Below are 131,586 nucleotides of genomic sequence, written 5' to 3' on the forward strand. Positions count from 1 at the left end.
CATCAAGAAGAGACTTCTCTACTCCTGAGTTACTGATGTGCACCTGCAGCTCTATTCATGAAGATCTCTTGCATAGCCACTCTTGCCTTCTCACAGCCCTGCGTGCCCTAGCATCAAGAAGAGACTTCTCCTCTACTCCTGAGTCACTCATGTGCACCTCAGGAGATGCAGAAGACCCTGGTTGGCTTTCACCCTCTGACACCAAACCCTCTCCGACCTCCTTGCTATTGGACTTGGGTGCCAAATGCACATGCCAATGGTACCATGCCACAACCGCCTCTCAATTCTTGGGATCCATGACCACTTGCGTGGGATGTGGACGGGCCACGACAGCGACAGCCTCCTGGGACATCCAGGTAACCTGGTCATCCTTTTCCACCTGCCCTGGCCGTCCTTCCATTTTCCCCCCATTCTGAAAGCAGATAACCATCGGTTCCAGCAAAAATGAGCCTCTGCCCACATGGATGGACGTTTCCTGGTGTTGGGGGAGAATTTTGTGCATGCAGAAGGTAACCCCACCAACTAGCCACAGTTCACCTAATTGAAGTCCTCAATGAAAACTACTGCAGCACACTTTCTTGTAAAAATATATTTTACTTTTCTTCTTATCAAAATGTTTCTCTAAATAAACTATCACAATACTATCATACACTATTATTACATCCACCACTGCAACCACTTACAAACCACTAAGTACTAAACCACCAAATCACAAATCACTCAGCACAAACCACTAAAACACAAACCATTAACTGCAAACCACACCCATGCAAGGGTGTTACTCCTTATATATATATTACAGCCAATCAGGTTGCAGCACAGTTAGCAAACCCATGATTACATACTGATTATGGATTACATCAGCCTTTCCTATGGTTACAGACCATTTTCTTGCATTGTAATATTACCTCAAGAAATAAACTTATTTCTGACACCTGGCCCATCACTTCCACAGGTCCTCAGAAAGGCATCAGAATATCAGATGGCTTGTCACCGTTCCAAACAGCATCCAAGAAGTAAATCGGAGTCCGAGGCTTATCTTTCCTCAGAGTTTCCATTGATTAACAGAACCATGTTAGTGCATCTTGGAAAAGCCAGAATCTGAAGTCCCTTTTGTTTTTCCACCCAGTTTAAAGTCCATTCCCTTGTCCTCACACCCACAAGTTCATCACATGGTGCAGTCTGGTTCTGCCAAGGTGTCCGGTCCTCCCATCAACTTCCAGATAGGTGTTGAATGAGGGATGACCTTGAATATCTAGAAGGAATTTGTTATGGCTACTACTCTACCCTCCTCATGCAACCGCCCTTCCTAAATTCCCATAGTACTAATACATTCTATTATGTGACTGGCCATAGTCTCCAATTCAACCAATGGCTTCAGCCTGATACATCTCCTCGTTTTCTGTTCCACTAACATCCATGGGGGGGGGGGGTTTGTCACAAAAATTCAAGATGGCAGCTGCAACTACATGGTTGAAGAATTCATGCTGGGTTGAAGCTTCAACACACAGCTGCAGTTGACCCCTTGACTTCTCATGACACCCCCATCATGGATGCTCCGACCCCCTCCAGCTCTCTTCAAATGCTAGATTGCTGTTCCAGACAAGAATCCATAGGACACTTGCAGGTTCCTCCCAAACCTGCAAATTGGGGGAAGGGGAGACAAGACCATCCCTGCTTTGTCAACCCAAGAGCTGTCTTCATGCCTCGGTAGTCATTGCAAGGGGTCTCTGCCATTGACCCAGGCAGGGCCGCCATCAGAAATTTTGGGGCCCCATATAGCCTAAGTGTCTGCCCCCCCCCCCGCCATTTTAAAAGGCCGAGGGTGGCCGCCCGCGCACGCTTACCTGCTCCCAGCGCCAGCAGCAGGAAGTCGAGCGAGTAAGCCGGCGCCGGTCAAAAAGAAGCCATTGGCTCTGGGCGGTGTTCACGGGGGCCCCGAACCCCCGGCCCAGCACCTCTGGAGGCCGAAAGGCGTGGCTCTCTTGCCCTCGCAATCCTCGGGGGGACACAAGGCCGTCGGAGAAGCCGGCCGGGCTCAGCCCTCTCCCAGCTTCCCCAATTGCGCTTCCCCAGCAGCGCGGCTTGGCTTCCGGAGGGCCGAGGCTGAGCCACCCCCGCGGTGGCTCCTACTTCCGTGGCTGCCATTGGGGCTCCCTGCCTGTCTGCTTGCTTCCCTGCCTTCTTTCCTTGCGGGGGTGGGAAGGAAGGTGCGGGCCACGGTCGGCGAGGTGTCTCTGGTCCTTTCGCTCGCCTTGGCGCGCTTTTCCCCATCACAATCGGGATTGGAGAGTTTTTGGCGGGCGCTGGGCCCTCCCCATTTTTCAATTTGGTCGGGCCCCTGACACCACTACCGGTAGTACCGGCCTATCGGCGGCCCTGGACCCAGGACCACATTGGCTGGGACTGATGGTGCTGGTGTTTGGGGGGGAGGGGTTCCTGTATTTCCGTCCTTGCATTATACTTCTTTAATTCTTTGTCATTATTTGGGTGCATTTGTCATTACACTGATGTCTCATCTTTTGGTGGAGACTCAATGCAAAATTCAGTTTGGAAAAGGACAATGAAATTATGATTCCGGTTAACTTGAAAATAAACGTTTTCTAGAAAAGGGGTCTCCAACCTTGGCAACTTTAAGACTTGTGGACTTCAACTCCCAGGATTCCTTAGCCAGCAGAGCTGAAGGGACGGGAGGGGAGGGAGGGAGGGAGGGAGGGAGGGAGGAAGGAAGGAAGGAAGGAAGGAAGGAAGGAAGGAAGGAAGGAAGGAAGGAAGGAAGGAAGGAGAGAAATTGTTGAAATGGGGGGAAGGGAGGGAGAATGGGAGGAAGGGAGGGAGAAAGGAAGGAAGAGAGGGAGGGAGGAGAGAAAGAGTTAAAATGGGGGGAAGGGAGGGAGGAAAGAAGGAAGGAAGGAAGGGAAGGAAGGAAGGAAGAATGGAAATGGTTGAATTGGGGGGGAATGAGGGATGAAAGAAGGAAGAAAGGGAGGGGGAGGAAGGAAACAAGGTTGAATGTGTGGGTGAGAGAGAGGAAGGAAGGAAGGAAAAAGAGAAAAGGTTGAATGGGAGGGACGAAGGAAGGAGACAAGGAAGGACACATGAATGTGATTCATCATCTCCGTTTCACTTACCAAAATAGACTTTGCGTTCACTGGAGTTAGCGCACGCGCACACACATGCACACACACACACACACACGTATGTATGTATGTATGTATATATGTATATATGTATATATGGAGAGAGAGAGAGACCCACAGCCACACCTGCCTTGAGGAGCGTGCACCAAACTTTTTATTCACGTAGCATCGTCCCACACACGAAAAGACATTTAGGCCCCTGCAGAGTTCGTGTCAGGGCCTGGGCTTCCCTTATCCGTCTCGTCTTCCTTGTTGCCTCGGAACCTGGCCAGCACAGGTGTGTTGAAAACGGAAGTCGGGCTAGCAGGGCCAGAACTTTGGGAAGATGAGTTGGGGGAGCTGCTGGCAGGAACCCTGGAAGAAAACCACGTCTGCAGTCAAGACCCCCGGGCCCCTCCTCCTGAAGAAGGGTTGGACCCTCAGCCTCCCTTCCCAGGAAGGGCCAAGAGTTGACGTTCCCAGATGGGCCTGGCAGACGCTGTCAACAACCTTAAGGCCAACCGTGGGGAGACTCAGGGGTCTCAACCTACCAGCTCTTCTCTCTCCTGGCAGACGCTGTCAACAACCTTAAGGCCAACCGTGGGGAGACTCAGGGGTCTCAACCTACCAGCTCTTCTCTCTCCTGGTCAACCTCCTGCTTTAGAACAGGGTCTCCAAACTTGGCAACTGGCTGCTTAGGAAATTATAGCATTAGCCATAGCATTGAGACTTCTATACTGCTTCGTAGTGCTTTTCCAGCCCTCTCTAAGCGGTTTACAGAATCAGCCTCTTGCCCCCAACAATCTGGGTCCTCTGAATCAATTTGAGATAGATAGATAGATAGATAGATAGATAGATAGATAGATAGATAGATAGATAGATAGATAGATAGATAGATAGATAGATAGATGATAGATAGATAGATAGATAGATAGATATAGATAGATAGATAGATAGATAGATAGATAGATAGATAGATAGATAGATAGATAGATAGATAGATAGATAGATAGATAGATAGATAGATAGATGATAGATGGTAGATAGATGATACATAGATGGATAGATAGATAGATAGATAGATAGATAGATAGATAGATAGATAGATAGATAGATAGATAGATAGATAGAGAAAGAGAGGGAGGGACAGACAGACAGAATATAGGAAGGAAGGAAGGAAGGAAGGAAGGAAGGAAGGAAGAAGGAAGGAAGGAAGGAAGGGGAATAACAATAGCAATAGCAATAGACTTACAGGGGTTGGGGGGGAAATGGAAACACTTGACTTTTTGGCATCATAATGTTTGAACATGTTCAAATCAATTAAAACGACATATTTTAATGTTTTTTTTAATTCTGTTATTTGACATGTTTTTTAAACTACCTTTTTTTTTTTACAGAAATTTAAGGAAATTGGTTATAACCTTCTAGAAATGGCAGACCTCTCAGACTTTCAAAGAGGCCAAATCGTTGGTGCTCAAATGGCAGGCGCTAGTGTAACAGAAAGTGCCCGAATGTTTGGCCTTTCAAGAGGTCATGTCTCAAAAGTATTGACTGCTTTTGAAAGAGAAGGGAAAACGTCCTCAGCCAAGCCCAGGTCTGGTCGAAAGTCGAAGTTGTCTGAGAGAGACTGTCAGACTCTAAAGCGAATTGTTAGAGCGGATCGCAAGACCACAGCTCCTAAAATCACTGCAGAGCTCAATAGACACGTACAGAACCCAGTTTCCACAAAAACTGTTCGAAGAGAGCTTCACAAATCTGGATGCCAAATCTGGATTTTCAAGGTGTTTCCATTTGTTTGTCCACCCCCTGTATATACCGCTTCACAGTGCTTTCCATCCCTCTCTAAGTGGTTTACAGAGTCAGCCTCTTGCCCCCAACAATGTGGGTCCTCATTTTACCCCTGAGGTCAATCTTGATCTGGTCAGGATCGAGCTGCTGGCAGTGGGCAGAGTTAGCCTTCAATCCTCATTCTAAGCGCTGTGCATTATATATGCATTGATAGTGTTCTTTACGTAAAAACAAAGAACAAAAGCTTTTCCTTTCCCCCATTTCTGGTTCCCCCCCTGGATGGTTCCTGCTGCCCCAGTGCCCAGGTCCAGCCACCCCCAGATTCCTTACTCTGCGAGGGAGCCCCTCAGCCCACCGCATCTCTGCAGAAAGGCAGCCTGGCAAGCTGGCACGTTGACAAAGACAGCCCTGGCACCGCGGTTGAGAATCCTGACCTAGGCATTACAATGCAAACTCGCCTTGTTGGACCCACTGCCAGGTCTGCCCCTTTAAAAGAGGGGAGAAAAAAGGGTCCAAGGGAAACCAATGAATGTATGAACAAAGGCCCACGTACCTTGGGAATGTGTATTTCAGCCGGTGTGCAGAGTTGCTCGTGAGAAATGCAGGACGAAATCCGCCAGGATTCAGCATTAGAGGGCGTAGGTCAACCATGCTGTGAAGAACGGCAAAAAGGAGACAGAGACTATGTTCCGGAGCCGACGGGCACCTCTGCACCTGGGCTTCTCTTATTCCCCCCTGGTTGTTGCTCTTTTGAGGGTGATCTGATATTTTCTGCCCCCTTCCCATCACCACAAGGATCCGTGGCATCCAGTGGTGGGCTACGAGCCAGAACACTAAATTGCAACTGCTGCCGTGGCTCGTAGGTTCTTGCAGGGCCAGTGCGATTTTGCTGCTGCACCTGTGGAGGTAGCAAAATCACACACGGAGCCGCAGGTGCGCCCATGTTTTGGCATGCGCAAAAGCAACAAAAGTCACTGAAACACGGGCGAACCTTCAGTTCCATGTGCGATTTTGCTACCGCCACAGATGCAGAAGCGAAATCGCGCTGGCTCTGCAAGAAACATAGAAACATAGAAGTCTGACGGCAGAAAAAGACCTCATGGTCCATCTAGTCTGCCCTTAAACTATTTTCTGTATTTTATCTTAGGATGGATCTATGCTTATCCCAGGCATGTTTAAATTCAGTTACTGTGGATTTATCTACCACGTCTGCTGGAATTTTGTTCCAAGGATCTACTACTCTTTCAGTAAAATAATATTTTCTCATGTTGCTTTTGATCTTTCCCCCAACTAACTTCAGATTGTGTCCCCTTGTTCTTGTGTTCACTTTCCTATTAAAAACACTTCCCTCCTGGACCTTATTTAACCCTTTAATATATTTAAACGTTTCGATCATGTCCCCCCTTTTCCTTCTGTCCTCCAGACTATACAGATTGAGTTCATTAAGTCTTTCCTGATAGGTTTTATGCTTAAGACCTTCCACTATTCTTGTAGCCCGTCTTTGGACCCGTTCAATTTTGTCAATATGTTTTTGTAGGTGAGGTCTCCAGAACTCAACACAGTATTCTAAATGTGGTCTCACCAGCACTCTATATAGCGGGATCATAATCTCCCTCTTCCTGCTTGTTATACCTCTAGCTATGCAGAACTTACGAGCCGTGGCGGCGAGCCCAATTTAGCGTTCCAGCTTCTAGCCCACCGCTAGCCCACCCAGCAAATGCCAGATTCCCTCGGATCACCCTGCTCTGCACCTTATTCCCTCCCTATTTTCCTCCCCAAAAACTAAGGTGTGTCTTTTACTCCAGTGCATCTTATACTCCGAAAAATATGGTACTTCAACTCGGGCTCTGATTTAGTTTGAATGTTACCTGGAACCTTGACATCAGGTGTTCCTCCATTTCCAGGTACCACCAGGTATGCTAGCCCATTCCCTCCCACTTTGACGATCTTGCCTGGCATGCCAGCCAACCCAATGATGATTGAATTATCTCTTCGCTTTCTTGTAGCCCATTTATACCCAAAAACCAGCTGGGAGAAACTACGGCATGCAATATTCTTCCTTAGCTTTAGGTACTTTGCCCTGGTGGGATTTGGTTCAGTTGGCCCAACTGCTTGGATTCACATGACCTCCTGAAGCATAAGCTGATCCTGTGGGGTTGGTTTTCCAGAGCATGGGGTCTCTCCAACCTTGGCAACTTTAAGCCTGGTGGACTTTAACTCTCAGAATTCCCCGGCCAGCTTTGCGTTGAAATCCAAATATCTTACAATTTGCTGAGGTTGAGAAACACCCCAAGCTCACAGGTGGCTCAGGAAGTTCTGTGAAGGTGACAATTCTACCTCATTTCTATTACAGCTTCCTCCTCTCTGTCTGGCTTCTGACCTCTTTTGATTGACAGGTGACATGCCGGCCCAAAGCTGCTTCAAGTCTGTATTGTTTCTCTCCATCTGTCAGGATAGAGAGCGGCAGCTTATATTCAATATACAAGGAACGATTTTCCCGATGAATTATGGAGAAAGTTGCTAAGCCTGGAGGAAATCCTCTCTCTTTGACAAGTAAATAAAAAGCACAAGACTGCGATAGGCACAGAATTGGAGAATAGAAACAGCCCCTACAACTTCAAGCTTTATAATTAAGGTCCCTGAATGTGCAGAAATGACCAAAATGACTTTGGAATTACAGGAAAAAGATAAATCTGAATTCTACAAAATACGGGAAAATCCGTACAAATGGCTCCAACAGAAAAAAATAATTAAAATTTTAAAGGAAAAGCAAAACTAGACATTCCTTTCTTGCGTACCCAAATCAAATGAAAATATAGAAACATTGCACTGTAAATTAATGGAAAACAAAACTCCTAAAAATAAATCCGCATCTTCCTCACAAATATACCAGATGAATACAACATAATATACAGAACTAAATAAAACAAATCCACAATTCCACACACTAGATACAAATACCTAATATTAGGTCTCTTGATAGCAATAGTCAATAATATGGTTGACAAATTATGTCTTCCATATACAAATAAATATATGTACGTAGTGAAGGAAAATATTAATTGATGATAGGCAAATAACTATCTATGTGCATATAAAGAACACTACTGAAACTGAATACATTCTATATGTTGTTTAAGTTTTTATGTTCATTTGTCTGTTTATCTTTCTTTTTTCTTTGAAAGCTCTGTTTGTTTAAATTGTTTTTCTTTTCTTTCTATTTTTATATGTAGAAACCTAATAAAAATTATTTGAAAAGAAAGAAAAACACAATGTATTAACACACCCAACAAACCACTGGGATTGCTGAATACGTCAGAGTCAACCCTAGAAATTGTTATGCCGGGCTTCATGTTACGAGCCCTGATTAAGTTTGAAGTGTAGATTCAAACACACACACTGTTGCAAAGGAAACAAAGAGTCAGTTTATCAAAAAAAAATATTGTACACACGCACTTTAATCAGCCAAAGTGCTCTCCCACAAACCACAAGCCTGGAATGCCGTGAAAAGCAAAAACAAAAGCAGAGCAGATGAAGGCAGCTGTGAAGATGTCACAGCCACCTCCCTTCAAGAGTCCTCAAGCTGTACTTAACTTTAAAATAGAAACATACCCTGTTTCCCCAATAGTAAGACACCCCCGATTGTAAGACATATCGGGCGTTTCAGGGGGGTCGGCTAATATAAGCCGTACCCCAAAAGTAAGACATATGTCTTACTTTCGGGGAAACACGGGGGTATTGCTGGGGGGGAGCCCGATGACGTTGCTTCCAAGCTCCCCGCGCGCCCCTCGCCTTCGCCTCGGCGCGGCACCACCGCCTCTTCCCCGGCTTGGCAAAGCGAAGGATGGTGCTGGTCCGAAGCGAGCCGAGCGGGCGGCGGCTTGCAGCGAAGGCGCTCGTCCCAGCAACCGAGTCCTGCCGAGGCTTGGCTGCAAGCGGCCAGCGAGTCCGACCAGCTCCGAGGCGAGCAGGCGGAGCTGCGCCCTCCTTCGCCCGCCTCCTTTCCGGCAGGCAGGTGGGGCTGCCCAACTGCGCAGAGCGGCTCCTCCCCTCCAGACACACGCTTCCCCGACATGCGTCTGTGGCTCCACGCGTGCATGCCGCTTGGAGCCCTGAGGTTGAACTTGGAAAAGGGCTCACGAGGCTCCTGTCCCGTGGCTGCCCTTCTGGACTCTGGGGAGATGCCTTCGGGAACGCGACCCTTTCAATTTTTTTCCAATGTAAGACATACCCCGAAAGTAAAACGTAGTGGGGCTTTTGGGGGTAAAAAGAAAGTAAGACACTGTCTTACTTTCGGGGAAACATGGTAGAAGACTGACGGCAGAAAAAGACCTCATGGTCCATCTAATCTGCCCTTATACTATTTCCTGTATTTTATCTTACAATGGATATATGTTTATCCCAGGCATGTTTAAATTCAGTTACTGTGGATTTACCAACCACATCTGCTGGAAGTTTGTTCCAAGGATCTACTACTCTTTCAGTAAAATAATATTTTCTCATGTTGCTTTTGATCTTTCCCCAACTAACTTCAGATTGTGAAGTCAAAGAGTCAAATAGTCAAATAGTCAAAGAGTCCTGGTAAAATCCTGAAGCTGTCCAAAATCAAACAGCACTCATCTCTCACCAAACGGATAATCTCCCACACCGGAAGGCAGTGATGCTGGCAATTTATCAGCAGCCCCATTAGCCTAATTGCCCCAGCCACACGTGTTCTCCCTTATTTTCTATAATACTTGTGCAGTTGTTCCCTTCTCATCATAAACCTGCACCTGCGAGCATCTATGAATCCCTCTTCCTCCAAATCTAATGATGATTCACTAATGGGGTCATTAGCTAATGGGCTGCCTGTAACTACCTCATCATCCTATCCTGCTTCACTCCCAGAATCTGCCCTTGACACAGAATCCTCACTGTCCGAAGCTGTTGGCAGCAAAACCAGTCTCCCAAACTAAAACCCACAGACCTCGGAGCAGGAACTGGCCGAGAGCCAACCACAACAGAAATAAGAAGTTTGCTTGTGCTGTTGGATCTTTAATTACAAACAACATACACTCTCAAGGCAGGCATTAAACAAATCCACTCTCCCTGAGAAGGTGGCGATATTTGAAAGAGTGCAGAGAAGAGCAACTAGGATGGATAGAGGTCTGGAGGGTTAAACACATGAAGAACGGTTGCAGGAATTGGGTAGGGCTAATGGAAAGAAAAGAAGGACTAGGGGGGACATGATAGCAGCATTCCAGTATTTGAGGGACTAGCACAAAGAAGAGGGGGTCAACCTATTTTCTGATACTGACAACAATTAATCAGTGGAATGGTTTATCTACAGAAATGTACCGATTAACAGAGTTGAAAGGGACCATATAGGTCATCTAGTCCAGCCCCCGCCCAAGCAGGAGACCCTACCCACAACCTCCGAAGGCAACTTCTGTTTCTATCAAGGATTAGTTCAATCCTAGTTGATATTCCATTATGTTGCCATATAAAGTAAAAGAAGGTTGTAAGTTTGTTAAACAATAATGAATGCTGAGTCATAGGGAGTAAACTGCAATCTGATTGGGTCAGAGCATTATAAAATGTAAAGCACCTTTAAAATGGTGTGTGGTGTTTTGGATGGTTGTTAGTTGGCTGGCTGAAACAGTCTGAGTGTGAGTTAAGTATTGAGTTAGAGCTGTGGTGTTGATACGGAGAAACCTGGATTGATTTAGTATCTATGTATAAGTAAACTTTATTGCATATAGCTAAAGTTTGTTCCTGTAAATAGAAGACTAAGACAGAAGATATTTTGCTTGCAGTGAAGAATAAAACTGTTTACTAGTGTTTTTCTATTGAAGTGTCTTCGTTATTTATCTGACCTGGTTCCTGAATTGCTACACTATAAATTCTGTATCTAGACAAGTCCTATCCAGCTGCTGCATATCTCAATATATTTGGACAAATTCCATCGGTTGATTGCTTTCATTGTCAGAAAAATGTCTCCTTATTTCCAGGTTGAATCTCTCCTTGTTCAGTTTCCATCTGTTATTCCTTCTCTGGCCTTCAGGGGCTTTGGAGAATAGTCTGACCCCCTTCTCTCTGTAGCAGCCCCTCCAATATTGGAAGACTTCTATCATGTCTCCCCTGGTCCTTCTCTTCTCTAGACTAGCCAGGCCCAAGTTGTGAGTGTCCCATTACTAAAGGCTTTTAAGAGAAAATGGAGGAAGATAATCAATTAAAAATTAGAAGCAGGAGCAGTAAAACCAGCATCAAATTTCAGTAATTTAAAAAAGCCACAGAATATTTAATATAAATATAAAACTCTCCCCTGACTCTAAAAAGGCCATAATATTGATTGTTTCCTGATTGCTTATTTGACCCCTGTGACAATCATTGTTGAACCTCATGATTCTTAACAAATGTATCTTTTCTTTTATGTACACTGAGAGCATCTGCACCAAAGACAAATTCCCAATCACACTTGGCCAATAAAGAATTCTATTCTATTCTATTCTGGGGGCCACTGGGTCCCACCAACTCTGTGGGGGCTACCACCAGGAAAGTCCCCTTGCTTGTAACTAATGCTTCCCCTCTCCCCCTCCCAATGCAGAGGTGCAACATCTGGAAAGGCAAGAGGTTGCAGAGACGAGAAGCACATACCTGCTTTGGGAAAGAACCGAAGATTTTGGGCATGGCTGGAAGGCCCGAGTTCCAGAGCTTGGGCTCCGTCGGGCTGAACCCTCCCATCAGGATAGGCCTCCGGACCCTCCTCTCGGCTGGCCTCCAGGATGAGGTCTTGGCAGCTGAAAAGGAGCAAAGTTTCACTCTCTGCCACTTCTGCTTCCCACTGTGCCCACGTTTGGAAGGGTTAGGGGCATCAAACTTGGCAACTTCAAGACTTGTGGACTTCAGTTCTCAGCCTTCCCTTTCTGGGAATTGAAGTCCACAATGTTCTCCCCTTGTTTACGAACGTATCAAACAGACTGTTTCAACGAACTTAATTTCTTCAATGAACCACTGCTGATAACTGGCTTAGCAATGGAGGCACACACACAAATCAAAGGGCAATCCTTCCTTGCAAAAGGTCAGCTGCTAATTAATCTTCTGTTAGTACATGGTACTCACCAGTATTTGGGGTTGCCATGTATGTAAACTACTAATTGTAGTTTGTACCTTTATAAATGCAATATACCTTTAAGGACTTTGGCTAGTTTGCCATAAGAGGGCGCCAGAACTCTCTCTCGATGATGATGATGCTGGAGAGCTCATTCATTCTTTGCCTTTGCAAACAATGTCACTTGGCGGGCCCCAGGGGAAGAGCCTTCTCTGTGGCGACCCAGGCCCTCTGGAATCAACTACTCCTGGAGATTAGAACGGCCCCCACCCTCCTTGTCTTTCGCAAATTACTCAAGACCCACCTATATCGCCAGGCATGGGGGAACTAAGACATCTCCCCCAGGCTTTTATATTTTATGTTTGGTATGTATGTGCTGTATGGTTTTAATTGTTGGGGTTTTATATATCTCTTTTTAATATTCAATTTGTTCTATTGTTATATTGCCTTTTACTATTGTTGTGAGCCGCCCCGAGTCTTTGGAGAGGGGCGGCATACAAATCTAATAAATTATTATTATTATTATTATTATTATTATTATTATTATTATTATTATTATTATTGTGCGGGAAGTATATTCTGCTTCGTGCTGCTATGTGCGGTTTGTTGTTTATTTCTGCTTTGTGCTTGTAAATATGTATATATGTAAATAATACTTGTTTAGCATACTAAGTCTGTGTCATTACTGCCTTTATCACACATCCACACTCTTACCTTAAACGCTGCTCTGCATAAGTCGAAGGTCTCGCAGCCTAGCTGCACCGAGACATACTAACATCTTCATTAGCAGCTGGCATACGTTCAAACAGTCTTAACTCAAAGCAATGCAATTAGTCCTTGCTATCTCCAAAGCAAAGTGCCCAGGAGTCTTTCAGGATAAGAAATCCAAAGCAAAGAAACAGGGCTTCACAAGACACTCAAGACAGATAAACACATCAAAACTATTGTTTCCTGCAGCTTGTTAGCTGCCTCTGATGTCCTCAAGTAGACTAAGGAAGTGGCATGCATAACATTTGGTGGACCAATTCTCAAATATAATTCACTTCTCTGGAACCTGCACTGCATATCAGACATTAATACAATTGAGAGAGTCCAGAAATATTTCACAAGAAGAGTCCTCCACTCCTCCGCTTGCCAGACCTGAAATTTTGGGCTTAGATAGCCTAGAACATCACCTTCGATCTGACCTAAACGTAGTTTATAAAATCATGTACCACAATGTCCTACCTGTCAATGATTACTTCAGCTTCAACCGCAGCCGAATCCAACACAATGGATTCAAACTTAATGTAAACCACGGCAAACTCAACTGCAGAAAATTCAACTTCAGCAAAAGAGTGACCAATGCCTGGAATACACTACCTGGCTCTGGTTTCTTCTTCAGATCCCCAAAACTTTAATCTTAGATTGTCTACAGTCGGCCTTACCCCATTCCTAAGAGGTCTATAAGGGGTGTATATAAGTGCACCACCGTGTCTACCGTCCCTGTCCTATTGTCCTAATTTATCTGTACTTACTTTGCTTATGTTTATGTTTGTACCTGAATAGATGGTGTCTTGTACATGTTTTTGACAAAGAAATAAACAAATTAGATTATTATTAGAGTTGGAAGGGACCTTGTAGGTCATCTAGTCCAACCCCCTCCAGAAGTAGAAATCTCTCTTTCTCTCCTCCCTCCTTCCTCCCTTTGGCATGACCAATTGACCAAGATATACATAATTGTTAGTATTCCAAGCTGGGCTAACCAATGTTAGAATACAAAACTTCAAACAGAGTATATGTGGCAGCGGTGGTTGTTCAGCCAAGAACACAGACCAATATAGTAAAAGTTTTATTTATAATATATACAATAGATTAACCAGCATATACAGTCCGCTACATGCACATCCAATTATTAATATTACACACCGTTCCATACAATTCAATAATATAATACATGGACCATATTAAGCACACAGCAATATATCTTATATTATTAGCACACAGCAGTATGTTATACTGTATTATTCAGCAGTATCTTATATTATTACAGCAGTATTAGCACACAGCTCGTACATGTACCATTTAGCACATATTCTCTTATTAGCACACAGCAATATCTTATATTATTAAGCACACAACAGAATATATTCTATTATTAACACACAAGAGTATTAAGCACACATCAATACCTTAGCGCATAGCATAACTTAGCACACAGCAATATAGCAAGCATTATCAAGACTAACGCAATAGCCAGCAACAACCAACAATACAATGCAATACAACTCAATACAATAGAGCCCAATAGAGGGGAACACGTGTGTCTCCCTTTTATGGATAATCGCAGCCTAGCTCTTAAAGTGACATTATTGCAGCCTAGCCCATAAAGTAACACTATACTATTTCTTCCAAACATACATTACTGGTTAGTTCGTGTTCTGTCGAGCTCTCTGGTAGAATCCTCCCGAAAATGCACAGGTACAATTTCAGACACACACACGTTTGAAAATTCAAAACAATGTTCTTTGTACCAAAAATGCAAATAAACGGAGCACTCTTTTTGTATAGCAAAGAGCACTTGTCTCCAAAGTCTTTCAAACTGGGGGAAAATCAGCACACAAAGGTCAAAGGCAGCAAAGCAGGCACAAAACACAACGATCAGATAATCCTCCACAATGGCCAAACCCACAGGCTGCTATTTATAGCAGCCTCACTAATTACCACAGGCCCACCCAACCATAGGTGGCCTCATTTTCTTTGATAATAATCTCTCAGTTGTTGCTGTCTATGCATCGCTCTCTGCATGCGTGGCTGTATCATTAATCTGAATCCAAAGAGGAGCTAGATAATTGATCTCCTTCTGAGCTGTCTGCCACACTCTCCTCCACCCTGTCACTCATGTCTTCTTGGTCAGAGGAGCCTTCATCATCAGATTCCACCAGGAGCAAAACAGGCCTGCAGCATGGGGAAGTCTCCCCCACATCCACAGTCCTTGGGACAGGAGCTGGGCCAGAGCTAACCACAACAGTTCGTATATTGAAAAACCCAACCAGTGCAGTATGTAGTACTGACAAGAATTATGACAAAATACATTACCTGACTCTGTAGATTCTTCTACAAACCCCCGTAACTTTAACCTTAGACTGTCTACAGTCGACCTTACCCCATTCCTAAGAGGTCTCTAAGGGGCGTGCATAAGCGCACCATTGTGCTTACCATCCCTGTCCTACTGTCCTATTGCCTAACTTACCTGCACCTACTTTGCTAATGTTTATATTCATACCAACACCTACTATCTTGTACATATTAGCTGCCCCGAGTGTCCGGAGAAGGGCGGCATACAAATCTAATAAATAATAAGTCTAATAAATAAAATAAAATAAAATAAATGAAAGTTCTGCAGCCTGAAAAAGTCCAAATCCTCCTGTCATGTGTGAATGCAGCCAGGGATGTTGTGGGGATGGTCTCCGGTCAGCAATGTGGTTCCCTCAGGTTCCATAGCTATTAGAATTGTCTAAGGCAGTGCTTCTCCAATAGTGGGGTGGGGGCCCCTGAGGGGATGCAGAGCAATGCCGGGGGGTGGGGGTGTGATCCTGGGGAATGTGCTTTTTTTCTCCCAGGGAGTAGGGGGGGTTGCACCATAGCACAGAGCAAGAGATATGAAGTGCAGATAACAAACCCTTAAAAGACACCATGGAGAAATCTTTAACAGGGAGGAAAAGAAAGGAAGAGAGTGACGGAGATGAGACAAATGTAAGTCTCCCGAAAGCTAACACAAGGAAATATGACGAAGTGTATGAAGTGCTTGGCTTCACTGTGACTACGGTGGGAGATGAGGAAAGACCGGGATGTTTACTGTGTTTAAAAATGTTGGCAGTGACATCATGAAGCCAAATACATTAAGGCATCACTTAAACACGTTACACCCTGTTGTGGTTGGCTCTGGCCCAGCTCCTGCCCCAGGGAATGTGGAAGTGGATGCAGGGGAAACTTCAACATGTCATAGGCCTGTGTTATTGCTGACGGAGTCAGTTCAGAGTTTAGTTTCCTTGGACGAAGAAGAAGGTGGGAGTGACTTGGAAGAGTGGGGCTTGGCACACAGCCCAGGCAGTCAATCTCCATTATCTTCCATTGATTCGGATGAAGACAACTTGGACCCACACAAGCGCAGAATTATGCGTAGAAGAGACCAAGTAAGAACATATTACCGGAGATAAGAGAGGCCACCTGTGTTTGGGCTGCTGCTATAAATAGCAGCATTTGGGTTTGGCCGTTGTGGAAGAGTATCTGATCGCAGCTCTTCAGGAATTGTGCCTTGACTTTGTTTGTTGATTTTTCACGTGTTTGAAACCAACGCAGATCAAAGTGTCTGGGTGTTTCACTTTGTTGGAAGAAGAAGGGGTGTGAAGTTTTTTCACAGCTGCTAGCTAAGTACTTAAAGACTGATTAAGGGAAATTGTATAGAATATCCGGTTGTGCTCTTTGCAATACAAAAAGAGTGCTCAGTTTATTTTGAATTTTGTGATAAAGAATATTGTTTTGAATTTTCAAACGTGTGTGTGTCTGAAATTTGTATCCTTGAATTTTCGGGAGGCTCCTACCAGAGAGTCCGGCAGAACACACCCCAATCACGCTGATAAGGCGCTTGATTTTTTTCAGTGAGAACGTGCTGAATATTGCAAACAATCGTCCTGGCGGAGAATTGGGGAGGCATGAAATGTTTACTTCTTCCTGGGAGGGTGGGAGCACAACAGAAAATAACAACAGAAGCCCTGGTCTAAGGGGAGGGAGGGAATGACCTTTAAAGCCCTTCATGGCACTGGACCAGAATATCTCCGAGACCGCCTGCTGCCACACGAATCCCAGCGACCGATTAGGTCCCACAGAGTGGGCCTTCTCCGGGTCCCGTCAACTAAACAATGTCGGTTGGCGGGCCCCAGGGGAAGAGCCTTCTCTGTGGCATCCCCGACCCTCTGGAACCAACTCCCCCCGGAGATTAGAACTACCCCTACCTTCCTTGCCTTTCGTAAGCTCCTTAAGACCCACCTTTGTCATCAGGCATGGGGGAACTGAGACATCTCCCCCGGGCATATACAATTTATGAATGGTATGTTTGTATGTATGTGTGTTTAGAAAATGGGGTCTTTTAAATATTTTTAAATGGTAATTTAGATTTGTTATAAATTGTTTTCACTTTGTTGTGAGCCGCCCCGAGTCTGCGGAGAGGGGCGGCATACAAATCTAAATAATAAATAAATAAATAAATAAATAAAATAAATAAAACACCTGAACACAAACACACACAGGCACAAGCGAGAGGAAAGGAAAAGCAGAGTTACCGCGGGCATAATCGTTGGCCTTCTCCATCTCCCGCTTGAGTTGCTGGACCTTTTCCTCCATCTCCATTTCCCCCAGGCGGTTGTCGCAATTCATATCGCCCTGCAACAGGGCAAAGAACTTGGCCTAGAAGAGAGCAAAGCAGCAGCACTGAAATTTAGACTTTTATACCGCTTTGCAATGTCTTCACAGCCCTCTCCGAGAGTCAGTCTCCTGCCCCCCAACAATCTGCGTCCTCATTTTACCCACCTCGCAAGGAGGGAAAGCTGAGTCAACCTTGAGCTGGTCAGAATCGAACTCCTGGCAGTGGGCAGAGTTAGCCTGCAATACTGCATTCTAACTACCGCGCCCCAGGGCAGGCAGGAAAGAAGGGAAGGAAGAGGAAGAAGAAGAGGAAGGGAAGAGCAAAGCAATAGGAAAAGAACTTATACAGTATACCACTTCACAATGCAGCCCTTGCTAAGCGATTTACATACTCAGCCTCTCATCCCCAACAATCTGGCTCCTCATTTTATCCACCTTGGAAGGATGAGTCAACCTTGAGCTGGGTAAGATTGAACTGCTGCTAATGGGCAGAGTTAAGGAAGGAAGGAAGGAAGGAAGGAAGGAAGGAAGGAAGGAAGGAAAGCAATATATATCGCTCCTCAGTGCTTTACAACTCTCTCTAAGCGGTTTAAAAACTCAGCCTCTTTCCCCCAACAATCTGGGTCCTTTTTTTACCCACCTAGGATGGATGGAAGGCTAAGTCAAACTTGAACTGGTCAGGATCGAACTGCTGGCAGTGGGCAGAGAGAAGGAAGGAAGGAAGGAAGGGAAGGAGGGAGGGAAGGAAAGAAGGGAGGGAGGAAGGAACAAAGGAACAAAGGAACAAAGGAACAAAGGAAGGATAGCAATAGCAGACATATACCATTTCACAGTTTATTTGCAGCCTCCACCTGCCCATCCCAAGGTCCCTGGGCCAGCTGCAGCCTCCTCACCTTGAGATACTGGCCCAGGCTGCCCCTCTCATTCTCAGCCTGCTTCCTCTTGCGCGCCACCCGCTCGCCGAGGTTTGGTTTCCGCTCCATCTGGGTGAAGAGCTCCTGCAGGGACTTCTGGGTGTAGCTCAGGCCTTGGCCCTCGTAGTCCTGGGGGGAGATCCGCTCGCAGAAGGACAAGACGAGCGGGTACTCATTGTCGAATTCCTCCAGGCTTTCCATCCTGCACGGGGGAGGGGGAAGAGTCAGGCACAGAGGAATTTGTTAGTACGCTATACAAGACAGTTGGGTTTGCAAAACCTAAACAAGCTATCAATGAATGCTTGTCTGTATTGAAATACTATAGCTTTAAGAGATAGTGTTGCAAATTGCCATAAGAGGGAACCAGAGAGCATGATTCTCTCTCTCTCTGCTCGCTCTGTTCTTTCTGCTTATTCACTGTGACTGATGTCATAAGTTCTGAGTGCTCGATGATAGTTTGATATATTTGTAAGCTGTAATGTATGTTTGATATGTAAGACAAAGGCAGGCTTGTAATCTTATTATTGTATTTAGAGATATTGACTTATTTGAATGTGTATGATCGGACTGTTTAACGTGACTGTGCTATTTCTAAAGTAAACACTATTTTATACACTTTAATGTATCTGTCTTGTATGACTGAATAATTATTCATAGCTTTAAGAGGTAGTGTTGCAAATTGTCATAAGAGGGAGCCAGAGAGCATGATTCTTTCTCTGCTCTCTGTTCTTTCTGCTGATTCACTGTGACTGATGAAGTAAGCTCTGTGTATTTGAAGATATTTTGATGTATTTGTAAGCTGTAATGTAAGTTTGATATGTAAGACAAAGACAAGCTTATAATATTATTATTATATTGAGACATATTGATTTGAATACATATGATCAGACTATTTAACTTGACTGTGCTATCTCTAAAGTAAACACAGTAATTATTCTGTCTTGAATAATTACTGAATAATTACTCATATCTCCTGGATATCTGCTGGAATCCCACGTTTTCCTCTACGCATGTCCTTGATAACTCAAGGGTCGTTCTGCACACTCCTCAACAAATTGCATGTCCTTACAGTAGCATCTCTCAACCTTGGCCACTTTTAAGACAGGTGGACTTCAACTCCCAGAATTCAAAGCTGGCTGGGGAATTCTGGGAGTTGAAGTCTACCAGGCTTAAAGTTGCCAAGGTTGGAGACCTTGCCCTGATTACAAATGCTTATTGACATTTGACATTTGATAAAATTGACATGACAAAGTTATAAATGAATTTAATAAATTAAATCTAATAAATTAATAAAAGTTGTCAAGGTTGGAGACCCCCGCCCCCGATTACAAATGCTGATTAATACACTTGGGGAAAAGGAATCCCCAATCTGAGTATTGTATTGGCAGTTCTGTGTTAGCAAAAACTTCAGAAGAAAAGGATTTAGTTTATTTGTTTATTTGTTTGTGTATTTATTTATTTTTATTTTGTCCAAAACACAATGAAGGTTACAGATTTACATATAATAAATATTTAAAAGTAGATGTGTAATAGAGTTTGAGCACAGCAAGGATTGCTACACAAACGTCCAATGATTTTAAACTTCTTTGTTTTGTTTTATATGTTATATGCATATATGTATATAAATAAAACTTTATTTTTAAAAAAGAGAGAAGGATTTAGGGGTCGTGATTTCCGACAGTCTCAAAATGGGTGAAGACTGGCGTTAGGGAAAGCAAGTAGAATGCTTGACTGCATAGCTAGAGGTATAACAAGCAGGAAGATATTGTGATCCCGCTTTAGAGAGCGCTGGTGAGACCCCATTTGGAATACTGTGTCCAGTTTTGGAGACCTCACCTACAAAAAGATATGGATCAAATTGAACGTGTCCAAACACAGGCTACAAAAATGGTGGAAGGTCTTAAGCAAAAAACTTATCAGGAAAGACTTCATGAACTCAATCTGTCTAGTCTGGAGGACAGAATGGAAAGGGTGGACATGTTCGAAACATTTAAATATGTTAAAGGGTTAAATAAGGTTCAGGAGGGAAGTGTTTTTAATAGGAAAGTGAACACAAGAACAAGGGGGCACAATCTGAGGTTAGTTGGGGAAAAGATCAGAAGCAACATGAGAAAATATTATTTGACTGAAAGAGTAGTACGTAGATGCTTGGAACAAACTTCCAGCAGACATGGTTGGTCAATCCCCAGTCACCGAATGTTAACATGCCTGGGATAAACATAGATCCATCCTAAGATAAAATACAGGAAATAGCATAAGGGCAGACTAGATGGACCAGGAGGTCTTTTTATGCCTTCAATCTTCTATGTTTCTATAATTGATATTTGATGTGATAAATTTGACGTGATAAAGTTGTCCCAGATGACAAATACTGATTGACATTTGACATGATGAAGTTGCCCCCAAAATTGACATGATGAAGTGGCCCCAGATGACAAATGCTGATTGACATTTGACATGATACAATTGACATGATGAAGTTGCCAAGGTTGGAGAGCCCTGAATCTAAGCGGCTTCTTGGCCCCGGGGAATGCTGAGCCCCTCTCCTCCCCGGAGCCCCCCCCCCGCCAGGATCGTTCCCTCCCGCCCCCCCCCCAAGGACCCCCTCGGCTGGGGCTCCAAAACTCCGGGCGGGGCGCCTCTTGCCTGTCCCCCGAGAGCGGCTGTCACGGCTGGTGCCCGGCGGGTTCGGGGCGCTGCTGGGTCTCCTGCGGGCTCCGCTGCTTTACGCGCAGCCTTTCTCGCCCGTTCCCGTCGGGTGGGGGGGGGTACATTGTGACACGCCGCGGCGGGGGAAGGGAGGGGCTCTGCTCTCCCCGCGGTCCGCCTCCCCTCGCCCCGCGCAGCCTGGCAATGAGCAGAATCCCCTGCGCTCCGCGTCCCGGTCCCCCCCGCCCCCCCCCCCGGCCCAGTTGGCAGCTCCAAGCCCGTCTCCTCGCTTTTTAGGCGCTGGCCTCGCATCCTAAGACTTGCTCCCATCCTGACAGTAAGTGAGTCAGAGGGGATATTAAGCGAATCCGGCTCCCGCTGTTGACTGTCGCGTCAACCCTCGTCTTTCTCCTCGTTGGACTAAACATACCCCAGTTCCCACAACTCTTCTCCATCGGTTTTAGTCCCCTCAACCTCTTTGATTTATTATTACAGTTGGAAGGGATCTTGGAGATCATCTAGTCCAGCCCCTCCACCCAAGCAGGGGCCCCTACACCATCTCTTCTTGAAAGCTTCCAGGGATGAAGCTCCCACAACTTCTGAAGGCTACTTCTGTTTGTTCTCAGTGTCAGAAAATGTTTCCTTATTTCCAGGTTGAATCTCTCCTAGATCAGTTTCCATCCATTGTTTCTTGTCTGATTTTCAGGTGCTTTAGAACAGTGTTTCCCAACCTTGGTAAGTTGAAGATATTTGGACTTCAACTCCCAGAATTCCCCAGCCAGCAAGGTTGGGAAACACTGCTTTAGAAAATAGTTTGAGCCCCCCCTCCTCTCTGTGGCAGCAGCCCCTCCAATATTGGAAGGCTGCTCTCATGTCTCCTCTGGTCCTTCTCTTCACTAGACTAGCCAGGCCCAGTTCCTGCAACCGCTCTTATGTTTCAGCTTCCAGCCCCCTAATCTTCTTTGTTGCTCTTCTTCTCTATGCTCTTCTTCTCTTCTCCTTCTGCACTTTCTCTATCATCTATTATCTCTCTGTCATCTTTTTCTATCATCCATCTTGTCATCTTTTTTTTATCACCTATCAACTATCTTCCATCATCTTTTTCTATCATCTTGTCATCTTTTTCTATCTCTATCTTCTCTCACATCTTTTTCTATCATCTAGCTCATCTTTTTCTATATCCATCTATCTTATTATATGATCGTTAAGTGTTGTACTTCATGATTCTTGACAAGGGTATCTTTTGTTTTATGTCCACTGAGAGCATCTGCACCAAAGAAATTCCTTGTGTGTCCAATCACACTTGGCCAATAAAGAATCCTATTCTATTCTGTTATTCTATTTAATCTAATTCGACACATCCCGTAAAACTTTTGACTAACTTTTGCGTCAATGCAAGAAAACTTGCTTCATTTTCATTCCTTGCCTTCTTGCTGATGACTGGAGCCTTAGCTAATGAATGTGAGAATTAGCTTTCCAATAATGCCCACGCTTACCTCACACTTAGGCAAGCTCCTTTGTGCAAATGCTCATCCACCAGGGACTTAAATCCGATTGATTAGCATTTGAAGTGTTTCTGAGTCTCTGTAGCACCACATAAAGCACAGCAACTTATGCCAAGGTAGAGAAGTTAGAGAAGAGCTCCGTGTGGCTGCTCCACCCCCAAGGACACCTTGTAGGTCATCTAGTCCAACCCCTGCTCTTTTTCTGGATCCTTTATCTGAGGAAATCCTTGGTAGTGTCTGAACCTGTTTTTTTTTTTTCTTGCAGATGTTTTGTTACCCAAACTATGTAACATGATCTGAACAGGAAATCTCGTGAGTGACAGAGAAGAGGGGAGTTCGGCAGACAGCCCAGGAGATCAATCATCTGTATCATCCCTGGATTCTGAACAAGAATTAACGACACATCCACACATGCGTAGTGATGCATAGGAGACAACTGAAGGATTATTACAAGAGAAAATGAGGCCACCTGTGGTTGGGTGGGGCTGCTGTAATTAGTGCTACAGATAAAAGTGCAGCCTGGTGTGTTAGCTTCATGGCAGTTTATCTGATTCATTGTTTCGTCAAGATCGTGGTTTTTTGCTGTTCAGGATTGTGTGTGTGTGGACTCTCTGGACTTTAGAATTGGACTCAATTTCCTGGTTATTGGGTGAGCAATTGGATTGCATTTCACCTGTGCCTTGTGTGTACCAGAAAATCCCTTTGACATTTTAAAAAAGGAGCTGTTTCTGTTTTTCTGTTTATAAAAACTTTTGGGTTTTCCTTTTATCGTGTGGTGTGTGTCTTCCTGGACTAATTACCCTGTAATTACAGGCGGTTGAAACACGCTGGCAGAACATTAACTACCATATTTTTCAGAGTATAAGACACACCTTAATTTGGGGTGAGGAAAATAAGGTGAGGGAAATTGCTTAACTGGCTAGCGTTCTTAATCTGGTCAGCTTCAGAACATTATTTTATCCCCTGGTTAAGGGCTTAAAAAAAACTATTCAGAGAGAGTAACAATGAAAGAGCTTGCAAGCCAGTAAGAGCTGGGAACATCATTAGTTAGGGCTTGAAAAAAGCTTTGAAAAAAGTTATATTCAAGGTATAAGAGGCACTCAAATTTTCAGCCTCTTTTAGGGAGGAAAAATGTGTGTCTTATACTCTGAAAATACGGTTGTTTGGCTAAAGAAACACCTGCAAGAAAGATGAGACCCAAGGACCACCCATTGCAACTCAGGGCTGCTTGGATTCTCCTTTATTGGCTCCTTGAACTCAAAGAGTCCATGATCTCCACTGTCCGTTCTAATTCTTACAGATGACAGAGCCAGAGCTGTTTTCAAATAATTTATTAGGAATTTAAAACAGAAAATCTGGGGGGGGGGGGTTTACAGGTATGGCGAGAACAAACATCGACATATAATAAAACCGGCTTAATAAAAAACACAGCTTTATTTTCATTTAAAAAAGGAGGTTGGCATAGAATTAGCCCAGCATGTGTGCCAAGGAGGAGGTACGAGGGTGCCACTCCAGAGTCACGTCCCCTGGCCTCCCCCCCACCCCTCCACCCCCAGCCGAAGACTAGAATAAAAATAAACCCCTTCTATCAAGACTGTCCCCCAACCTGGAGGCCACCCCCCTCCCCTGCTGGCAGGGATGAAGGGCGCCAGTTTTGAGGGACCGTGATAGACTGTGGCTGCATTTTTTTAAAATTTCTTCTTTAGAAAAAAAACCAGACGAACACACTCATCTGAGTAACAAAAATTATTGCTTTGTGTTTCCAGTATTGATTAGCTGAGTTTTCCCTCTCTTCTTCTGCCACCAAGGAAAGTCTCCCAATATTTTTCATGTTGCTTAAGATGCAGATGTCTTCAAACTTGGCAACTTTAAGACTTGTGTACTTCAACTCCCAGAATTCCTGAGCCAGTCATGCTAACTCTGGAATTCTGGGAGTTGAAGTCCACATGTCATAGAAGAGCCCACTTTGCCTACCCCTGGACTAGACCAAACTGGCTCTAGTGGTTAAAACTAAATTAAGTAAATAAAACTAAGTTAAATAGAAACTGGGCTTTTTGCCCCAAAGAGATAGACTTGTACTTTGAATGCTACACTGAGAAAGAGGCCAAAAATTCAAAAGTCTCATGACAGTGAGACAGGCAGCAGACAAACAATAAAAAATTTGAACATGATTTAATTACAAACATCATTTGCATTTGGTGCCTAGCAATTATTCAAATTCTTTGATAATAATTTCTTTTGCTTTTTTGCATTGCTTCTACGAATCAAAAGTTAAGAAATCCTTGAATGGGACTGGAATGAATGAAATTCAATTATTGATTTGAGGGGAAGTGATAAGAAGCCAATTCATCAAAGCCAGCTCTTTGATGTAATGATGATCTGAGCCTGATTGTACAATAAAAAAAGAAGAAGAAACCAACATTCATCCTAATTTTATTGACAAGTCAGTCCTCAGGGGCTTACTATTTAATGTCAGAGCCAGACTTTGAAAGCATTCTGGGAGTTGAAGGCCACAAGTCTTAAAGTTGTCAAGTTTGAAGACATCTGCTTTAAGAGGGAGGGGGTGATTCTGCCCAGGGTCCCACCCGGAGGGAAAGGAAGGAGGTGAAGGATCGGCAAGAAAAAGCTAAATCCCAAAAGAAGCTTTTCCGAGGATTTAGGCACGAGGCAAAACCCAACGGGCTAAAAACTTGAATTGAAACTAACTTCCAACTAAAAGGGCAGTCGGGAATCTCAGATGAAAGGAAATAACCTGTTAACAGCTGGATCCCTGATGTCCCTTTTCTCCATGCAGGATGTTTTTCAGCCCCAGCTCCCGCAATCGGATGCTGGGGTGACACCCAAAAAGTTTGACACTGCTAAATGCAGACCCCCAAATCCCTCTTCCCATGACCCCCTCAATCCTGCCATTGGAAGCAATTCTTGGCTGTGGCCATGACATCCCCAACTACTACAGTGGTACCTCTACATAAGAACACCTCTACTTATGAACTTTTCTAGATAACAACCGGGTGTTCAATATTTTTTTGTCTCTTCTCAAGAACCATTTTCCACTTACAAACCCAACCCTCCAAAACTGTAACTGGAAAAGGCAGGGAGAAGCCTCCGTGGGGCCTCTCTAGGAATCTCCTGGGAGGAAACAGGGCCAGAAAAGGCAGGGAGAAGCCTCCGTGGGGCCTCTCTAGGAATCTCCTGGGAGGAAACAGGGCCTCCACCTTCCCTGTGGTGTCTCCCATCGCATGCATTATTTGCTTTTACATTGATTCCTATGGGAAAAATTGCTTATTTTTACAAACATTTCTACTTAAGAACCTGGCCACGGACTGAATTAAGTTCATAAGTAGAGGTACCACTGTATCACTACTAGTTTTTTTTCTCATCATTCCTATCACCCATTTCCTCCCACTTATGGCTGTATGACTAACTTGTTGCTTGTATTCTTAAGATTTTTATTTAATATTGCTTCTTCATTGCTTATTTGACCCCTATGACAATCATTAAGTGTTGTACCACATGATTCTTGACAAATCTATATTTTATTTTATGTACACTGAGAGCATATGCACCAAGACAAATTCCTTGTGTGTCCAATCACATTTGGCCAGTAAAATAATATAATTCTAACAGTTGCCAAAGGGAAATATTTGATCTGGATAATTTTCACTCTCGCCATCAATTGAAAGCTAGGCAGATGGAATGTTTTTTGCCTTTTGCCCTCCCTACACTGAATATAAACCACGTTGGTTATAAACAGCAGCACACTAACAAAAAAAGACATTGAAACTCTAGCGAAAGTGTAGAGGAGAGCAACCAGGATGATGAGGGGACTGGAGGCTAAAACATATGGTGAACGGTTGCAGGAACTGGACATTGGCTGGTCTAGTGAAGAGAAGGACCAGGAGAGACATGACAGCAGCCTTCCAATATTTGAGGGGCTGCCTCAGAGAGGAGGGGGTCAAGCTATTTTCCAAGGCACCCAAGAGCCAGACAAGGAATAACGGATGGAAACTGACCAAGGAGAGATTCAACCTGGAAATAAGGAGGAATTTCTGACAGTGAGAGCAATCAACCCATAGAACAAAAGTTAGCAATAGCAATAGCATTTAGACTTATATACCGATTCCTAGTGCTTTTACAGCCCTCTCCAAGCGCTTTACAGAATCAGCCTCTTGCCCCCAATAATCTGGGTCCTCATTTGACCCACCTCGGAAGGAGGGAAGGCTGAGTCAACCTTGAGCCGGCGGTGAGATCTGAACTGCTGAACTACAGCTAGCAATTAGCTGAAGTAGTCTGCAGTGTTGCGCTCTAACCACTGTGCCACCCTGGCTCTAGTTTGCCTGCAGAGGTTGTGAGAGCTCCAATGCTTGAGACTTTCAAAGGGAGATTGGACTGCCATCTGTCAGAAATGGTGTAGGGACACCTGCTTGAACTGGGGGGTTGGACTAGATGACCTACAAGGTCCCTGCCAACTCTAGTAATCTCATCTCATCTCAGCTGCCTTCCCCAGCCCTGTGCAATGGCGTGAGGGATAGACCTTGGCCAGAGAGAGGCTACCTGGGAAGCAACCGGAGAAGAGTGGGAGGAAGGGTCACCTGGTTGTGTTTCCGACACGGACTTCAGAAAAGAATCAGAACTGCAGAAAAAACCATGGCTGCCAACCTGCCTTCCATTGAGGACCTGTAGACTGCACGAGTCAAAAAGAGGGCGGGGAAAATATTGACTGACACCTCACATCCTGGACACAAACTGTTTCAACTCCTACCCTCAAAACGTCACTACAGAGCACTGCACACAAAGAGAACTAGATACAAGAAGAGTTTTTCTCCCGAAGGCCTCACTCTTCTAAGCAAATAATTCCCTCAACACTGTCAAACTATTTACTAAGCCTGCACTACTATTACTACTAGTTTTTTCTCATCATTCCTATTACTCATTTCCTCCCACTTAGGACTTGTATGACTGTAACCTGTTGCTTATATCCTTAAGATTTTTATTAATATTGTTTCCTTATTGCTTATTTGACCCTATGACAATGATTAAGTGTTGTACCTCATGATCCTTGACAAATGTATATTTTCTTTTATGTACACTGAGAGCATCTGCACCAAAGACAAATCCCCAATCACACTTGGCCAATAAATAATTCTGTTCTATTCTGTCCGTTTTTTACCCAGGCAGGGCTCCTACTCAGCCTTTGCGTGCCATGCCATGTGCCAAACTCCTTACTCACATATAGAAAGTCTCCAGGGGGTGGAATGAGCCTCCCTAAAGGCAGGTAACCAGAAGTGGCCCCCACCTGGACAGACCCTACCTGGGACAAAAGCCCAAAGGGATAGCAGTGGGATAGCTGATCCCTCTTGCGGCAAATCTTATTTGTCCGTTGAATTTTTGTTATCAGCGCAATTGTGGAGATTCTTGGCCGATGCAAAATGGACTCATTTTGTGTTCTAAATGGACCCCGAGGCTGTGTGGCAAAAGACCCCCCCCCCAAAGACAACCAAGGACAGCTAGTGTTCATCCCACCTGTTGTGGTTGGCTCTGGCCCAGCTTTTGCCCCAAGGAATGTGGAGGTGGGTGTGGGGGAAACATCCACATGCCACAGGCTTGTTTTGCTCCTGATAGAATCTCCCAACAAAGGCTCCTCTGACGAGGGAAGAGGGGAGTTTGGCAGACAGTTCAGGAGGAGATCAATCATCCTTATCATCCCTGGATTCTGAACAAGAACTTATGACGGACCCACGCATGCGTAGTGATGCATAGGAGAGAACAACTGAAGGATTATTACAAGAGATAAGCGAGGCCACCTGTGGTTGGGTGGGGCTGCTGTAATTAGTGCTACAAATAAAAAGAGCAGTGTGCTGGTTTAGCCTCGTGGAAGTTTATCTGATTCATAGTTTCATCAAGATCGTGGTTTTGCTGTTTCCCTGTTCAAGACTGTGTGTGGACATTCTGGACTTTTGGAATTGGACTCAATTTCCCAGTTACTGGGTGAGAATTTGGATTGCGTTTAACCTGTGCCTTGTGTGTTCCAGAAAATCCCTTTGACATTTAAAAAGGGAGTTTTTTCTGCTTTTCTGTTGATAAAGACTTTTTGCTTTCCTTCTATCATGGGGTGTGTGTCTTTTTGGACTAATTACCCTGTAATTACGGGCGGTTGGGACACGCTGGCAGAACACCACCCACTGCCAAAGGATGCACTGGGAATGCAGTGCAATGAAAGAGCAGCTTCTCAGGGTGGGGGTGGGGTAGAATAGGCTATAATGATATGGAGGGGGAGGAAGCAAGGGCTGCATGGGAAAGACAGAGGATGGGCTGGGGGGCAAATAAATATGGCTCTCTATTCTGGAGAGAGGACACCTCCCCAGGCACTAGAAACTCGATCTCTAGGATGCAGTAAAGCTCAAATAGGTGGTATTGTTGCTGCACCTCAGCTGCACATGGTTGCAAAGAGGGAGGAAATGCACACAAGTGGGGAAAATGTGCCTTCAGGATACAATAATAACACCAGAATTGGAAGGGACCTTGGAGGTCTTCTATCCAACCCCCTGCTTAGATAGGAAACCCTACACTACTTCAGACAGATGGTTATCCAACATCTTATTAAAAATTTCCAGTGTTGGAGCATTCACAATTTCTGGATTCCACTGATTAACTGTTCTGACTGTCAGGAAATTTCTCCTTAGTTCTAAGTTACTTCTCTCCTTGTTTAGTTTCCACCCATTGCTTCTTGTTCTACCCTCAGGTGCTTTGGAGAATAGGTTGACTCCTTCTTCTTTGTGGCAACCCCTGAGATATTAGAAGACTGCTATCATGTCTCCCGTGATCCTTCTTTTCATTAAACTAACAATCTCCAGTTCCTGCAACTGTTCTTCCTATGTTTTAGCCTCCAGTCCCCTAATCATCTTTGTTGCTCTTCTCTGCACTTTTTCTAGAGTCTCAACATCCTTTTTGCATCGTGGCAGCCAAAACTGAATGCAGTATTCCAAGTGTGACCTTACTAAGGCCTTGTAAAGTGGTATTAATACTTCATGTGATCTTGATTCTCTCCCTCTGTTAATGCAGCCTAGAATCTGTGTTGGCTTTTTTGGCAGCTGCTGCTCACTGCTGGCTCCTATTTAAATGGTTGTCCACTAGGACAGTGTTTCCCAACCTTGGCAACTTGAAGATATTTGGACTTCAACTCTCAGAATTCCCCAGCCAGCGAATGCTGACTGGGGAATTCTGGGAGTTGAAGTCCAAATATCTTCAAATTGCAAGGTTGGGAAACTGCACTAGGACAGTTGCTACATATGGGGCTGATGAGTTTTGCCTCTCCTTCCGAGACCCCTTGACTCCACTCCTTCGCACCCCCAGACCCTTGCAGGCCAAGACCGCCTTGGCAGAAAGTAGCAAATATTGAGAGAATTGTCCCTGGTCCCAAGCATCAACGGAGACCGGCCGTACCTGCTCAGCCAAACAGGCCCTGCTGGTTACATGGCTGCCACCCAGCCCTACCCCACCCTGTCTCTTGCCCGCCTCGCCTTCCTCCCCGGCCCTCCCCCTGCCCACCCCTTCCCCATCCCTGCCCCATCCCCACCCACCCCATCCATCTCATCAGAAGTCATAAAAGCTTACAGCAAAAGGTATAAAAAGAAAGGAGGTTTGTCGTGGTCCAAACAGAGAATATTGCTCACATTGGTGGCTTCAAAGCCCGAAAGAGGATAAAAGGAAGGAAGGAAGGAAAGAAGGAAGGAAGGAAGGAAGAAAGGAAGGAAGGAAGGAAGAAAGAAAGAAAGAAAGAAAGAAAGAAAGAAAGAAAGAAAGAAAGAAAGAAAGAAAGATAGATCCAAGGTTCCTCTGTTGTGAAGGCAAGGCCAAAGAGCCCTGCAACAATTTACATATGATACAGAAAGAGCAAAGGAAAAACAATACAGGAATAACAAACTCATAGTAGCCTAAAATCTAAAAACCAGGGAAGGGGGGGGGGGAATCAGAAATAAGGAATAGTGTTTTTTTTCTCACTTAGCAAAATATACAGTTTGTATTTGTTCCACAGCAACGCCCCAAGTGTTCACATCCTGTTAATTCTGTATGTCTCAAAAGCCTCACATTGATGGGGGGGAAAAACATTCCTTGTTTTTTTAAAAAAACAGAGAGACAGATAAAACTATTTAAATGCATCAGCCTCTCAGTTCTCTCTCCCCTTCGGAAATTGCTTTAAAAAGACTTTTGCAACCGAGCCCATTCTTTTCCCCATCTCAATATATATATATATATATTTGTTTGTTATATATAACAAACAAACAAACAAAAAAGATTTCAAAGCCAAAATAAAAATATTCCTTAATAAAAACTACCTACACACAGTCACCAAAATTAAAATCAACCGGTTCTTCGGCGGCTCCGAAAAAGAGCGAAAAGAACCACCGTAAAAACTGAGAGTGCTGATCTCGGTCGTGTTCCCCTACCCCTACCCCTCCCTCCCCACCCACCCACCCCCAAAAGAAAATTTAAAAACAAGAACCAACAGGCTAAGAAAATAAATAAAAGTAGAAGCAGTGGGTCAGAGGCTTGGGAGAAGTGTAAACGGTCTGTGGTTAGTAGCAGAGGAGGCGGAGGAGGCCTCCTCCCGGCCTCCCAATCCAGGGCTTTCTGGCCAGCGGGAGGGGAAGCCGGCCGGAGCCCAGCTAACAGCCACGAGTGTGCAGTTTTTGAACGAAAATGAAATCCTGGCTCATCCCTCCGGGTCTGTGGAATCCTCCTGGGGTGTTTGTCGGGGGATCTGCAGGAAGCAGACGGAGAGGAAATCAGAGCAGCCAAGGAGATCCCTGTCCCATTTGCCCTACCCCAGCTCTGCAGCCCCCCAGTAGTAAAACCGTAGTATCGGGTTCCTATCGGTATGTTCGAGGACGCGGCACCAGTAGTAAAACCGGAGCTCCGCATGCCAGTTTGTTTATCACATTTATATGCTGCTTATCTCCCTGTCCAGTATCGGGTTCCTACCGGTATATTCGAGGACGCGGCACCAGTAGTAAAACCAGAGCTCCGCATGCCAGTTTGTTTATCACATTTATATGCTGCTTATCTCCCTGTCCAGTATCGGGTTCCTATCGGTATGTTCGAGGACGTTGCACCAGTAGTGAAACCGGAGCTGTGCACGCCGGTTTGGATCTCTGGCGAGCGCATGTGTGCATCCCGGGGAGATTTTGCTTCGAGTCTCGGGCGTGCGCACACACACGATCTAGTGAGATTTTGCTTCAGGTCTCTGGCGCAATCCAGCGAGATTTTGCTTGGGGTCCACGCATGCATCCTGGTGAGATTTTGCAGGCGCAGGAAGCAACGCTTTGCGAGGGGATGCACATCTTATATTTCAGTGGGTTTTTTGCTTCTGCACATGCGTGGAAGCAAAAAAAAAAGCCACCAAAATCTCACACACGTGTGCGCCTCCTGGCAGCACATCTTTTCTGTTCAATTTTTTTTTTTGTATTTTTTGCTCCGCGTGAAGGCACACGTGACCTGGGCACACGTGTGAGATTTCACTGACTGTTTTGCTTCCGCACATGCCCAAGAGCAAAAACGTGCTGGGGACATGCGTGCATAGCGCATGCAACACAACCGAAGCTGCACAAGCAGCGCACCAGCAGTGGCAGTAATTGCAACCCACCCTGATCAGCAGCTTGCAATGTGTCGGAGTTGATGTGCTGGATCCTCCCCCAGGACAGCTCCGATCGAAGCCTCGGGGGCCATGCAGACCCTCTTTTGCCCCAGGTAAAGCCTCCCCGTGGAGAGAGAGAAAGCGTTCCAGGGCAGGCCCCAGTTTGTCCCCAACTGAAATCAAATGGAGGCTTTTCTCCTCTTCCTCCTCCTACCCTCGAGAGCCCACTTACCATCAGTTTTCTTGGTCCTCAGCTTCAATGATAACCATTAGTAAATGCCGTTGCAATCAAGGGCCCCTGCAAGAAATGGCATGCTGAAATTGCAGTCAGGGTGTCCAGGGGGAAAAACATTTTGAAATCCCCGACATTTCCCTGTAACTTGCGATCTACTTAAGGCGCAGCCGTAGATGACGTCATACCAAACGGCGAAATATCAGTACTGAGAAATATCAGTACTGAGAAAAGAAAATGGAGAAATATCAGTACTGAGAAAAGAAGTTGTCGCTACAGTTACACTCATTTTTGCTTGACTCTGCCAGGCAGCGCAATCCATTTTTGTTTTTATAACATGATTTCCCCTGACTTTTAAATATTTTAATGCAGTTTGTTTTTCATTTGCCCCCTGATTTATTCTGTTTTTTCCCATGAATCCCCTGATAATTCCTGAACTGCCAATTTCCCTGATAATTCCCTGATTTCCCTGTTTTCCAGTGGTTCGCAAAGGACGTGCAGCCTTAGATAAAGTTATGCTTCGGTCGGTAGACTGTCGTGAGGAGAGAAAAGAAGATGCTCGTATTAGCCCACCTGTTCTAAGCAAGCCCCCTCTGAAGTAAACTCAAAGATTATTTTATTTAGTAGTGCTAGCAGCCCTGGGAAAAAGTTTCTCTCTCACTGAAGGCTAACAAGTCTCTGTGGAAGATGAACAGTTTGTCTGCTGCACCTATTCATCTCTGCCCTCTGCCTTTTATCCTCTGAGTTAGGGTGGGGCTTTGCTTGCAGCGGTCCCAAGGACCGGCTCATAGATTTCCACTGCTCTCCTCTCCCCTGCCTTCTCTGCATCAGGCACAGGACCCAGTCATTTCTCCTCTTCCTCATCAGCCACCACCAAACCTTGGGGGCTGTTGAATTTCCATCTAAGAGGGTGGGGCTTTGCTAGCAGCGGTGGCTCTTCCGTCCCAAGGACCAGCCCATAGATTTCCACTGCTCTCCTCTCCTCTGCCTTCTCTGCATCAGGCACAGGACCCAGCCGTTCCTCCTCTTCCTCATCAGCCACCTCCAGACACGGGGGCTAATGGATGGTCCAGGCTCTGTCTCTCTCTCTGCCAGTTCCATTCCCTCTTCCCCCTCGGAGCTCTCAGGTGGCCTTGATGCTGACCACCAAGGCCTCCTCTTCCTCCTCTGATTCAACAGCCAACAAGCCACAACACCACCTCTGCCAACCGTTGCTTTGTTTTCTGCATATCTCTATGCTTGGCTGCCAATAGTAACGGGGAGGGGTTTTGGGGTGAGGGGGGGAAGAGAGCAAGAGGCCCTATGGAGAGAGATGGGTTTTCCCTGAAACCAGGTGACCTGAAGGAGACTGTTAGAAGTTACATTCCATAAATGTGACGTGGGGTGAAGATGGTCATGGGCGCTAGGGATTGGCCATTTTCCCAAAGGGGGGTCAAAAAGGGGTTTGATATACGCTTGTATCGCGCCTTTTTCTCCAGTCTTTGCGTTGACTAAGATGCTTCCAGTTCTGATTTGGATAAATTCACTTTTGAATCTTAAAAAAGGAGTTTTATTTATACTAAGTTCTGACTGTGGCAGCTGACATCCTCTCTGATTGACTTGGCTCTTCCTCTGGGAGTCTCTCCCACGGATATGTAGACCGGGCCACGCGAGGGTGGCCAGGTGAGGCTCAGGGGTATCTTACAGCCAAAGTCAGGAGACACACATGTGAGGGGGACCCCTTGTGCACCGAAGTGCTGGAGTTGCGACTCAACCGACACAACGTTAACGGCTCAGAAGAAACCCGTCTTCCTTCGGCTCACGAGAACCGACCCTACGCCCTCGGCAGAAGAATCTTTGCTTGCCATCCACAGCAGCTGCCCTGATCCAAGATCAGGAGATGCCTGGGACCCTCCTCCTCCCCCTCCCCCTCCCCAAAGCACTCACCCCTAGGCTGTGGCCAAAGCCGGTGCTGGGGGCGGGACTCGCCGCACTGATGTAACTGCTGACTCCTGAATCCTGATTGGCTGCTCCGTAAAGCTCGGCCATGGGCCCTGGGCTGGTGGTGCCCAGGAAGCCGCCGGTGCGGCTTGGGGTGGAACCTACCGGAGGAAGCAACACTAGCCAGTCGAGATGCTACAATGGCACCCTGCCCCCACCCCCACCCCCCCAGCCCTGCAGCAAAGGACCCCAGCGAGCTCTGGGAAGAGACGCGGCAGTTACCTGTCCCTCGCACCACGGCTGCTGCCGCCGCCGCCGCCGCCATTGGTCCATAAGCAGTGAGGGGTATGGCTGCGGGAGTAAGAGGCAGAGTCAGGGATCGGCCACCACCAGGCGGAGGTTGGCACTGCGGTGCACAGCTTTGCATCTCCGGCGTGCCCATACGCATACCTCCGAGTGAGGTTTTTTTAATAATAATAATAATAATAATAATAATAATAATAATAATAATAATATATTAGATTTGTATGCTGCCCCAATCCGAGAACTCGGGTTGACTCACAACAATAATAACAACGTACAAATCCAATATCTAAAAACACAATTAAAAACCCTTATTAATAAAATAATCACACAACCCAATCAAACCATACATAAAACAGTAGTCAGGGGAGATGTCAATTTCCCCATGACGGGCGGCAAATGTGAGTTTTCAACAACTTACGAAAGGCAAGGAGGGTGGGGGCAGTTCTGATCTGCAGGGGGAGTTGATTCCAGAAGGCCGAGGCCACCACAGAGAAGGCTCTTCCCCTGAGCCCCGCCAGACGACATTGCTTAGTCGACGGGACCCGGAGAAGGCCAACTCTGTGGGACCTAATCGGCCGCTGGGATTCGAGTGGCAGAAGATGGTTCTGAAGGTATTCTGGTCCAATGCCATGTAGGGCTTTATAGGTCATAACCAACACTTTGAATTGTGACCGGAAACTGATCGACAGCCAGTGCAGGCTGCGGAGTGTTGGTGTCACATGGGCACATCTGGGAAAGCCCATGATTGCTCTCACAGCTGCATTCTGCACGATCTGAAGTTTCCAAACGCTCTTCAAAGATAGCCCCATGTAGAGAGCCATCTAGCCATTTTTGGGCTTCCATGCATGCGCAGAAGCAAACAATCGCCAGAATCTCACGCATACATCCCCTGACAAGGTTTTGCTTTCTGCATATGTGCAGAAGCAAAATCTCACTCCAACCCTTGCACACAAACGGCAGGGACGTGAAGCTGGACGTGCAGCTCGATTTTTGCTACCGGTGCGGAATCCTGATCTGTACCGGCAACAACCCGCCACTGACTCCCCCCCACACCATCACCAGGCCGAGGGTGTCCTGCAAAACTAGCTGAGAAACCCTTGACCGACCCCCACCCAACCACAACCCTATTTCGCCAGGGCAGGCACACTGTCTGCTGCTCCATGAAGCCATGGAATGTGGGAGAGTGGGAGGGAGAGTGGGAGGGAGAGGATGATGGTGTGAAAGAGAGCAAAGGAGGGGTGAGACCACAGGGGGGCTGCTAAGGTGGGACAGTGACGTGTGCTCGCCCCCGCGGCTCTGAGTGCTAGCGGAGTCCAGCGCAATTCTGCTACGGCACCTGGGCAGGGAGCGAAATCACACACGGAGACCTCGAACCAAGAGCGGCTCAGAGCTTCTGCCTCTGTGAGGGGTTGCAAAAAGTCCCACCAAATTTCTAAAAGGAACATCACATTTTCCCAAGGGAACTTTCTCAAAGCAACCACGAGGCCCCGCTGAACATAAGAGCATAAGAGCATAAGAAGAACCCTGCTGAATCGGGCCAAAGCCCATCGATTCCATCATTCTGTGTCCCACAGTGGCCCACCCATTGTCCATGGGGATCTTGAGCAGAAAGAGAAGGCAAGACCCTCCCTTTCCCCTGACCCCCAACAAATGGTACTCAAGGGAATCCTGCCTGCCTCAACCCACATTGGACATCTGTTTCAATAACCACCTATGATACACTTGGCATCCATGAATCTGTCTAATCCTGCCTTGAAGCTATCAAGGCTGACAGCTGTCATGACCTCTTCTGCACATTCGCGGAAAGAAAAAAGGCAGAAATGTGCATCCTCGTGCGAGATTCAATCGTGCACCGTGCAATGCTCCCAGCCCAATTCTGGTGGTGCCGGGAATGGTGGCCCGTCTCACTGGTTCAGGTTATCTACTCAAGTGACAGAGGTTGTGGCAGTTGTGACACCAGTAAGAGCCTGGAGGACGGGCAATGTCCTCTGGATTCCAGCAACATAGATGCCCGCAATTCGTCAGGAATCAGCTGTGGAGTGGGGAACAAATGTCCCAGCGTTCATCCATCCCTCTCCATCAGCTGCACTCACCAGGAGAGAACTTAGACCAGCGATTCCCGGCCTCCAAAGCCTCAAGCCAAGGAAAGCACCTGTCCAGCCGGTGCAGAAGTTGGGGGGGGGAATTAACAGCTTGCCACACTATCAGTAGAAGGCCTGACGTTTATGGGAATTTTCACAAGGGAGCAGATGTAGCCACAAAGCATTATTTCGAGAGGTTCAAGGTCATGCTTTATCCACCACCTGGGCGGAAGCAGAAGGAGGGGTTGCCACGCTGGCACAACCTAAGTGGGCAACGTGACACATTTGGGAGTGGGGCAGAAAGGAATGTGAACTTTCAAATGGGTGGGAAAACTTTGGAAACATTCAGATTTGGGTTTCCAGATTAAATTAAAACTTTGAGGAATACTTTTGACTTGGATTCCGATTTCAGTTTGGATGCTATTTGGAACCGTGACATCACCTCCCACCCGTTCGCCTGCCCTCCTCTTCCAGCCGTTGCAAGGAGAGAACCGGTGGGACTGACCTGTGAGCTCAGGGAGGACGGGGGCACTCGGGAGGGGGGTCCGCTCTACCCGGAATTCTAAAAAGGAAAAGGAAGACAACTTAGGAGGCGCCTTTGCTCCGGTCCGCTCCGGGGCAGAGGAGCCAGCAGAGGCGAAGGGTGGAGGAGGAAGAGGAAGGAGCGCAAAGGCAGCACAAGGAATGGAAATCCATAACTGTAGATAAAAAGGGGGAGAACCATGAACCGAAGCTGAATTAATAAAATATCGATCAATGACGAACCGATGACATAAGAAAAATTAGGAACCAAGATGGATTTGTTAGAGAAACTCTGCTATTAAGTTGCTGTAACTGAGTGCCAACAACATGGTTGACAATTTAGTCTTTTATGCAAAGTTTAGATTGAAATTCTAGAAATTCTATTAAAAAAAGGGATAGAAACTAATTATATATGATTTATGCATAGGAAAATCTAACACAAAATAGTTTCAGGAAGACATAGAATAAGTTAGAAATGCAGTTTGTTTGTTTATTTATTTATTTTTGGTCTAATACAAGCAAACACTATATATTGAGTGTATTACTTAAATTTTCTCTATTGCCTTTAGTCAGGGTGTTCAGGGGGAAAAGCATTTTGAAATCCCCTGATATTTCCCTGACGTTTCCCTGTAACTTGCGATCTGGTTAAGGCATGGTCGTAGATGACGTCATACCAAACGGCTAAGCTGTGGAGCAATATCGGGAGCTGAGGAAGCAAGTTGTTGCCACAGTTATGCTCATTTTTGCTTGACTCTGCCAGGCAGCGCGATCCAGGGTTTTTTACATGATTTTCCCCGACTTTTAAACATTTTAATACAGTTTGGGGTTTTTCCCCCTGATTTATTCCATGTTTTTTCATGAATTCCCTGATAATTTCGATATTTCCCGAACCGCCGATTTCCCTGATAATTCCCTGAGTTTTCCAGGTTTGCTGGACACCCTGTTTAGTAAATCTTGCAGCAAGGTTGAATTTAAATCAGTGTTTCTCAACCTCAGCTAATTAACGCTGGGTGGACTTCAGCACCCAGAATTCCCTAGCCAGCATGGCTGGCCTGGGGAATTCTGGGAGTTGAAATCCACAGGTCCTAAAAGTTCATTAGCATGTCTAGCTGGGGAATTTTGGGAGTTGAAGTCAATGAATCTTAAAAGTGGCTGAAGTTGAGAAATCCTGAACCACCGTAGCTCTAGGATTCTTGAGAATTTAGCCAGAACTTGAGAAAAGAGAATCAAAATTCCTATTTCACCGCAGCTTCAGTGGGAAGAAAGATAATTTGCAAAAGAACCATTGAGATGTTTGACCAAGCAATGAGATTCCACCTTTGGGGCCACAAAATTAGTGGAAGAAGGACCTACCTGGAAACTGATAGGTATAGCCAGGTGCAATGCTGGTGTAGCTCCGGCTTGTGTAGGTGGCCGCCTGGAAACCTGGGTACCCTATTCTCAAAGAGAGAAGAAGATCAGAAGGTCTCTCCCCCCAAAAAACAATCTCCCTTCCCCAGTGAAGGGCTGCAAAAACTTTTACTACCACACGGTGGCTGTGGCTTATTTTGTGGGTGTGGCTTGCTGGCCATGTGACCAGGTGGGAGTGGCTTGAAGATCATGTCACTGGGGATGTCTTAAAGGTCATGTGACTGGCTTAAAGGTGGCCAACTTGACGTCACTCATGTCCAGAGTTTGAGTTAGGGTGCCTGGCCTCTCCTCACCTCAAAGAAATACAATTTACCGATCTATTTACTATTACTGGACATCCAAGATACACTATTTAATTCTATGTATACTGCTCAAAAAAATAAAGGGAACACTTAAACAATAGAATATAATTCCAAGTCAATCAAACTTCTGTGAAATCAAACTGTCCACTTAGGAAGCAACACTGATTGACAATAAATTCCACATGCTGTTGTGCACATTCAGCTTTGTACAGAACAAAGTATTCCATGAGAATATTTCATTCATTTAGATCTAGGATGTGTTCTTTGAGTGTTCCCTTTATTTTTTTCAGCAGTATATATATGCCATATGTGTACATACATATTACCCACAGGCACAAAAAAATGTACATTATCTACTACATAAACTGTATGTGTATGTACACACACACAAGCACAGTTCTTCTAAAATTATACATATTCAACCTCATTTACTGCGATAGGAAAAATAGACCCAGAGCCCAGAAGGGGCGGGGGGGATAATTTATTTTTTTTCCTATTGGTTCTGGATACCTGACCAAAATTTTTCTACCGGTTCTGTGTACCTGACTGTACCTGTAGGAGCCCATCACTGCCCTCCCCCCCACCCCAAATCTACATCCAATTTTAGTTTGGAAGCACAGAGGATGAGGTCTTTTCTCCACAACTCCATGCCTGCAATTCTCTGGTTCTTCCAGAAGAGGGTGCTGTGTGATTTCCCCATCCTTACCTAACATGCCGATGCCCAGCATGAAGGCGTCCATTCCGTAAGGCATCACTCGGGAGCGTCCCCTCGCGGAGCCGGTGGGCGACATCACTTCCTTTGGCTGAGCTTTTTTACATTCCACCTGGCACCAGACACAACAGGAAGTCAGACTAAAGACAATCCACAGGTCTTCAAACTGGGCAACTTTAAGATTGGTGGACTTCAACTCCCAGAATCCTACAACCAGTATTAAAGTTGCCAGGTTTGAAGAGCTCTGTGATAGGACAAGGTGAGCTTTTCAAATTGGCAACTGGAATTCTGGGAGTTGAAGTCCACCTTTTTTTTAACTTAAAAATAAACTTTATTTATAACACACAAAATACAAACAACAAAACACACAAACAAAAACCCCATTAAAATAAAAGTTGAACAATTTGTGATATGCCTGTAATACAATTCTAACAGTGCTTATTTTCTATTACACTGCTCAAAAAAATAAAGGGAAAACTTAAACAACACAATATAACTCCAGGTGAATCAAACTTCTGTGAAATCAAACTGTCCATTTAGGAGGCAACACTGATTGACAATCAATTTCATTTTGTTGTCAGCACATTCAACTTTGTACAGAACAAAGAATTCAATGAGAATATTTCATTCATTCAGATCCAGGATGTGTTATTTTTCCCTTTATTTCTTTGAGCAGTATATTTTTTGCAAAAGGCAACTGGACTTTCTGGTTTTTCTTCGAAGACATTTCGCTTCTCATCCAAGGGAAGCTTCTTCAACTCTGATTGGATGGTGGGGAAAGGAAGGATTTATATTCCTTGCAGACAGCTGGTTGTTTGCATCCTTTTAGTGAGTTGCTGAGGTCACCTGCAGTTTCCAAGAAGGCTCCACACCCATTTGCACCACTCAGGTGACCCTGAGGGCACAGATAAAACCTCCAGGTGACCTTAATGACCTGCTAAAATGATGCAAATGGCCAGCGGATATGCAAGGAGTAAAAATCAGGTTGCAACGCCTCGGTCTCTTCAGCCTTGAAGGACAGCTTTTAAGAGGTGACTTGATCGAAGGGTATAAAATCATGCATGGGATAGAAAAGATGGATAGAGAAAATTCTTTTCTCTATCACGCAATACTAGGATGAGGGGGCCCTTCCTAAAGCTCATAGGTAAGAAAGTGAGGACAAATAAAGGGAAATATTTCTCCACCCAGAGGGTCCTTGGTTGATGGAATTCTCTTCGAGAAGAGGTCATGATAGCTGTCAGCCTGGATAGCTTCAAGACAGGATTAGACAGATTCATGGATGCCAAGTGTATCATAGGTGGTTATTGAAACGGATGTCCAATTGCTGCCTCTATGTTGGTTGAGGCAGGCAGGGTTCCTTTGGGTCCCATTTGTTGGGGGTCAAGGGAAAGGGAGGGTCTTGCCTTCTCTTTCTGCTCAGGATCCCCATGGACAATTGGTGGGCCACTGTGGGACACAGAATGCTGGACTCGATGGGCTTTGGCCTGATTCAGCAGGGCTCTTCTTATGTTTTTATATTCTTAAATCCTTCCTTTGCCCACCATTCTGTAAGAACTGAAGAAGCTTCTAGGATGAGAAGCAAAATGTCTTTGGAGACAAACCAGATAAAGTCCATTTGCCTCTGGAAAAAAGAACCTTGGGGATTGCAAAGGTCACACATGGCTCCCTGACCTTCATGTCCAGTTGGAAGAAAGACTTATCAGCCAGTGGCACCATCCCATCAACTCAAACCCACCAGGACCCCCTCCAACTTTTTCTTTGCTCTAACCATTTTGTTGTTGATCTCATGAAAGTGGATCTCGCAGACTTTCTCCACGATATCTTCGCTTTCAAAGGTGACAAACCCAAACCCTGAAAGAGAAACACACACAAAAACAACACCTCGGTCAAGTCAAGAAGCTATCCAGGGCTTCAGCTCAAATGCAGAGCTTTATTTTAGCAGATATATTCTCATTCAGCTACCAGGTAGGGACATATATTCACAGAAAAATCTGCTTCTACTTGATAGATTGTCCCTTAATCATTCATTCATTCATTCATTCATTCATTTTGTATGCCACCCCTCTGTGTAGACTCGGGGCAGCTCACAACAGTAATAGAAAACAATATATAATACAAATCTAATAATTAAAACTAAAAACCCATAATTTAAAAAACATGCACACAACATACTATACATAAACAGTATAGGCCTGGAGAAGTTATCTCAGTTCCCCCATGCGTGACAGCAGAGGTGGGTTTTAAGGAGTTTATGAAAGGCAAGGAGGGTGGGGGCAGTTCTAATCTTAGGGGAGAGTTGGTTCCAGAGGATTGGGGCCACCACAGAGAAGGCTTTTCCCCTTGGACCCCGACAAACGACATTGTTTAGTCGACGGGACCCGGAGAAGGCCAACTCTGTGGGACCTAATCGGTCACTGGGATTCGTGCGGCAGAAGGCGGTCCCGGAGATATTCTGGCCCGATGTCATAAAAGGCTTTATAGGTCAAAACCAACACTTTGAATTGTGACTGGAAATTGATCGGCAACCAATGCAGACTGCGGAGTGTTGGTGTAACATGGGCATACCTGGGGAAGCCCATGATTGCTCTCGCAGCTGCATTCTGCACGATCATGAGATTAAAACAGCCAACTCGCTGGCTCACTTCAAAACCAGGCAGGCAAAAGGAATGTTACCCGATTCAGTGAGGAATCTCTCTATGTTTTTGACCTAGAAGGATGGCCAAGAGTGATTCAGGGTGGCATAGTGGTTAGAGTGCAGCACTGCAGGCTACTTCAGCTAACTGCTAGCTGTAGTTCAGCAGTTCAAATCTCACCACCGGCTCCAGGTTGACTCAGCCTTCCGTCCTTCCGAGGGGGTCAAATGGAGACCCAGATTGTTGGGGGCAAGAGGTTGAGTTTGTAAGCCGCTTAGGGAGGGCTGTAAAAGGACTATGAAGCGGCATATATGTCTAAATGCTATTGCTATATGCGTCGTGGTGGCGCAGTGGTTAGAGTGCAGCACTGCAAGCTGCTTCTGCTAACTGCTGGCTGTAGTTCACCAGTTCGAATCTCAACAGCAGCTCAAGGTTGATTCAGCCTTCCATCCTTCCGAAGTGGGGAAAATTGTTGGGGTCAAGAGGCTGATTCTGTAGAGGGGGCTGGAAAAGCTCTACGAAGCAGTAGATAAGTCTAAAGGCTAATGCTATGCTTTCCTCCCTCCCTTCCTTCCTAGGTGGATCAAATGAGGACCCAGATTGTTGGGGGCCAGGGTCTTCCGCCGCACGAATCCCAGCGGCCGATTATGTCCCACAGAGTTGGCCTTCTCCGGGTCCCGTCGACTAAACAATGTCGTCTGGCGGGCCCCAGGGGAAAAGCCTTTTCTGTGGCGGCCCCGGCCCTCTGGAATCAACTCCCCCCAGAGATTAGAACTGCCCCCACTCTTCTTGCCTTTCGTAAACTGCTTAAGACTCAACTATGTCGCCAGGCATGGGGGAATTGAGATACTCCCCCCAGGCTTATATAGTTTATGTATGGTATGCTTGGGTTGTATGGTTTTAATGATGGGTTTTAGATGTTTTTAAATATTAGATTTGTTATATTGTTATTATTGTTGTTGTGAGCCGCCCCAAGTCTGCAGAGAGGAGTGGCATACAAATCTAATAAATTATTATTACTATTGTTATTAAACTGCTTAGAGAGGGCTGTAAAAGCACAAGGAAGCAGCAGATATGTGTAAATGCTGTTGCTAAATGCCATTTCTACAAGATCTAGACAAGCTGTGACTGGAAAAGAGCTGGAGACCATGGACACCAGCAGTCCATCTCTCTCTCTCCTGCCCACCCTTCCAGGCTCTTCCTACCTACTCCTATCATTTCAGACTTGGCAAGTGGGAGGCATCAGCCGTTCTCTGCTCTGTTGGGGCACATCCCCTCCAACTGAGGCTTCATTTCTGCAGCTTCTCAGTGGGCAAGACGGAGCAAGTCCCGGTCAGCGTTTCACAGCAAGCCTCAGCTGCCCCCCCAGTTGCTATGGCAAAGTTAAGTTGCTTTTAAAAATCCTGGCTGCAAATACCAGCAGCGGCTCAGATTTCCTTAAGCCCCGGTGGACGGCAGCCAGGAAGGCAGGTACCAAAGAAAGGATGAGGGCCCAGGGAGAACAGAGCTCAGAAGAAGCCTGGAAAGTGGGCCACGGGGTCTTCCCCCTTCCCCTGGGGAGAAAAACCAGAGATGAATTGCTCTGGTTAAAACTGAGGGTGAACGGGAGAAGCTGGGCAGTGGAAAGGACGAGGCCGGCCTGCAATACAAACTGCCCTGTTCCAGTTACTTATTTATTTGTGCAATTTATACAACATATAGGACATTACATAATACCTATCGTAGTCGATGAGTGAGCAAAGGTGCAGGCATAAAAGCTAAGGGAACATCTGCAGGCAGAAATGCTATGGAAAGGAGAAAGCTGCACCTTTGTTAGGGCAGTGTTTCCCAACCTTGGCAACTTGAAGATATTTGGACTTCAACTCCCAGAATTCCCCAGCCAGCGAATGCTGGCTGGGGAATTCTGGGAGTTGAAGTCCAAATATCTTCAAGTTGCCAAGGTTGGGAAACACTGTGCTAGGGGAGCAAGATTTGGAAACATGGAGGAGACATTGGAGGTCTTCTAGTCTAGCCCCCTGCTCAAGCACGAGAACCTATTCCAGTTGTAGGCAAAGTTGGCTCTTCAATGATTTGTGGACTTCAACTGCCAGAATTCCTGAGCCAATCATGCTATCTCAGGAATTCTGGGAGTTGAAGTCCACATGTCATAGAAGAGCCAACTTTGCCCACCCTTGACCTATACCATTTCAGACAAGTGACTGTCCTCTTCTTAAAAACCTCCCATGATGGAGCACCCATGATTTCTAGTGGAAAGCTGTTCCACTGGTTAATTGTCCTCACTGTTAGGAAGTTTCTCCTTAATTCCAGGTTGCTTCTTTCCAACCAGTGCTTCTTGTCTCGCCCTCCAGTATCCTGGAGAATAATTTGGCCTGCCTCTTCTTTGTGGCAACCCTTCAAATACTGGAATACTGCTATCATGTCACCCCTAATCTTTCTTTTTTTAGACTACTCCAACCCAGATCCTGTGTGGAAACTATATAAGGAGAGAAGCAACTTAGAACTAAGGAGAAATTTCCTGACAGTTAGAACAATTAATCAGTGGAACTGCCTGCCTCCAGAAGTTGTGAATGTCCCAACACGGGAGGTTTTTAAGCAGATGTTGGATAAGCATCTGTCTGAAGTAGTGTAAGGTTTCCTGCCTAAGCAGGAGGTTGGACTAGAAGACCTCCAAGGTCCCTTCCAACTCTGTTGTTGTTGTTATCAGCTATTCAGCTTTTCAGCTAGGAGGTTTTCAGTCATCCAGGTCATGGTTGTCCCAAAGGTGCTTTCTCGCAAATGGCAATTGGGCTTTATGTTGATGATGTTTTGGAAAGAAAGCACCTGTGGAAGAGGCCACAGCCCTGCTGCAAGGACAATGGGATAATAATAAATAATAATAATAATTTATTAGATTTGTATGCCGCCCCTCTCCGAAGACTCGGGGCGGCTCACAATACAATGTACAAATCCAATATTAAAACAGATTAAAACCCTTATTATAAAAAAAAAATCACACAACCCAAACAAACCATGCATAAATCGTATTAGCTAAGGAGCATATCAACTTCCCCAAGCCTGGCGACATAGGTAGGTTTTTAGGAGCTTGCGAAAGGTAAAGAGGGTGAGGGCAGTTCTAATCTCCGGGGGGAGTCGATTCCAGAGGGCCAGGGGCCGCCACAGAGAAGGCTCTTCCCCTTGGTCCTGCCAGACGGCATTGCTTAGTCGACGGGACCTGGAGAAGGCCAACTCTGTGGGACATAATCGGCCGGTGGGATTCATTCAGCAGAATTGATAACAAGTGACGCAAGTGGGGGGTCCAACTTACGCTACTGGTATGCATGTACACACAGCTCTGGGAGATTGGCAGGTGTGTGGGCACCTCTGGTGGGCATGACGGAGCAAGATTTGGCTTATGGGCAAGGGTGATTTTTTTTTTGCTTCTGTGCATGCGTGGTGTTCTGTGCACAGCTCTCAGAGCGAAACCCCCAACTCAAAAACCCTTTATTTTATGAATAAATCAAACTCTTTATTGATGTAAGCACACATAACAAAAAGCAGATTTTAAACGTCCAGGGAAAAGGAGTTATTTCTCTTTGGAGCTAAGTGTAAGCAATGTCCGAGAAAGGTGCCAAAACTCAGCCTTACCAGCATTTCTTAGATAACAAAGTCCTTTTATCATTTAAACATATGAATTTGCTCACCAAAGTCCTGGGCAAAAATCATCCAGCAGGGAATGCCTTTTATTGAGGCATTGAAATCATGGTTTTAAAGCCTTGTTCAATCACACCATCTTCCATTGAACGATGTTGAAACCCCACACCCAATTTCCCAAAATCCTTTGCTTTTATACTGCCTGGAAGTGACATCACACCCCAAAGAGGCTAAGGCTGTACTCTAATACCTTTTACTATGCAACTCCTCTGGCCTTCTGAGCAATCTCCTATAGCAGGGATAGGCAAAGTTGGCTCTTCAATGACATGGGGACTTCAACTCCTAGAATTCCCGAGCTAGCATGATTGGCTCAGGGATTCTAGGAGTTGAAGTCCACAAGTCATAGAAGAACCAAATTCACCTACCCTTGTCCTATTGTGAGGGTCTATCCACTGACTTTCCACTCTCATGTCTTCCTCATCCTCTGACTAGGACCACTCCCCTATTGTCACATCAGCCCACTCTAGTGGTTCCTCAGGCTCACTCAGGTCACTTTCTCACTTTCACTCTCTGCATCAGCTGGCAATCTCCCTGGCCCAGGGTATCCAGAGGGGCCTGACTCATCCTCCACAGAATCTGACATGACCAGAGATGGACGAGGCACACTCACAACACACAAAAGCAAAAATATCACCAAAAAATCGCCAAAATCTCGCGCGCCTGCATGTGCTCTCATGAGATATTTCATCCCAATTTTTCACAGAAATTTCACACCGATGCGCCCACCTACCCGCCAATCAACCGAAGCTGCATGCGCAGCTCCATTTTCACTGACAGAATGCCGTCCCTTCCCTCATTTCCGGTAGCAACCCGATATACGAGTCTTCAGAAAGGAGTGGCATACAAATATTATTATTATCAATACAACACAGCAAACGAGAGCACTACGCTGGAATTCGTATTTCATCACCAGTTGGGCGCTTCCCAAGCACCTAAGACTGCGTGATGTAGCAGCGAATTATGTGTGCCAATCCCAGTAAAGCGGCCTTTTGTAATTGACAGATGGAGATTTTGTCAATTCCGATGGTTTTCAAATGTCCGCTGAGATCCTTTAGCACTGCGCCCAGCATGCCAAGTACCACTGGGACCACTTTCACTGGCTTATGCCAGAGTCGTTGTTTTTCATTATTATTATTATTATTATTATTATTATTATTATTATTATTATTATTATTATTCTGAAGTGACAGTAAGAAGGCAGACTCTCTTCCCTCGGCTGAAAGAAGGCACAGCCAGAGCTGACCGTGGTGGGGCGGTGATGGAAAGAGCTCAGGACAAGCAGAGGATAAAGAAGGCCTAACCACCGATTCTCAAAGCCAAATCTTAGTCCAGTGATGGCCAAGCTATGGCACGCATGCCACTGGTGGAACGTAGAACCGTATTGGACAGCATGCAAGGCATTGTCCTATATCACCTCCAGGATGTATGTGCGTGCTAGGCAGCTGATTTTCACCCTTGCGGAAGGCTGTTTCGCCCTCCGGAGGCTTCACAGAAGCTTCACGGAAGCCTCCAGAGTGTGAAAAACAGCACAATGGGCAAACCAGAAGTACGTTTTTCTGAACTGTCAGTTTCCCGTTTTTTCACCGTCCCAGGTGTCAGTGAGGCCTGTGCGCATGCGTGGGGATGGGGGTGTTGTTGTCCATGCACAGCGTGTGTGTGTGTGCATGCATGGAAGGGGAGGGAATTAGTGTGGGCACACAATCACGCACGCAAAGACCCTTTTGGTGCACGAATCACAAAAGGTTCACCATCACTGTCCTAGGGTATTGGAGAAATTAGCAGAGGCGAATCCCCACTGCAAGATGCAAAAACTCCTGCAACCAGGAAGGTTTCAAAAGATGAAGAGAGCATTGCTGTCCCTTCCTCCCAACCGTGAGAGGAGGAGGAAGAGGAAGAAGAGGAAGAGGAGGGGAGGAGGGGGGAGGAGGAAAAGGAGGGGAGGGGCAGGAAGAGGAAGGTGAGGAAGGGAGGAAGAGGAGGGGAGGAGGAAGAGGAGGAGAGGAAAGGAGGAGGAGGGGGAGGAAAAGGAGGGGGAAGAAAAGGAGGAGCAGGAGGAAGAGGAGGAGGGGGGAGGAGGAGCTTAATTGGGGAGGGGAAGTGCTGGAAGGGGCTAAGCTTTGAGTCTCTCTCTCTCACCTCTGTGCCGATTAGTTGTCTTGTCAAACATCAGCATGGCATCATCCACCTGCAAGAAACAAAATAATGTGTGAGATAGAACGAATGGCTTGTTGCGGGCAGACGGATGAAATAAAAACAAAATAATTGCTAGAAATAACTTCAATGTTAGGCTAAAATAATCTATGAGATAACCTATTTGGGGCATTAGTAGAAAAAGGAGACAGTGATCAGCTATTTGATTACCGATTACAGTTTTAAGCACAAGTGGAGGGAGGAGGAGACAGGAGGAGTTTTCCCTGCAATGCCAACAGCTCTTGAACATCTGGAGATGCTCCTAAGGGTAGCCAGCTCCGCACCCCCATCTGCAGAGATCCAGGAATCTCACTGGCCATCCATGTCCCCTAAATCCAGAGCTGGCAGCAGGACGCCCTGGATTTCAATTCATCCCTTGACAAGGAAAGCAGTCAAGAGCTACCAACCGTTTCATCTTCCAAGCCTAAGATTGTGTGTGTGTGTTTAGTCAATCGCAAATGCAAACTTTCCCCCGGGTAACTTACTCCGTCTCTAAAACCTTTGAAGAAAGGGGGAATTTTACTCACTATTCCATGCATGTGTGAAAAACCCAGCCGCAGCAGGAAAGGTGATAAAAAGATGAGCTGCTTTTGTCAGGCAGGAAGCAGCTGGAGGTAAATTATACCCAACGATTGCAAGATTGCTAGTAGGTTGGAGGCAGAACGAATTCTCTGGTGTGAGATCGCACAGCCCTGGGAATCAGGGACTCCAAAAGGAATAAAATGCCGGCTAAGTGCAGCATCGGCTCCTTGGAAGCTTCACCCACCTTGGTTGAAAAGGACCTAAAGCCACGTCATCAATGCAGAGAACTTTGGTTCTTGGTTGGGCAAATGGCAGGAGACTCCCCAAGATCAGGGGATCTCCAACCTTGGCAACTTTAAGCCTGGAGGACTTCAATTCCCAGAATTCAAAGCTGGCTAGGGAATTCTGGGAGTTGAAGTCTGCCAGGCTTAAAGTTGCCAATTGTATGACAATTGAAGATAACCACTTTGGCCTAAATGTAATAAAACCTAATAGATAAGTGAAAGCAAATAGATGAGATGTAATAGCAAATAGTATTGTAAGTTTGTATAATGATATTGAAAAAGTTTATATAAAAGTTTTCCAGGTGATAAAAATAAAGGAGGCAGCATATTGTTGGATGATAAATACCGAATATAAATGTGAATTCCTATTTTGTATTGAAGATTGTATATGATGTTGCACTGTTTAAAAGTAGAGAAAAATAGAAAAACTTTTACACACACCCCAGAAGCTAAAAAAAAATCCAACAATCAGGCCAGCTGTATCGATGTTCACACTTTACACAGCCCAACTCAGCTATTCTTCATGCCAAATTCCATTACCTGTGATGGCCTAAAGCAGTTAAGACTCGTAACTGAGCCATAATTTACTCAACTGACCTGGTTTTCTGAATTTGCACAATACGCTGACCCATAAATTAACCGTGCAAGCCACATGCACTACCAAAGGTGTAAAATCGCTGTCTGGCAGCCTGGGGGTCATTTAGAGATAGCTGGGGGACTCTTAGCTACAGCCAAAGGGGCAGCTCCTCAGGTAGTAGATGTAAGTGCTCCTTGTCCACCTCAGGTCATGCCTGATTCTGAAGAGGATGAGCCAGGCCCCTCTGGGCACCGTTCCCTGAAAGCTGCGCACACGCGCCCCAAAATAAACCCCGCTCAGCCTTTTTCACGGCCGCGCGCTCCCCATCCCCATACCAGCCGCGGGGGGGGGGGGGGAGGCGTCGGCAGCAGAAGGGAAGGGAGCCGCGGCCGGCCCTGCCTCCCCACAGTTCCTCCGGCCCCTCGGCCTTTCGGCGCTGCCCCCCGCCCGCCCCCTCTGCTCCTCCGCCGCCTCCTGCCTTTCGGCGCGGCTCCTCCTGCACCCGGAACACACACCCTGCCCGTCTCACCTTTGCCGAGAGCACTTTCGTCTCGGGCTCTCGGCAAGGGGATTGAGGGAGGCGGAGTAGGCATTCTCTCAGCGGAGGCCGGCGAAGGTGATATTCAATGTCGTGGGCGCGCGAGCGGTTGCGCGCGCTCCCTATCTCCCTGCTAGCCCGCTCGGAATATTCAAAATAAGAAAAGCCTTCGCCGGCGAAGGCTTTTCTTATTTTGAATGTTCCGGGGGGCTAGCAGGGGGATTTGGAGCGCGCGCAAACGCCCGCGCCCCCGCAACATTGAATATCACCTTCGCCGGCCTCTGCTGAGAAGAACGGAGAGAGAACGAGAGACAGTGAGAGCAACAGACAGCAAGATAGAAAGTGAGAAAGAGAGAGAGAGAGAGAAAGGGGGGAGAGAAAGAAATAGCAAGAGAGAGAGAACAAGAGAGAGAAAGAGTGTGGGAAAGAAAACAAGAGAGAAAGAGTGAGTGAGAGAGAAAGAAAACGAGAGGGAAAGAGAAAAAGAGAGAGAAAGAGGGGGGGAGAGACGGAAAGAGAGAGAGAGAAAGCAAGAGAGAGATGAGAGGAAGGAAGAGAGAGAGAGAAGAGTGGAAGGAAGAGATAGAGCGAAATGATAGAAAAAAGGGGAGAAAAGAGAAATGAAAAAATAATTGAGGCAGAGAATGACAGGAAAGAGAGAAAAACAGAGAGAGAAGTGACTCTTGATTTAAAGCATATGGTAAAAGCACTTAAATAATAACAGGAAAAAACCCCAGCCCTCACCTGTTTTTGGTTTTGCTGGTTGATTTAGTTTTAATAGTAATGGATTTTGGTTTTTTTAAATTATTAATTTCTTTTAATAAAAAAGAAGGGATTTTTTTCTTATTTATTTATTTATTTATTTATTTATTCTTCTATGCCGCCCAGTCCCAAAGGGACTGTCGCTCAGACACTATACTTTTCCGCCCACACCGAAAAAAAATTAGAGGGTACATTGCCTCTGGGTACCCTGGGCCAGAGAGTCTGCCAGAGGAGGCTGAGAGCAAAAGTAAGGCAGTGACTGGGGAGAGCCAGAGGGGGTTGACGTGACATTGGGAGATTGGTCTCAGTCAGATAGTGAGGAAGACATGTTAGTGGAAAACAATTGGATAAATCCTCGCTATAGAAGGATGGTCAGAAGGCAAGAGGAGATTCAGAGTAAAAGCTATTAATTCACAGCCTTAGTTCTTTGAGGTGTGATGTCACTTCCAGGTTATATAAAAGAAGGTTTTTGGGGAAAGGGGGCATGGTCTTTCAACGTTTGTTACATGGAAGAGCTGAGAAACTGTAGCAAGCCTGAAAAGAAATGCTAAAAATCATGGCCTCTGTCTCCCAAGACATGCGATGTTGTGTTCCTGTGTTAGCAAAAATTGGTGGTGAGTTTCTGCTTATGTTTTGATTTATGACAAGAGAATTATCTAGGAATGGGACAAGGATTGAACTTTGGCGTGCTTCCCAGATCCAGAGTCGAGGCTGGCTTCTTAATGAGATAGATTTGTTTGCTTCATTCTAAATTCTGCATTGCAATTTATGTACCTTGCTTGATTGAAAATAAAGAGTGAGTTTCATTACTAAGAAGTGATTTTCCGGGAATTGGAATTATTGGAGGCCTGAGAGCAGAACAGTAGGCGAGGCTGGAACCCACCCATGTCAGAACCTGCAAGCTGGTTGATGGGAGTGCCTTCCCAGAGCCCTGAATCTAAGCTGTTGAACTTATTTCAAAAGGAGGCAGCCCCATCGAACAATGAACGCAAGGCAGGAAGCTGCCTGGCCACCTTGATCCACGAGGGCACACTATCCATCCCAGCCTTATTCTATTCCACTATTAAGTCACAGAGCTCATGACTTTCGGCATAGTTCAACCATCTGGGTAACCATCAATCCTGCCCATGGGAGGAGACCCTAAAGATAAAACTGATAAGGGACTTGTACAAATTACCAGTTTGTTTGGAGACCAGTGCTCTTTGCTATACCAAAAGAGGGCTTGGTTTAAGTGAATTTTCCTTATAAAGAACATTGTTTTGAATTTTCAAACGTGTGTGTGTCTGAAATTTGTACCTGTGAATTTTTGGGAGGAGTCTACCAGAGAGCCCGACAGAACAGAAACCACCTATCGGTGCAGCCATGGAGGATGCAACTGCAACAAACCAACCAAATATTTGGGCCTAATTTCAGAAATCCCAACTGCCATGGTTAATGCAACTTGTGAGTACCAGCTGGAAAGTGAGAGACAAAGTAGGTGCTGTACCAAGTGAGTAAAACCCTTTCTTTTTTTGTCCTCCCTCCAATCCCACCTCTTAATCTTGGACTTAAGTAGGTCATATTCCTATTTCGGTAAATACACAATCCACTTAACATGGGTAGCCATTTAACCCAATTTGAGTTTGGCACAATATACTTAATCACAAACTAACTAAATGGGTTGAGTTTGTAACAATACTCTATTGCGGAAAAGAAGAAACAAGAAGAACTCCCAGTAACCAAATTGACCACATTGTATAAATGAGCTGTTAGATTTTTCAATTGACTGAGATCACTAGGATATTATGAGCGAGAGGGAGAATTTAAAGCAGAGGTCTTCAAACTTGGCAACTTTAAAGACTTGTGGACTTCAAATCCCAGAATTTTCCAGCTGGATTTAAAGTCTGGAGCCAGGTATCTACTGTGACCATTGAAAGGCTAGTAATTCTGGCTTCTTGTAAAGTGTCCGCTTTGTCATCTAGCCTTCCACAAAAGGCATTTTAAGAAGTTAAAAACCTTATCTCCTAGTGATATTAAAAGTTTAGTAAATTCTTTAAATATATATGTGTATGTATGTATGTATGTATGTATGTATGTATGTATGTATGCATGTATGTATATATATATTTGTATGAGTATTATAAATGAAATTTATTAATGAGATATACAATGACATACTGATAATGCCATCACTCTGCTAAACAAATAATTCTCTCAACACTGTCAAACTATTTACAGTGGTACCTCTACTTATGAACTTAATTCATCCCGTGACCAGGTTCTTAAGTAGAAACAATTCTTCTTGTAAGAAGAAGCAATTTCCCCCCATAGGAATCAATGTAAAAGCAAATAATGTGTGCGATTGGGGAAACCACAGGGAGGGTGGAGGCCGTTTCCTCCCAGGAGATTCCTTGAGAGGCCCCACAGAGGCTTCTCCCCGCCATTCTCAGCCCTGCTTCTGCCCAGGAGATTCCCAGGGAGGTCCATGGAGGCTTCTCCCTGCCTTTCCCAGCCCTGTTTTCTCCCAGGAGATTCCTAGAGAGGCCCCACGGAGGCTTCTCCCCGCCTTTTCCAGTTATAGTTTTGGAGGCTCAGGTTCGTAAATGGAAAATGGTTCTTGAGAAGGAGCAAAAAAACGTGAACACCCGATTCATATCTAGAAAAGTTCGTAAGTAGAGTGTTCTTAGGTAGATGTACCACTGTACTAAGTCTGCACTACTATTACTACTAGTTTTTTTATCATTCCTATCACCCATTTCCTCCCACCTATGACTGTAACTTGTTGCTTGTATCCTTAAGATTTTTATTAATATTGATTGTTTCTTCATTGCTTATGACAATCATTAAATGATGTAGTTCAGGATTCTTGACATATCTATTTTTTTAATGTACACTGAGAGCATATGCACCAAAGACAGATTCCTCGTGTGTCCAATCACACTTGGCCAATAAAAGAATTCTGTTCTGTTCTATTATATTCTTAAGTATTAATAATGGTTATAAGACATATTGATCATCAGGAGAAAAGGGAAAGATTTGAAATGTCTTTGTTTTTATTGGTTTTTAGTTTTAATGATAGATAGGTTATATAAAGGTTTTTAGTCTTTCAGAAAAATTTATAAGGAGGGGCAAAGGCACTATGGTGTAGTACAGTGATGTCGAACCTATGGCATGGGTGCCACAGGTGGCACATGGAGCCATATCTGCTGGTAGGTGAGCTGTTGCCCTAGCTCAACTCCAATGTGCATGTGTGTGCCGGCCAGCTGAATTTGGCTTGCACAGAGGCTGTGGGAGGGCGTTTTTGGCTTCCCGAGAGCTTCCAGGGGGGTGGAGGAGGGCGTTTCTAACCTCCCCCGGCTCCAGGGAAGCCTTTGGAGCCTGGGGAGGGTGAAACACGAGCCTACTGGCCCACCAGAAGTTGGGAAACAGGCCGTTTCCAGCTTCCAGAGGGCCTCTGTGGGGCGTGGGAAGTTGTTTTCGCCCTCCCAAGGCATTGAATTATGGATGTTGGCACTCACGCACACACGATAGCGTGTGGAGGAGGGGGGGAGGAGGAGGAAGGAGAAGAAGAGGAAGAAGAAGAGGAAGAAGAAGAAAAGAAAGAAGAAGAGGAGGAGGAGGACGGGGGAGGGGGAGGAGGAAGGAGAGGAGGAGGAGGAAGAAGAAGAAGAGGAGGAGGAGGAGGAGGAGGAGAAGGAGGAGGGAGAGGGAGAAGAAGATGATGATGATGATAAAAACCCGGGTCTTGTGTGGCAGTAGACGGGCGTGCAGATTCTTTAATCCTGCCCCTGCTTGACTCTCACCCGGAACATCCGAATGGCTCCCCTGAATGACGCAGGCCGGCCGGCTGGGGTGAAGGGAGGTAGCAGGCAGACAATGGACCTTCTGTTCAGATCAGACCGGGAGTCAACCGCCAGGCCAAGCCAAGCCCGGCTTGGAGGCTTCGAAGGCTTTCAGGCGCTGGGCACCGAACGACAGGCAAGCAGCAAAAGAAGATTATCTAGTTTACCAGCAGGCACATAACGGGGGGGGCGGGGGGCAAAAACCTCTGCTGGCAGGAGGGAATTTTTTTAATAGCTTGGGGCATCTAATGCCAGGCCTCGTGTGTAGCTGGGACTGGTGCTCCTCGGGCACCAAACTACTTTGTTGCAGACCCAGGAATGCAGGATTGGCAGTCTTTTCATGCAACGATGTCCTTGGAGAGTGGGGGGCAGCAAACCTTTCGGCTTCAGCTTTCCCACAAGCAACTCCAAATCTGTGGTCTCAGGAAGCTTTGAGAGAGTCCAGATTTTTCTGATTTTTCTGAAATGTTTCTAATTGTTCTGCAGCCCAACAAGACCGACACGGACTTCAGAGGAGAATCAGAACTGCAGAAAAAACTATTGCTGCCAACCTGCCTTCCATTGAGGACCTGTAGACTGTACGAGTCAAAAAGAGGGCTGTGAAAACATTGACTGACCCCTCGCATCCTGGACACAAACTGTTTCAACTCCTACCCTCAAAACGTCGCTACAGAGCACTGCACACCAAGACAACTAGACATAAGAACAGTTTTTTCCCCGAATGCCATCACTCTGCTAAACAAATAATTTCCTCAACACTGTCAACATTTTTACTAAGTCTACACTTCTATTACTACTCGTTTTTCTCATCATTCCTATCATACTTTTCCTCCCACTCAGGACTGTATGATTGTAACTTGTTGCTTGTATCCTAAGATTTTTATTAATATTGTTTCTTCATTGCTTATTTTACCCCTATGACAATCATTACGTGTTGCACCTCATGATCCTTGACAAATGTCTCTTTTCTTTTATGGACACTGATAGCATCTTCACCAAAGACAAATTCCTTGTGTGTCCAATCACACTAGGCCAATAAAGAATTCTACTTCTACTTTTAATCCTCCATATAACAACAGCAGTGAGAATAGCGCTCGCACAATATTGGAAAAACAAAAATATGCCTATGGAGGACGATATAATTGAAAAAAATAATGATGTATGCAGAAATGGATAGTTTAACTAAAGAAATAAAAAAATATAGCTGAGTAAGGGGGGCCAGAATACCTTCGGGACCGCCTTCTGCCGCACGAATCCCAGTGACCGATTAGGTCCCACAGAGTTGGCCTTCTCTGGGTCCCGTTGACTAAACAATGTTGTCTGGCGGGCCACAGGGGAAGAGCCTTCTCTGTGGTGGCCCCGGCCTTCTGGAATCAACTCCCCCCCAGAGATCAGGACTGCCCCCACCCTCCTTGCCTTTCATAAACTTTTGAAAACCCACCTATGTCGTCAGGCATGGGGAAATTAGCACACCCCTTAGCTATTGAGGTTTATGCATGGTTTGTTTGGCTTGTATGATTGCTTTTTTATAAGGGTTTTTAAACTGTTTTTAAGTATTGGATTAGTATTCATTGTATTGTTTTCCTTGCTGTGAGCCACTCCGAGTCCTCGGAGAGGGGTGGCATACAAATCTAATTAATAATAATAATAATAATAATAATAATAATAATAATAATAATAATAATAATTTAAAAATGCGTGAGATTTCAGCTTTTTTTTCTGGGCTTCTATGCATGTCTGGAAGCAAAACATTACCGAAATCTTACGTGCGTGTGTCCCCTTATGAGATTTCAGAGCATTTTTGCTTCGTGCGCAGAAGCAAAAACATGCTGGGGGTGTGCACGCATAGCACATGGGCACATGCAAGACAACTGATGCTGCGCATCAGTAATGGTGGTAATGGCAATCCGCCCCTGACCCGAAGAATAATGGATGGAAACTGACTAAGGAGAGATTCGACCGAGAAATAAGGAAGAACTTTCTGACAGTGAGAACAATCGACCGATGGAACAGACGCTGTCTTCAGAAGTTGTAGGGGCTTCACCACTGGAAGCTTTGAAGAAGAGGCTGGAATGCTATCTGTCACAAATGGGGTAGGATCTCTTTGCCTGGCTGAGGGGGTTGGACTAGATGATCTCCAAGGTCCCTTCCAACTCTGTTATTATTCTATTATTCAGAAGTGGTGGGAGTTTCATCACAGGAGGCTTGCAAGAAGAGACTGGACTGCCAACGGTCAGAAATGGTGCAGGGCAGTGATGGCGAACCTTTTCTTCCTCAGGTGCTGAAAGAGCGTGGGCGCATGTGCTATCGTGTGTGCGTGCGTGCCCACACCCATAATTCAATGCCCGGGGAGGGCGAAAACAGCTTCCCCCATCCCTTGGAGGCCCTCTGGAGGCTGGAAACAGCCTCAACATCTGGTGGGCCCAGTTGGCTCGTGCTTCGCCCTCCCCAGGCTCCAAAGGCTTCCCTGGTGGCAGGGGGGGTTAAAACCACCATCCCCCATCCCCCTGGAGGCTCTCTGGAAGCCAAAAACAACCTCCCAGTCCCTCTGGGAGAGCCAAAAATCAGCTGGCCGACATACACATGCAGGTTGAAGATGAGCTATGGCAACAGCTCGCGTGCCAGCAGATATGGCTCCGCATGCCACCTGTGACACCCGTGCCATAGGTTCGCCATCACTGGTGTAGGGTCTCCTGCATGGACAGGGGGTTGGACTAGATGACCTACAAGGTCCCTTCCAACTCTGTTAGTCTGTTAAGACTCCTGGTAACAAGTAAGGATTTCTGTGCATTTTTTGGAAACTCTTTGCCATTTCCTGGCAAAAATCGAATTATCATTTTCCATTTTCTCGCCTTAACCCATATCTCAAAGTAGCTGAGCTGAAAAACGTTGCAGCCCGAGTGCCAAAGGAAGGCCTTGAAGAGAAGAATGTGGTCCAATAGATGCAATTGCTTTTAAAATCCAAAGTGGAAAAAGAGAAGGCTTCATGGCACCGGACCAGATTATCTCCGGGACTGCCTTCTGCCACACGAATCCCAGTGACCAGTTAGGTCCCACAGAGTGGGTCTTCTCCGGGTCCCGTCAACTAAACAGTGTTGCTTGGCGGAACCCAGGGGAAGAGCCTTCTCTGTGGCGGGCCCGGTCCTCTGGAACCAACTCCCCCCAGAGATTAGAATTGCCCCCACCCTCCTTGCCTTTCGTAAGCTTCTTAAAACCCACCTCTGCCGCCAGGCATGGGGGAACTGAGATACTCTTTCCCCCTAGGCCTTTACAGTTTTATGCATGGTATGTCTGTATGTATGTTTGGTTTTACAATAAGGGTTTTTAACTGTTTTAATATTGGATTGTTATATGCTGTTTTTATTACTGTTGTTAGCCACCCCGAGTCTGCGGAGAGGGGCGGCATACAAATCAATCAATAAATGAATGAATGAATGAATGAATGAATGAATGAATGAATAAATAAATAAATAAATAAATAAATTCTGGCCTGTTGGGGTGACAGAGAAAGGCATTTCGGGAAAGGCAAAGGCTGGGATGTGACGGACGGCAGCCCAGCCCGGCCTTCTCCGAGGATAGCTGAGGCCTCTTCCTCTTCCAGCAAGCCTGCCTGTCCTAGCCGGCTCCCGTGTCCATGGAAACTCAGGCCGGGAGGAAGGATTAGCGTCCCCGCTGCCGAACTCAGGCGTCCGAGGGCTAAGCATGAGTGGCAGCCCCTGGTGGGGGGGTTATTGTGGCAGCTGCTCGCCAGGCCCCCCGCTAGCCCGGCCCCTCTCGGCGCCCTGCAGCTCCCAACTCATCCTCCTCCAGGGCCTTTCTTCTGCAGGGGTGGCGCTGCCAAGGCCCAAGAGAGGCCTAGACAAAAGAGTCTGCTGGGGACGGCTTCTGCTAGGCCTGGTTGCTGTGGCAACCCAGCCCTCCAATCCCAGCTGCTGGATCCGATTAGCGCCAGCTCCAATGCCCAAAGCGGCGCTGACGGGGCACAAAAGGAGCCTGCCGGGGGGAGCCATGACAGAGGGGTCTTTCCCCTTGCCAGAGGCCCTGGGTGGAAGGCCTCTGCAGCCTCCAACCTGACTTTCTGGGTCAGCTTCCCCGATGCAACTTGGGTCTTTGTACCTCCCCTCCCCTGCATGGCTCTCCTCCTTCAAGAAGGCCGCTTAGAGCAGTGTTTCCCAACCTTGGCAACTTGAAAATATCTGGACTTCAACTCCCAGAATTCCCCAGCCAGCATTCACTAGCTGGGGAATTCTGGGAGTTGAAGTCCAAATATCTTCAAGTTGCCAAAGTTGGAAAACACTGGCTTAGAGGGCCCAACCTGGCCCTGAAGGTCACATACTTTGCAAGGGGTGGGCACCTAGTGGCCCTTTCAGAACCAGCCAGAGGGGGGACGTGGTCCAATCAGAACAGCCAGGGTGGCTCAACCGCCCCAAATCGGCTCACCAGATTTCCAAATGGAGATCAGTGTCTGAGGACGGAGGCCATGCAACTACTCTAACAGCTTTTGTTTACGCTATAGCAGAAAGCAGAAAATCCAAGAAAAACACCAGTTAGGTCTGACAGACTTACTGATAACAACAACAGAGTTGGAAGGGACCTTGGAGGTCTTCTAGTCCAGCCCCCTGCCTAGGCAGGAAACCCTGCACTACTTCAGACAGATGGTTGTTCAACATTTTCTTAAAAACCTCTAGTGTTGGAGCATCCACAACTTTGGACACAAGCTGTTCTACTGATCAATTGTTCTAACTGTCAGGAAATTTCACCTTAGTTCTAAGTTGCTTCTCTCCTTGTTTAGTTTCCACCCATTGCTTCTTGTTCTACCTTCAGGTGCTTTGGAGAATAGATTGACTCCTTCTTCTTTGTGGCAACCACTGAGATATTGGAAGACTGCCCTCTGGAATCAGCTCCCCCCGGAGATTCGCACTGCCCCCACCCTCCTTGCCTTCCGAAAGAGTTTAAAAACTCATCTTTGCTGCCGGGCCTGGGGTTTTTAGATCTTCCCCCCTGGCCAATGAATGTTCTTAGTATTGTTGAATGAATGGTAATGATAGCTTTTTAAATTGGATTTTTTAAAGAATTGTTTTTAAATGTATTATTAATTGTATTGTTTACTATTGTTTTCTGTTTTTGTGTATATTGTGAGCTGGCCCAGATCCTCAGAGAGGGGCGGCATACAAATCTAGATAGATAGATAGATAGATAGATAGATAGATAGATAGATAGATAGATAGATAGATAGACAGACAGACAGACAGACAGACAGACAGACAGACAGACAGACAGACAGACAGACAGACAGACAGACAGACAGACAGACAGACAGAGATAGAGCAATCCTCAGTGGTTCAGTGGTTAGTACTGCAAGTTACTTCTGCTAATTACTGGCTGTCAGCAGTTTGGCAGATCGAATCTCAGTAGGCTCAAGGTTGACTCAGCCTTCCGTCCAGATTGTTGGGGGGCAATATGCTTACTCTCTGTAAACCTCTTAGAGAGGGCTGTAAAGCACTGTGAAGCGGTATATTAATCTAAATGCTATTACTATTAGTATTGAATCAATCAATCAATCAATTTTCGCTACCTCACTGCGTCCCCATCTCCCCCTCGTCCGGGTAGTAGCCCACCCCTGCCTGTGAGCAAGCGCAGGAATGGGGGGATTGTGCCCATGCATAGGGGCAGCGCAAAGGAGTATGCATGCACAGTGGGGAGGGAAGGAGTGTGGGCACATGTGTGCATGCTAGCACACACACACACACACACACACACACACACACACCCTTTTGGCACACGAACCAGAAAGGTTTCGCAATCACTGACCTAGGGTCTCCTGCCTGAGCCAGAGGATTGGACTAGAACAGTGTTTCCCAACCTTGGCAACTTGAAGATATCTGGACTTCAACTCCCAGAATTCCTCAGCCAGCATTTTAGATAGCTATGTAATTTTAATTTAATTTAATTAATGTTATTGTAATTTACTGTTTTTTATATGTCGTAAGTTGCCCCGAGACTTTGGAGAGGGGCGGCATAGAAATCCAATGACTAAATGGAAATGGTAATGGAACTGGAAAAGGTGCAAAAAAGGGCAACAAGTATGATCAAAGAAATGGAGCACCTCCCTTATGAAACCAGATTGCAACACCTTGGTCTCTTCAGCCTTGAAAGATGGTGTTTAAGGGGTGACTTGATTGAAGTGTATAAAATCATGCATAGGATAGAAAAGGTGGATAGAGAAATTTTTTTCTCTATCACACAATACTAGGACGAAGGGGCACTCCCTAAAGCTCATAGGTAAGAAAGTGAGGACAAATAAAGAGAAATATTTCTTCACCCAGACGGTCCTTGGTTGATGGAATTTACTTCCAGAAGAGGTCGTGACAGCTGTCAGCCTTGATAGCTTCAAGGCAGGATTAGACAGATTCATGGATGCCAAGTGTATCGGTGGTTATTAAAAGGGATCTCCAAGTGCCGCCTCTATGTTGGTTGAGACAGGCAGGATTCCCTTGAGTATCATTTGTTGGGGGTCAAGGGAAAGGGAGAGTTTTGCTTTCTCTTTCTGCTCAAGATCCCCATGGACAATTGGTGGGCCATTGTGTGACACAGAATGCTGGACTCGATGGGCTTTGGCCTGATTCAGCAGGGCTCTTCTTAGGTTCTTATGTTCTAAATACTGTAAATAAATAAATGAGAACCCCAGGACCCTCCATCCTCTGCCTGGCTGAGCTCACCTCGTCTTTTAACTGCTTGGCTTCCTCCCAGGCTTAGTTTACCCAAAGTGCCACCTGGAGCACATATGTGGCATGAGTCAGGGATGCCCAGCCAAGAAGGAGCTCATGTCCTCAGATAGCAGCCAGCCGGTCCAGAGAAGGCACCCCTCTGGAGAGGGTTAAACTGCCCAGCCTAGCCAGTTACTAGATGATGTAACTATCCCAGGGGGGGGGGGTTAGGAGTGGGAGGGGCCCTCCAGCAGGTTGTGATCTCTGACAATCTCAAAAGGGGTGAAGAGTGCGGTCAGGCTGTAGGGAAAGCGGTACAGGTATAACAAGCAGGAGGAGAGAGATGGTGATCCCGCTGTATAGAGCGCTGGTGAGACCCTATTTGGAATAATACTGTGTCCAGTTCTGGAGACCTCACCTACAAAAAGAGATGGATCAAATTGAATAGGTCCAAAGACGGGCTACAAAAATGGTGGAAGGTCTTAAGCATAAAACCTATCAGGAAAGACTTCATGAACTCAATCTGTATAGTCTGGAGGACAGAAGGGAAAGGGGGGCATGATCAAAACATTTAAATATGTGAAAGAGTTAAATAAGGTTCAGGAGGGGAGTGTTTTTAACAGGAAAGTGAACACAAGAACAAGGGGGAACAATTTGAGCTTAGTTGGGGGAAAGATTAAAAGTAACGTGAGAAAATATTATTTTACTGAAAGAGTAGTAGATGTTTGGAACAAACTTCAAGCAGACGTGTTTGGTAAATCCACAGTCACTGAATGTAAACATGCCTGGGATAAACATCTATCCTTCCTAAGATATTAATATTGATTGTTTATTTGACCCTTGCTTATTTGACCCTTATGACAATCATTAAGTGTTGTACTGCATGATTTTTGACAAATGTATGTTTTCTTTTATGGACAAGGTCTGGTGGAAGGTCTTAAGCATAAAACCTATCAGGAAAGACTTCATGAACTCAATCTGTATAGTCTGGAGGACAGAAGGGAAAGGGGGGACATGATCAAAACATTTAAATATGTTAAAGAGTTCAATAAGATTCAGGAGGGAAATGTTTTTAATAGGAAAGCAAACACAAGAACAAGGGGGCACAATCTGAGGTTAGTTGGGGGAAAGATTAGAAGTAAGGGGAGAAAATCTTCTGTGTTTCTATGTTTCTATCTCTTGGCGTCCTGCTGAAACTGAGCAGAAGATGCCCTTGAGCGTGTGGGACGGGCAGATCCAGAGTTTACAAGCAGGAGGTATAAATAGCCGCTTCCCTTGGCGCATTTCCGTTCTGCCTTCAGACATCCTCAGATGGGGTTTTATTTTTAAAGGGCGCAGAGGGAACTGGCAGCTGGCAGAGATAGCCTTGCCTATTGTCTGGGTTGGGGGGCCGAGAGACCAAGGCCACCTCTACGGAGCTTGGGGCTCCAAAGAAGGAGCCGTGTAGTTTTGCAGATCAGGTCTGCTGGCTGCGTACGATGGGGCCGCGCTGGTGAAAATGTGGCAGGCGGAGCCATATCAGCTCCAGCGTGCATGCGTGCACTGGCCAGCTGATTTTTGGCCTTGAGGAAGGCTGTTTCGCAAACTGCCCAACGGCCAAACCAGAAGTTTGGAAAAATGGGCTTCCGTTTTGCCCGTTGCGCTGTTTTTGTGCACTACGGAGACTTCAGCGAAGCTCCCTGAAAGCCTCAGAGTGCCAAAAAATTCCAGTTTGCCCTTTGGGCCATTTTTTCACGTGCCCTCCTGTGCACCTGCGCAGGGGTGGGATCTGCGCACATGCGCAGGAGGCAGCATGTGGGTGTATGCATGCACAGAGGGGAAGGGAATGGGTGTGGGCATGGGTGTGCATGCTAGTGCACCCACACACACTCTTTTGGCACGCAAACCAAAAAAGGCATCGAACCAGAATACTTCCGGGACCGCCTTCTGCCACACGAATCCCAGTGACCGATCAGGTCCCACAGAGTTGGCCTTCTCTGGGTCCCGTCGACAAAACAATGTCGTCTGGGGGCCCCAGGGGAAGAGCCTTCTCTGTGGCGGCCCTGACCCTCTGGAATCAGCTCTCCCCCGGAGATCAGGATTGCCTCCACCTTCCTTGCATTTCACAAATTACTGAAAACCCACCTTGCTGCCAGGCTTGGGGGACATAACTGACCCTTAGCTGTTTCATTTTATGTATGGTTTAATTGGATGGTATGACTGTTTTATAACTGTTTTTATAACTGTTTTTAATATTAGATTTGTGCTTTGTATTTTTGTTGTGAGAGGGGAGAGGGGCGGCATACAAGTCTAATAAATTATTATTATTATTATTATTATTATTATTATTATTATTATTATTATTATTATTATTATTATTACTATTACAGTTGGGGGGTTTCTAGGAGCTGCCCACAGACCAGCCGTCTGAGGGACACACCCGCTCCACACCCTCCTTGCCTTCCGCAAGATGTTGAAGACTCATTTATGTCGCCAGGCATGGGGGGACTAATCCCCCCACCTTCTGACTTGTAGCATTTGAGTGTGGGGATTGTGTAGCATTCATTGTTTTTAGTAATAATGGGTTTTAACTTGTTCTTTTTACTATTAGATTAGATTACATTGTATTGTTACTGTTGTTGTGAGCCACCCTGAGTCTTCGAAGAGGGGCGGCATACAAATCTAATAAATAATAATTATAATTATAATAATAATAATTATTATTATTTATTATTATCCCAAAAGAGGTATCACCACACCAGGGAACTGCAGGGGATGTCTTCAGAGGTGGGCTGCTATGGTGGGACAGTGACATGTGCTCGCCCCCATGGCTCTAAGGGCTAGCGGAGTCCAGCGCAACCCTGGAGAGGTAGTGAAATCGCACGCGGACACGCAGGGATGCCACAGAGGTGGTAGCAGACATGCAGATGCTAGCGGAGTCCAGTGTAATTATGCTACTGCACCTGGGCAGGTAGCAAAATGGTGCGCAGACACGCGGGGCGCCACGGAGGTGGTAGTGGACACACAGATGCTAGCAGAGTCCAGCGCAATTATGCTACTGCACCTGGGCAGGTGGCAAAATTGCACACAGACATGTAGGGGTGCCACGTTCCGTTACCAGGTTCTTAAGTAGAAAAATTCTTAAGTAGAAGCAATTTTTCCCACAGGAATCAATGTAAAAGCAAATAATGCGTGCAAACCCATTAGGAAAGAAATAAAAGCTTGGAATTTGGGTGGGAGGAGAAGGAAGAAAAAAGGAGGACTTTAAGGCTTTTTTAAAAAAAGAGGTACTCTGAGGCAGCGCCCAGAGAAAGGAAAATGCTCTGTTCGCTCTGGGCTGCCAAAGCCTCCTTAAGCGCCACCGAAAGGCTCCTCTGGCATCCCAGAAAAGCCCGAGATGGACAGGATTAAAGGGGGAATGGCAGGAAACTGGCTGATACTTCGTGACGCTCTCAAATTTCCTGGGAAATTTTTCTGGGCTCGGGTTCTTAAGTAGAAAATAGTTCTTGAGAAGAGGCAAAAAAATCTTGAACACCCAGTTCTTATCTAGAAAAGTTCTTAAGTAGAGGCATTCTTAAGTAGAGGTACCACTGTATTCCGAAAAATACAACATGTCTTTTACAGCTCTTCTGAGCCATAATCCCATCAGCCACCAACAGGTACACAAATTCCTCCACCACCGAAGACTCAGCCCTCACTAACCAATGGGTGAAGCAAAGTCTACTCGGTTGCACGACTGGATTGCCCATAAATATGTGTTTTCAAAATAGGTGCCTGTTATAAACACAAACAACAGCAGCTGGGTAAGAACTCCAGCCCAGCTCTCTCTCTCTCTCTCACTGGTTTGGTGGAGGTTTTTTTTTTTTAAAGATTGGCTGATCTGTAAAAGCTTTGCTCTGCCGACTCTGAAAGGAGACCACCAGGAAATTTGAGAACCAAAGTTACCTGGCAAAGCGAAAAAGACAAAAAAAAGGGAAAGGAAGAATCCCAGAAGAACCGGCCGTTGCAAAGGGCTTTGTCAGGGTTGCCAAGAAAACTCCATGGATATGTCCGGGCTGTCTGTCAAGAGTCGAGTTCGCCTCAAAGGAGATTTTACAATTGCAGCTTTTAAAAAAATAAATAAATAAAAATTCCCGCGAAGCGGAAGGTACGAGAGGGGATGTCCCACTGCCAGCAGAAAGGAACAAAAAGTCCGCACAATCGGCCAGAGTCCCTCTCCGAGCTTAATGAGCGCTTTTTTTGGAGGGGGGGCAACCGAGGGACTTTTCTTCTGGGAGGAGGGAGACCAGCAACAAAGGCCCTTTATAGGTCTGACCTTCACCGCAGACCGGGCTCCCCTCGTGGGACCAGCTGCCAAAGCAAGGCTCTCAGGTGGTCATCCTGAACTCAGCTGGCTCCGGATCTTGCCACCGGATGGACTGTATGGCCTGAATTGGTCAAACAACAGAGGGATCCCCTCCTTAGTTGACCAAGCAGCTCACTGGGGAGAGGGGGGTGCACCAACCCCTGAATGCCTGGCTGGACAGTTGGGAGGGCAAGGCGGAACCGTTCGGAGAGCTCCGAGCATGGGAGATGGGAAGGCACCTGCTCCGAGCCGCAGGTGCGTGGCACCAGTGGTAATTCTCACCTGCCAACCCACAATTGGGGGGGACAGAGCAGCTGTTGCTAAGCACGGAGCTAAGTGGATTGTGCGGTGGTTAACAAGGTGTCCAGGGGGAAAGCATTTGGAAATTCCCTGCAACTTGCAATCTAGCTAAGGCGCAGTCGTAGATGACATCATACCAAATGGCTAAGCCATGGAGAAATATTGGTAGCTGAGGAAGCAGGTTGTGGCCACAGTTACGCTCATTTTTGCTGGACTCTGCCAGGCAGCGTGATCCGTTTTATTTTGTTTTTTACATGATTTCCCCCTGACTTTTAAACATTTTAATACAGTTTGTTTTTTCCCCTGATTTATTCCGGGTTTTTTTCATGAATTCCCTGATATTTCCCAAACCACCGATTTCCCTGATAATTCCCTGATTTCCCAGTTTTCCAGATTTGCTGGACACCCAGGGTGAAGCAGTTTCCCCCACTGACTGCTGGCCAGAAGCCGGCTGGAGAAAGTCACAAATGGGGATGGCGTGAGGGCTGGGATGCTGTTGCAGACATCGGAAATGCCCGCCAGTTGCTGAGGGCCTCAATTCAGATCACGTGGCCTGCAGATCCTGCCAGGGTTTTTTAAGGGCAAGGATTAGTTTATAAGCTACTTTTTTTCAGTGCTGTTGTAACTGTAACTCTGAACAGTCCCTAGTTGTTGAGTTGCTACCTGTGCTTTGCTTAGAAAGATGACAGCTGTGCACTTTTTTAGCTTCACTCCTTAAGGACATCGGTTAATGTTTTAGCCTCTCCCAACCTCCAGGGCCAGCCCCACCTCAGTGGGGGTCTTCATGAAACACGTCTTCGCTGTGTGATATTGAAGGGACTTAGACTCGGGATAACTGCAGGGCCTGTGGTTGTCACAACCAAAGGAACTCCTAGGTACTAAGAACATAAGAAGAGCCCTGTTGAATCAGGCCAAAGCCCATCGAGTCCAGCATTCTGTGTCCCACAGTGGCCCCCCAATTGTCCATGGGGATCTTGAGCAGAAGGAGAAGGCAAAACCCTCCCTTTCCCTGGACCCCCAACAAGTGGGACCCAAGGGAACCCTGCCTGCCTCAACCAACATAGAGGCGGCACATGGACATCCATTTCAATAACCACCAAGTACTCTTGACCTAATAATAATAATAATAATAATAATAATAATAATAATAATAACAGAGTTGGAAGGGTCCCTGGAGGTCTTCTAGTCCAACCCCCTGCTTAGGCAGGAAACCCTGCACTACTTCAGACAGATGGTTATCCAACATCTGCTTAGAAACTTCCATTGCTGGGGCATTCACAACTTCTGGAGGGAAGCTGTTCCACTGAATAATTCTTCTGACTGTCAGGAAATTTCGCCTCCTTAGTTCTAAGTTGCTTCTCTCCTTGTCTAGTTTTCACCCATTGCTTCTTGTTCTACCCCCCAGGTGCTCTGGAGAATAGGTTGACTCCCTCTTCTTTGTGGAAATCCCTGAGAAATCAGAAGACTGCTATCCTGTCTCCCTGGTCCTTCTTTTCATTAAACTAGCCATGCCCAGTTCCTGCAACTGTTCTTCACGTTTTAGTCTCTAGTCCCCTAATTAGCTTTATCACTCTTCCTCCCAGAGAAAGGGTGAGAGGAAAATGCAATAAACAGCAACAGCGCCTTGGTCTCTTCAGCCTTGAAAGACGGCGTTTAAGGGGTAACTTGATCGAAGTGTATAAAATCATGCATGGGATAGAAAAGGTGGATAGAGAAAAATTCTTTTCTCTATCACACAATACTGGGACGAGGGGGCTCTCCCTAAAGCTCATAGGGAAGAAAGTGAGGAGAAATAAAGGGAAATATTTCTTCATCCAGGGGGTCTTTGAGGGTTTATGGAATTCCCTTCCAGAAGAGGCCATGACAGCTGTCAGCCTGGATAGCTTCAAGGCAGGATTAGACAGATTCATGGATGCCAAGTGTATCATAGGTGGTTATTGAAACGGATTTCCATGTGCCGCCTCTATGTTAGTTGAGGCAGGCAGGATTCCCTTGATTACCATTTGTTGCGGATCAAGGGAAAGGGAGAGTTTTGCCCTCTCTTTCTGCTCAGGATTCCCATGGACAATTGGTGGGCCACTGTGAGACACAGAATGCTGGACTCGATGGGCTTTGGGCCGATTCAGCATGGCTCTTCTTAGGTTCTTAGGTTCTTTCACTATCAGTACATAACCCAATACTGTTGTGCTGTCTTCATGGCCGGCTCTCTGATGTTTGATAGCCACAAGCAAACCAGGAGCATTTAACCCCTGCTCTGTTGGTACGTACTTTAAGAGGTGGAAGACTGAAAAAAATCCAGATGGCAGCAAAGAGACCTGTTGCCTCTGAAGCTCTGCAGCATTAGGACCAGACAGCTCCGAACTCTGAGCTAAATTGCCAGTCAGGATTCACTGAGTCCTAGTTTCTCATCTCCAACTCTTATGAACCAAGGAAGAGTAGCTGAGTTTACCTTTATGAAGGTTTTTTGTGACAAGCTGGTAGAGTAGCGGGAATGTGGGGAGTGGGAGGTGAAAACCTCAAGGCCAAAGGGGACAAATACAGTGGTACATATGCCTACAAACGCCTCTACAGTAGAACCCCGACTTACGAGACTAATTGGTTCCGGAAGGAGGCTCGTAAGTCGGAACGCTCGTATGACAAAACATTGTTTCCCATAGGAAACAATGTAAAGTCAATTAATCCGTGCAACAACAAAAAAACCCGCTGCCGCCGAACGCGGAAGTTAGCGTTCAGAGACAGCTGCGAAGCAGCGCGCGTGTTTTAAAACGTGGCAGCCGGCCTGGGGGGCTCGGGGGGAAGCCCCCGAGCCCCCCAGGCCGGCTGCAACCTTTTAAAACACGCGCGCCGCTTCGCAGCTCTCTGCTGAATCCGGAACGCTAACTTCCGCGTTCGGATTCAGCAGACAGCTGCGAAGCAGCGCGCGCGTTTTAAAAGGTTGCAGCCGGCCTGGGGGGCTCGGGGGGAAGCCCCCGAGCCACCCAGGCCGGCTGCAACCTTTTAAAACACGCGCGCTGCTTCGCAGCTCTCTGCTGAATCCGGAACGCTAACTTCCACGTTCGGATTCAGCAGACAGCTGCGAAGCAGCGCACATGTTTTAAAAGGTTGCAGCCGGCCTGGGGGGCTCGGGGGGAAGCCCCCGAGCCCCCCAGGCTGGCTGTGACGTTTTAAAACACGCGCGCTGCTTCGCAGCTCTCTGCTGAATCCGGAACGCTAACTTCCGCGTTCGGATTCAGCAGAGAGCTGCGAAGCAGCGCGCGTGTTTTAAAAGGTTGCAGCCGGCCTGGGGGGCTCGGGGGCTTCCCCCCGAGCCCCCCAGGCCGGCTGCCACATTTTAAAACACACGCGCTGCTTCGCAGCTGTCTCTGAACGCTAACTTCCGCGTTCGGCGGCAGCGGTTTTTTTTTGTTGTTGCACGGATTAATTGACTTTACATTGTTTCCTATGGGAAACAATGTTTCGTCATACGAGCGTTCCGACTTACGAGCCTCCTTCCGGAACCAATTAGTCTCGTAAGTCGGGGTTCTACTGTAGAGGCGTTTGTAGGCATATGTACCACTGTATTTGTCCCCTTTGGCCTTGAGGTTTTCACCTCCCCCCGAGCCCCCCAGGCCGGCTGCCACGTTTTAAAACACGCGCACTGCTTCGCAGCTGTCTGCTGAATCCGAACGTGGAAGTTAGCGTTCCGGATTCAGCAGAGAGCTGCGAAGCGGCGCACGTGTTTTAAAAGGTTGCAGCCAGCCTGGGGGGCTCGGGGGCTTCCCCCCGAGCCCCCCAGGCCGGCTGCCACGTTTTAAAACACGCGCGCTGCTTCGCAGCTGTCTGCTGAATCCGAACGCGGAAGTTAGCATTCCGGATTCAGCAGAGAGCTGCGAAGCGGCGCGCGTGTTTTAAAAGGTTGCAGCCAGCCTGGGGGGCTTGCCAGCACCCCCCCGAGCCCCCCAGGCCAGCTGCAACCTTTTAAAACACGCGGGATACGAGCGCCAAGGAGCTGTCTCCTGAAGCCGAAAGCGGAAGTTAGTGTTCGGCTTCAGGAGACAGCTCCTTGGCGCTCGTATCCCGAATGTGAGCTCGGGAGGCGAACAAAAATGTCGCTCCCCTCCCAGCTCTTATCTCGAGTAGCTCGTAAGTAGAGCTGCTCGTATGTCGAGGTTCCACTGTACTTACAAACTTTTCTAGATAAGAACCGGGTGTTCAAGATTTTTTTGCCTTCTCTCAAGAGCCATTTCCCACTTACAAACCCGAGCCTCCGAAACTGTAACCAGAAAAGTCAGGGAGAAGCCTCCGTGGGGCCTCTCTAGGAATTTCCTGGGAGGAAACAGGGCCAGAAAAGGCAGGGAGAAGCTTCCGTGGGGCCTCTCTAGGAATCTCCTGGAAGGAAACAGGGCCGGAAAAGGCAGGGAGAGGCCTCTGTGCGGCCTCTCTAGGAATCTCCCAGGAGGAAACATGGCCGGAAAAGGCAGGGAGAAGCCTCTGTGCGGCCTCTCTAGGAATCTCCCGGGAGGAAACATGGCCGGAAAAGGCAGGGAGAAGCCTCCGTGGGGCCTCTCTATGAATCTCCTGGGAGGAAATAGGGCCGGAAAAGGTGGGGAGAAGCTTCTGTGGGACCTCTCTAGGAATCTCCTGGGAGGAAACAGGGCCGGAAAAGGCAGGTAGAAGCCTCTGTGTGGCCTCTCTAGGAATCTCCCGGGAGGAAACATGGCCGGAAAAGGCAGGGAGAAGCCTCCGTGGGGCCTCTCTATGAATCTCCTGGGAGGAAACATGGCCAGAAAAGGTGGGGAGAAGCCTCCATGGGGCCTCTCTAGGAATCTCCTGGGAGGAAATAGGGCCGGAAAAAGTGGGGAGAAGCTTCTGTGGGGCCTCTCTAGGAATCTCCTGGGAGGAAACAGGGCCTCCACCCTCCCTGTGGTTTCCCCAATCGCACACATTATTTTCTTTTAAATTGATTCCTATGGGGAAAATTGCTTCTTCTTACAAACTTTTCTACTTAAGAACCTGCTCACGGAACGAATTAAGTTCGTAAGTAGAGGTACCACTGCATCTAAAGGCGGTCAGAAGACCCATCTTGAGGTTGGATTTGTGGCTTCCTAACATCTTGTGCATCACCCAGGACTAGAAACAATTGGATGAACAGGTTCTTAAGATTCCCGAACTTTCTGGCAGCAACAAAGCTGGAATCCTCTGGACGGGAGGAGAAACATATGCAGGCTGCTTTATATTTATACATTCATTCAACACGACTGTTATAATTTGCAAGTATGCAGAGAGACAGCTGCTAAATATGGGTACTGCAATCTACATTGTGTTTTTTTCAAAGCTACAAACAAAAAAATTAGCACAACAGTGGAGGGGAAGGATGGGAAAAAAACAAACAAACTGAGATGTATTTTTTAAAAAAAATCTAAGTCTAACTATACACAGAATGAGAACTGATCTACAAAAGTATTTGGGCGCGCTACGTGAAGAGACTAAAAGAGGGGATGAGGCTGGTTTTGTGATTCCTGAGTTGGAAGACAGAAGGGGGAGGGGGAGCTACACACTGTATTTGTACCTTTGATCTATGGGGCGCCGGGACACAAAAGTGCCCCTTCAGTGCCAACTACTGACCATAGGGCATCCACGGCCACAGAAGGAGGAGCTCTGTGGAAGCAATGTCACAGAAGAGAATTTAGCCCCTGAAGTCTTGGCGTCCTGCACTGCAAGGGAGCAACTGCTTTGCCCGCGAAGGAGGCTCGGGCGCCAGCAGCGTTCAAGAGCTGAGGTCTCCAACCTTGGCAGCTTTCAGACTTGTGGACTTCAACTCCCAGAATTCCTCACGACACCCATGATGGGGAACCTATGGCAGGCGTGCCACAGGTGGCGCATGCAGCCATATTGGAGGCTTGGTCATGCTTCAGCTCCAGCGCGCATGTGCGTGTTAGCCAGCTGATATTCAGGCCGTTCTGCCTTCCAGATGCTTCCCTGAAGCCCCAGAGGCAAAAAAAAATCCCCAATGGACAAACCGGAAGTTTGGAAAAATGCACTTCCTGTTTGCCGCTATGCTGGTTTTTTGCACTCTGGAGGGTTCAGGGAAGCTCCATGAAGCCCCAGAGTGCAAAAAACAGCACAGCAAGCAAACCGGAATTGTATTTTCCAAACTTCCAGTTTGCCCACTGTGCTGTTTTTTGCACTCTAGAGCTTCAGGAGGCTTCCCTGAACTCCCCAGAGTTGAAAAAACAGCACAATGGCAAACAGGAAGTAAACTTCCCAAATTTCCGGTTTGTCCATTGGGGCTTTTTTTTTCACCTACCAGGCTTCAGAAAGGCTTGGGGGGCAGCATGGAGGGGGGCTGCACATGCCTGGAGGGGAGGGAAGAGGTGTGGGCATGTTGACGCATGCTTGCACACCCCCACACACCCTTTTGGCACACAAACCAAAACAAGGTTTTAATTGGATTTATATTATTGTTCTGTTTTTGTATATGCTGTGAGCCGCCCCGACTCCTCGGAGAGGGCGGCATACAAATCCAATTAAATAAAATAAATCCCTGCCCTGCACCATTTCAGACCAATACCCGTCCAGTCTCCTCTTGAAAGTCTCAAGTGTTGGAGGTAGTCAGAGCAGATCAGAGCTGATGGACCTTCTTGGATGAGTTTTCAAAGAGAAACCCGAAAGTCCAGTTGCCTCCTGAGAAAAGCACCTTTGGGATGGGGCAGCTGAAGTTGGACATAATATCAACTGGACATAATTGCCTTGAAGCCAGGAAACCACACACCTGACCTGCCAAAATCTGGAGCGCCAAAAGCCCAGGATTGACAGGAGGCCTTTCAAAGCATCTCCCAAAGATTGGAGCCACCAAATGTTCAGGGGGCAACAAACACCAGTTAAGACTTTTAGAACAATCTGTGGTTGTCACCACAATAATTACAGGCTGCAGGAGTTAATATTCCTTCCCCTCCTGAGTTATTATTCCTGTCAAACTCTGCCCCCCACCCCAAAAGCAGGGAAGCAACCAGGATGGTGGGGAAGGAATGCTGGTTAATTCGTAGCCCAACGTTTGATCAGCTCAACTCCTAATTATATTTTGCAATGAATTGCACCAGGGGCTGAAATTCTAATCCAGGAAGTAGCGGGTTCCTCCTGGTACGGTTGACCGTCGATGCCATTGCAGCGGTATTGAAAACTGAGCTGCGCTCTCAGCTCTGCATCTCTGGCGTGCACACACATGCACAGGAAGCACAATAACATGAAGGGACATGTGCATGCGCAGGATTTCAGTGTTTTTTGCTTCTGCGCATGGGCGGAAGCAAAAGAAATCATTGAAATCTCGTGTGTGCGTCCCTTCACAAGATTTTATTTCCTGCACATGTATGGGAGCAAAATCTCGCTTGGACACGTGTGCACGTGGAGATGCAGAGCTGCCTGCGCAGCGCACCAGGAACAACGCGAGTGGCAACCCCCGCCTGAATCCAGGGTATTGTGAGAGGACAGGGTCGAATCAAACAGAGGCTGCCATCTTTGGGCAAACACACTAGCACTAACACACTCCAGATAGAATGTCTAAGGAGATTCTAAGTCAGTGATGGCGAACCTTTTTTCCCTCGGTGCTGAAAGAGCGAGCATGTGCACTATGGCATTTGTGCGAGTACCCACACCCAGAATTCAATGCCCAGGCAGGGCGAAAACAGCTTCCCCCAACTTCTGGTTGGCCCAGTAGGCTCGTATTTCGCCCTCCCCAAGCTCCAAAGGCTTCCCTGGAGCCAGGGAGGGTAAAAACGCCCTCCCCCATCCCCCCGGAGGCTCTCTGGAAGCCAAAACTGCCCTCCTGGAGCCTCTGTGCGAGCCAAAAATCAGCTGGCTGGCATACACATGCATGTTGGAGCTGAGCTAGGGCAACGGCTCGTGTGCCAGCAGATATGGTTCCACGTGCCACCTGTGACACCCGTGCCGTAGGTTTGCCATCGCTGTTCTAAGTCATCCAGGTCCCAATGGTTGTGCTTTTTTCAAAAGGCAACTGGAGCTTCTTAAGTTTTATCTTGAGGACGTTTCACTTCTCATCCAAAGAAGCTTCCTCAGCTCTTGACTGGGATGGTGGGGGACGGAAAGATCCCTTCGTTGAAATCCTTCCACTCCCCACCATCCAGTCAGAGATGAGGAAGCCTCTTTGGATGAGAAGTGAAACGTCCTCAAAGAAAAAACAGAGATTCCAGTTTGCCTCTTGAAAAAAAGCACCTTTGCGACAAAGTGGCTCGAATGGTGACTTTATATTAGCTTCTGCGAGTATATAATGAAGTAGGTCGATTTCTAGTCGATGATGTTTTAGAATTTAGGGCTTGTAGGATTAGTGGTTTTCTTTTGGGCCTCCTTGGCCCAGAGACCGGAGAATTGCTGTCGGACAGAATGCTGAGCCATTGCAGGCGCTCCCAAACTCTGACGAACCCCTGGAGGCAACGGGGCCAGTCTTGAAACACGGACGGATAGGAGAGTTCATTTCCCCGCTCTGAGCCGAAAGCGCTTACCTTCCCAAACTGCTCGAAGTATTGCTTGACATCCTCCACGGTGGTGTTCACCGACAGGCCGCCTACAAATATTTTCTTAGTTCGTGTTACCATCTAGAAAACAGAAGGAGAAAAGAGGCTGCAGCACAAGGTTTGGAGTCGTTAATGATTAAAAGAAAAAAAAGATTTTGCAAGAGAAGGTCCAACGACCGCAGGCTGAGCTGGGGACACATTTAACAGATGAACAGAGTTGGAAGGGACCTTGTAGGTCATCTAGTCCAACCCCACGCTCAAGCATGAGACCCTACACCAGGGGTCGGCAGCCTTAAAAACTCAAAAGAGCCATTTGGACCCGTTTCCCAGAGAAAACAAAACACCCAGAGTCACAAAACCTGGCTGGGCGTGGCCAACCTGATGTCACTCCCACCGAGTCACATGACAAGCAGTTTGATCCTGACCGGCTCAAGGTTGACTCAGCCTTCCATCCTTCCAAGGTGGGTAAAATGAGGTCCCAGATTGTTGGGGGAAAGAGGCTGACTTTGTAAACCGCTTGGAGAAGGTGGTAAAGCACTGTGGAGTGGCTATTGCTATCCTTCCTTTCTTCCCTTCCCCCTTCCTTCCTTCCTTCCCTTCCATTCCACATTCCTTCCTTTCTTTCTTTCCTTCCTCCTTTTTATCCCTTCCTTCACTTCCATTTTCCTTCCTTTCCTTTCCTTCCCCCTTTCTTCCTTCCTTCCTTCACTTCCATCTTCCTTCCTTCCTTCCCTTCCTTTCCACCTTCCTTCCTTCACTTCCCCCTTCCTTCACTTCCATTTTCCTTCCTTCCCTTCCCCCTTCCTTCCTTCCCTTCCCTCTTCCTTCCCTCCCCTTCCTTTTAACCTTCCTTCCTTCCCTTCCCCCTTCCTTCCTTCCTTCCCTTCCCTCTTCCTTCCTTCCCTTCCCCCTTCCTTCCTTCCTTCCTTCCTTCACTTCCATTTGCCTTCCTTCCCTTCCCCCTTCCTTCCCTTCCCCCTTCCTTCCTTCACTTCTATCTTCCTTCCCTCCCCCCTTCCTTCCTTCCTTCCCTAACTCTGCCACTCCCAGCAGTTCGATCCTGACTGGCTCAAGGTTGACTCAGACTTCCATGAGGTGAATGAGAATCCAGATTGTTGGGGGTGGCATATAAATCCAAATAAGTAAGTAAGTAAGTAAGTAAGTAAGTAAGTAAGTAAGTAAGTAAGTAAGTAAGTAAGTAAGTAAGTAAGTAAGTAAGTAAGTAAATAAATAAACAAACAAACAAACAAACAAACAAACTTGTGATGCAACCTAAGTGCTCCCACACTGGGCTGCTCGGCTTCAAGCAGCCTAGTTTGCAATCACAAATCCAGCTGCAGCTCCTTCTGCGCCTCAAGGAGATCGGCAACATTTTGTGAAACACACAAACTAGCGCTATCTCAGATGCCGGGGCCTGGATCTCCCACAAGCAAGGTCATTTCTGACGTTGGGTTTTTGAGGGACAGCCCCCCCCCCCTCCATTCTGCTCTCCTTCCACAGGGTGTTTGTCTTCATTCAACATGCCAGGAGGCTTCTTAGGGAGAGACCGACAGGGACCAAGTGTATGGAAACGCTTGTGAGCCAGGATGGTGCAGAATGAAGTACTGCGCGCTACTTCTGCTGACTGCCAGCTGACTGCAATTTGGCAGTTCAAATCTCACCAGGCTCAGGGTTGGCTCAGCCCTCCATCTTTCCAAGGGGGCTAAAATGAGGACCCAGATTGTTTGGGGAAAGAGGCTGACTTTGTAAACCACTTAGAGGGTTGTAAAGCACTGTGGAGCGGTATATACGTTTGCTATTGCTATCCTTCCTACCTTCCTTCCTTCCATAACTCTGCCCACTACCAGCAGTTCGATCCTGACTGGCTCTAGGTTTACTAAGCCTTCCATCCTTCCAAGGTGGGTAAAATGAAAACCCAGATAGTTGGGGGAAAGAGGCTGACTTTGTAAACCACTTAGAGAAGGTTGTAAAGCACTGTGGAGCAGTATATAAGTCTGCTATTGCTATGCTATGCTATGCTATGCTATGCTATGCTATGCTATGCTATGCTATGCTATGCATCCTTCCTTCCTTCCTTCCTTCCTTCCTTCATTCATTCATTCATTCGATCCATCCATAACTCTGCCCACTACCAGCAGTTCAATCCTGACTGGCTCTAGGTTGACTCAGACTTCCACCCTTCCGAGCTGAATGAAGACCCAGATGTTGGGGGAAAGAGGCTGACTTTGTAAACCGCTTAGAGAGGGTTGTAAAGCATTGTGGAGCAGTATATAAGTCTGCTACTGCTATGCTATGCTATCCTATAGGGAGGGAGGGAGGGAGGGAGGGGAAGGGACGGAGGGAGGGACGGAAGGAAGAAGGGAGGGAGGGAGGGAGGGCTGTGGTTGTGAAGTGATTAGAATACAATATTGTAGGCAATTCTGTCAATTGTCAGGAGTTCAATTCCAGCCAGGCTCAAGGTTGACTTAGACTTTCACCCTTCCAAGGTGAATGAGGACCCAGATAGTTGGGGACAAGAGGCTGACTTTGTAAACCACTTAGAGAGGGTTGTAAAGCACTGTAAAGCAATATTTAAGTCTAAGAGCTATTGCTCTTATGGGCATGCTATGCTAGAGGAGGTCTTCCCATTTGATAAACAGTACAAAGTTGTGGGATTCGGGTGCTTTTCAGCATTGCCAGCAAGCAGAAAGTTTGGGGCCAAGCATCCCCTGCCAACACATTCTGCCCATTTCTGTTTTCATGGCTGTGGCTCTCTCTTTTGATGCTTTTGCTGTTTTTAATGTGGATCAATGGATCAATTTGGCACTGCCTTACAGCCTGTATTACTCTGACTTTTGGATGATGTATACCAGTGTTTCCCAACCTTGGCAACTTGAAGATATCTGGACTTCAACTCCCAGAATTCCCCAGCCAGCATTCGCTGGCTGGGGAATTCTAGGAGTTGAAGTCCAAATATCTTCAAGTTGCCAAGGTTGGGAAACACTGGTGTATACTTTGACAAAACTGGATTTATTTCATAATGGCTGACTTCCATTTTAATGGAAAGCAAACCGAACATGGGAGGAGATGGGAGAAAGAGAGAGAGTTAATCCACTGCAATTCTCAGTCTTGAAAGCCCCTCCGTTCCTCCCCTCTCATTCCATGCCCCCCTCAAGCAAAATACCTTCTGTCACTAAACTGCTTAATGGAATTAACCCAGTTCCAGCCCTGAGCCGCAGAGCTGTTCCTTGGGCTACCTGATCAGCTCAGCCACCTGCCCACAGCACCCCTGGCACAAGGACCCTAGCAGCCTCTCGGGCATGTCATAGAAACAGAGAAGATTGACAGCAGAAAAAGACCTCATGATCCATCTAGTCTGCCCTTATACTATTTCCTGTATTTTATCTTAGGATGGATATATGTTTATCCCAGGCATGTTTCAATTCAGTTACTGTGGATTTACCAACCATGTCTGCTGGAAGTTTGTTCCAACCATCTACTACTCTTTCAATAAAATCATATTTTCTCACGTTGGTTCTGATCTTTCCCCCAACTAACCTCAGATTGTGCCCCCTTGTTCTTGGGTTCACTTTCCTATTAAAAACACTTCCCTCCTGAACCTTATTTAACCCTTGAACGTATTTAAATGTTTCGATCCTCTCTACTCTTTCCCTTCTGTCCTCCAGACTAGACAGATTGAGTTAATGAAGTCTTTCCTGATACGTTTTATGCTTAAGACCTTCCACTATTTTTGTAGCCCATCTTTGGACTGCCTTTTCAATTTCATCCATATCTTTTTGTAGGTGAGGTCTCCAGAACTGAACACAGTATTATTCCAAACGTGGTCTCACCAGCGCTCTATACAGAGGGATCACAATCTCCCTCTTCCTGCTTGTGATACCTCTAGCTATGCAGCCAAACATTCTACTTGCTTTCCCTACCACCTGACTGCACTGTTCACCCATTTTGAGACTGTCAGAAATCACTACCCCTAAATCCTTCTCTTCTGAAGTTTTTGCTAACACAGATCTACCAGTACAATACTCAGACTGAGGATTCCTTTTCCCCAAGTGCATTATTGTCCAAATTCATTGCTTCCCAGGTGAACATCGGCAGTTTTATTTATTTGATTTTTTAAATTTATTTATTTATTCGATTTTTATGCCGCCCTTCTCCTTAGACTCAGGGTGGCTTACAACCTGTTAGCAATAGCACTTTTTAACAGAGCCAGCCTTTTGCCCCCACAATCCAGGTCCTCATTTGACCCACCTTGGAAGGATGGAAGGCTGAGTCAACCTTGAGCCGGTGATGAGATTTGAACCGCTGACCTTCAGATCTACAGTCAGCTTTGGTGGCCTGCAGTACAGCACTCTACCTGCTGCGCCACCCTGGCTCTTTCCTTTCTCAACGTTAGATAGTCATGTTCCAGGACAAGGGCATATTCCACCTGGCGGAGGAATTTGGCCTTCGGGGCTAGAAACATTTGAGTCCCTGTGGGTATCTTTCTGGTGTCACCAGGTTGCTTGGTCTCATCCAGCATTTTTTTGCCTTTTCAACAATTATTCTTAATCTTGTGGTGCACCTTGGGAAGCCCGCAAGCATGTATCTCACATATGGCGCAGTGGTTAGAGTGCAGTACTGCAGGCGACTTCTGCTGACAGCCAACTGACTGCAATTTGGCAGTTCAAATCTCAGCAGGCTCTAGGTTGACTCAGCCTTCCGTCCTTCCGAGGTGGGTAAAATGAGCACCCACATTGTTGGAGGCTGACTGACTAAACTGCATAAAGAGGGCTGGAAAACACTGTGAAGTGGTATATAAGTCTAAGGGCTTTTGCTATTCCATCCTTCCAACGTGGGTCAAATGAGGACCCAGATTGTTGGGGGCAAGAGTCTGACTCTGTAAACTGCTTAGAGCGGACTAGAAAGCACTGTGAAGCAGTATACAGTGTTCCCTCAATTTTTGCGGGTTCAAACTTCGCGAAAAGTCTATACCATGGTTTTTCAAAAATATTAATTAAAAAACACTTCACGGGTTTTTTCCCTATACCACGGTCTTTCCCGCCTGATGACGTCTTATGTCATCGTCAAACTTTCATCTGCCTTTAATAAATATTTTTTTTAATAAACTTTAATAAATAAACACGGTGAGTAATAATCTAACTGGTTGCTAAGGGAATGGAAAATTGCAATTTAGGGGTTTAAAGTGTTAAGGGAAGGCTTGTGATACTGTTAATAGCCAAAAATACTGTATTTACTTCCGCATCTCTACTTCGTGGAAATTCGACTTTCGCGGGCGATCACAGAAGGCATCCCCTTCCACGAAAATCGAGGGAACACTGTATAAGTCTAAGGGCTTTTGCTATTCCATCCTTCCAACGTGGGTCAAATGAGGATCCAGATTGTTGGGGGAAAGAGGCTGACTCTGTAAACTGCTTAGAGTGGGCTAGAAAGCACTGTGAAACGGTATATAAGTCTAAGGGCTTTTGCTTACTACAGTTTCCTTTCCTCTCGCTCTTTCCCTCCCTCCCTCCCTTCCTTCCTTGGTGCACAATAGTTAGAATGAGTATTACAGGCAAACTCCGTCCACCACCAACAGTTCTGATCATATCAATGTTGACTCAGCCTTCCATCCTTCCAACGTGGGTCAGTTGGGGACCCAGATTGTTGGGGGCAAGAATCTGACTCTGTAAACTGCTTAGAGAGGGCTAGAAAGCACTGTGAAGCAGTATACTGTATAAGTCTAAGGGCTTTTGCTATTGCTCTTCCTGTTTCCTTTCCCCTTCCTTCCTTCTTTCTTTGGTGCACAGTGGTTAGAATGAGTATTGAAGGGAAACTCTGTCCACCACCAACAGTTCAATTCTGATCAGCTCAATGTTGACTCAGCCTTCGGTCCTTCCAAGGTGGGCAAGATGAGGACCCAGATGGTTGGGGGCAAGAGGCTGACTCTGTAAATCACTTAGAGAGGGCTGTAAAGGACTGTGAAGCAGTATATAAGCCTAAGGGCTACTGCTTTCTAACAGAGCTGACAGTCAAATTACAGGTACGGTAATCCTCAACCTACAACCACAACTGAACCCAAAATTTCTCTTGCTAAGTGAGAAATATGTTAAATGAGTTTTGCCCCAATTTACGACTTTTCCCATCACATTTGTTGAGTGAATCACTCAACAAATGTGGCTACTAAACTAGTCACACCATCGTTAAGCGAGTCTGGCTTTCTCATCCAGTCGTGACCATTGGACATTGCAACTTTCACGGATATTATTATTATTATTATTATTATTATTATTATTATTATCATCATCATCATCATCATCATCATCATCATCATGTACATTTATTGTAACGGTCACTAAACAAACTGTTATAAGTCAAGGACTACCTGAATTCTCTGCAATAGCATTGTGGCCTCCTGGCTAATGTAACAATACATGATGATGATGATGATGATAATAATAATAATAATAATAATAATAATAATAATAATAATAATATGTGCAGCAGCTGCCAAAAAGCCAACACAGTTCTAGGCTGCATTAACAGAGGGATAGAATCAAGATCACGTGAAGGGTTAATACCACTTTATAAGGCCACACTTGGAATACTGCGTTCAGTTTTGGTCACCATGATGCAAAAAGGATGTTGAGACTCTGGAAAAAGTGCAGAGAAGAGCAACAACGAGGATCAGGGGACTGGAGGCTAAAACATACAAAGCATGGTTGCAGGAACTGGACATGGCTAGTTTAATGAAAAGAAGGAACAGGGGAGACATGATAGCAGTCTTCCAATATCTCAGGGGTTGCCACAAAGAAGGATTCGGGCTATTCTCCAAAGCACCTGAGGGTAGGACAAGCTGAACAAAGAGAGAAGCAACTTAGAACTAAGGAGAAATTTCCTGACAGTCAGAACAATTAATCAATGGAACAGCTTGCCTCCAGAAGTTTTGAATGCCCCAACACTGGAAGTTTTAAAGCAAATATTGGATAACCATCTGTCTGTCTGAAGTGGTGTAGGATTTCCTGCCTAAGCAGGGGGTTGGAGTAGAAGACCTCCAAGGTCCCTGTCAACTCTGTTGTTGTTGTTGTTATAATAATAAAACAACAACAACAACAACAACAATAATAATAATAATAATAATAATAACAACAACAACAACAACAATTTTAATTTGAAACAAGAGAAAGTTGACAGGTTGCACACAAGACAAATCCAGCTGCTTGAATTGGGGAGTTGAATTCCCAGAACAAAGTTGCTCCCTTTTTGTGAAGGGCAACTTGGTGTAGTGGTTATAGTGCTGGACTAGCACAGAAGCCAGTGTCTGGCTCAGTCCAACCCACTGGTAGGTTGGTTGTTGAGGGGCAAACAGGGGGCTGGAGCATTAATTACTGCACCTTGAGTCCTATGAAATAAAAGCAGGGTATAAATCTAATAAGGACGAAATAAAATCCTACGCTCGTACGTGGGAATGACCTTGAGAGACACAGGAAGAGCAGCAGACTAAACAATCCTGCAAAAGTTCTCCCGTTTCAGGGAAGGAAAAGGGGCGTGGGAAGCGTTTCAGAAGGGACCCTCCCTAGGTTCCTAGGGAGTAAAAGGAAAAGAGGGGATCAAGAGAGTTTTTCAGGCTTGTAAGATTCTGTTCATTTAATCTTACAATAAAGAGAGAGCTAGAATTTCTTGTGCTTTTTCTCTGGACCAACCTTGAAGGACTAAATGTTAACACAACCTCCCACCCAAAAAGGAGGTGAAAAAAATTGGACCTGCCCCCGTTTGTGATGTCCCAAGATTCCTGGAAAGATCCCTCAAATTGCTGGAATGATGAGAGATTGAACTGCAGCCTCTGGGCTGCCCAAAATGTGCTGGTTCCAAATGCGGTCATAACATTGGTTACCTATATAAGAGCACCATTTTAAATAATAATAATAATAATAATAATAATAATAATAACAACAACAACAACAACAACAACAACAACAACAGAGTTGGAAGGGACCTTGGAGGTCTTCTAGTCGAACCCACTGCTTCGGCAGGAAACCCTACACTATTTCAGACAGATGGTTTTCCAACATCTGTTTTAAAAATTCCCATGTTGGAGCATTCACAACTTCTGGAGGGAAGCTGTTCCATGGAAATTGTTCTGACTGTCAGGAAATTTCTCCTATTTAGTTCTAAGTTGCTTCTCTCCTTGTTTGATTCCCACCCATTGCTTCTTGTTCTACCCTCAGATGCTTTGGAGAATAGGTTGACTCCCTCTTCTTTGTGGCAATCCCTGAGATATTGGAAGACTGTTATCATGTCTCCCCTGGTCCTTCTTTTCATTAAATTAGCCACGCCCAGTTCCTGCAACCGTTCTTCATATGTTTTAGTCTCTAGTCACCTAACCATCTTTGTCACTCTTCTCTGCACTCTTTGTAGAGTCTCAACATCCTTTTTGCATCGTGGCGACCAAAATTGAGGGAGGGAGGGAGGGAGGGAGGGAGGGAGGGAGGGAGGGAGGGAGGGAGGGAGGGAGGGAGGGAGGGAGGGAGGGAGGGAAGGAAGGAAGGAAGGAAGGAAGGAAGGAAGGAAGGAAGGAAGGAAGGAAGGAAGGAAGGAAGGGCTGTGTTGGTGAAGTGATTAGAATGCAATATTGCAGGCTAATTCTGCCAATTGTCAGGAGTTCAATTCCGGCCAAGCTCAAGGTTGACTCAGCCTTCCATCCTTCCGAGGTGAGTTACAATGAGGACCCAGATTATTGGAGGCAAGAGGCTGACTCTGTAAACTGCTTAAGAGAGGGCTATAAAAGCACTGTGAAACGGTTTATAAGTCTAAGTGCTAGTGCCATTTCTATAATCTCCAACGAGTATCGCCACAGCTTAAAATAGGGTGGTATAGCTCCTTGACACTCCTGTGGTTCAAATCAAACAGATCTAGACTAATGAAGTGTCCTTGTCATTTTTCTCCTGGAGAGAGCTGGCAACACTACTGATTGGTTCGACTTTTAACTCTGCTGGCCCTTCAAACAGGGGTCTCCAACCTTGGCAACTTATGGACTTCAACTCCCAGAATTCCTCAACCAGCTAAGGTTGGAGACGTCTGTCTTAAAGCACTCCAGGATGGCTTTCCATGGAACACAAGAAGCCCATGCTTAATAAATCAGGTTTAAGCTTTGGTTTTATTTGAGTTTATTAGATCCCTCCTTTATTACTCTGTAGGACATTTAAGGTGGCGTTTCAACACAAAACGCACAACCCGAGTAAGCTGTGGCTTGCAAAGCTTTGCTGATGGTTTTTTGAGACATAACCCTCCGTTGACAGAGGAACAAAGATCAAAATATAGACACAGGCTACCAGACCATGACTGGACATGATGCCCAAAAGTTCAGGTAGAGCTGCAGCTGTATATGGCAGTGATAGTGAACCTTTTTTCCCTCAGGTGCCGAAAGCTTGTGTGCACCACTATCATAATTCAAAGCCTGGTGATGGCGAAAATTGCCTCCCCCACACCCCCGGAGGCCTTCTGGAGGCCAGAAACAGCCCATTTCCCAACTTCTGATGGGTCCAGTAGGCCCATTTTTCACCCTCCCCAGGCTCCAGAGGCGTCCCTGTAGCCTGGGGAGGCAAAAACGCCGTCCCCCATCCCCCTGGAGGCTTTCTGGAAGCCAAAACCGCCCTCCCAGGGCCTCTGTGTGAGCCAAAAATCAGCTGGCTAGCACACACATGCATGTTGGAGCTCAGCTAGGGCAACAGCTCGCGTGCCAGCAGATATGGCTCCGAGTGCCACCTGTGGTACCCATGCCATAGGTTCTCCATCACTGGTCTATGGCTTCTCTGTAATGCAGCCACCAGCCTGAGATTCCTTCAAATTTTGTCATTTTCATTCCTCCTGCCTAAAAACTCTTGTAGCTTACATTTTCCATTTTGGTGCTCTGTTTTACATTTCCTTTTTCTTTTCTTTTTTCTTTTTAAATAAAATATCATCTTTGTTGAAGATAAATAGGGGAGGGGATACAAAAAGCAAATGGACTATGTGAATATTAGTACAAATGTATATGAATTTAGAGTATACAATTATAAAACAGAATACACACTTAAAATAAGGGAAGAAAAATAAAGAGGAAAAGCTAAAGAGAGAGAAAGAAAAAGGGGGAGGAAGAGAGAAGAGGAAAAATTAAAAATAAAAGAAGAAGAAGAAAGAAGAAATAAGTTCATTTATGAGTTTATCAAATGTTGTAAATAGTGTCAACTTATCTGTTGACCCGATTACTCTACATTTCCTTTTCCTATCTTGCTTTTGGCCACTGTTTTGTTTTGCTTTTGTTCTGAAGACCAAGATACGAGGTTTTCAAGATAAAAATATAACAATTACATGAATAAAGTGTACCTACTTTAGGCTGTGCTCTGCGAGGGAAGGCAACCTTTGGGTCAATCTGAAAGAGAAACATTATATATATATTTTCAATCAGGTTGAGGTATCTAGAGTTTTTACTGGGAACCAAATATTTCCCAGCCTCATATACAGAAAAACAACACAGCAGCATAAAAGAACACACAAGACAAAGTATGTGACAACTTGCTGGGTGTAAAGATTAAAAACTGGGGTGCTATCCAGAGTTTCCCCTTCACGAAAGTAGAACTTGGCAGGATTTCCTGGTAGATGTTTGGTTTTTTTTAATAAAAATAATTTTCATTCATTTCTTAACTTTACAAAATACATAAAGGAAAAAACAGACAAGACATTATACAATACAAACAAAAAACAAAAATGAGAAGTTATACACAGTACATACATTTTTACCTTTAAAGCTATTTTACGGTACATATGTCGACTAATATTTTGCACTTATTTAATATTTTTAGCTATTTCTCCTATCTATAATCAATATATCTCTTAAGGATCTTAATTATAACACCATTTTTATATATATGTAGATTGTTCTGAGTTGGGGTTTTAACCCGAGTAATATTTTGAGTGTCTATGCGACGTTTTGGTGAAATCACATTCACCATCATCAGGCTGAAGTTGTTAGCTTCGGGCTGCTTTGAATATATTCAAAGCAGCACAAAGCTAACGTCAATCTACGAAAACAAATATATATATATTTGTTATATATATAGATATATATTTGTTTGTTTTCGCAGATTTTCACAGGTATATGTATATAGATTGTTCTGAGTTCAGGTTTTACCCCCTGTAATATTTTGAGTGTCTATGCGACGTTTCGCTGAAATCACATTTACTGACCCATCACATCCTGGACATAAACTGTTTCATCTCCCACCCTCAAAACGTCGCTACAGAGCCCTGCACAACAAGACAACTAGACACAAGGACAGTTTTTCCCCGAATGCCATCACTCTGCTAAAGAAATAATTCCCTCAACACTATCAAACTACTAAGTCTGCACTACTATTAATCTTCTCATTGTTCCCACCACCCATCTCCTACCACAAACGACTGTAACTTTGTTGTTTGTATCCTTACAATGTATATTGCCTGGTTCCTAATATGATTTGATTGCTTATTTGTACCTGGACTATCATTAAGTGTTGAACCTTATGATTCTCGACAAACGTTTATGTACACCAATTATTTTCTGTTACACCCCATCCAAGGAAAAAGTAAACATTTCATGCACACACACACCCCAACTCTCCACCAGGACAATTGTTTGCAATATTCAGCATGTTTTCACTGAAAAAACTCAAGAGGCTTATCAGGGTGATTTATTTAAATGACGCCTTCTCTTCTTTTGAAAAACATTTCAAATGCAAATTTGGAAAGTTTGAAAACACAGGAGTCAGGACCAGAAGACCCCCAAGGCCCCTTGTTATTCTATGTCCTGTGTTCTCTTTGAACGAGACTGGTGGAGGCCCATTCATTCATGCCATAGAAGCCCTGGTGAAGAAATCGCTTCCGGTGTCCTGAGTTTGTTCAGAGGGCATCACATCAAGCAGCAGATCCCTCTCTTCATTGACTTCCTATCCTAAGAAAGATGAAGCGATCCTCTGCAGGGCAGAGAACCAGCAAAGTCCAGGCTTTTGAAGGCCTTCCCAGCTGAATGTATGGGTTCCTTGCTTTCTGAGCTGAAGGGCCTATCCTGCCTGTTTATTTCCCCCATTCTCCTCCCTTTCACTGATGGGTTGGCCTCCTCCGTTCTTTCTGGGTTTGTGTTTTGCCTCCCTCTCCTCACTGTGGAACTATCACTGGCTCTCTCGCAACTGACTTTGGCGTGGCCCGGTTCCAATGGCCTGAAGGCAAGACTCATAATATCTTTTATTGGAATGTGTGTGGGGGGTTTTTTTCCCCTTCCTAATTCCAAGCTTTATTGGAATGCCTTTGGAGATCGGCATACCTGCAAATAAAACCCCTCCATAGCAATGCCAGACACCTGCTGGTCCTGTTTACATTTTAAGGGGAATATAATAAGAGAGGATAAAATGATTCGCGTCCCCTTTTTAGCATGCCCCAATGAGCTCTATTATATATGCATGGTTGCTTCCGACAGATAATCACCTTTCTCTTTTTTTTTTAAAGCTAATTATAACTTCAGCGCTACCCAATCTGAGCAATCTTTGTATCTACTTATTATGCCACTAATTAATTTTCTGGGAGAAAAATTATATATATATATATATATATATATATATATATATATATATATATATATATATATATATAAAATTGCCATTAATATATATATATATATATATAATATATATATATATTAATGGCAATTTTTTTTCCCATGGAAAAATACAAGAATGAAGGATTTTCTGCCCCACTTCATGGGGATTCCCTCAGGCCCCCAGAGAGTTTCTGTCCGAGAAATTCAGAATTTCTGAATCCTAGCTTTTGAATTCAGGACTAAACCCTCACGCATATTGTTCTATTATTTTGCTCTCTCCCTTGGGGCCTGTTGGCCCCCAGGGGATAAAAAGGGGCCCAAGTTGACAGCTTTACCACCTTGAGCAGAGGCTAGGAAAAGTCAAAGAAGCAAATGGGCTTTAATGCATTTCAGAAATAGGCACATCGGCTTGTGGCTGCTCTGCAGGATTTCTCAACCGTGGCCACTTGAAGACATGTGGACTTCGACTCCCAGAATTCCCCAGCCAGCAAAGAATTCTGGGGACCGGAAGTCCACACATCTTTAAGTAGCCAAGGTTCTTTTAAATCATTAAGTCAGCCAAACATTCACCAGCTTCTATACTTCTCCCTCCCTCTCCAGCACTTGCACTTCAATCTTGTTACCCAGATAGAAACATAGAAACATAGAAAATTGATGGCAGAAAAAGATCTCCTGGTCCATCTAGTCTGTCCTTAAGACTATTTCCTGTATTTTATCTTAGGATGGATCTATGTTTATCCCAGGCATGTTTAAATTCAGTTCCTGTAGATTTACCAACCACGTCTGTTGGGAGTTTGTTCCAAGCATCTACTACTCTTTCACTCAAATATTTTCTCACGCTGCTTCTGATCTTTCCCCCAACTCACCTCAGATTGTGCCCCCTTGTTCTTGTGTTCACTTTCCTATTAAAAATACTTCCCTCCTGGACCTTATTTAACCCTTTCACATATTTAAATGTTTTGATCATGTCCCCCCTTTCCCTTCGGTCCTCCAGACTAGACAGATCAAGTTCATTAAGTCTTTCCTGATACGTTTTATGCCACCATCTTTGGACCCGTTCAATTTGATCAATATCTTTTTATAGGTGAGGTCTTCAGAACTGAAGCACAGTATTCCAAATGTGCTCTCACCAGCGCTTTATACAGCGGGATCACAATCTCCCTCTTCCTGCTTGTGATACCTCTAGCTATGCAGCCAAGCATCCTACTAACTCGCACTCTCTTCAAAGCCATCCGTTCATTTGTGACCGCCACAGCTAATGACAACAATAGTCGTGCTCTGCAGACACAGTCCACCGACAGGTGCCTCTCTTTATCCCCACCCCTCCAGGGCGGTTCTGACCCGGTACTGACTTGTACGGGTCTTCAAGAGGCTGGGATTCAGGTTTCCCCTTGCCGAGCGTGGGGAACTCTGTGCCACTGCGGTGTTGTCCATGCTCCCAGTTGCCAAAGTTGGAAAATACTGGTCTAAAGGACCGATTTCAGGATGGTTTTGCTCCTATGCCCAAGGACCCTGAGCACAAGATAAAAAAACGAGAGGCTGGGAATCCAACCTACTCTTTGCTGACATCCTAGCTTTCCAGAGGCAGAGATTATATCTGAATTGGTAGCAGTACACCCAAAATTCTGCAAATTCTCACCTGAAATCTGACAAAAAAACCCATAAGAGCCTCGGTGGTTAGAGTGCAGTACCGCAAGCTCCTTCTGCTGATCCCCGGCTGCCAGAGTGTTTGGCAGATCGAATCTCAGTAGGCTCCAGACTGACTCAGCCTTCTATCCTTCCGAGGTGGATAAATGAGGACCCAGATTGTTGTGGGCAAGAGGTTGACTCTCTGTAAAGCGCTTAGAGAGGGCTGATTTTTGGCTCGCAGAGGCTCTTGGAAGGCGTTTTTAGCTTCCAGAGAGCCACCAGGGGGATGGAGGAGGGTGTTTCTACCCTCCCTCGGCTCCAGGGAAGCCTTTCGAGCCTGGGGAGGGCGAAACATGAGCCTACTGGGCCCACCAGAAGTTGGGAAACAGGCCATTTCCAGCCTCCAGAGGGCCTCCAGGGGGTTGGAGAAGCTGTTTTTGCCCTCCCCATGAATTGAATTACCACCACTGCTCTATCTCCTACTACTTTTCTACTTTCCTCTCCTTCTTTCTTTACCTTTCCCTGAGTGAACTGTCTGTAATTTTAAAAATCATTTATTAGGACAGACTGGCAGTTTCTTTCTATTATCATTTTGCCAAAGCTTTTGTTATTGTACCATTATTTTAATGTGCGCTGGGATTATCTTGGATGTATAGCTTTTATCAGTGCTGCCTCCCCACTCCCTACTATTCCTGGATTTTAAAAAGTACTTCTAATCTCCCCCATTTCTTTTTCTTATTTACTCAATCTTTCATCCTACTTAAGTTTCTTATCCAACCATACATAAAATTTCATCCACATTTTATAATATTCATCAGTCCAAAGATTTTGCTCCAACTCTTCGCCACAACGCTACAGCCCACTGACCTCACACCGAATGGATCCAAATATTGCCATCCCAGAAACGCACAAGTCACAACAGTTGTCTGGCAACTCTTGGATTTTTTTCCAGAATGCCATCACTCTGCTAAACAAATAATATCTCCGGGACCGCCTTCTGCCGCACAAATCCCAGCGACCAGTTAGATCCCACAGAGTTGGCCTTCTCCGGGTCCCGTTGACTAAACAATGCCGTTTGGTGGGACCCAGGGGAAGAGCCTTCTCTGTGGTGGCCCCAACTCTCTGGAACCAACTCCCCCCAGAGATCAGAATTGCCCCCACCCTCCTCGCCTTTCGTAAGCTGTTAAAACCCACCTCTGTCGTTAGGCATGGGGAAACTGAGATAACTTCCCCAGGCCTATATTGTTTATGTATGGTATGTTGTGTGCATGTTTTTTAAATTATGGGTTTTTAGTTTTAATTATTAGATTTGTATTGTATATTGTTTTTCTATTACTGCTGTTAGCCGCCCCGAGTCTACGGAGAGGGGCGGCATACAAATTTAATAAATAAAATAAATAATAAAAATAAATTCCCTCAACACTGTCAAACTATTTACTAAGTCCGCAGTATTATTACTGCTAGATTTTTTTCTCATCATTCCTATCACACATTTCCTCCCACTTATGACTGTGACTGTAACTTGTTGCTTGTATCCTTAAGATTTTTATTAATATTGATTGTTTCTTCATTGCTTATTTGACCCCTATGACAATCATTAAGTGTTGTCCCTCATAATTCTTGACAAATGTACGAGGGCCACCCAGAAAGTAATGCACCACGTTTTTTCTCTTCAACAATTCTTTATTGAACACAATGAAACTTATACACAAGAAAGAATGACGTTTCTTCTACACTCCCTATTTTCCCATGTATTGTCCATCCCATTCTATGGCCTTCCTCCAGCGAGACACAAGGGCGTGTATGCCCGGTAGGTACCACTCCTTGTTCTGGTCACGAAGCCATTTCTGCACCTCTAATGGCCTCCCCCTCTGTACCCAGTGACTAACCGTACTTCTGTCTAATGCAGATCCTCCACAAACTGTACACAAACATTTGTGAATGTTCCCAACAGTTTCTTTCTCTGCAGTGAGAAATTCAATAACGACACACTGCTGGTAACATACATCACTTACATATGCCATTTCGAAACACTCCTGCAGCTACGCTATCTGTCTGAAGAAACGCAAAATTTACACACACACTCCTGACAATCCAAATAATGTATATCTAAAGTTTCGCATTCGTACCATTACTGTAGGCTGAGAAAAAAAATGTGGTGCATTACTTTCTGGGCGACCCTCGTATCTTTTTCTTTTATGTACACCGAGAGCATCTGCACCGAAGACAAATTCCTTGGGTGCCCAATCATACTTGGCCAATAAAGAAGTCTATTCTATTCAGTATATCCAATGGGCTTTGGAGTAGAGAATGTGGAGCCCTCTCCCCAGACTAGTGATGGTGAACTTTTTTTTCCTTGGGTGCCGAAAGAGCATGCAAACGCACTATTGTGCATGCGTGAGTGACCACACCGATAATTCAATGCCTGGGGAGGACAAAAACAGCTCCCCCCACCCCTCTAGAGGCTAGAAAAGGCCCATTTCGCAACTTCTGGTGGGTCCAATAGGCTCATAGTTTGCCCTCCCCGGGCTCCAAAGGCTTCCCTGGAGCTGATCCCCCCCAGAGGCTCTCCGGAAGCCAAAAACACCCTCCCAGAGCCTCTGTGAAAGCCAAAAACCAGCTGGCCGGCACACACAGACAGTTTGGAACTGAGCTAGATTTGGTTCTGCATGCCACCTGTGGCACCTGTGCCATAGGCTCACCATCGCTGCCCCAGACCAACACTGTACAGTGGTACCTCTACTTAAGAACTTAATTCATTCCGTTTGTAAGTAGAAGCAATTTTCCCCATAGGAATCAATGTAAAAGCAATTAATGCGTGCTAACCCATTAGGAAAGAAATAAAAGCTTGGAATTTGGGTGGGAGGTGGAGGAGGAAGAGGAGGAATACAGTTGCTGCCGAAGGAAGAAGGTGAGGTGAGGGGAACCAAAAAAATCCAAAACTTTAAGGCTTAAAAAAAAAAGAGGGACTCTGAGGCGTCGAGGCTTCCTCCCATACACTGTGCCAGAGAGGGAAACCCAGGGGGAATGGCAAGAAACTGGCCTGGTCTTTGTGCCGCTCTCAAACTTCCTGGGAAATTTTTCCAGGCTCGGGTTCTTAAGTAGAAAATGGTACTTAAATAGAGGCAAAAAAAATCTTGAACACCCGGTTCTTATCTAGAAAAGTTCTTAAGTAGAGGCGTTCTTAAGTAGAGGTACCACTGTATATAACACTGGACACGCAGGCAGATTCCTGCCGAAGCGAAGAGCCAAATTGCACCATCCTGAAACTGAAGTGCCCACTCGCCCCCCACCACCACCACACCTTTCCCACCCCACCCCAGCTTGGGAAGAAAAAACAAACACCTCCGACTCAGACGATCTCCCCAGCCTTTGAAATGTTCCAGTCCAGCCAAGGTATCTATTAAAACTCCCATTTCCATAAACAAAAGTGCAGCCTTTAAACTTTAAAATAGCTTTAAACGAAGAGAGTTCTCAAACACAGCCCGTCCGTGGGCGGAGGCAGGACGTCTTTCGCTCTCTCTCCCGGGGAGGGATTCGCCCGGCCCTGCCATTTGTCACCCCATCAAGGGAAGCAAGCCGATGGACACATGTCTGAATGCAATGGAACCAGTAGAGCAGGGGGTACTCTGGCCTCGGTACACAAAATTCCCACCCAGGTTCAACGCCTGTGTTCGGCTCGGCATTACAGCTAGAGAAACGCTGCAACGTGTGAACCAGCCAACGTTGGCTAATAAAAGGATGTTTCAGTTGCTCCCCTCAAAGGTTGAGCACCAAAGTGATAATAGAAACGTCTCCCCTAAAAACGAATCCGCATCTTCGTCACAAATATACAAAATGAATACAACATAATATACAGAACTAAGGAAAACAAACCCACAATTCCACACATTAGATACAAATACCTAATACAGTGGTACCTCTATTTACGAACTTAATTTGTTCCGTGACCAGGTTCTTAAGTAGAAAAGTTTGTAAGGAGAATTTTTTCCCATAGGAATCAATGTAAAAGCAAATAATGTGTGCGATTGGGGAAACCACAGGGAGGGTGGAGGCCCTGTTTCTTTCCAGGAGATTCCTAGAGAGGCCCCTCGGAGGCTGCTCCCTGCCTTTTCCGGCCCTGTTTCCTCCCAGGAGATTCCTAGGGAGGCCCCTTGGAGGCTGCTCCCCACCTTTTCCAGCCCTATTTCCTCCCAGGAGATTCCTAGAGAGGCCCCAGGGAGGTTTCTCCCTGAGTTTTCTGGCCCTGTTTCCTCCCAGGAGATTCCTAGAGAGGCCACACAGAGGCTTCTCCCTGCCTTTTTTGGTTACAGTTTTGAAGGCTCGGGTTTGTAAGTGGGAAATGGTTTTTGAGAAGAGGCAAAAAAATGTTGAACACTCAGTTCTTATCTTGAAAAGTTCATAAGTAGGGCGTGCATAGGTACAGGTACCACTGTATTAGGTTGCTTGATTGTGATAGTCAACAATATGGTTGACAAATTATGTCTTCTATATAACAAATAAATATATGTACATAGTGAAAAAAATATTGATGATAAGCAAATGACTATGTGTGCGTATAAAGAACACTCCTGAAATTGGATATGTTCTATATGTTGTTTAAGTTTATATGTTCATTTGTCTGTTTATCTTGGGTTCTTTCTTTTTTTCTTTCAATGTTCCGTTTGTTTAAATTTTTTCTTTTCTTTCTATTTTTATATGTAGAAACTTAATAAAGATTTTTAAAAAAGAAAAAGAAATGTTTCCTGGGGAAAACTTTACAAGACCAGCACAGGACAGTGTGTAGCCCTTCCGACCCCCACGGAGGCAAAACAGTCCATCAAGGTCAGGGGTCTCCAACCTTGGCAACTTTAAGACTTGTGGACTTCAACTCCCAGAATTCCTCAGCCAGCAAACCTTTAAAACTTGTGGACTTCAACTCCCAGAATTCCTCAGCCAGCAAAGCCAGCAAACCTTTAAAACGTGTGGACTTCAACTCCTAGGATTCCTCAGCTAGCAAAGTGAGCAAACCTTTAAAAGCTGGCTGAGGAATTCTGGGAGTTGAAGTCCACAACTCTTAAAGTTGCCCAAGGTTGGAGATCTCCTGACCCAGTTACTCTGCCAGCAAAACAGCACTTGAAACATATCTTCCGGGGCCCCTTTTGCAAGTTTAGCACAAATAATAACCCATGGAAAGAACGAAGCTCTGTAGAATAGAAAGCCAAGGAAAATCACTCCATTTTATGCGACCTGGAAAGTCCAAGTGGATGTTCCTGCCCCAGCTACGGAAACAGAAACCAACAACAACAACAGCAGCAGAAGTCAGAAGGTCCAATTCTTCTTTGGTGGCTCTAATCCCATAAACCTGCCTAAATCCTCAAACAAGCCCTTCTTTGGGGCCGTCCCCAAAGATGAAACTTTACCTACACCAGTGATGGCGAAAGACTGTGCACGCATGCTATTGCGCATGCAGAAGTGCCCACACCCAAACTTCAATGCCTGGGAAGGGTGAAAACAGCTTCCCCTGACTCCTGGAGACACTCTGGAGGCTGGAAACGGCCTGTTTCCCAACTTCTGTTGGGCCCAGCAGGCTCGTGTTTTTCCTTCCCCAGGCTTCAAACGTTTCCCTGGAGCCGGGGAAAGGTATAAACACTCTCCGCCATCACCCCAGAGGCTCTCCGGAAGCCAAAAACGCCCTCCCAGAGCCTTTGCGCGAGCCAAAAATCAGCTGGACGGCACACACATGTACATTGGAGCTTGAGCTATGGCAACAGCTTGCGTGCCAGCAGAGATGGCTCCATGTGCTACCTGTGGTACCCGTGCCATAGATTCGTCATCATTGGCCTAGACTAGGGAAAGGCAAAGTTGGCTCTTCTATGACTTGTGGACTTCAACTCCCAGAATTCCTGAGCCAATCATGCTAGCTCAGGAATTCTGGGAGTTGAAGTCCAAGTGTCATAAAAGAGCCTACTTTGCCTACCCCTGGCCTAGACAATGGAAGGCAGGGTCCTTCGGTCCAGGGGACCACAGCACCTCACAAACTGTGTCACCAGGCTGTGCGGAGTAACACAACCGCACTTATCTGTCAGGCCTTGAAACGTTGCTTCTCCTGGCACTACATTTATTTTATTTTATTTTTTATTTGTTTGTTTTTTCAAGTACCTATTGGCGGTATAGAAAGATATAATAATATTTATATACTGTACATGATACTAGTAAGAGAGAAACATTAGGACAGGGGACGAAAGGCACGCTGGTGCACTTATGCACGCCCCTTACTGACCTCTTAGGAATCGGGAGAGGTCAACAGTGAAGAGTCTAAGGGTAAAGTTTTGGGGGTTTGGTGATGATACTACAGAGTCTGGTAGTGAGTTCCATGCATAAACTACTTGGTTACTAAAGTCGTATTTCCTGCAGTCGAGTTTGGAGCGGTTTACTTTAGGCTTGTATCTGTTGTGTGCTCGTGTGTTGTTGTGCTTTAAGCTGAAGTAGTTGTGGACAGGAAGGATGTTGTAGCAGATTATTTTATGGGCTATTGCATTCCCCACACTGAGGTCCCCCTCCTCTTCCAATTGGCAGGTAAATAAATAAAGCAGGAAGGATCCCAAATGGCTTTTCTAGAAAGGGGAAGGTCTGAGATGCCATTAATTAACCTTTGCACAGGTTTGCCTGGTGCACCAATTGAAACTCTACCTGGACCAGGAGGCTATTCACACGGTCACTCATGCCCTTATTACTTCACGGCTCTGCAATGCGCTCTACAGGGATCTACCCTTGAAAAGCATTTGGGGACTTCAAATGTTACAGAACTAAGCCACATGAGCTATTGTGGATATACCTAGGTTAGCCAAAAGAGCATGCATGTTCACTATTACATATGCACGAGTGCCTGCACCCATAATCCAATGCCTGGGCAGGGTAAAAACAGCTTTCCCACTCCCCAGAGGCCTTCTGGAGGCTGGAAATGCCCTCCCCCATCCCTCCAGAGGCTCTCTGGAAGCCAAAAATGTCCTCCCAGAGCCTCTATGTGAGCCAAAAATCAGCTGGCCAGCACACACATGCATGCTGGAGCTGAGCTAGGGGAATGTCTCACGTGCCAGTAGATATGGCTCCGCATGCCACCTGTGGCACCCATGCCTTAGGTTCACCATCACTGACCTAGATACACCCACATCACACCAACTCTTCATGAGCTGCACTGGCTCCCAATCAGTCTCCGAACACAATTCAAGGTGTTGGTCATCACCTACAAAGCCCTACATGGCTTAGAGCCAGATATTCTTTGGAACCGCCCCTACCGTATTTATTTATTTTATTGGATTTGTATGCCACCCCTCTCCGTACCTCCCTGTGATCAATAAAGGCCTACGGGACTGTCCTTTTCCGGGTCCCCGTCAACTAAACAATGCCAACTGGTGGGGTCGTCTGTGTGGTGGCTCCGGCTCTCTGGAACCAGCTGCCCCTGGAGATCTGTACCCTCCCCACCCTCTTGGCCTTGCGCAAAGCTGTAAAGGCCTGCCTTTTCTGGCAGGCCAGGGACCATTGACCGAATGAGATACCATCTAGATCCGGCCCTGCGAGATATTGAGGGATATGTATGGCTTTGACTAGAGTTTTGTAATTACTTTTTAAAATTGTTCCTTTAAATATCGTTTTTAATTGTTGTAAGCTGCCCAGAGTCTTTGAGGAGTTGGGTGGCATATAAATTAGATAGATAGGCAGGTGGGTGGGTGGATGATAGATAGATAGATAGATAGATAGATAGATAGATAGATAGATAGATGATAGATAGATAGATAGATAGATAGATAGATAGATAGATAGATAGATAGGTAGGTAGTGATTTCTGACAGTCTCAAAATGGGTGAACAGTGAGGTCAGGCGGTAGGAAAAGCAAGCTTGGCTGCATAGCTAGAGGTATAACAAGCAGGAAGAGGGAGATTGTGATCCCACTGCATAGAGCGCTGGTGAGACCCCATTTGGAATACTGTGTTCAGTTTTGGAGACCTCACCTACAAAAAGATATGGATAAAATTGAACAGATCCAAAGACGGGCTACAAAAATGGTGGAAGGTCTTAGGCATAAAACTTATCAGCAAAGACTTCATGAACTCAATCTGCATAGTCTAGAGGACCGAAAGGAAAGGGGCGACATGATCGAAACATTTAAACATGTTAAAGGATTAAATATGGTTCAAGAGGGAAGTGTTTTTAATAGGAAAGTGAACACAAGAACAAAGGGACACAATCTGATGCTACCTGGGGGAAAGATCAGAAACAACCTGAGAAAATATTATTTGACTGAAAGACTAGTAGATGCTTGGAACAAACTTCCAGCAGATGGGGTTGGTAAATCCACAGTAACTGAATTTAAACATGCCTGGGATAAATCCACCCTAAGATAAAATACAGGAAATAGTATAAGGGCAGACGAGATGGACCAAGAGGTCTTTTTCTGCCGTCAATCTTCTATGTTTCTATGTTTCTAGATCGATAGATGTGGCAAAGGGACGCAGGGTCTGCTTCTGCCAACACTCAAGCCAAAGAGGGTGCTTTTTCCTGGCACTCTAGGGAGATCATGCCCCATAAGAAACAAGCATTGGAAAGGCAGGCAGCGGGGAGATGCCATTTAAACCTTCTGCATCAGCCCCCCCCAAAAAAAAAATATCCGGAGAAAGCAGGAACTTGTTTTAAGAACAAAGAGAAATGAATCCTTCTGTGCTCATCCCACCCAGCAACGCATCATCGGGGACCGCCATGGCAAGCCTACTCCCATCGCCTTCTGTCTCGCCCGAGGACCCCTTCTGTTCTCCTGGGGTCCGCTCGGCCCCTCCCCCCACCTGCCCCGCCTTCCGAGGAGGCCCCCAGCCCTCTTTTCAAAGGCGGGGAGGAGAGAGCAGCCGGGAAGAATAGGGATCAGCGGACATCCATCCAAGGGGGTCCACGCGATGAGGCCAGCTGCAGAAGGCCACCCCTCTCAATGCCACCAACTTTCCTTTGCCCCATAGCAAAGTCCAGAGGAAGAGAATGCCCACCCCCCCTTTGCTGGAAAGTCCTCAGAGAGGGGCGGCAAACAAGCAAGGAAAACGAGACAAACAAATAAATCTAGAGATTGCTTTGCTGACGGGTTTCCCAGCCTGAGACGTTGTAAAGAAACTCAACCAAGAAGCTGGATTTAAATCAAAGAAAGTGCCTAACTTTTAAGGATAAAGTTTTTCTCGCACTCAACACGAGGGTGCTGGATTCATACCGATCAAGACAGTTGGAGAGGACGATCCACTTTTGTTGCCGTTTGCTCAAGAAAACACTATTTCCTTGTACTTTAGACAAGGAATTGGATATGAGCAGAAAAGGGCAGGGGAGGGAATTGTAACTGGGCATCAGCCCCTCCAAAAGAGGGGGAGCAACCTAGCTCTCCTTTTTTATGAGAATCATGCAAGATAATTTTTGTTCCTTAATACCCATTCGCTGGAGAGAAAATGTGTTAAAAACAAACATTGTTCCCTTTACTGGCCCAAGCCTTGAGCCTAAAGATTTCAGCCAGAACAAAGTGTCCAAAAGTATTCGCAAGAAATGCCTGCTCACTCCATACAACACACTGACAAAGTATTACACCGAGGATTAGTACACAGGCCATGCAACTAAGCCACTGAGATTTGCAAACCATGCTTAATGTTTGATTAACTTGAGGCTTGCTCAAAAATTGCCGTTCACACAAATCTAGTTTAATGGAATCATGATCCCAGCTATACACCTGAGTTACACAGAAGAATAACAAACATACCAATGATTGTTTAACACAAATTAATTAAGGAAGGACTACATCTATTGACCACTTTGGAGATACGGGTTGAAATCCCTACTCAGCCATCTTAGTGCTAGTAGTTATTTTTTATTTACTAAGCATAGTACCAGGAATGAAACAACAGTTGATACAATAAAATACTGAAATCATTTTATACTCCTAATCTCACACCCAAAGCCTCTAAAATAAAAGATTGTGTGATGTAACCACTAAACTTTACACAGGGGTTAGATCGGAGCTCTTCAAACTTGGCAACTTTTAAGACTTGTGGAATTCCAAATTTCAGAATTCTCCGTATGATTCCAAATAAAATTTGGCATGAATGGAGCTAATTATTCAGGAACTTTGGATCTCAGAAGCCTCAGAAGGGCTGAAATTGGGCCCTGTGATGAATGCCCGGGAGATGGGTCCTGCTCCTTGCCCTCCCCCACAGCCCCCACTGCTGCTTGGGCAGATTAAGCTTAGCTGCCTTTCTCACCTCCTCCCAATAAGGATCCTCTCTGCTAAACCTGTAAATAGGCTTGAGAGGAGAATGGAGAGATTTGGAGGACACAGAAGAAGAAAAAACTCTTAAGGGGACAGTTTGTTACCTTTAGAGGGATGGAAACCCGGCAGGTTTTCACGTTCCTCCCTCCCGCTTTCCTCTCTCCTGACCCAAAGTGGTGCCAAAGAATGCCAGCTGGAAACCCCAGACCACCCCATGGCCAATTTGGAGAGGATGATGGGTGGGATGATACCTCCATGTCTGGCCTTTCCAGGTGGGGGCGCAAAATGGGGACATGAAATGCCGAATGAGCAGCTTTATTGGGACGTCGAGAGGCGGCCTAACCAGTCAGCCAAGCTGCCCCCCTCCCCGAAACATCTGGTGCTTCCCCGCCCCTGCAACATTGGCAACAGAAACCGAGAACTCCATTGGCCCAACAGGCAGGCAGCCCTGGATCTGAGCCCAGGTTGAGACCACCACTCTCTGCGGGAGTCCCTTCCCCTCTCTTTTGGGTTACGTGGGGGGAGAGGAGGCACTGGAAGTCCTTCAGCCCAAGGGGAAGGCCTAGAGGTCACACGTGGTGGCTGCGGTGGCCTGCCAAAGGGACAGGATCCCCCTTCCCATGGCATCGGGCCAGAATACCTATGGGACTGCCTCCTACTGCATGAGTCCCAGTGACCGGTCAGTTCCCACAGTTGGCCTTCTCCAGGTCCTGCCAACTAGACAATGTCACTTGGCAGGGCCTAGGGGAAGAGCCTTCTCTGTGAGGGCCCCGGCCATCTGGAATCAGCAACCTCCAGAGATTCGCACTGCCTCCACCCTCCCTGCCTTTCGTAAGAGTCTTAAGACTCATTTATGCCACCGGGCTTGGAGCCACTAGACTCTGCCCCCCCCCCTCGGCTGATGAATGTGTTGACCAAATGGGAATGACTGTCTTTTCATGGGGGTTTTTTTTGGGGGGGGTAGATTTTAAATTTAATTAATTGGATTTAAGATGTCATCTATTGTTCTGTTATATGTTGCAAGCTGTCCCAAGTCCTTGGAGAGGGGCAGCATAAAAGTCCAATCAATCAATCAATAAAAGTGATCCCAGACCGGATGCCACTCCTGTCGCCCAGGCATTTCTACCCATCCTCACACTGGTTGCAGGGCCTCTAAGTCTCCTTCTAGACAGGCCGGCCTCGGGCCCCATAACCATGAAGGTCCCCCATCCTTTGACATCAGCCCAGTCAACTGCGGGGCATCCAATTTGGCATCCCGAAAGCAGCGGAAGACGACAACTCCCAGGATCCCTAGTTTAGGATGGGAAACTGCAAGGCGGCTTCTGCCAACCAGGCCAGGCTCAAAAAAAAAAAAAAGACATGTTCAACTTTTTGCTCAGGCAAACAAGAGAAAAGTTTTGCCTCTCGCACACATCAGCAGGCCCCGGTCCAACCGACCAATAACCGGTACCCAGAGGTGGGTTGTTAAGGTGTGGAACGGTGAGGTGTGCTCACTCCCATGGCTCTGAGTGCTAGCGGAGTCCGGCGCAGTTCTGCTACTGCACCTGGACAGGTAGCAAAGTTGCGTGCAGAGACGCAGAGGTGCCACGAAGGTGCTAGAGGACACACAGGTGCTAGCGGAGTCCAGTGTGATTCTGCTACTGCACCTGGCAGGTAGTGTGTCCACGCACGATTTCGCCACCTGCCCAGGTGCAGTAGCAGAACTGCTTCGGACTGTGCTAGCACTCAGAGCCATGGGGGGCAAGCCCATGTCACCATCCCACCTTAGCAGCCCATCTTCCTCTTCACGGGTCACTACAGCCCAACTGCAGATTCTAGGACCAGATCTGAGTTCAGGGGAGGCCGCTTCGGCCACCCAAAGCGCTTCCCCCACCCTCGGTCCACGCTAAGCCACTCACCGTTTTGGAGTCCAGCTCGTGCCTGGATTGGGCCAGCACCTTGTCCACCCCGGCCTGGTCCATGAATGTGACGAAGCCGAAGCCCCTGCACAGGATGGAGGAGAGATGGACAACAGAGGGCCGCCGGAAGGGAGCGATGGAAGCCGGCCAAGAGAGAGAGGGAGAGAAAGTCGATTAAGAAGGAAGGGGGGGGAGAGAAGCAGCAGGCCGCCTCCTTCCCTCCCGGCCTCCCTCCCTCCCCCGGGGAGAGGGGGGGCGCCTGCCTGGAGCCTCACCTGGATCGCTTGGTCAGCGGGTCCCTCATGACCAGGCACTCCTTCACCTCGCCGAACTGGCTGAAGTACTCCCGCAAGCCTTCTGCAAAAGCACGACACGAGGCCACCCTTGTGGGCTCCCGGGCGGGAAAAGGCGACGGCGGGCTGAGGGGGCCCAGGAGGCGCCGACCCCCTCACAGCCTCCGGCCTGCCCAGCCGAGGCCGAGGGGGGGAGAGAACGAGCCCTCCTGGCCCGCGGGGAGCCTCGCCCGAGGAGCGCTCCCACCCACCCACCGGCTCGGCCGCGCCATCTCCGCCTCAGCCCGGGTTCCCCTCACGCCAAAGCCAGCCAAGGCCCGGGCCGGCCCGCAGGGAGGGAGGGAGGCTCCGAAGGAGGAGCCGGGAAGTTTTCGGGGGGCCGGCAGGTGCCGCCGGGCGAGACCCGAAGCCGGGACACCACCACCCCCTTCCCCGCCCGCGCCGCTCACCTTGCGTCGTTTGCCAGCTCAGTCCCCCGATGAACATCTTGCTAGCGAGGAAAGAAAGAGAGGCGAGTCAGGCGGGCAAGGCCGGGGGGGGGAGGAGGGCGCCGCCGTCGCGCAGGGAGCCCAGCAACTCCGACCGAAGGGGGTGCGGGAGGAAGCGGCTCCGGAGCGCCGGGAGGCAGCCGGGAGCGTCCCGAGATGCGGGTTTAGAGGCGCTGCCGGCGAGGAGCGCGGCGCGGGCATCGGCCATGTTTGGCGGGCCGGCTTGCCGGCCGGGCGCTTCCTCAGCCACGAGCTCCCGGCATCGCGGGAGGCGGGGACGCCGGCGGGCTCCCCGAGCGGAGGGAGGCGGGCGAGGGAGCGCGCGGCGGCGGCGGAGTTGGAAGCCGGGCGGGCGGGCCGTGGTACCAGGGATCGTGAGGCGAGTCCGGCGAGGCGAGGCCGGGCTGGCTGGCTTCGGTCTCCATTCGGGCTACTTCTGCCGGCGAGGACCAGCGCCGCACTCCCGGGGCAGCTGAGCGCTGGAAAAGGGGCCGGACGGCCAGGCCATGCTGCCCCCTCCCCCGACCCCTCGCAGCCGGGCGGGGAGGGGAAGGGAGGGACGGGCCCAGCGGGGACAACCTGCCCGGCTCCTCCCACCCCCGGCAGGCGGGTGGCCGGCGTGAGCATAAAAGCCGGGCCGCCGGCGACCGCGCAGAAGGTGGCTGGGGAGCGGGCGGCGGGCGGAGCGGCCCATGCGCGCGGCGGTCGACACTGGCCGGCTCCCTTTGCCACCCGCCGGCGCCCTCGCTCGCTCGCCCCCCCGCCCCTTCCCGGTCAGCTACGCGGGAGACGCGCCGGTCCTCGGGGGCGCCGGGAGACAAAGGCTCCCGCCGCCACCACCTCTCGTGGGGGGCCGGTCCGGGCGCCAATTCGGGCCGCGGAGGCTTGCGATGCCGGCCGCCTCCCCGCTTTGTTCTCTACCTGCGGGCCGAGGCCTCCATGGTCAAGGGCGCCGGGAGGGGGGGCTCCCTGCTCTTCCCGGGCCCGCCCGGCCCTTCATTACTGTTGCTCGCCTGGAACTGGGAAAGAGGAGGAGCCCGGGCCGCCAAGAGTTAAAGCCCATCCAGCCGGCAACAAGGACCGGCATGTGACTGGGCGAGCGCGGGCTGGAAGGGCTCCGGCGACGACGGGGAGGACAAGGGCAGCAGCCAGCCCCGGCCGCCTCCCCGCTGATGCCCGCCGAAGGCCGCTCCCTCCACGCTCACACGTCCCCATCTCGAGGCCTGTGCATTCGCGCACCGGCCCCCAAAGCCGGCCTCAGGAGGCCCCGGGTGAAGGTTCCCGGGCAGTGGGGGGGAGTGGGCCGGAGACCTCCGACGTGGCCTGGTCCGCCTTGAGGCCCAGAAGGCCGCCTGGGCTGGGAGATGCGGAGTTGGGGCTTCTGCTCATGAGATGTAGGCCTCTCCAGCCACTGAGGTCGGAGGCCCAAAGCCTGGCCTGGCCTACTTTGTCCTCCTTTCCCCTTTTCCCACATGGGTCAATCTGGGAAGGCAGAAGAGAGAGACCGACAGGCCCTTTGGTTTTCCGGCCTCAGATTTTAAACGTGGCCCATTAGCAATAGCATTTAGACTTATATGCCGCTTCATAGTGCTTTGACGGCCCCCTCTAAGCGGTTTACAGAATCAGCCTCTTGCCCCCAACATTCTGGCTCCTCATTTGACCCCCCTCGGAAGGATGGAAGGCTGAGTCAACCTTGAGCCGGTGGTGAGATTTGAACTGCTGAACTACAGCTAGCAGTTAGTCGAAGTAGCCTGCAGGGCTGCACTCTTAATCACTGTGCCTCCCCGCTGCCACCCTTGTGGAATAGCAATATCAATAGCATTTAGACTTATACTGTACCTGTGCGTTTTGTTTTTCTTGCCTAAATGTAGAACCTTACTTTTTTCACCCTTGAATTTCATTGTTAGATGGCGCCCATTGTTCATGTTTATCAAGATCCTTCTGTTATTTTGCACCTATCTTCTGGAGTGATACCATTGCTGTATTCACACATTGCTCTTAAAGCCCAAATCACCAAGACTGACTTCACAGGCTGTATTTTATCTTAAGATTGATATATGTTTATCCCAGGCATGTTTAAATTCAGTGACGTGGTTTTACCAACCATGTCTGGTGGGAGTTTGTTTCAAGCATCTATGACTCTTTCAGTCAAATAATATTTTCTCACGTTGCTTCCGATCGTTCCCCCAACTAACCTCAGATTGGGCCCCCTTGTTCTTGTGTTCACTTTCCTATTAAAAGCACTTCCCTCTTGAACCTTATTAAACCCTTTAACATATTTAAATGTTTCGATCAGGTCCCCGCTTTCCCTTCTGTCCTCCAGACTATACAGATTGAGTTCATGAAGTCTGTCCTGATAGGTTTTATGCTTAAGACCTTCCACCATTCTTGTAGCCCATCTTTGGACCCGTTCAATTTTATCAATTTTATTTTATCAATTTTATCATTGATTTACAGGCCTCAGAATACCATGGTTTTATAATACATGTGATTTTAGTTATGTTTTTAATTGATTTTTTACTTATATTGTATTTATACCTGTTGTTAGCTGCTTAGAGTCCATTTTATTTATTTATTTATTTTGTCCAATACATAATACACATTGAAGAGAATAGATATGTAGTAATATAAATAAAGAAAAGGAGAGAAGAAAAGATATAAAAGTATAGGAGAACATATATGAAAGGAAGAAAGGATAAATGAGATAAGGAGAGACAATTGGACAGGGGATGGAAGGCACACTGGTGCACTTACGCATGCCCCTTGGAGTGAGTGACATATAAATGCAATAAATAAATAATTAAAATAAATAAATGTTGGAATTGCAAGCTAAAATTGTCCACAAGCACAAAACCCACCCACAGCCTTGATCCACATGCCTTGGGCAATACAGGAAAATTCACAGTTCTGATGGCTTGTCCCTTATAAGCTAGGAATGGTAATGGTTTCTGTCACTGGGAACCTCAGACTGGGTCCAGGGGTGTATGTGTGGGTGTGTGGTTTGTATCACTTCCCTCACACTTTGACGTGCTGGGGAGTCCACTTCTTTCAGCGAAAGAGCCTCCTTGACCACGCCTGGCTCAAACTTGGGCCACCCAAAATTCTGCAATTTGGTGTTCTCATTACCAGTTCGGATTATGCAGAAAGACTTCGCTAAAGAGCTTTCGCTGCAAGGAATGACCAGCTTAGCAATAACAAACATTTTCCAGAAAGTTGTGCGAAGAAGGATTGGAATAGCTTATAAGATTTCAAAATCTATGCAAGGTTGCTTCTCGATGGCAGAGTTATATCTGGACACCAACAGGTAGAGGTGGGTTGCTCAAGTGGAAGGGTGAGGTGTGCTCGCCCCTGTGGCTCTGAGTGTTGGTGGAGTCCAGCGCAATTATGCTACTGTACCTGGGCAGGTAGTGAAATCGTGCACGGACATGCAGGTGCACCTGTGGTCCAGGTGCAGTAGCATAATTGCACTGGATTCTGCTAGTACCTGCATGTCCAATAGCACCTCCGTGGTGCCCCTGCGTGTCCGTGCGCGATTTCACTACCTGCCCAGGTACAGTAGCATAATTGCGCTGGACTCTGCTAGCACTCAGAGCCACGGGGACAAGCACAGGCCACCGTTCCACCTTAGCAGCCCACCTCTGCCAACAGGCCTTACAATCATCAGATGGGACAGGAGACTTGGGGCCCAAAAGCTTTGGAGACCTGCCAACAGCACAGTAAGTAGAACTGAGGAATTAAACCAAAGATCCCCAAACTTGGCAACTTTGTGGACTTCAACTCTCAGAATTCTCCAGCCAGCTGGAGCGTTGAAGTCCACAAGTCTTAAAAGTTGCCTCTCAATTAAACTCTGAATTGGGATGTAACATAGGAGAAATTTAGTATCCAAACATTTCAAGTGACCAAAGAGAAAGGATTTGAGTCTCTCATCTCTAGAGCCATGCCTGTGTTTTGTCTAAAATCTTGAGGTACTTAAGTTCAAACATCTGAGGAATGTTGAGAGAGGTTTTGGGAAGGTTAGGAGACTTTCTCTGGACTTACAGACATTCCTCATTGGGATGCGAAATTTCAAGATGTTCTTCGCCCTCTTCTGAAATACAAGAAAAGGCCCTGTGTGCAAAGGATACCCCAGTCTCAAAAACTTTCAAGAAGGGTTTCACAACCCGCAGATTGTTGCTCTTGGAGCAGGGCAACCTTGAGCAAAGGTTGCCTTTGTGTGGGTGTGGGGGTGTCTGCCTTCAACTTCAAAAATCCCCAGTTGGTATAGGGCAGTGTTTCTCAATTATTTTCTGCTACGCTCCCTCCCCCAGGAAGAAGTAAACATTTTGCGCCCCCACCCCAACTGGTTGCAATATTCAGCACGTTTTCGCTGAAAAAACTCGTAAGAGTGATTGGGGTCTAATGTGTTTAAGTGACACCTTAATTTATTTGGCTTCATGCTGTCCGCTGCCAACATTTTTGGACACAATAAACGTACCGGTCTTTCCTCGTCTCCCACCGTAGTCACAGTGAAGCCAAGCGCTACATACACTTCATCCTATTTCCTTGTCTTACCTTTCAGGAGACCGAGATTTGTCTCATGATCTCCGTCTCTCTCCTCCTTTCTTTTCATCCCTGTTAAATATTTTTCCATGGTGTCTCTTAAAAGTTTATCTGCACTTCATATCTTCTACTCTGTGCTGTGTTCAGTGCGGAGAAAACATTACTCCCTGTGGCAAAAAAGTGGGGGCCCCCCTGGCATTCACTATTTGAGAAACACTGGTATAGGGTTAGCTGTTGAAAGCCAAGATGGAGCCAATTGCCCTGAAGCAATAAACACACTCAGCAGGCATGATAGAAACAACTTCAAATAGAGGCAGTATTTCCACATAATGGACAAAGGGAGAGATATTTCACAGATACTCAAGTTGAACAAAGCAGTTGGGTAGGTAGATTGAATCGCAACTAAAAGGATTCTTCTTCCAGCATAGGCTGGCCAAGCCCACCCCTTTTTTGGTATGGATTGGCAGGGGTGACAGAATAAGCATCCCCTCCTCTCCCAGAGTCAACATTGATGGTCCCAAAGTAGTTACTCTAACTCTTATTAAGGAGAGAAGCGACCTGGACTTGAGGAAAAACTTCCTAACAGTGAGGACAATGAACTAGTGGAACAGAAGTTGCCTCCAGAAGTTGCAGATGCTTCATCACCGGAGGCTTTTAAGAAAAGACTGGACGGTCACTTGTCTGAAATTTTATTTATTTATTTATTTATTTATTTATTTATTTATTTTGTCCAATACATAATACACATTGAAGAGAATAGATATGTAATAATATGAATAAAGAAAAGAATGGAAGAAAAGATTTTAAAGTATAGGTGATAATATTTGAAAGGAAGAAAAGATAAATGAGATAAGGAGAGACAATTGGACAGGGAACGGAAGGCACACTGGTGTACTTATGCATGCCCCTTACTGACCTCTAAGGAACCTGGAGAGTCAATCGTGGATAATCTAAGGGAAAAATGTTGGGGGTTAGTGGTTGGCACTACTGAGTCAGGTAATGAGTTCCATGCTTCAACAACTCGGTTGCTGAAGCCATATTTTTTACAGTCAAGTTTGGAGCGGTTAATATTAAGTTTGAATCTGTTGCGTGCTCTTGTGTTGTGATTGGGATAGAATAGAATTCTTTATTGGTCAAGTGTGATTGCACACACAAGGAATTTGTCTTTGGTGCAGATACATTCAGTGTTCATAAAAGAAAAAGATACATTTGTCAAGAATCACGAGATGTAACAATGATTGTCATAGGGCTCAAATGAGCAATGAGGAAACAATGAAAATCTTAAGGATACAAGCAACAAGTTACAGTCATGCAGTCATAAATGTTAGGAAATGGGTGATAGAAAATGATGAGAAAAAACTAGTACTAATAGTAGTGCAGACTTAGTAAATAATTTGACAGTGTTGAGGGAATTATTTGTTTTGCAGAGTGATGGCATTTGAGGGAAAACTGTCCTTGTGTCTAGGTGTCTTGGTGTGCAAGGCTCTGTAGCGATGTTTTGAGGGTAGGAGTTGAAACAATTTATGTCCAGGATGCGAGGGGTCAGTCAATATTTTCCCCGCCCTCTTTTTGATTTGTGTAGTATACAGGTCTTCAATGGAAGGCAGGTTGGAAGCAATTGCAGTTCTGATTCTCCTCTGAAGTCTGTGTCAATCTTGTTGGGTTGCAGAACCAAAACAGACAGTTATAGAGGTGCAGATGACAGGCTATATATATAAATCTAGAATTATAATTCTAGAAGAGACACTGACGATTTAAAGTTTTGCAAGAGTATGTTATGTCTGTCAATATAAGTTGAACTAGGGTAAAAATCACTCAGGGAGAGGCAAAGGTATAAAGAGAAAGTAAGAAGGTGTTGGGAGAAGAGGAGGAGAGGGAAGTAGGAACAGGAAAAGAAGGGAAAAATTTAAAAAATGTTACAAAAAAGAGATCTTCAAAGGAACCCTTCTCTCTGAACTGCTTTAGCAGATCCTACCCAGGTTCATAGTGGGACTCTCAACCTCCGTGGGTCAGTTACCAGAAATTCAGTCTTTTCCCCCCCAAAGCTTTGAAAAAAGACTCGATTTTGTTTTTTAAAACTACATTTTATTTTCATTTGGAAAAAAAAAGAATTGGATCCCAAAGAATTCATAGGGATTGGTGTATATTAATCATATCCAATTTCACAACCATCCAGCATACCGTTTACAGTACTGGAATTTTTCTACAAGTTACATGTTAATTTTAATAAAGACAAAAAAATTGTGTTGCTACTTGATTCCACGTTCATTAGTCCTATGTATTCACCCAACATGACTCACTGGAAGATTTCACAGGTTGCCAAAGCCAAGATTTTTTAAAAGGAAAAAAAACCTCCACACAATGGTTTACTGTACAAACTAGATCAGTGTTTCAATTTTGGCAACTTAAAAGATGTGTAAACTTCAACTCCCACAATTCCCCGGCCAGTGGGAAAATCCACAAATCTTAAAGTTGCCAAGTTTGAAAACACTGACAAGTTTCCCCAAGTTCTGTGCTGCCATTTTTGCAATACAGTGTATCATTGCTTAGGATTGGAGCTTCTTTGCAATTGTGTTTTACTCCGGTTTGTTTTAGTAACTATGTTCTTAATTATTTTTAGATTCCCTTCAACGGACTGTTTTTTTCTCTGCCTATAGAAGGATGTGACTCTTCTTTTGTTCAATGTTTTGTTTGTTTGTATCTGGCCTTAAGGCTGTAATAAATTACGGTAGATTTGATTAGAAAAACACACAACTAAATTGATGAATCAGCATTGTATGCTAGATTATAACTCTAGAAAAGGTCCAGAGATGCTTTACTAGAAGAGCCCTCCACTCCTCCACTTGCAACAGAATACCCTATGCGACTAGACATATAATCCTAGGCTTAGAAAACTTAGAACTAATTTGCCTTAAACACGACCTAAGCATAGCCCATAAAATCATCTGCTACAACATCCTTCCTGTCAACAACTACTTCAGCTTCAACCACAACAACACACGAGCATCCAACAGATATAAACTTAAACCCCTCTAAACTCAACTGCAGGAAATACGACTTTAGTAACCGAGTAGTTGATGCATGGAACTCCCTACCAGTCTCTGTAGTATCATAACCTAACCCCCAAAACTTTACTCTTAGATTATCCACTGTTGACCTCACCTGATTCCTAAGAGGTCAGTAAGGGGCCTGCATAAGCGCACCAGAGTGCCTTCTGTCCCCTGTCCTATAGTTACTCTTATTCGTATCGTGTATATAAATACTATATCTTTGCATACCACCAATACGTACGTGCCAAAACAAATAAATAAACAGAATAAATAAATAAACCAGAAGTCTTCAAACTTGGCAACTTTAAGACTTGTGGACTTCAAGCTATGCTGGCTGGAGAATTATAGTAGTTGAAGTCCACAAGTCTTAAAGTTGCCAAGTTTGAGGACCTCTGCCATAAACCATGATTTACAATTGAGTAGGTTCTTCTCAGCCTTGGCAGTTTAAAGCTGTGGGGACCCATGGTAGTATGGGCCCAGAATATAGGGCACAATATCCACCTGGCAGATTGGGAAGAAGTATGGAACAGAAATGTAAAACTATCTAAATCAGTACCATATAAAGAAAATTATTATAAGATGTGTGACAGATGGCATTTGGTACCAAGTCAATTGGCAAAAGTATATCCAAAATTAAATCCAAATTGTTGGTGATGCAAAAAATATCTAATGGCACCTTCTTTCACATATGGTGGTTGTGTTCTGAGACAAAGAAATTCTGGAAGAAAATCCCTAAATGGCTACACATGTAACCATAGAATTCACTCCGGAATTGTTCTTATTGGGAATTTTTCAGAACAATTACAGTAAGGGGAAGAAATATTTAATATTGCACATAATGACTGCAGGTATTATAAAATGTGGGAACAGTGGCACAAATGGATTGAATTAAGGGAAACAAATAGGAAGATCCCAAGAAACTCCTAAAATTAGTATGAAAAAATGTAAATATGAAAAAAGAAAGATATGATTATATGTATATGCAAACTGGAATGTTTAACTACATAAATTATTGTGTTATAGAAATAATATTTTAATTGAGAGGACTATGATGAAATGTAGATAGATGAATGTTCTTTTTATTTACCAATGCAGAACTACTAAAAGTATAATTTTCTTATTGTTTTTAAAGAGAATATATGAAAATCAATAAAGTTTTTCCAAATACAGCATTTTTTTTAAAAAAAGCTGCAGGGTCTTCAATTCCCAGCATTCCCCAACTACCATCCATACAGCTTAAAGCTGCCACTGAGGAACACTAAATGAGGATGAAAAAGGCCACTTTTGAGAGGAGAGGCAGAGGGAATTGGGGGGGGGGGGGGTCTCTGAAAACCCCTGGCCTGGCTTATGAGCATTTCAGGTGAGTGGAAAAATTCCTGTTACCCCCTAATGGCAGTGAAAGGCTACCAAAATTTTTACTACCATAATGTGGGCAGGGTAGGAGTGGCTTGCCAGCCATGTGTTCAGGTGGGAGTGGCTTGACGATCATGTGACTTGACCAAGAATTTTCCAAGAACCTAAAAACAGTCCCCATATCAATGGGCTCCAAACAAGCAGGTCATCGAATTCACCCCCATCCTAGAAGTGAACAGCAATAGAACAGAATAGAATAGAATAGAATAGAATAGAATTCTTTATTGGCCAAATGTGATTGGACACACAAGGAATTTGTCTTTGGTGCAGATGCTCTCAGCGTACATAAAAGAAAAAGATACATTTGTCAAGAATCATGAGGTACAACACTTAGTGATTGTCATAGGGGTCAAATAAGCAACAAGGAAGAATCAATATTAATAAAAATCTTGAGCATACAAGCAGCAAAATCTTGAGCATACAGTCCTAAGTGGGAGGAAAAGGATGATAGGAATGATGAGGAAAAACTAGTAGAAATACAAGTGCAGACTTGGTAAAAAGTTGACAATGTTGAGGGAGTTATTTGTTTAGTAGAACAGTGAAATGACAGAAACATCTCACTTGGAATTTTGAAAGCACATTTTGAGCATTGTCATCAAGGTGCCTTCATGATTAAAGTGGCCACACACAAAATAATCACTTACTCAAAGGCAACCATCTAAAGTGTTCCTTGCTACTTTCACAGCCTCAGTGAACATCCCAAAATGCTCCATTCCACATAACAGTCTTAACCCTCCTTCCTGCAAACCACCAAACAAAATCAAGGTTTCTGATTTCAAGCATTATTCCTTTTATTTTCTAGAGCAGGGGTCCCCAAACTTGGCAACTTTAAGTCTTGTGAATTTCAACTCCTAGAATTCTCCAGCCAGCTCTGAAGACCTCTCTTCTAGAGAATACTATATAGCCATTCGGAAAGGAGGGGGAGGCAGAAACCCAGATCACATAGAATTCATTCCAGATCTTATCTCCTTATACTTTTCCTAGACTCTTTTCTTTGTAGCAGAATTGCCGGCTTCGGGGGTTTCGGAGGTCCATTTTCGCTACCCCACTGCCTCCCCCCCCCGGTCTGGGCAGCAGCCCACGCCTTCCTAGTGGTCAATAACAAACCACAAGGCGCCCTAACCCAAATCTCCCAATTCTCAGGCATTTGTGGAGCCTGCAGCCCAGAACATCTGAGAGAACCCCAGTGGGGAGGGCTTGTTGGTATCCTGTTGCACCCAGATGTTGCTCCCAGAGGCTGCTCCAGATGGAGTTGGCTTGGCCACCCTCCTCAAGTGTCTCGGCCAAGGTGGAGCCTGGGTGTGGCTACTGGCCAGCCGTGGTAGTGGCCCTGGATCATGGGGAGCCCCACAGCCTCTGATATTGGAGCCGAGAGCAGAACGCTCCCTTCCCTGGCAGGATGGAGGCCACACAAGGAAAAGATTGGCGGCATCCGATTCGCTTCCTGATGAGAAACAGCCGGCTTGTGAGAAGGACAGCCAGAGCCAAAGGTCAACTGTTCATCAGGCCGAGGGGAGGAGGAGGAGGAGGATGCACAAAGGGCAGCGTGTTTCCTTCTAGAGGGGGCCTGGAGGACCCAAGGCATGGCGGCTGATCACAGCCAAAAGAGCTCGAGCACCAGGGGGTGAAATCCAGCAGGTTCTGACAGGTTCTGGAGAACTGGTAGTATTGCCCAGAAGATTATATGCTGCAATGCCCTGCCTGTCAACAACTACTTCAGCTTCAACCACAACCACACAAGAGCACCCAACAGATTCAAGCTTAATATGAACTGCACCAAACTTGACTGTAAAAAATATGACTTTAGCAATTGAGTTGTCAAAGTGTGGAACTCATTACCGGACTCTGTAGTATCATCCCCAAACCCCCAACACTTTACCCTTAGACTATCTACGGTTGACCTCACCAGGTTCCTATAAGTGCACCAGAGTGCCTTCCGTCCCCTGTCCTATAGTCTCTCCTATATCTCCTATATCTTCTCTTCTATCTTTTCTATCTTTTCTATCTTTTCTGCTATTCTCTCTAGTTATATTTTACTCCTATATTTTCTCTTCTATACTCTCTTTGATACATTCTACTCGTATATATCCTCTATAACCTTCATTGTGCATTATTGTGTATTGGACAAAACAAATAAATAAATAAATAAATTTTGAATGTTTCTGAGAAACAGAAAATACCCCCCCCCCCGGGCTGGCTCCAGAGTGGGGTGGGAATGGGGATTTTGCAGGACTCTCTGAAAATCAGGGCTGCCAGCGTCATGGTTCCAGGTAACATCCAAATTTAAATCAGAGCCTAAGTCAGTGATGGCGAACCTTTTTTTCTTCAGATGCTGAAAGAGTGTTGGTGTGCACTATCACATATACGCGAGTGCCCACACCCATAATTCAATACCTGGAGAGGTGCTTTGGAAAAGAGCCTGACCCCCTCCTCTCTGTTGCAGCCCCTCAAATATTGGAAGACTGCTATCCTGTCTCCCCTGGTCCTTCTCTTTGCCAGACTGGCTGTGCTCTGTTCTTGCAACCATTCGTTGTATGATAACAGTCTTCCAATACTTGAGTGGACAAGCTATCTATCTATCTATCTATCTATCTATCTATCTATCTATCTATCTATCTATCTATACCTACATACATACCTACATACCTACCTATAATCTAGCCACAGTATCTATCTATCTATCTATCTATCTATCTATCTATCTATCTATCTATCTATCTATACCTACATACATACCTACATACCTTCCTATAATCTATCCACAGTATCTATCTATCTATCTATCTATCTATCTATCTATCTATCTATCTATCTATCCCTACCTACATACCTACATACCTATCATCTATCCACAGTATCTATCTATCTATCTATCTATCTATCTATCTATCTACCTACCTACCTACCTACCTACATACATACATACATACATACCTATCATCTATCCACAGTATCTATCTATCTATCTATCTATCTATCTATCTATCTATCTATCTATCTATCTATCTATCTAATCAATCTATCTACCTATCTAATCAATCTATCTATCTTTCTATCTATCTATCTATCTATCTATCTAATCAATCTATCTACCTATCTAATCAATCTATCTATCTTTCTATCTATCTATCTATCTATCTAATCAATCTATCTATCTATCTATCTAATCTATCTATCTATCTATCTATCTATCTATCTATCTATCTATTTATTAGATTTGTATGCCACCCCTCTCTGTAGACTCAGGGCAGCTAACAACAATAATAAAACAATATGAACAAATCTAATATTTAAGTTAATTTTTTTTAAAAAAAAACCCTTATTTAAGAAACCAATCATACACACAAACATACCAAGCATAAATTTTATAAGCCTAGGGGGAGGGAATATCTCAATTCCCCCAAGCCTGACAACAGAGGTGGGTTTTAAGGAGCTTATGAAAGGCAAGGAGGGTGAGGGCAACTCTGATCTCTGGGGGGAGTTGGTTCCAGAGGGTTGGGGCCACCACAGAGAAGGCTCTTCCCCTGGGTCGACGGGACCCGGAGAAGGCCAACTCTGTGGGACCTAACTGGTCGCTGGGATTCGTGTGGCACCCAAAGGCTAGACAAGGAATAATGAGTGGAAGCTGACCAATTAGAGATTCAACCTGGAAATAAGGAGGAACTTTCTGACAGTTAGAACAATCAACCCATGGAACAGAAGTTGCCTTCGGAAATTGTGGGATCTTCATCACTGGAGGCTTTCAAGAAAAGACTAGACTGTGATCTGTCTGAAATGGTGCAATAGGATCTCTTGCTTGGGTGGGGGGTTGGGCTAGATGACCTCCAACTCTTATTAATCTGAATCTATCTAAGATGATCCAAGGTCTGGAGACAAAAACCTACGATGAACGGTTGCAGGAATTGGGCATGGCTAGTCTAGCAAAGAGAAGGACCATGAGGGTAGTCTTCCAATATTTGAGGGGCTGCCACAGAGAGGAGGGGGGTCACACTATTTTCCGGGGCACCTGAAGGCCAGACAAGGAATAATAATGGATGGAACCTGAACAAGGAGAGATTCAACCTGGAAATAAGGAGGAACATTCTGTCAGTGAGAGCGATCAACCAGTGGAACAGAAGTTGCCTGCAGATGTTGTGAGAGCTCCAACACTTGAGACTTTCAAAGGGAGATTGGACTGCCATTTGTCTAAAACGGTGTAGGGTCTCCTGCCTGAGCAGGAAGTTGGACTAGATGACCTGCAAGGTCCCTTTCAACTCTAATAATAATCTAATCTAATCTAATCTTATAAAAGTTACTTTTATTTTTCAGAGTATCGACACCTTCATCTCAGATAGGCTCCGAGAAGTAAAAGTAGGCATGGGAAAGAAGCCAAAAATGAGACAAAATGACCACCAAAATGAAAGCTCCTGCCATCGAGACCAGCTTGACACCTTGAAGATGCATGGACTTCAACTCCCAGAATGCCCTCGCCACTTTTGCTTGTGGCTGGGGCTGATGGGAGTTGGAGTCAAACATTGCTTTATGTCAGTGTTTCCCAACCTTGGCAACTTGAAGATATTTGGACTTCAACTCCCAGAATTCCCCAGACAGCATTTGCTGGCTGGGGAATTCTGGGAGTTGAAGTCCAAATACTGTATCTTCAAGTTACCAAGGTTGGGAAACACTGCTTTATGTATCCCTGTGCCCCATTTTACACTGTGTTCTTGTCATTTAAAAAAAAACAAACTTATATTTGGATGCTTGTCAACTGGTTCCTATTTACAATGGTCGCACTCTCCCAGGGCCATGTGATCTGCTTTTGCGACCAAATTCAATGCGGAAGCCAGATTCACTTAACAACTGGAATGATTCACTTAACAACGGCAGCAAAAAAAGTGGCCAAACTTACTTAAAACTGTTTCTCTTAGCGACATAAATTCTGGGCTCAGTTGGGGTCGTAAGTCCAAGACGGCCTGTATTATTTTCAGGGAAGTTGAGCCCTTTTCTTCTTCCTGGTGAGACTGAAAATGAATGAACAAATATCTTTTACAGCTTTTCCATGTCATTTTCCTAATTATTTTACAAATTATAATATATTTTTTAAAAAACAACTTTATCTGGCACTTAGTTGGAGAAACTAAAGGGGTTTTTTTTAAAAAATGTTTCCACAAACATATTGAGTCAGCGTGCACCATATTTCTGCCCTTCTGTTGCAAGTTCTGCCTGATACGGCTTTAGGCAAACTGTTTTCATTTTGAAAATAATGTGTTTTTAGGCTTTTTTTTTTTGCCATCCTTTTTAAAAAAGAAATAGCAATGCAAAATCTGGAGAAGTCTGGCTTTTTAGGGATGATGAGCAAATGAGCTTCTGTAAAGGTAGACCTCGTCTTACAATTAGTGATGGGCGAATCGGACCTGCACAATTCAGGTCTGTACCGAATTTTGCGGTGTTCAGTATGCCGAACCCGAACCCGAAAGTTTTTGAAACTTCGGGCAAAGTTCAGAGTCGCGTTCGGCGTTCGAAGCTTTGACGTCACCGGCAGATTGCTAAGGACGCCAAGGTGATCACTTCCTGGATTCCATGGAATCCAGGAAGTGATCACCTTGGCGTCCTTAGCAACCTGCCGGTGATGTCAAGGCTCCGCCCCCGGAATCTCTTCGTGGGAGGGATTCCCCAGCTCCTTCAAAGGGAGGTCTTCACGTAAAAATAAACATTGTTATTTTTACGAAATAGGACGCCGCAGCGGCACTGCAAGCAAAGGGCGGTCCTTTCACGTAAAAATAAAATTAAAAAGTGCTTTTTTGGCAATTTTCTTACTGTGGGCTCTAGCACTTTTTTATAGTGTGATGACCAAAACTGGATGCAGGACTCTAGGTGTGGCTTTACTAAGGCTTTGTAGAGTGGTATTAGTGCTTCCCTTCACCTTGACTGTATTCGCCTTTTAATGTGGTTTAGGATTGCATTGGCTTTTTGGCTGCCACTGCGCACTGGCAGCTCATATTTAGCTGGTTGTCCACTGAGACTCCAAGATCCCTCTTGCAGTTCCTGCTATTAAGCAGAGGAAGGAAATAATTCATTATATAATGAGGGTGTGCAGTGAATTAAAATTAGATTCAGCTGAGCAAATGTAGTTTCTTCCGAGCTGCACCTCTTGTAGGGATCCCAGAGAAAGTTTCCTGCTCCCGCCCCAGAATGGAGTCCTCCGGGAGTTAATAATAATAATAATAATAATAATAATAATAATAATAATAATAACAACAACAACAACAACAACAACAATAATAATAACAATAACAACAGCAACAGCAACAGCAATAGAGTTGGAAGGGACCTTGGAGACAAGAAACCTTACACAACTTCAGACAGATGGTTATCCAACATCTTCTTAAAAATTTCCAATGTTGGAGCATTCACATTTCTGGAGGCAGGCTGTTCCACTGATAAATTGTTCTGTCAGGAAATTTCTCCTTAGTTCCAAGTTGCTTCTCTCCTTGTTCAGCTTCCACCCATTGCTTCTTGTTCTACCTTCAGGTGCTTTGGGGAATAGGTGGACTCCTTTTTTGTGGAAACCCCTGAGATACTGTTATCATGTCTCCCCTGGTCCTTCTTTTCATTCAACTAGCCATGCCCAGTTCCTGCAACCGTTTTTCATATGTTTTAGCCTCCAGTCCCCTAATCATAATAACATAACAACAACAACAAGAGTTGGAAGGGACCTTGGAGGTCTTCTAGTCCAACCCCCTGCTTAGGCATCTACTTCAGACAGATGGTTATCCAACATCTGCTTTAAAACTTCCAGCGTTGGAGCATTTACAGTGTTGGAGCATTTAGCTGGGCGGCATATAAGTTTAATTAAGAAATAAAGGAACATAGAACCCTTGGCAGAACCCTTTCTGCCCTTATAATAAGGTGACCAATCATCCTTCTTTTGTAGGTTCTGTGCTGTCTGGAAAAGTGTCCTTCTTTTTGATATTTTAAAACTAATCTGTTAATTTCTGTATTCAGAGATGCTGCAATGAACTGTTATGTGTCATGTGACGGTACAGTTCGGAAAGACGCGATTACGAAACGCCTGCACAGGGCGCGGGAAAATGTACATGTCTCGCACTTGTCTCCCACCATTGCCTCTATATTATACTCCATGTTTACTTCCAACGGAAATACGAAATTATTTCTTTCTCGGTGAATATTATACCCAGGTAAGTACAATTCACGTTTTATGAATTCATTCATTCAATTTTTATGCAACTCTGTTTTCAGCAGAAGTGTAAAATAATTTAAATACAGTCATCCCTCGCTGCTTCGCAGTTCATCTTTTGCAGATTCACTACTTCATGGGTTTTCAGAGGGGGCTTAAATCCGTTAAATCCATTGAAAATTTTAAATCCATTAAAAATCCATAAAATTCTTCTACAGTACTACTGTACTCTATTAAAGAAACTGGTAGGATGTCACATGTACGGTAGTTCCAGCTGAGAAACATTGTAGAATGACTGTTTAATGCAAAGGGTGGGTTTTAAAAGTCCAAATACTTGTTAAATACATAAAAAACTATCTTTCCTCTACTTCACGGAACTTCGTTTTTCACGGGTGGTCTTGGAACGCATCCCCCGCGAAAAGCGAGGGATGACTGTATAGATTTAGTAAAGTTTTATCGCTTTTGTTATTAAAGTTTCAGTTTTAATTGTTAATTTTATTTATTCATCATGACATAAATGTTTTATTCGTTTACGTTGTACTTTCCTCTTAAATTTTTTCGTCCTCCTTTTCATTGTAAAAAAAACATTGGTCACCTTAATAACTATCCCTATCTTCCATTGCTTTCCTGCTCCTCAAAGCCCCTGGGCCTTTTCCTGCATCAGGGACTCTCCCCCCCGCCTTCTCTCCACTTCCTGGACTGCTTTGCCTTTGATGGCAGCATGAAAGACTGGCCCGGGGGGGGGGGGCGAGATTGAGGGAGCCCCATTCCCTCTGCTGCAGAAAAACTGGAGGTGGGATGGAGTTTCAATGGGGCAAGAGAGGGCCAGATGCAGATGTTCATCTGCAGAAATTGGGGGTGGGGGAAGGACGGAAGGAGGGAGGGTGGGGTCCGAGGGACCCCCTTCTACTCCTCAAGGGCAGGCTTTGGCCCTGGGTGGGGGCCAAGAGCCCTGTTCCCATCTCTTATTTTATTTATTTTTATGTATTTGTTTGTTTTGTCCAGTACCTAATGGAGGTGTGTGAAGATACAATAGTACTTTATATACATGACACCAGTAAAGAGATAAATGGTTAGAAAAACATTAGAAATAATAATATTCACATACATGATGCTAGTTAAAAAAAAAAATTTAAAAATATTTTTTAAAGTCTTCAGAGAGGGGCGGCATACAAATCTAATAAATAATAATAATAATAATAATAATAATAATAATAATAATAATAATAATAATAATAATAATAATAATGAAACATTAGGACAGGGGATGGAAGACACGCTGGTGCACTTATGCACGACCCTTACTGACCTCTTAGGGATCTGGAGAGGTCAACCGTGGAGAGTCTAAGGGTAATTTTTTCAGGGTTAGGTGATGATACTACAGAGCCTGGGAGTGAGTTCCATGCTTCAACTACTCGGTTACTAAAATCGTATTTCTGCAGTCGAGTTTACATTTAGTTGCTCCTGTGTTGTTGAAGGTGAAACTGAAACAGTCATTGACAGAGAGGACGTTGTAGCACATGATTTTATGGGCTATGCTTAGGTCGTGTTGAAGGCGACATAGTTGTAAGCTTTCTCTTGCAGAAGTTGGCGGTTTCTTTTCCATCGCTTTGAGTTGGGGGGGGCAGTTGCCCGGGGTGGGTGGACTTCCCTTCTCATCCCTTTGTGAGACCTTCATCCCAGCTCCCCTAATCTTCTTCCTCCACCCACCACCACCCACTTTTGCCTCCTCTGGAGGCCCCCCCCCACTCCTCCCCAGTGTAAGGTTTGTGTGTGAGAGAGAGGGTCTCTTTAAGGAATCCCTCCCCCTGCCAAGCCCCCCTCTCCTCCCCCACCTGAGAACCAATTAAAACTCAATGAATTCGGAAAGGTGGAGGAGGGGGGCTGGGGGGGCTTTTGTGCTTCCCATGCGGTGGGGTTGACAAAGGCGCTCGGGCAGGAATAAAAGCGGCTATTCAGCCGCTCCACTTGTTCTCATTCAAATCACTTCCACTCCAGCCTCCCCTCCCTGCTGCTCTCCGCTGAGTTCCCAGGCCGGCTTCCAGCCTTCGATGAGCCTCCCCACCCCCACCATCAGCCCTCCTTCCCTGACCCCCCCTCCCCATGGCAAAAGAGGGGGGCTGGGAGTCCGAAGCCTGGGAGAAGGCAAAGCTGTCTGGCCAAATTGGGGGGGACATGTTTCCAGACGGAGAGCTGGGAGATGACTTTCCCAGGCAGGGTGTCAATTATTAAAGAGATAACAGATAAACAGAAATGGAAGGGACCTTGTAGGTCATCTAGACCAGGGGTCTCAAACCAGTGGCCCTCGGCCCCCACCTCAATATCAAAGTTTAATGTTAGTGCAGCCAAGTTTGATACGAATGGCACTGAGCTGAATGTGGTTTCTTCAGTCTTCTATATCTGCTGTATTATTATTATTATTATTATTACTATTATAGAAACATAGAAGACTGACGGCAGAAAAAGACCTCGTGGTCCATCTAGTCTGCCCTTATACTATTTCCTGTATTTTATCTTACAATTGATATATGTTTATCCCAGGCATGTTTAAATTCAGTTACTGTGGATTTACCAACCACGTCTGCTGGAAGTTTGTTCCAAGGATCTACTACTCTTTCAGTAAAATAATATTTTCTCATGTCAATTATTATTATTATGTCAACACAACACAGCAAACGAGATCACTATGCTGGATTTCGTATTTCATCACCAGTTGGGTGTTTCCCAAGCACCTAGGACTGCGTAATGTAGCGGTGAATTATGTTTGCCGATCCCAGTAAAGCGGCCTTTTGCTATTGACAGATGGAGATTTTGTTAATTCCAATGGTTATCAAATGTTTTAGATCTTCGTATTTCACTAATTTCTCTAGCTGCTTCTCCTCAATTCTGCTGCCTTTTGGGATTGCGATGTCAATGATCGATACTTTCTTTTTCTCTACAATCAGGATGTCTGGTGTGTTATGCTTCAGAATTCTGTCAGTCTAAAGTCGGAAGTCCCACAGTAGTTTTGCTTGCTCATTTTCGACCACCTGTGTTTGGGTGGGGCTCCAGTAATTAAAGCTGCTGCTATAAATAGCAGTGTGCTAGTTTGGCCATTGTGGAAGATTATCTGATCGCAGTTCTTCAGGATCATGCCTCCCTGTGTCTGAACTTTGTGGATTTTTCATGCCTTTGACACCAAAGCAGAGTAAAGTGTGTGTGTGTGTGTTTCCCTTCGTGGGAAGAAGGAGGGCTGTGACGTTTCTTCACAGCTACTAGCTAAGTACTTAAGGACTGATTAAGGGACTTGTACAGCCGACAAGGTTGTTTTGGGGAAGAGTGCTCTTTGCAATACAAAAAAGGTGCTTTGTTTCTTGTGAATTTTGTGGTAAAGGACATTGTTTTGAATTTTCAAACGTGTGTGTGTCTGAAATTTGTACCCGTGAATTTTCGGGAGGCTTCTACCATAGAGCCCGGCAGAACAGGTATGGGCACTTGCACATGCACGATAGCATGCGCAAACACTCTTTTCACACCCAAGGAAAAAAAGGTTCGCCCTCACTGCCCTCTAGTCTCTTCTTAAAAGCCTCCAGTGACGAAGCTCCCACAACTTCCGAAGGCAACTTCTATTCCAATGGTAGATTGCTCTCACTGTCAGAAAGTTTCTCCTTATTTAAGGTACACCACACAATTTGTACCCTCTCCTTATTTCCAGGTTGAATCTCATCCATCCGTTATTCCTTGTCTGGCCTTCAGGTTCTTTGGAAAACAGCCTGCCCCCCCTCTCCTCTCTGTGGCAGCCCCTCAACTATTAGAAGGCTGCTATTCAGTCTCCCCTTACATAAGAACCTAAGAAGAGCCATGCTGAATCAGGCCAAAGACCCTCGAGTCCAGCATTCAGGGCTGGGAACAAAAAGAAGTCTACTGGGGTGATGTCAGGACTATGGAGGGGCAATGTTGGCACCTGGTGTTTGGCCAGGAACTCACGGACTCGTAGCACATTGTGGCAAGGTGCGTTTTTCGTCCATAGAAGAGATCCAATTAGCTGTGACGAAGACCTTGCGAGAGGTCCCCGAAGATGCCTTCCAGGGCGCGTACCGGTCACAGCAGAGTCACTGGAAAAAATGTGTAGAGGCCCAAGGACAGTACTTTGAACAATTTTAAGTGTTTGTGCAAATCTGTTCAATAAATTACTTTAAAAAAAACAATTGCATTACTTTTGGAACGCACCCTGTAAAATCTGGTTTGCACTTTGATGGCGGGAACTCCGGGACACTAGTCTGTGTTGGGAGGCTCGAAAAACAAAAACATTTCAGCAAAGATGAAAGAGCAATAACAATTCCCGCCTGCGGTTGTCAGCAAGAAAACAACGTAGATGTGTCTGTGAAAGCAGACACAGGACAGGCTTTGATCAACGCATGACAGGTGACCTTGGCCGATCTCGAAGCAGCCTAGTAGGGTACAATCTGGCGGTGACAGCCCTGTGCTTTCACAACAACTAGACATTTAAGGTACACCACACAATTAGTACCCTCAGCCCAGCAAAGCGTTAGTTAGGACTAGGTCCAATTTTTGACTCCACTAGGCCCATTTATTTGCCCTTTCCAGAAGCTTCCCTGGAGCTTGGGGAGGGCAAAAATGCTCTCCCCCACTCCCTGGAGACTCTCTGGAAGCTGAAAACATCCTCCCAGAGCCTCTGCGCAAGCCGAAAATCAGGGGACTGGCGCACAAATGCATGATGGAGCTGAGGTAGGGCTCAAGTGCCATAACTCTGCGTGGCACCCGTGGCACCCATGGCATAGGTTCACCATGACTAATCTATGATTTGTACTTTGCCTATAGAGCCAGCTATGACCTCTACATAACCCCTGCATGGCTCCCATGGGAGTGAGACAACAGCCAATAGAATACATGTCCTTGCACAGGAACAGGAAGCTGAAGTGCAAAGCCCAAGAGACGGTATAAATTCCTGCCCTCCCTCAACTCCATGTCATCAGCAGCAAGAGAACCATGGGCTTGGTGGTCCTGTTCATTGTTAAAACCTTCTTTCCAATCAGCCTCTATGTTTCCAGTTTCTTTCTCCCCTCTTGGAACTGAACCAGAGGAATATTTCTTCCCACACTTATAATCCAGTTATTTCCTTCTGCATCTGTGGTTTTTCTATCACCTCGCTGTGACGTTGTTTCCTGTGCTATGACAAGCTTCACTGGCCAATTTTGTATGCTAACCAGAGCATACAAAACATTTGTCAGACCAATTGTTGAATACAGCTCTCCTATATGGAACTCACGCTGGATACCAGACATTAATACAATTGAAAGAGTCCAGAAATACTTCACAAGAAGAGTCCTTCACTCCTCCTCTCGTGACAAACTATCTTACTCCTCCAGACTTCAAATACTACGTTTAGACAATTTACAACTACGTCGCCTCCTAAATGATTTAACTGTTGTTCATAAAATCATATAACGTCCTCCCTGTTAGTGACTACTTCACCTTTAACAACAACACAAGAGCACGTAATAGATACAAACTAAATGTAAATCACTCCAAACTAGACTACAGAAAATACGATTTTAGCAATAGAGTGGTCAACGCCTGGAATGCACTCCCTGACTCTGTTGTTTCTTCCCCCAACTCCAAAATCTTCAACCTTACATTATCTACAGTCGACCTCTCCCGGTTTCTAGGAAGTGTGCAAAGGGCGTACATAAGTGCACCATTGTGCTTACCGTCCCCGTCCTACTGTCTTTTTTTAATCCATTCTATCACTATTTTCTACTTATGTTATGTTAATAACATATTATAGTTCCATACTTGTTTGACAAATAAATAAATAAAATAAAAAATAAAAATACATTTCTGGAAATAAAAATTGTTCCCAGGATATAAGAACAAATCAGGTTCTGTTTTTTGAAGGTCCCTTTCTGCGCTATCATATTAACTCATATTTATAAAAAGCATTTAGAAAAACGTTGAAATTACAGAATACCCTATGAAACTAGACTTACAATCCTGGGTCTGGAAAGCTTAGAACTACGACGCCTAAAACACGGCCTAAGCAATCCCCACAAGATCATATGCTACAATGTCCTCCCTGTCAACGACTACTTCAGCTTCAACCACAACAACACAAGAGCACACAACAGATTCAAACTTAATATTAACCGCTCCAAACTTGACTGTAAAAAATACGACTTTAGTAATCCAGTTGTTGAAGCATGGAATTCATTATCTGACTCTGTAGTGTCATCCCCTAACCCCAAAAATTTTACCCTTAGACTATCCGCACTTGACCTCTCCCAATTCCTAAGGTCAGTAAAAGGCGTGCATAAGCGCACCAGTGTGCCTTCTGTCCCCTGTCCTAATATTTCTCTTATATTTCTACTAACGACATGCATATGTTTATGAACTTTATTCTTTCTTCAATATTATTCCTATGTCTTTTCTTCTATTCTTCCATTGATATATTTTTACTATGATTATATCTTCTGAAACCTACATTATGTATTGGACAAAATAAATAAAATTAATAATAATAATAATAATAACAACAACAACAACAACAATAATAATATTGTTATTGTTGTTGTTGTTGTTGTTGTTGTTGTTATTATTATTATTATTATTATTATTATTATTATTATTATTTACTAGATTTGTATGCCGCCCCTCTCCGAGGACTCGGAGCGGCTCACAACAACAATACACCATGTACAAATCTAATGTTAAAAAACAATTTAAAACCCTTGTTATAAATAAAATGTATTTATTTTTGCGACGTTCGGGGAATTGGCTTGCAAAACAAAAGGATATTTACGTCCCTTTTGCGAGCTTTCTCACCCTGGTGGGATACACCAGACACAGTTAAATACACCTGGAATGCACAACCTATCCAGCAAATTCCACAAGCTGCTTGTGCTAAAATGGCTGCAGGGTCGGTGGGGCGGGTGAGGCAGCCACTGTGTCTCTTTAAGAAGGTCATTTCACTATCCTGGTGGCAGGAATTAGGCTTCTAAACAAAGAGCAGAGCCTGCAAATTGGATTGAGCAAGTCCTGAGCTCAGGAGGAAGCCGGATCTGTAAGGATTGTTATGCTAATCACCCCAAAGCTGCACTCCAGCCTGCTTCTGGCTCACAGGGGGAGCAGGAGGGGGGGTGTTGTTGGGAGGCAACATATATATCAGCCTCTCTCTATCTGCTTCCCCTGAAGTCAACTGTCAGTTGCACATTTCAGTTTCGGGGCCCTTGAAAGATGCTTTCGTACTTTCCAGTATAGAAACATAGAAATCTAGAAGATTGACAGGAGAAAAAGACCTCCTGGTCCATCTAGTCTGCCCTTATACTATTTCCTATATTTTATCTTAGGGTGGATCTATGTTTATCCCAGGCATGTTTAAATTCAGTGACTGTGGATTGACCAACCACGTCTGCTGGAAGTTTGTTCCAAGCATCTACTCCTCTTTCAGTCAAAGGGGCGTGCATAGGTGCACTAGTGTGCCTTCCGTCCCCTGTCCAATTGTCTCTCCTATATCTCATATATCTTTTCTTCCATTCATATATCTTTTCCGCTATTCTCCATTGACGTCTTTTATTCTCATATCTTTTGTTCTATCCTTTCTTTGATATATTATTATTTTTTAATATATTATTATTTGATATTATTACTTCATGTCTATTCTCTTCTATATGTATTGTGTATTGGACTAAAGAAATAAATAAATCAATAAATTAATATATATATATATTACTATGTGTTTATTCTCTCCAACCTTCATTGTTTATTGGAATGAATGAATGAATGAATAAATAAATAAATAATATTTTCTCATGGTAATTCTGATCTTTCTCCCAACTAAGCTCAGATTGTGCCCCCTTGTTCTTGGGTTCACTTTCCTATTGAAAACACTTCCCTCCTGAACCTTTCACATATTGAAATGTTTCAATCGTGTCCCCCCTTTACCTTCTGTCCTCCAGACTATACAGATTGAGTTCATGAAGTTTTTCCTGATAAGTTTTATGCTTGAGACCTTCCACCATTCTTGTAGCCCGTCTTTGGACCCGTTCAATTTGATCAATATCATTTTGTAGGCGAGGTCTCCAGAACTGGACACAGTATTATTCCAAATGGGGTCTCAGCAGCGCTCTATATAGCGGGAACACAATCTCCCTCTTCCCGTTTATTATAAGCATCTCAGAACAGACCACATTTGCTCGCCCTGTGGCTTTGAAAGGCTCTGCAGCCCAAACCGAAGAGAGACCGATTTCAGGGTTGTACCCTATGCACAAAAGCCAGAGGAGGCAGCTCAGGCAGCATCTTTGGAAATAAATGACCCCAAACTTTCTATTTTGCTGAAAGAATGCAAGGAGAAGTTTTGCTGCACCAGACAAAAGTTCTCAGAGAACACTTCTGGTCTAAATCCAGCACCTACTACTGTACTTTCAACTCTCTATGCCAGTGATGGGTTTTTACTAGGGTGCCAAAAAAGTATGGGCGTGCGCTATCACACATGTGCAAGTGCCCACACCCATAATTCAATGCCTGGGAAGGGCAAAAACAGCTTTCCCTACCCCCACCCCTCAAAGGCCCTCTGGAGGCTTGAAACGGTCTGTTTCCCAACTTCTGGTGGGCCCACTAGGCTTGTGTTTGGCCCTCCCCAGGCTCCAAAGGGTTCCCTGGAACTGGGGGAAGGTAAAAATGCTCTCCCCCATCTCCCTGGAGGCTCCCTAGAAGCCAAAAATGCCCTCCCAGAGCCTCTGTGCCAGCCCAAAATCAGCTGGTCAGCACATACCTGCATGTTGGAGCTGAGTTAGGGCAACGGCTCACATGCCAGCAAATATGGCTCCGCGTGCCACTGCTATCACTGCTCTATCCCCTCTACGTGGGGCTAGCTCTGAAAAGCATTCGAAAACTACAAATTGTGCAGAATGCAGCCGTGTGAGCAGTCATGGGCCTCCCATGTTTCTCCAGCACTCTGCAGACCAAATTGGCTGCCGATTGGTTTCCGGGCACGATTCAAGATGTTGGTTATGACCTATAAAGCCCTACATGGCATCAGACCAGATTACTTGCGGGACTGCCTTCTGCCACATGAATCCCAGCGTCTGGTCAGGTCCCACAGATTCGGCCTTCTCCAGGTCCTGTCAACCAGACAACGTCGCTTGGTGGGGCCTAGGAGAAGAGCCTTCTATGTGGGGGCCCCGGCCCTCTGGAATCAACTCCCCCCAGAGATTCACACTGTCCCCACTCTCCTCGCCTTCTGCAAGTGTCTCAAGCAATTAGACCTTGGAGCAATTAGACCTTAGTCCCCTGGCCGACGAATGATTGTATGGTTGCTATATGAATGTGTGAAACTGATTTTAATATAACTAGGGATTTTATCTGTAAATAGTGGTGTGATTTTAATTTAATTGGATTTAGTTTTATTGTAACCTACTGTTTTTTATACGTTGTAAGCCGCCCCAAGTCTTCGGAGAGGGGTGGCATAGAAATCCAATCTATCTGTCTATCTACCTTTCTATCTTTCTATCTTTCTTTCTTTGTATCTATCTATCTATCTATCTATCTATCTATCTATCTATCTATCTATCTATCTCTATCTACCTACCTATCTATCTATCTATCTATCTATCTTATCTATCTATCTATCTTTCTATCTATCTATCTATCTATCTATCTTTCTATCTTTCTATCTATCTATCTATCTATCTATCTTATCTATCTATCTTTCTATCTATCTATCTATCCATCTTATCTATCTATCTATCTATCTATCTTTCTTTCTTTCTTTCTATCTATCTATCTATCTTTCTATCTATCTATCTTATCTATCTATCTATCTTTCTATCTATCTATCTATCTTATCTATCTATCTATCTATCTATCTATCTTTCTTTCTATCTATCTGTCTATCTATCTATCTATCTATCTATCATCTATCTCTCTATCTATCTATCTATCTTTCTTTCTTTCTTTCTTTCTATCTATCTATCAATAAGACTGCAATCTAATCAATAGTCACAACTATAAGAACTCATGGCTTGGAGGTTCTACATCTGAGAAGAACCGAGAGGCATATTCAGTGATAATCGTGTGAGTCAGCCAGGCGAAACACAGAAGAAGGAGCACCTGAAGCCTTGGTTCCCCTCTACTTAGCAGGACCACACCTGGAGTTCTGGGCACACTTCCAGAGGGATATCAACAGGCTCAGAGCTGGAGGCAGAAAGGTGATATGGGGATTTGAGGATGTGTCCTTTGGGGACAGGGATGGGGGAAAGATATGTTCTGCCCCAATTACGAGCATAGCAAACACACAGTATGGATGAATTTAATTTAATCAATAAACCACTACTAATAACTGGCTTAGTGGTAGAGACACTCACACACAAATACACAAATCTAAAAATCAATCTTTTCTTACAAAAACTCAGCTGCTAATTAATCTTCATTAACAGCTGGAATCAGTTCAGAAAGTCTTAAATCAGGGCAATGGAATTATTTCAGTTTCAAAGGCTTGGCAAAATGCGTAGAAGTTGTCCAAGATTAGCAAACCAAAGCAGAGAAACAGAGAAACAAAGTTACTCATAACAGGTACACAATTCTAAAACGTTGTTTCCTACAGCCTTTCAGCTGCCTCTGCTGTCCGTAACTAGGCTAAGGGAGTGGCCAGTTAGCCCCAAGTCTTACTCCCAAGGAGACCTCCTCTGGAGTAACCACTCCTGCCTCTTGGCAGCTCTGCAGGCTCTTGCATTAAGAAGAGGAGAAACCTCTTCTTCCTCATCAGTTAGGAGATGCTGGAAGGCATCTCATGGCCCTGGCTATGAGACCAGGCTGAACCTCGGCCTCTGGCACTGAATCCTTACCAGCATCCTCACTGACCGACTTGGGTGCCAGCTGCAAAGGTTGCTGGTGCATCACCAAGTTGGTCTCCTCTTAAAAGGGATCCACGTGATGTTGTGGTTGGATCACAGCCAGCTCCTCTGCTAACAGATTTTGAGCCACAGGAGCCGGGTCCGTCCGAGCATCGGAGACCTGTGTGGCTATTGGAGGATTCAGACAGTGAGGGGGAAGGAGAGATGAAAGCTGAAGGTGCTGGAGAGGTAGAGGTGGAGGCCCCTGCAATGCCTATGGAACCCCCAGCTGGGGCCTTGTCTGGGTCAGATGAGGAGGAGGTGATTAATGACCCCATCCTCAATGTACGTGTGCAAGGGATTAGGGGGAGACAGGAGCAGTTGCTCAGACACAGGAGGAGATCTTGATCACAGCTGAGAGTGATAGGGAACTCTGCAGCATGCATAAAAGGGGAGGTGTTCTTTGCAGGAGTTATCGTTCGTGGTTTAACAGAGAAAGAGAAACAGATCCAGAGTCTTCTCTAAACCAACATCCCTGCTTTCTTGGAGAAACCCAGCCTTTGGAAAATTGCTTCATGAAAGACTGTACCTATTGCAAAAATAGGGAGTACCCTTGCTTCAGCCCAATTTGGAGACATTATCTACAAATCTTGGGAAGTTTTGGACATATGTTATTGGCCTTGAAGATAACTCAGACTCCTTGGCAGTAAACAGACATTCTTTTGCCATAATTGCGGTTCTCAGCCAACTTGTTAAGGAAATATATTTTTGTGTTTCTGAAACTCCAGTCTGTTTTACCTTAATTACTGCTTAGCTGTCCTGACAGACAGAACACAAGGTAGGCATATTAGGACAGGGTAACCAACAGAAGCTCCAGAGTTGATGGCCAGGAACTAATGTTGAAATTTCAATGTAATTTCAACCCTGAGCTACAAATATACAAATACATCTTTCAAGGCCAAAATGTATGAATGGTGTGTGTGTGTGCATGCAATTATGTCTCTTTTAAAATAAATGGGTTTTATTACGGGGTTTAGATTTTAAATATTATATTCGACTTCTCTTATTGCTTTGTTTCTTTTGTATTTGTATTATTATTTTGTAAGCCACCCTGAGACCTTCGGGATTGGGCGGCATAGAGGTCGAATAAATAAATAAATAAACGTTCGTTTTAAAAAACCGAAGACAACGTAGCATTCCTGTGCTGCCCCCAAAGCCTCTGGCATTTACGTGCTGAACGCTGAGACTCAGCAATAATCGCAGCCCAATTAAAATGAGTTTGGAGAGTTCAGGCTAAAGTATTCCAGCAGGACAATAGAGAGAGGGGGGGGGGGAAACCGCTTTCTGTTCGCAGCTTTGTGAGTTTTCACTCAGGAAGGCCGGAGGTTGCACCAGGCCAGGGCCAGTTTCATAACTGGGAGTTCACGCCAAGCATTAAATAAACCCACCGCCGAGAGTTTATTCTGCAAGGCAAAGTTTGTGAACCTGTTGTGCCAAGGCTTGGCAAAGCGCCTTTATTCTGTTGGCATTGCTTCTCCCTCCCTTCTGCTGCGGAAGCGGGTGTTAAAGAAGCCAAGATGGCAGTTGTAACCTTGGGAGTTGTTCTGCCGGGCTTCTCGACACGAGTCCCCAATTAAGTTCAAAAGTAGGAATTCAGACAGACACAGTTGTAAAGTCAATAACACTGTTTTATCGAAAGGAATATACGAGCCAAACACACTTTTAGTCAGTCAAAATACTCACCTTCAAAGCAACAGCCTTGAATGCTGTGTAGAACAATAAACAAACACAAAACAGATAAAAGGCAGCTGTAAAGACGTCACAGCCACCTTCCTTCAAGAGTTCTCAAGTCACAAACTTAACTATGAAGTAGCCCAAACGTCCTGGAAACAGTTCAAAGAGTCCTTGCAGAATCCTGACGCAAAGTACACTTCTCTCCTTCACTGAATGGATAAACTTCCACACCCAGATGCAAGAACACTGGCAATTTAACAGCAGCCCCATTAGCCTAATTATCCCCAGCCACAGGTGATCTCCCTTATTTCCTGTAGTATTTATGCAGTTGCTCTTTCCATGACATTGCCCTGCGTCTACGCACATCAATGAATGTCTCCCCTTCTGAATCCACTGAGGATAATGATGATGAATCACTCACAGGACAGCTCTCGAATGGGCTGCCTGCAATTGCCTCCTCTGAGGATCCCCCTTCACTTTCACGGCTACAGACGCTTCACTGTCGGAAAAACTGCCTCTGACAATGGGAGGATTCTCCCACATCCACCCCCAGTCCTTGGAGCAGGAGCTGGCCCAGAGCCAACCACAACAGGAGCAAGCCTTGGGTTGTTGCTCTGTAATTTTATTTTTTAATCTTTTGGGAATAAAGTGTATAGAATTTATTTCCAATTACTCATTTTTTCCTCGGTTTTTAAGTATTTGTATTGTTTAAGCCAATTGCATAAGGTGATCAGACGTCCGCTTTTGGTGGGACAGTCCCGCTTTTGAGCAATTTGTCCCGTATCTTGCAATGTTGTTAAAAAGTCCCGATTTTTAAAAAATGGGACATCTGGTCACCTTAGGATTGGACCAAGTTGAATCGGTCAGCTTCTCCTTCTCCTGATCACAAAGTCAGCCAATCTGAAAAGCGAAGAAGTTTTATACCTGAACGCGGGGGGGGGGGGGGGGGTCGTCCTCGGTCGAGCCCACGGAGCTTCCACACTTACACAGCAAAGGTAAGATGAGGAGATGTCCGATCCCGCCAAGCTTGGGAGCCAAGGGGCTCCCATCGTCGACGACGTTCGTGGCTCTGAGAGGAAGAGTCTTTAAAGCAGGGCCCCAGTTGAAGCCTTCGCGAGTTTCAGATCACGCCGCTATCCGTCCGTCCGTTCCTCCCCCAGCAATGGTGTCCGGCTTTACCAAGGTTATAATCTGGTCACTTTACAATTGTACCATCTTTCCCATGCTGTGTAAAACTC

General features: G+C 45.7%; 1 protein-coding gene across 3 annotated transcripts; it reads right to left on the minus strand.

Annotated features, from left to right (window-relative positions):
- Positions 1-30,917: 30,917 nt before the first annotated feature.
- Positions 30,918-102,554, minus strand: MSI1 (musashi RNA binding protein 1). Of its 3 annotated transcripts, none has more exons than XM_070762442.1 (15): positions 101,973-102,207; positions 101,568-101,608; positions 101,101-101,182; positions 100,826-100,910; positions 84,788-84,829; positions 74,431-74,523; positions 48,047-48,095; positions 41,356-41,438; positions 39,582-39,699; positions 38,517-38,597; positions 37,147-37,203; positions 34,537-34,605; positions 34,261-34,433; positions 32,335-32,400; positions 30,918-31,229 (listed from the first exon to the last, which is right to left on the minus strand). In XM_070762442.1, the coding sequence occupies exons 1-14, from the start codon at positions 102,029-102,031 to the stop codon at positions 32,359-32,361; spliced, it is 1,074 nt and encodes a 357-aa protein (XP_070618543.1). In that variant the 5' UTR covers positions 102,032-102,207; the 3' UTR covers positions 30,918-31,229; positions 32,335-32,358. The 3 variants fall into 3 exon arrangements, with proteins under 3 accessions (XP_070618543.1, XP_070618542.1, XP_070618540.1); XM_070762441.1 differs by lacking the exon at positions 101,973-102,207 and adding an exon at positions 102,528-102,554 and having other exon boundaries at positions 31,141-31,229; XM_070762439.1 differs by having other exon boundaries at positions 31,141-31,229; positions 34,261-34,415; positions 101,973-102,116.
- Between the last annotated feature and the right edge of the window lie 29,032 nt (positions 102,555-131,586).

The sequence above is a fragment of the Erythrolamprus reginae genome, chromosome 10 (assembly GCF_031021105.1).
Source record: "Erythrolamprus reginae isolate rEryReg1 chromosome 10, rEryReg1.hap1, whole genome shotgun sequence".
NCBI lineage: Eukaryota > Metazoa > Chordata > Lepidosauria > Squamata > Dipsadidae > Erythrolamprus > Erythrolamprus reginae.

What these genes read in the sequence shown, in the direction of transcription:
- MSI1 (XM_070762442.1), bottom strand. Translation starts at nt 102,031, where the DNA reads ATGGAGACCGAAGCCAGCCAGCCCGGCCTCGCCTCGCCGGACTCGCCT. An exon ending in GCTGGGCATCGGCATGTTAG is followed by an intron (nt 38,598 to 39,581) that starts GTAAGGATGGGG and finishes CTTTGAGAATAG; the next exon opens with GGTACCCAGGTTTCCAGGCG. An exon ending in CGTCCTCCCTGAGCTCACAG is followed by an intron (nt 34,606 to 37,146) that starts GTCAGTCCCACC and finishes TTACTCCCGCAG; the next exon opens with CCATACCCCTCACTGCTTAT.